This window comes from Lagopus muta, chromosome 3 (genome assembly GCF_023343835.1).
Source record: "Lagopus muta isolate bLagMut1 chromosome 3, bLagMut1 primary, whole genome shotgun sequence".
Lineage (NCBI taxonomy): Eukaryota > Metazoa > Chordata > Aves > Galliformes > Phasianidae > Lagopus > Lagopus muta.
The window spans coordinates 68268290-68403333 of NC_064435.1; the positions used below are offsets into that span (position 1 = coordinate 68268290).

A 135044-nucleotide genomic window follows, 5' to 3' on the forward strand; every position below is an offset into this window, starting at 1 on the left:
TAAACAGGCAGAAGGTGCTGCATATGGTATCATAAAAGCAGAAGATGAGTCAGCTACTTCTGCACTCCATGCATTCTCATTTACCCAGAAGCAGTCAAGCAGCACAGTTCTTCAGGCTTCCTACCTTCTTCTCTCGGGAGAGGAACCTCCAGGAAGAGCCAGCTGTTTGTGGCTAAGTACCATGCAAGGCTGAAAAGATGTCAGTAGAGAATACAAAGGGAAGCATGCAAAGCAAACCTGGGGCTTACAGATGGCATCTTCTGTGGGGAAATGTTCTGAATTCTAATAAGCAGGTTACCATACTTGAGGTTGCCTGATGTTGCAAGGCTTTCATGAGTGCTAAGGTGAGCCAGTCTTGAATTCCTAAGGCCAAAGCCCCTGTCATTGGTGTTACCCTTGTTTTATAACCTGCACCCTGTAAAACTTTGCAGATACATGTTTGAGGCAAAACAAAACAAAAGGAAGGAGATTTTGCTGGCATTTCTGACAGGGATTTCCACCTGGAACGTGCTATAGCGTGGCACATATACTTGTAACAACTTTACATCATGCTGCTGGACAACACATCCCAGTGTGGTTTATACACACGGTTCTCCTGCCCACTCGGTCAAAAAAGAGCAGTGTAGGGACCCAGACTCGTCTTTCCTGCTCCCTGATGTGCTCTGCCTGGCTGTTCCCAGACGAGAAAGCTTTCTGTGGATGCATTTATTTTGACACCAGTTCTGAGATAAAGTTGTGTTGTCAAGTGCCCCTCCCTCACAAACACTTGGAAAAAACAAAGAGACTGAACAAAGAACTAATGTATTCGAAGTGACCAGCCCTAGAGCACAGCTGTTAACACTGCAACAGTGAGTAATGTTGTGATTCAGCGATGTCCTACTGGGAGCAAAGTGGAATAACACTGGAAGCGCAGTTGGTTTGGCCACTAAGCATTGCACAAGCAGTGCAATGAGAGCACAACTGGTGCCTGCCCTGCACATGGTTTCTTGCAAGGAAGGTGTGTGGAGTTGCTTGCCTCCTCTCCATCACCAAAGAAGAAAAATCTGACTCTTGGCCTGACCTTTTGGCCAGCTCCTCTACAAGCACTCAGCTGTTATTCCCAATGTGTGTGTGTGTGTATACAAGGGAAACCTGGACCCAAATCAAGACCAAAGCTGAAACAAACCATTTTGTTATTCTTTCCACTGTAATACCCATTATGCTTTCAAAACTGACAGATAACTACGTGTACATTTTCTGCAGCATTTGAGACAACTTTATCTCAAAGCCATTTCTGCTTCTTTCTGTACTGGCAGTACAAAGTTGGAAGTGATCTGAAGAGAGAACGTATTTCTTGACATGAATTCTACTACCAGATGATGTGATCAGGTTGCTGTCTGCTCAAAAAATCATGCACCAGTTCTCAAAGAGAGAAAGTTGGACATTGCCTAATTCTGATGCAAGAAACTGGGTATGTATGGTGAGGGTCTGCCATGGTGGTGAAGGAGGCACCAGAGGCAGTGCCCACAACAGCGCACACGGTGATTGTAAATCATGGCAGGTAATTGTGGTCCTGGGAGAGCTTATGGTTTCACTGGAAGGAAAACAGCAGAACTTATTGAGGCTTCCTCAGGCACAAACTTCAGATTATCCAGCTCATTTATTTGGAAAGCTACTGATGGGAGAACACGAACTTCTGGTAGGTAAGCAAATCAGGCTGGGAAAGATGGGAAGTCAAGTGCCTAGAAATTTAAAAGATTAACATGAAATTCTTGTTTGTACCTTTCTCCTACATTACTTCACATGTCTGGAGCAGCCAATACGTAATGCACTTTTCCACCTTCCCAGCCTTTTCCCAAGAGATTCTGGAATGTGTCTGAATTGCACCCAAGGGACCTTGTCGCTGGCACCTTCAGGGGCCACTGTGGACTCCTTTTAAAAGAAAAAATGGCAAGTTTTGGTAGGAGGGAAAGCATTCATAAACATCTGTATTCCCTCCATTCCTGGCTAGGCAGGAATCTGTAAACTTGTCTGACTCACTCCTGCTTTGCATAGCTGCACCTGGTGATGTCTGTTTCTAGGTAAGTTTTGTACAACATACCAGCTGGAATGAAAGTGTGTGCTTAACTTAATGAGCACAAATACTCATTGCTTTCGCCTTTGCATGAATCAAAGAGCAGACAGCCCTGCTTTACAAGGCTTTTTTTGATTTTGTTATGTGGTGTGTAACAATAGAGAAATTAAGAAGGTATTTTGTTTATCAACACCTACATTCTTTTCTCCTCTAGTACTGATGCTATAAAGCAAATGATGAAACCTTAAGTATACTCATTACCTCATGAAGTTAAACAGCTAGCATAGCCAGCTTCCAATGAACAAGGCCAAGCAACAAGTTGTTTTGTTTTGTTTAAATCTTTTTCAAGATTTTTCTCTATAAGAGAAAAAAAAACAGCAGGATAGGACCTCCCTTTATCCAACTGAAGAATACTTCCAGAAATTCCTTAAGAATGCCCTTAACTTCTCAGAGGCCAGATTTATGCTGAAGGAAAACAGTCTTTAAGGACATCGTTTCCACCTCTCATGGCCTTTTCTGCCCTTGGCTCCCTGTCACGCACAGGCAGACCAAGAACAGCAGAGCTCCATGAGTGACAACGCTGGCAAAGTTGAGTCAACATCAGTAATGTAAGAGGTTGATTCAAGCTAGTCAAAACGTAATCCCATGTAGGCATTAATTCAATTAAATTATTTCAATCTGGAAGAGAAACTTTGAGATATCTTTGGTGGAATCCACTCAATTGTGAGAAAATAAGAAGTCTTACATTGTCCTCAGGAGGAAATAAGCAATAGGAAATTGTTTTATTATTCCACAGTTCCCTGACCACTGAGACCTCTTTGTCTAAGAGCTATATATTGAAAAGAGGTTTATTCTTCCCAGATCAATTGTCTGCTGCTGCCTTATGGATAAAGCAACCAGATTGCTCGTGGTGAGACAGAAATGGAGGGAGGAGAATAGGACAGGGTAGGGGGGGACGGAAAGCAAAGTTGCACCAGCTGAGGTGTTATGTTCTAGACTGATCGAGCCAAAAGGAGCAAATTCAGAAGGCCAGCTGGCAAGAAAATGTACTCCTCTGAGACAGACAAGCACCTTCACATCGCTCCTTCTGTACTCTGTTTTCCACTATCAGTAAGGCAAAAATTCAACGTAGTGACTCATGCAATTAAACCTCAGATCATAGGAAAAAGCACCACCCTCCCTTCATACCTTAATCTCTTCCGAAGCAACAGAACACTTTGAATTGGACTAGAGAAGTTACTTAAAAAATAATTTCCTTGTTCTTGCATTTTTAAGGTCAAAAGTAATTAAAAACAAAACAAAACATTTAATCAGCATTAGGCAACTCCTCAAGTTGTGCCAGAGGAGGTCCTGGTTGGATATTAGGAACAATTTATTTTCAGAGTGGTGAGGCTGTGGCACAGCTGCCTAGGAAAGTGGTGGAGTCACCGTCCCAAGAGGTTCAGGAAACATATAGATGTGGCACTGAGGGACATGGTTGGTGGGCATGGAGGGGATGGGCTATTGGTTGGACTTGATGATCTTGGAGGTCTTTTCCAACCCTAATGATTCTATGATTCTGCTTAAACAAAAATAATCTTTAATTTAGTATAAAGGGATCCAGATAATTCAGAAAGTAGGTGGCCCTGTGGAAACCAGTTGGGGTTAGCTATGGACTGCCAGGAGACACAGTGGCTTTCCCATATCTCTCTGAATGAGTGTGTGCAGTGCCTCAGAGCCATGTGAACCCAAAGAAGCCAGGGATAACCAGAGATGAGGATAGCCCTCACACTTTGCAGGAAGCTCTGTTTTGTCTGTTACTGTCTGTTTTGTCTGTTAATTCCAATGGAAATTTTATCACGCTTAATGCTTGTCAAAAATGCTGGCATTCATACTGTGTGCTATGTGTGGGGCAGCTTCTGTTGGTCACTGACTTTATTGCTAGGATATTCAATGGCTCTGAAGATGCTGTAAAAATATACAGGAAGATACACTGCTTTTCCAAAAGAATGTCTGACAATATTTATCTATTGTACCTCATAATCTTTCAATATTGCTTGCAAATTCCATCCTGTGTTCTTGATGCGCTGTGAAAACAACTGTTTCATCTTGTGCTAGGCAAGATGTGAAGCAGGCATCTGTTTTATATTTTTTATATAAGATAGAAATGTCGAGATCAGTGCAAATGAGAATTGTGCAGCTGGATGAGACAGCCATCAAAATGTATCCCAGTGGGTCAGAGGAGAGCACAAGACTGGTCTTAGGGGTAAGGAAGACTGAGACTGGCATGAGGTTATCCACCTCAGCCTCTTACTGAGAGAAAGGCCAGCTCTGAAATCAGATCAGGTTGCTCAGGGCACTGTCCAGGTGAGTCCCAAATATCTCAGGAGGTGAACATCTCACCACATCTCTGGGTCTGTGTATGGAAGTGCCTGTATCTCACTATAAATACAGTATTATACATTTAAACTCTGAAGTGCTTAAAAAGTTTGCTGTTTTCCCCCCAGCACTCTTTCCTTTGTAGTGAATATGGAGGGCCGTTCAATACAACATCATCATTTATTTGTCTTTCATCCCGCTCTTCTTCATTAGACTGCCTTGTGGTATTCTCAGGTTTAAACTAAAACAAATGTCTCTGTAGCCTCAGCAAATTCTGCATTTCCACTAATCCCAAACTCTTCAAACATTTAATACAGATCAATTGTTAAGGTTACTGTTTTTAAACGCTTGACATTCCTAATCTTTTATCTTCATGAGAAGTGATTTCTCAGTCCTAGTCTGCTTTCTGTTTCACCGAGAGATTTTTAGCCATAACAACATTCTGCATTTTTTATCGCTGCTAGGAAAGAATTTCCTCAAAGGTTTTTAAGTAATTAGTTATATTAAGTTCTCCCTTATTTGCCTGGATTGTTCTGTTTTGATTTAATTTCAGACGATCAGTTAAAACTGTCAGCTAGAGGTGCAGGTCTTACTGGCTTTTGGGTATCTAGATCACTCAGAACTTTGTTTTTTGGTTTGTTTTTTTAATCTGAAAAGAAAATCAAAACAGAACAAAGCAGATGCTCAGCATTTTGATTATCATTAAGCACAAAATCACATTCAGTAAGAAATTAAAATGTTTACTTCCATATACATTATTTTATACCCTACCTAACACATACAGAATGCAACATATGTAAGAACTAATAGCTAAACATTCACATTACAAAACATGTTGTATAAAATATAAATATTATATTCAATAATATTACTGTTAAATAACCTGTGAATAATTATCTTACTGTATGCTTATATTGTATGCTGAGTTACATAAATATATACCAAAATACACATATAATATAAAGTACATAGAAAAATCGTAAGTATTAATTTGTCAGAATAAAATTTTAAAATATTCAAGACATAAACAAAACAAGCATTTAACGTACATTCAAATCAATTAAATGAAATGTCAGTGTATGTGTACATTAACTAATCCCTCTCTACTCTGCCCTTGTGACGCTCCATCTAGAGTACTGCATCCAGGATTGGGGTACAGCATTGATGCAGAACTGTTGGAGCACTCCAGAGGAGGGCCATGAGAATAGTCAAAAGGCTGCTGTATGGGAACTGCTGAATCACAGCCTGAACCTCCGACTGATCACCTGAGGCGAGCAATGAGTCAGCCATGGGAGCACAGGTGAAGGCAATTCACCTGTACCGCAGGAAGGGCTGGAGCCTGGCTGCACCTCTCCTAGACCTATTTAAGAGCTGACTGCCAGGGGGGAAGGATCTGTTCTGGACATCCTTCTGGAGTTTTGCAGCAAGCCCAGGACATGGGTAAGCATTCTGTCCTTTTTTTGTTATTATAATCTGCTTTCCCAAACTCTCTTGGTTTTTTTTTTCATAATTATAATTATAAGATATCTTTATATTCACTGATTATACAGCTGGAGTACTTCCCCTATGAAGAAAGGTTGAGGAAGCTGCCCTTCTTCAGCCTGGAGAAGAGAAGGCTATGGAGAGACCCAGTTGTGACCTTCCAGTACTTGAAAAGAAGTTTAAGCAGGAAGCGGAGTGACTTTTTACATGGTCTGAGAGTGACAGGATAAGTGGGAATGACTTTAAACTAAAAGAGAGAAGATTCAGGTTAGATGACAGGGGGAAATCTTTCACTCAAGGCAGCAAGGTGCTGGCACAGCTACCCAGAAAAGCTATGCCCGTCCTTGGAGGTGCTCAAGGCCAGGTTGGGTGGGGCCCTGAGCTGGTGGGTGGCAGCCCTGCCCATGGCATGGGGCTGGGGCTGGGTGGGCTTTGAGGTCCCTTCCAACTTGAGCCATTCTATGATGTATAATGTACACTGCATATAGAGTATGCATTAATATAATTCTACCTGTATATAGTTACGATATGTATCATAGCTTCATTTGCAGCCCTTGAACATCAGCTTTATGTCCTTCACAGGCTGGTGCATGCACATCAACTGGGCCTTTTCGGAACAAACTACTCAGACTGTTTGGCTTTGTACCTGCTTTTTTGTTCATTAGATTGCTCTAGTGCTTCCTGTCCTCCTAGGACTTCTTCATCATTACTCGCAAGCCCAGAACTGGCATGCCTTCAATGCAGTCTGCAGAGAAAGTTGTGATTTGGAAATCACATAGCTTGCTAGCAATGTCCTTAATTGCTCCTTTAAGCACTCAAGGGATCAGCTCTCCTGTAGATATGTTTCCCTCAGGAGCTGAAATACAACTGGTAAGTGCATCAGTGACTAAATACACACTCATGAAAAGCCATTGTTTTAGTGTTATGCATACACAGGATGCCTCAGTTACATCTCTTCCTTTTAACATAGGATATTTGATCTTCAAAATCCCTCTAACGTATCTCTCATCCATAGCCATTGGCAATATCTGCAGTCACTTCTTATTCCAACAGGTTGCAGTATTTCTGTTTCCAACATAAAGCTTCTCCAGCTTTCCAGTGCCCCCTTTGCCCTCACACCAAACAATTCACTGAAAACCAGTTTCACTTTTTCACTTGGAAGCACCAAGCAGTTTGTGAATGGAAACATCCACACATGAATGAGCAGATGCTTTTTAAGAGGATGTTGATAGTCAGACCAGAGAAACTCTTCTGCTAAGCCAGGAAGCAATCAGTTTTCATTCGGTATGTGCAGTGTTCTGAGAAGGCTTCTCTTGGGCAAGCTGCTCCCATCAGTCCCACACTACCCTGCTTCTCCAGTGCTGTGGGCTTGTGAAGGCCCAACCTACATCCTGAAGCAGTGCTGGGAGGCAGTGTTTCAAACAGCTTGCTGAACAAGGTCACCCCCCTTGGAAGAACGCTTTATGTAATGAGAACTTGTGGAGCTGTCATCATGGGTTGCACATGCTTTTGTTCTTCTGACAGGTCGTTTCTCGGCCTTCTCTTGAATGGTATTATCCATAGGGGCAATTTATTGCTGCTGGGAAATGAGCAGCTCTAGAGCTAGAGTCGTTCTTTCTATCTTTGACTTTCAAGCTCTGGAGGCAAACATAGTGGCTTTCCAGTAATCATGATGCATTTGTTAAAATCCTGTTCCCAGCCCTTGCACAGAAACAGTGGTCGACAGCTTTGCTTGGTGCTACCAGTCATAACTGCAAGTGTTGTCCTCACTGGCTCTTTGACTTCTTTTTATGATCAGCATCCACTGTGCAATTTTGCTCAGTAAGGCCCCACCAGTGGCAATTTTTGCAATTGGCCTAACAGAAAGGTATCATTCATAGAAGTCTCTGTACATTCTCCCTGTAAATCAATGGTAATTTGTTGGCAATCGCTCATCTCCTACTGGGATCTCTCTGTTCTCCCATGTATTGGCTTTTTTTTTTTTTTCAATGGTCTTCAACAAGCACAGTGTTTATGAAAATGCAGCACTTCAGTACAGCTCTGTGAATTGCTGGCTGATTCTACTTCCCTAGGTTTTGCTGAACGCTTCCCTGCAGGAATGGGCAAGCGCTGGTACAGCTGCCCCTGGAGGTGATAGAATCTCTACCTTTGGATGTTCCCAAGACCCAGCTGGGCCTTTAGCACCCTGCTTGAGCCTTGAGGACAGCCATTCTTGGTGCAGGGGCTGCACTGTGTCACCTCCACATGCCATTTCCAACTGAGCTTGTTCTATTACTTCCATGCTTCTGTTTAGCAGACAGAGTCGACTTGAAATGTAATTCAGTTTAATTCAGATTACATCCTGGAAATTAATCTAGAGGGGCAGAAATTTATTTCAGCTTTTTGTAGATGTTTGGCAAAGAATATTGGAAAATACTCTGATTCATGATGTTTACCTTTTCAGATTGAATCTGGCCTGCAGCACTGTTTTGTGACCTTCGTGAAAGGATTATGCTTTCTGCTCTCCTTTCAATAATGTTCACTGAAGTCAGCACAGTTATTTTGGCGTTGTCACCACGTTGCACCAAGACAGACAGAAAAGCCCCTCCAAATTATTTTATACTACTGATATTACATTACTCCTAGTATTTCCTCTCAGTGATTTTAGATCATTTAACCCTGCAAAGCTTATACACGGCATCAGTTCTTAATAAAGCATGACACTTCCATGACCTGTTACAATTTGTCACAGGAAGCATTAAAGAGTGTGTGAGTATTTGAGAGTTTTGGGTCAGTTATTTTGTGAGCTGTCCTGAACACTGTGTGCATTCAAATCCTAATTGGATGTGAAAAGCACAATAACTAGATTTTCCATAGGGAACAGATAAATTGTTTCTGTCATGATGACATCTTTTGTTATTTGATGCACTTCTCCTGGTTTTTCTTTTGCTCATCTTTTTCCAGTGCATGGTATAGCAGTGTCACTTGAAAAGGTTTGTTAATAAAAAAATAACCAGAACAATACACTCCCTCCCCAACATTTTAAGAACACCTAGATTAACTAAACTGCTTCTGATATTATCCAACTGCTGAAGTCTCCCGAAAGGGAAGTAAAATTTAGTTGCTGTAGCATCATCTGTAAGACATTCTATTCCAGAGCGTCAGCAGCGTCTCCAGAGGGCTGGCTGACATCACGCAGGCCCTACAGGAGACTCAATAGCACACACATTACTTTCCTCCACAGACTATTTGTTTTTGAGTTGGTCTCATGGGCCACATAGGAAAACCCAAAGCATGCTTTCTGTCACCACCTCCCACCAGCATTCCTTTTCAGAGAGGAAAGGATTAGTGCCCCACGGCCTATCATTCCTTCTGTGCTCAGACTTCTTTTAAAATACTGAGAAACTGCATCTCTTGTGCACTCCGATTTGATCCACGTGCCAATCAATGTTCAAAATCCCCTCTGGTTAAAGTTCAGGCCCAGGCATAGCACTGGCAAAGTATACATTGGGGTGGATGATCACATCCTTGCCAAAATCAAAGAGAGCACAGGCTTTCCTGTACTGTCTAGTAACCAGATAATCCCACCCTGGTTTCAGGTTTTTACAGGAAATAAGTCCTAATGTTGCTCAGATGTGCCCTGAGACTCATAGTCATTACGTACAGTTCATACTCTGCCTCTAACATTCACAGCTGAGCATGTCTTCATAACAACAGGTACAATTGAAATCTGTGGATATCTCAGTGTTCGTGTACTGCAGTTCTTTGGGTAAGAATGCAGCATTCTGAAGCACGGAACATGGTTCATGCCAGCCTGACACCTTCCATGGTGCTATTGTAATTACAGTGTGGTGTGGCTATTTGGAGGCAGGGTGGAGGCTCTAGTGACCCAATCTAACATTAACAATGTAATCTACAGTTTCAACTCAGTTATGAGTACCTTCATTCCTGAATAAATCCTTTTGTATTCCTTCTGTATTTTGGCACATTCCACTGAATTAACTCACATGACAGTAAATGAAAAGGACCAGCAACATTCAACTACTGTACAGTGAATCAAGGAATCAGTGACTGTGCTGTTAAATCCCAGTCCCCAGGATTGCTACAAGTTCATGTTTCCCTAATCACAAACTGCAATATTTATATGTCCAAATTGCCAGAGGGTATCTGAACATAGTACAGGATGCTCTCTAACAGGTCTGTGTGTCTCCTGTACTGAGGACTCCACAGCTGGATGCAGCTCACTTCACGTGAGGCCTCACCAGTGCAGAGTAGAAGGGCAGGATCATCTCCCTCAACCTGCTACCCACACTTCTTTTGATGCAGCCCAGCAAATGGTTGGCATTCTGGGCTGCAAGGGCACACTGCTGGCTCATGCTCAGCTTGCCACCCACCAGAACCCTCAGATCCTTCTCAGCAAAGCTGTACTCAATCCATTTGTCCCTCATTTTGCATTGATTTGTAGTGTAGTGGAAGACAACAACTAGATTGTACCTGAACAGACCCATTTCTCCCAGCCTCTCCTCACAGAGCGTGAACTTCATACTTTTAACCTTGTAGTAGCACTTCACTGGTGGATTTATAAGCAGAAAAAGGAACGAAAGTGAGTGGAAACTTTCCGTTTACTACAGTGAATGTAAAAGAATTATGAGATTCAATTTAGCAAGAGAATTACAAAATAACAGGAAATCATTTTGTGCAGTTTGTTCTTACGTTATTGAATGCCCAGAGAAAACACAGATATATATATTCAAAGGAAAGGAATGAAGAGGTGATTTCAAATTGGACTGCCTCTTACTTCCTTTGAATCTGTCTTCCCTAAAGAGTATTAGTAATTAATGTATCTAAAGAGATAAACTAGCCCTGCGGAAAGATAAGACTGCTCAAGCACATAATCTTAAACGAAAGAGTATCAGGGATCAGGAAGAGGATAGAAAATAATGAAAGAATTTAGATCTAATGAAATAAATGAGACGTCTTCAGATTAGACAAACTTGGTGAGTATCATCTACAGATAGCTGGAGAAGTGGCTCCCCCTGCCTCAGAGCTCTCAGCAATCTGAGAAACCAAACTCATGGGAGATTAGAAAGGAGCAGAGGTTTTTGAGAGATTGAAAGAGAGAAGCCAGAAAATAATGGAATAATCAGGTTATCTTCAAAGCTGTCATTCTGGCACCTTCCACAAGCTCTGAAGTTGTTTTTATCTTTTTTTTTTTTTTTTTACTGTAACAGTAAAAATACATAAAAATTCAAATAAATGAAGTAATTTTGCAGCAATTGATTAAAATCCCACTCCCAAAGAAAATATTTACTAAGGTATAAAAGAGAGCATATTTCTAATGTGCAGACCAGTTCAACTCAGCTTAATGCTTACCCTTCAAGATTTACCAACTCAAACTGAAAGCCAGGAAATCATGGCATAGAGAAATAGACCTCAGTGAGGTCTGTGCCTATGCAAATGACAGGCTTAAAGCAGGAAATCAGTCAACAGACACTGCAAAATGTGAGGTGGTGCTAAAATGTCTGCAGGGACAATTAATGTTGCACAAGAGAAGTAGCGATGTTAAACCCATTCTAAGGTGGGGTGCTGCTTTTTGCTTCATCCTTGTAAGTCATTATTCAAGGAGGTGTCAACTCATTGTTTCATGTGGTGAATCAACAACCACTAAGAAATGACTTCACAGAAGATGGAGGGCGCTTTCCTCGCAGAAGGGAGATACCTGATTACAGGCCTGTAAAATTCAGCTCCACCTGTTGTCTGTGAGAGAAGGTAAAAGCTCTAAGAAGATCTCCCCTTCCTCCCCAGTTCAGAGAAGTTTTCATTAACATGACAGGTAACCTGTTGCAAAGAAAGCCAATAGCATGGCCAGGACCTTACAGCAAACAGCACACATACCCCGACTGCCTGGAGGCCTCTGCAACAGACCAAGTGTAAGAAAACACACCACCTTCTATCCATCCCTCTATCTTGATTCCAGAAACCTGAAGGATTTGATTGGATTCCACTTTCCTGGAGGAACTCCATTATCTGAAACCCAAATCTTGCAGGTTGGGCTGCACACAACTTTGCATTAGTACAGGGGAGGGGCTGACCTGTACTAATGTAGGGCTGGAGAGAAACTGCAGAGAAGGACCTTGGTATCTCAGTGGACAGCAGGTTGGCCATGAGCCAGAAGTGCACCCTTGCAGTCAGGAAGGCCAATGAGATCCTGGGGTGAATTCAAAAGGGCATGGACAGAAGGTCAAGGAAGTTGACCTCCCTCTTCTCTGCCCTGGTGAGGCTGCATATGGAAAACTGTGTCCCACTCCAGGCTCCTCAGCTCAAGAAAGACAGGGAACTTCTAGAGAGGGTGGAGCAGAGGGCCACAAAGATGAGGAGGAGTGTAGAGCATCTTCCTTATGAGGAAAGGCTGAGAGGACTGGGACTGTTCAGCCTAGAGAAGACTGAGAGGGGATCTCAGTGCTGTTTAGGAACATCTAAAGCAGGTGTCAAGTGGATGGTAGCAGGCACTTTTTGGTGGCAAGCAGTAATAGAAAAAGGGGCAATGGGCAAAAACTGGAACACAGGAAGTTCCATACCAACACAAGGAATATCTTGTTTATTATGAGAATGACAAGCAGTGGAACAGGCTGCCCAGAGGCTGTGGAGTGTCCTTCTCTAGAGATATTCAAGACCCATCTGGACACCAACTCTGTGACCAACTGCGTGGAACCTGCTTTAGCAGGATGTTGGCCTCAGTGATGTCCAGAGATCCCCTTCAACCCCTACAAGTCCATGATTCTGTGATCCTCTGAAGAAAACTACAAACTAAGGTAGAGAGAACCCATCATAAAACCAAGGGCCTTAAGCAATGGGATGAGCCACAGTTGGCATTGCTGTGTCATCAATACTGAGATCCATCGTACATCAACCTAGACAGAACTCCAAGGCATTCAAACGCCCCTTTGCTTTTAGGATATCTGTGTCTAAATGGATGAAGCTAGAAACTTCTGCTATCTTCCCCCCCCCTCTTTTTTTTTTTTTTTATTATCTTTGTTATGATCTTTGACTCCATGCTGCGCTGCAGACAGAACTGAGGAACACAGCCTCTGCCTGCACACAGAGTATATCTTGAACACGTAACTGATACACTGAGAGATCATGAAACGCTCCCACAGGTCCTTGCCCATTTCTGCATTAAGGCAGATGTACTTGAGCAAAAAAATACATGTTGCTTAACATTAAAAATGACACACTGCTGTGCCCACTGTAGGTCCCCATGAGAACTGTCAGCAAAGCAGAGATGCTCACTAGAGAAGATTCACCAAGAGGGTTAGAAGGCACCGTAGCCTCCTATGTTGAATGAGGAGATGGCAGCTGAGCTCACATAACCAAGAGAACAGACTGTTACAGTCCACCCTATCTGAAATTTTATATGCTCCTCACCACTGTCCTTCAGAACTGCCAAATCAACAGTTATTGGGAAGTGAAGGTATTAACGTTAGGGCCACTGCATCAACAGCAAGCTGAAGGTCAAACAGGTGTGCCTACCAATGCAAGATGAATAACTATGAACTTTCATAGTAAAAGCATCTTACATGGGTAAAACAATCAAAATGCTCACGTGAGTAATTTACATTTTCCCAGGAAATGCCAGTGTCTCCAAGTGACACCCAAAGAACTGGGACATGAGCAGTTAACAACGCTGTGTTGGAATTGTGATGACTGATTTCTATGTTAAAAGAAATAAAAGAACAGTTGAAAGTCAAAAAACCCACTTACCTGCTTCATCTCTGCTTGCTTCTGAATGCCAGCTTCAATATTGCATAGGGTCTTCATCAGTTCCATCTGCTGACTTCTTGTTTCAGCATGTTCTTGGAGGCAGAAGAAGTTGGTTGGAAGAGACCGCTGGAGACTTCTGGCCCAACCCCATGCATAGAATGGGACAGTAATAAACACTCATCAACTGGCTTTGCCTGGCTGACTCTTGGTAACCTCCGTGGATGGAAATCCCATTTAAATGTCACTACATCAAGAAACAGTACACTGTAGAGTTGTCTAAACTATTATTCTCTTCGCCAAACAACTTGACTTCTGTGCATTTACTGTAACGCTGGAAGACAAAAAACCTAATGCTTGAGTAATGACTGCAGATGAGGCATTAAGAATGCTAGCTACATGCAGAGTTATGCTCTGCTGTTCTATCTGGAAAGAAGCCAAACAGCAGATGATAGAATAAATATATAAATGAAAGCGCATATTTTCTGATAACTGAGATGGAATTGCTCTGGGTTACTCATTTAAAGAAAAAAAAAACATGGTTATAGACAAACATATAGCCAACAGCACGCATAAATGTAACTGAATAGAACTACCAAGTGCAGAAATAAGAATTCAATTTCATTCAAAACAAGTAGCTACACTGCGAGAAGCAGACAAGTCTGCATTAAAAAAAAAATAATCCTTTGGTTTGTTTAAGCTCAAGACATTAAATGATTAAATCTCATTACGGCTTTGGTATGAGGCTCAGCAGCAGGCACAGAAAATGCACCCCAAGTTGCCAAGCCTCAGGTGCTGGTGCTGCTCAGCCTTGTCCAAGGCTCTGCTCCCAAGGCCCAGCACACAGCAGTGCAGTGCATTCTGCCCACCTGCATGGCACCCATCAGCCACAGGCTGCCAGGTGCTGCTGCTGTGGCCACCCTGCCCACTTTCTATGCTGCCCACACTGCCTTGCCAAAGCTGATTACACTTCATCTTGCAGACACCAGGGCATGGCTGCATGCTGACCTCCACTCAGTCAGCAGTGTGGCAGGCACAAGCAACAGCTTTGTTTTCTCCAGGCTGGATTTTCTTACTGAAGAAAGCAGCGTGCTGGTTCTCCTTTGCTGCAGCCAAAAACAGGCAGGAGATCTCACAGGAGCTGATTCTGTTTATTGCTAAGGCTAAATCTGACGTTGGCAGGCAGGAGCTTTTCCAAAGGTCTGTATACACAAACATCTGAAGCCTATGATTTCTCAGATGGCTAAGAAAAAAAAAATAAAAATAAAAATAAAAAAAATCACCCTGGAGCCAAGAGACTGTGGAATATTAATTCAGGAGCAGACTACATTGTCAACATTCTAACAAACTTCCAGAGAAATGACTAACTTTTGGTAATTACTGAAGACAAGGCTACAAAAGACCGTCCACATGGTCTTTCCTTATCTTCCTGTGTTTTCATGCAGAGGATAACTTTCCAGAGTCTGGCAGATTCTCCACAGGGCAGCTCAAAGCAGAACCAAATCAGAGTATTCTTTCAGATGCAAGACATTTATTTCCCCTCTATCACAGGATCAGAATCACAGAATTGCTCAGGTTGGAAAGGACCTTAAAGATCATCAATCAAATCCAGCCACGACCTAACCAGACTACTCTAACAACCCTCTGCTAAATCACGTCCCTGAGCACCACATCCAAACTGTTTCTAAATACATCCAGGGATGGTGACTCAACCACCTCCTTGGGGAGCCTGTTCCAGTGTTTAACAGCCCTGTCAACTTCTGTAAAGAAGTTTATCCTGATATCCAACCTAAACCTCCCCTGGTGCAACTTGAGGCCACTTCCCCTCATCCTGTCACCTGTCCCCAGTGAGAAGAGACCAGCCCTGCTCTTGCTGCAATCACCTTTCAGATACTGGAGGAGAGCAATAAGCTCTCCACTTAGCCTCTCCTTCCCCAGACTGAACAGCCCCAGTTCCTTCAGTCCTCATAGGGCACATTCTCCAAGTCCTTCACAAGCCTTGTTGCCCTTCTTTGTACCTGCTCCAGCACCTCAATGTCCCTTCTGTATTGAGGTTACCACATATAAAACACACTGCCACCAGCACAAGCATCTAGCATTTCAGAACATTTAGAAACACAGTCCTGTCTTCCTAAAAAATGGCAAATTGGAGAAACTCACAAATTTAATAGGCTCTATTTAAGAGGATTGACTCAATCGTTTGAGAACTATAAACCTACTTGTTTTAAAAGCTTTCACATTCTCAACCTTAATACAATAACTTATCACCTCTCTTCAGCCCCCCTCTTTGGCTGTTCTGTTATTTGCAGCAACCAAGGCCCAAAGCCACCCAAGTAGAGGTGCAGCCATCTGACTGTTCGTGTCACAGCAGCACATACCTCACAGGGAAAGACGACACACAACTTTGTCACGTTTCCAGCCTGGGAAGCTGCAATAGCATTTGCAGCCACTACCTAGTTTTGGGCACCTTGCTTCTTGGCAATCAAGACAAGAGTGACCGGGACAAAACAACTAGCACAAGCCAACTAGCAGTATTTCAGTATTTAAACAAACAAAAACCATTATTTGCCTTTTTTTTTTTGGGGGGGGGGGGGGGGGGGGGGGAAGATATGCATTGCAAAACTGCTGGACAGTTCAAAATCAGACACCCAGTTTCTTGGCTTAAATCTCCCATGTGCACTTGATAGGGAAAACAAGAAAAACCCTCCAAAAAGCAAAAGTAAAGCATTATCTACTTTGTATGTAAGGCAGGAAAACAGGACTACTCAGAGAATTTAATGTTTCAGACATGAGCTCTTCTGTTACTACTGTTATATCTGCTTTTTGCTACATCACGATAATCTGTATTAATAAGCATTCTCATCAGCCTAACCTTCCACAGAACTGAAACCTCTGCAGTCATCAACTGAAAGAGCTTTAACAGCTGCTCAAAGGCACCAACAGATGCAGTAACAGCAGCCACCAGTTCTGATTTCTTTACGTAATTGTAACATTTGACCTTCTCATAATTTATGGAGATCATTAGAGCATAAAAGTAATGGCTATGCTATAATCATTCTTCCTCAGGGGCTGATGCAAAGTTATGAGAACCAATGCTAATTTTCATGCTTTAAGTTTGATACTGTTGTAAGGATTTTTTTTTCTTACTCATGTTGTTAGAAATTCAAGATTATACACCTTATATACCTCAAATCAAGAGAATTCCACTGCGCAGCTCTTCTGCATAAGGAATTCTGCAAAAAGCTACCTGTCCAATCAACAGCTCTTAATACAAGGAACTCAATCCTTAGCTTTGGATACATACATACAACAGAGCACTGAACTCTAACAAGCAAAATACAAGGGCAAGAACTATAGCTTTTTTTTTCCCCCCCATTAACCTATTTTGTGGACTCTCAAGAGGAAAATGAGTCCTGTCAATGTTTTTTCATTGCATAAGACTTCATATCTTACCAGAGGACATGTCATTATTTCAGTTTGCATCTCTCCCTCAAGAATACTTTCCTCTGATGAAGTAGTTCAAGGACAAGTCTGTTGTAGCAAGATATAACAAATGGATCCAAGCTATGTTAGGACTTCATCAGTAAAAGCACACACTGTAAATTTACTTTGACAAGCAGGACAAATATTTGCATCACATGGCCCTACTGGAGGACAATACCGTGTACCACTGGTCACTTTCCTTTCAGGTCAACTTGATAAAAGTAAAAACTAAGCTATAAGGGATTATTATAATTATATCTATTATAATTAGGGTAAATTATGAACTTCCAAGACAGCCAACTAAGTTTTTTTTAATAGTCAGATTAAGTAAAACAACTTTTTGAGTCTAAATAACATCATCTAAAATACTATATGACAATATACTCACTGTAAAAAACAACATACTATACTATTATTTCAGCCATAAACACGCATCTTGTGACAACTGAAAGCCAACTTGATGAAAGGACAGAGAAACAGAAAACTACTGTCACTCCAACTGACAGTCAGTCTCTCTCAGGCACATTTTAAGACATGAGTCTGAACACAGCTCAGCACAGCTGAAGATCTTGTTAAGGTCAATCCATCTCCCTTACAAAGAACTTACAACTCTGAAAAACAATCTCAGACACCAGACTCTGACAAAATGCATTCTGCATTTCCTTGCCAGAAAGCTGGGCATTGTTTTAATTTCAATAATTGAAACGGGTTTCCAGTTAGTATGTGTATCTGTATGCATGCTTGCCATGATATCCTTACCCATTAAGAAATACCACACGTGTAGCAGTCAGGCTGAGTAGTTAGCGGGCTAAACAATCTTAAAAGAAAAAAGGTTACTTCTAGAACTTGCATGCTTTGAATGAAACTTCAGTTGTTGTTTTGCTTTATTCTGAAGGAATTCTTCCTAAGATTCCGACCAGTGTCACAGGCAGTTTATTTGTACATACCATTTTTCTATTTCAAAGACAGGCTTTAGATTTTACTGGTGCAAGGTCCATTGCCAGCAACAGACACACAAACCCACCAGTGAAAAGTAGTAACAATAAGACACGCTTGAAGAGAATTTTTTTTTTTAATATAGTTTTCATTTAAAAAATAAAATAGGTGAAATTTTAAAATAGGAACATCAGATCCCAACTGAAATTTTAAAATATTCTTCCATGCTAAAAGCCAGAGTCTGGATGTGAGCCTCATGGAAGCCACACAGAAGTAACATTGAAAGAAATTTAATCTTTCACATTATTTGTACTGATATCTTTACTTTCTTGGCTTATGTGACTGTTGGTATTTTTACTAAATTGATCTGAATCCTCACTTTTATTTTCTATTTCCATAGCATTGCTTTCCATAGGACTGTGGTGAGATTCTCCACCTACTTTTGCTTCCATTTTTGTGACTGCATCCCGTTCTTTATCTTCCACATCCATTCCTTCCTCCGTTTGTGCTGGTCTGCACTGAACTTCCTCCTCTGTTTTACTTTCTGATTCCCCCTCTTTCCTCTTTGCTTTAAACACTTCAACTCCCATCATCCTCAGGTAATGAAGTCTCTCATTCTTGGGCACAAAGGCACGGAGCGATGTCTTTCCTTGCCAGCCACAGAGCACTACAGGACACTGAAGATCATCAGGTTTTCTACAAACAAGCAGTTACTTCTGGTCAAGTAGGAGAAAGAATCTTGAAAACAATTTTACAGCCATAGCTTGAATGTACAACAATTAGCAGCAAACACAGCTTATAGCTATTTCTAGAAGAATCACAGAATGACCTGGGTTGGAAGGGACCCCAAGGGCTCATCAAGCTCCAACCCCCCCTGCACAGACAGGGCCGCCAACCTCCACATGTAATATTAGAGCAGGCTGCCCAGGGCCACATCCAACCTGGCCTTGAACAACTCCAGGGACAAGGCATCCACAACCTCACTGGGCAGCCTGTTCTTGTAAGACGTATGTATGTTGTTCTTAACTTCAGTATCTAAACACATACCTGCTTGTCCCAGCATGCAAAGCAGCAGAAACCAAAACCAAACCAACTTCAAGACTATCCACTTCTACAACAGGTAAAATGATTTTCTGGCTCTGACACAGTTTCTAAAACTAATTTAAGCAACAGTGTGATGAACTTCACATTTAGAAGGACTACTCAAAGAGCTTCCTAAACTGCTTAGGCAACAAAAACGAACAAAGAAAATGTTTATCTTTTTGCTATTTCTTAAAAGAGAAACAAAAACATCACATGCAGTGATGCTGAACATCTGTGGTAGAACAAGTAGCTCTCCTCCATAAAGCTAAACTCTGCAACTGTTTTTGAAAAGGCACAGGCAAAGATAGCCTTAGGTCTTCTTATTCTGTCTGTCTTTACTGCTGACCTCACTACATCTCTACTGTTGGGTTTCTTCCCCTGACTCAAAATAAACTGCTATGCCAACAGCAGTTTAAGTAAGTAAATGGAAAGCTACATATGTACTTACTCAGGGTCTGGCTCATACTTCAGAACTATACTTCCCATCGCTGGAGTACAGGGAGAGAGGAAAAAAACAAATGGATGTGTTACTTAGTACAAGGTTAGTGTCAAATGACAGAAATCAGAAAAAATTTGAAGAAATCAAGTTTCTAGACAGCCATACAGCATGACTTCAACAGCTGGTTAGCAGCTACCTGCATCAATAAGAAATTATAGATACTACCAGTGGTTTGAGGTTTGTTTTCTGTTCAAACCAAAATATGCTTACAGAAACAACTGCCAAAAAAAAGGCCCCTAAATCAAATAAATTAAGATTCAGAACCACAGCGTATTAATTCACTCAGTAAACGTAACAGGGAATTTTTAGATAAAATACAGCAAAATAGCATATGGCAGCCCGAACTTTAGAAAACGTGTTTTTCTCCTACTTTGCCTCATCAAACCCAAAGTACAAGAACCAGCAATCACTTGAAAGTAAAATGATATAAATAAAGTGAAAAATGTCTCAATTTCTTCAAGCACTCAGCACAGAGGAGAAAAGTTCAAATACACGTTACTCCCCACATAAGAAAATCAGATGTGTACCTAAATTTGATACACAGAACCACAAGAAACAATTGTGTATGACAAAATTTCAACTGAGCAGCAAAGATCCATAGAGAACCTAAAATCTTTCTTGTGTTATTTCATGTGCTCCTTCACAGGACTGCTGCATGAAGTCACTAACCTGGCAACTCTCCAGCTCCCTGGAGTTCATAAACCTCAAAAGCTGTGACCAGAAAGAACTACAGTTTCTAGTGGCACACCAGGCTTCAATAACGCTTAATTACCTAATTAACAAGTTTTAGGATAATTTTAGAGGGTTTTTGTGTGTTTTGTTTTACAGCAGATACAGTTTACACGTCAACGATTTTTTCTGGTTTTCCATTTTAAACAAACTAAACGATGATCATTGTCTTATCACAAACTAGAAGATATCACAAACTGGAACATATCACAAACTTACCCATGTCTTTGACTTTCCTCTGTGTTTCACTGCTGAATTTACTTAAGAATGGATTTTCCTGGGTTAGCAGTATTTTAACATCTTCTATGCAGACATTTATAATCCTTGCATGAATGAATGGGTATAGAGTATATATTCCCTGTTCAATAGATAGATATAATTATTTCAAAATGTAGTTTCTACTTTACAAAGGAAAAATGTTCAAAACAGCATCTGCTTTAGCCAATACCAGAAAGTATTTTTTTTTAATTTTAAAACATACTGAAAATGCAAATTACTCAATCTGACGAATTCAGGACCAGCTGTGCTCTAAGCTAAAGAGAAAACCAAGGTATCTGCTTTGAAAATGCAGAGCTTTGTAATTACCTCCTGTGCTAATCTGAAGGCACATCCAAACTGCTCACCATCGCTGTTGCGAGACCAGACTTTTATCCCTGTGTTGATAACCTGCAAAAGGCAGAGCCAATAAGCATTATTCAATGGTATAAATTCTAAATTATCACTCTGTACTTTGTTTTTCCTCCACTGTTTGACTAAAACTAGGAAAAAGGTTGACTTCACATTTGCTCTTTGGACTGGATACTCATTTAAATTCATATGAAAATTCACTCAAGGGAAAAAGGAATTCCCACCAGCGAAATACAGCTCTCTTTCAAGACAGACAATTATTACTCCTTTCCATGTTGAAAACACCACAGTGAAGAAAAGGTAGGCTTAAAATGAGGGCAGCAACTATCGAGATGTCATTTTAATCAGTGTTTGAATCAGAATTTGCTATTTTGAAAACAAGAGATGCTTAAAATTAGGATGCCAAAAAATCTGTGGTACCCAAAGACTTACTGTCTAAATAGTAGACTTTCGTTCCTTAAAATTTTGTCAGTTATGCAGCCATTTCCTGCATGTGGAATAAAAACATAAGTATCCATCTTGAAGATTTGATGCAAATGTTAACTGAATATACATGGGGATTTTTAGGATTCAACTGTATGTGGCCTTGAACAGTATCTGATCTATCTGATCTAGGTCAGTACATTTTATTCAATGACTTAAGACAAATCTTTAGCATTTGCAATGCATTTTTGTGGGGGATTTTTATTAACCACCACAATCTCTAATCCACAAAAGTTATTCATCTCATTACTGTTTAGCTTAACAGTTTTTCAGTTTTTGAAATTACTTTCAAACACTGCTTCCATATAACAAGGATATATATCCATATAACAAGCTAATGGATAACTTGAGTTGAATTATTATTTTTGGTAAGCTTTCAAAAAACTCGTACTGCTTCCTAATATTAAGAGGCTCATATAACTACAACAGCATCAACACAAGCTTCTGATTATTTGTGAAGGTATCTGAAGACCACGGAACATTTCTGAGATGCCAAAAAATAATATTGATTTTGATCTTGGAGAATTACGTTTACCTCCCTCGAGACAGTACTTCATCTCTTAATAAAGGAGGCAAAGAGAGGCAAACATTCAAAGACAAGGAGTATCTGAAGGCTAATTCTCTATATGAACAGTTAAATCCACAACGAAGTTAAAGGAGGCAATCACTGATGTTTTTGATCTTTGTTGCAAAGATGAACCATACCTTCATCTTCTCACTGTTGTTGAGAAGCACGTTCCTCAGCTCCTTGGAAACCATGTACAGCTGTCTCTTCTTTCCTTCTTGCGTTCGAGTTAATAAATTCATCTTGGGAAATGAAGGATCCAGTGCATAAAACTTCCTATGGCCGTAATACTTGTTTTGATTAACTGAACAACAAAATTACATACACAAAACACACAGACGGGTGTCTTTGCTTAACCTATCTCTGCAAAAACCTTCAGTTAGTTGACATTACTTCAGTACACAAAGATCAGCATTTCAGAGACTCCTGCCATCAGAAGTGATTCAGTGTCACAGACTCTAAGATGCACTTGAACATTTCCATAGCCAACTACCACGGCCTTTAGTTGGCTACCCTCTTTTAAGAAGAGTTTGAGTGCTGTGGAGATGGGCATCTAGTGCAAAGACAGGGAACAAGTTTACCTATGACCAACCAGACCCATCTTGTGTGATTAACTAAATTGCTAATATTCCTCAAACTGTTTGTTAGGAATCTTACTAGATAAAAAAACGACTTTTTTTCTTACTGGATAGGAAGGAACAATGGGTCATCTTCAGGGAGAAATACAAAAGGATCTTCTTTAAAACCAAACAACTTCATTTTTTTAGATGGTGGAGGTCTAAAAAGCAAATACCATTGTCAATTTTAGTAAAAGTGATTTAGCACTGGGATATTCAACTCATTTAATCAACACTCGCTCCTATGAAACTGATAATATGCCAAACTTAGCAGTGGCATTTTACTGTTCTTCAGTAAGACAATAATGCATACAGTTGATTTTGTAAAACAAGGAAGCATAAGCAGTTCCTTGAGAGCAGAAGCCACACAAAGCAGACATTTGTGAGAAAGAAATTGTGGAGACAGTTTGAGATCTTTCAAAGGTCAACTTCTGAAAATAGTTATTTCCTTACCAGAGAAGAACGAACTATCAGACTTTTCAAAAGCTGATACACCAGGAAGTTATTCTCCGAACTCGCTAAATTTGCAGATGTAGATGGAAATGTACGACAACTGAGAAGATTCAGTAATACTTACTGATTCACTTCTATGAGTGAAAAACCAAAAGAGCTCAATACAACTCTGCAATTACGATGCTGTCACAGGACAAATATTTAGACAGCCTCTTACCCGCAAACTCCTTTTTTGCTTTGCTCAGTGTCTGAATTTTGCTGTTCTTGTACTTTCTTAGACTCTTCATCTTCAGCAAGTGTTGGTTTCTCAGTAGTATCTTCAGAACCATCATCTGCATTCGTTGCTGTCACTTCAGTATCTCCTGTTTTTTCTGGTAATTTCTGATGAACCTATTTCAAATACAGCATTTTCAACAAAGCCAAAATAGTACCTAATGAGTAACAGAAGGTATCTACACCTGCTCTTTGCACACATTTAGTTCTTTCAACTACTTCTATGGAAGTGCTTAAGGAGATCCATTTAGGGAGTCTAATTACTCAAGTCCAGACACAATCACAGGTTGCATTTACCACTAAGTATGGCTTTGAACAACTTGTGACCAAAGGTGTTTTTGTACCATTTATAAAATCACATTCAAGCATTCACAGAGAAGATTATTTTAAGCTAGGATCTGCTGCTTTCTAGCACTCAAAATAACTTACTATACATTTCCTGTAACAGTGCTACAGAGTTAAATTTAGAACAGCATCAACTATTTGGAAGATGTTTGCTTACAAACAAACTTTTCTTCTAATTGCGACAGAAGTTTCACTCAATTCTTGAAGCAAATCACATAAACAGAAGCAGCTAAAAGGGATTGAGACAAAGTCTCTCTCAGAACAAACTGAGATCAAATGACTCATGTCAACATACAGTGCTGACGGTTGAAAAACAAAACTGACAGAAAGACATTGAAGTCAAATGGCTGAAGCTGCTGCTGCTACTAACAGTTCTACATACAATCCTGCTGCTGACATCTGCTGTACTGATCTGCTAGTGAATCACTCCTGAGCAACCCGTCATAGAGTAAGATATATTGAAAACAGAATTAACTTAGAAGAGAATAAGTAGAAAAAACAGTGTCAGCAGACAGACCACACACAACTAAAGGTAGCAACAGCTTTAGCTACCCAATCTAATCAGTGCCTGTAATTCTTTCAAAGTCTTAACTTCGTATTTAACTATGATCTTGCTATTTTACTATGAATCATTTTTTATCCTATATCAGATAGTAAATTCCAGAAATGTTAGTGAAAGTTTGCATTTCAGCTCCGTTAAAATAAGTTACCTTAGGCTGGCGTTTATTCCATGGCATTGGAGATTTTTTTACTAACACAGCCACAAAAAAGCCTCCTGTGTTCTGGTGATGTGGCAATATTCTAATGCTAGGAACAAACAACAAAACCATGACTGCAGTGTACTCATCATCAGCTTCTGTGGCTCTCACAAAGCATTAGTGATGTCATATTTACTTTCAAGGTAAGCTTAAACATCCGTATTAGCATTGCACAGATTTAATTTATCAAGGTAGAAACAGGATCTAAAATAGAGCATTCTGACAAAATAACTTACATCAGTGCCACGCATTCATGTCACCACTCACATCTGATCTTTAATGACTCACATCTAAGCACTATTTTTAGAATAGCTATGCAAAATCTTTCATTGAAAATAAGTCAGTGTTGAAATGTTAATATTTAACACACTTTTCTGGTAATTTCACTGTGCATCTCTATTGGTTGCAAAGAATCTGACATGCTGCATTAATATTTATTCCTGGTAAACAGCATTCACTGGAATGTAACTGTTGTGCACTACCATTACATACAAAGCAACCAAATCATATTTAAACCTGCACAAGCACAGAGCTGTACTACAACACATTCCTAATCTGAACTCCTAATTACGATTTGTCCATCACCATATAAAGTTAAGAAATCAAAACCTCATAAAATCCATTCTGGAAAAACAAACAAACAAAAAAACCACAACTTACCAGCGCTCTAGATTCATTGCCTTTAGCTTCTCCTCCTCTTTTATAGGAAACATTGTGGGACGTATTTGTGTTTGTCTATTTGAAGGCACGTCTTTCCACTCTTCAAACCACTGTCCATCTTTCAGCATGACCTTTAAATGAGGAAATACAGGGTATTACAAAGGACACGGATACCTTCTGAATATTATCCAGGACTTAGAATGCACCTATAAATCCACTCTAAGATACAGCATATACACAATACTACTTTATACCACTGAAGGTTCAAAGCTTTTAAAGGACATAAGTGAAAGATTAGAGGCACAACTCTTGCAGTATGATATTCTGAATACTGTTCAAGCAAGAAGACCAAAGTGAACAACAATAGCTTCAGAACCCTCCGTGTCTGCTTCCATAGCAGCCACTAGGTCTGTAAGAAAGATCATGTGTAGGGATGCATTGGGCAAAAAGTGAAATGAAAGGTCTCCCGTGGTTTTAAGGCAGCAAAATAGGACACAGGGATGGTGACTTCAGGACTGGTAGGTATGCTGAAGTGTTTTCTGGAAGCGCAAACAAGTCCAGAATTACACTAAATACCAGGATAAATAACAGCTCTGTTCTGTTAGGTAACTGCTGGAAAGAACATACTGAGCTCCTTTCTACTGCACATTTTGCCAGCATCTTGTCACAGCACAACAACAAATAAAAGAGATGCAGAAGTCAATTATATCTGAAGTTAAAAGGTTATTTTCTTCAAAATTCAGAGCTAAATCACTGGAGATTACTCATCATCTAACCTAAGGACAGACTACCGAACATCACTTGAACAGATCCTTGTTTTCCTCTTGCTGTTTTCAGAGATTCACAGCTAACACATGCTCAGGAATATTCAGTGTAATCACTGAGTCACAGAACTTCCACTGAACAGATGTTTCACCAGGAAACAAAAGATTGTACCCAGTGAAAAGAGTACCAAAGCAAGCTAACATGCTGAACGATGCTAGCCAGTGAGGCTTGAAATAATATTATAGCAGCAAATAAAAGACAACTACCAACAAATTTTACTAGCTTAATTTCTAAAATACATATTATGGAGACTTGTATTTCAATTGCAGTCATAGAAATAAATGTCACTGAGAACAGAATATACTCTTTGCAATCTCTGTGTACGCATTTTATAGCCTTACACAGTAAAACAAACTAAAGTAACTATTATAGAGCCACAACTGTGCATTTTACACTTATCCTTCAGCTATAAACATAACATTTAAAATTATGGAATAAAAGGAGAGAAATCAGTCAGTTTCTAGTCTAAGTTTCTAATGGCAGAGCATAAGAAAATCTCTACTCTGTGCAGCCTGTTCATTAGCTTGCATGCCAACACAAACCTGCAGATTATACTGTTGCAAGAGACTAGTGAAACACTGGAGAAAGATATAAACAATGGTGTTGCAAAAGCACAGATTCATAAGTCAAATTTAATCAGAGCATCCTACCACCAGGATGGCTGCCTACCTCTTGATTATACTCTTAACAGGAAACGAAAGAAGCTTTGGGCTCATTTGTGCCTCCCTACTCATCTGATTTAAATTCTGGAAACCCAAAAGGCCCGGAGAAAAATACAGGATTTCTATTAATATACTAAGATTACTCACACCACTGCAATTTTTGTAGGTTATTTCCATACAGAGTTTAACAGCTTTTACTTCCAAATGATTCAAACGGACCAGCTAAACAACAGTAATATCCTAGAGTTACAGACAGTAAAGGCAGAGAAGGCAGGCGAAGTTAAAAAGTGGCTGAAATGATGGCGCCATCTACAGGCCACGAGCTGAATGCAGTCAGAAAGGGAACACGTTTGAAGTGGAGGCGATAGAGCCAAGAAGAAAGCTAAGGGAAAATGAGAGCAGCTGAGGAGAGAGGCACTTAACATTGGAAAGATTTTTTCACCCTCTTCTTTAATACCGTATAGTCTAAAACTCTAAACAGCAAGTCACTAACGTTATTTCAGGTCAACCTAATCCCTCAGAATTTCACTCCACTACACACCAAGAATGTTGTAGAAATACCATATAAAAGTACCTTCCATTTTGTAATTCCTGGCATCCTCTTCAGACCTGGCAACTCAGAAGAGACATCAGCAAGTTCTAAGGCACCTGAAATCTCAGATACAAATATATATATATTATATGTATATATATACATACATAAATAGAAACCAGAATTTGAAAATTGTGATCCTAATTAACTTTTATAAAAACAATTTTCCTTAAAGATTTCGGACCATTACTTTTCATGACTTCAGAGAAACAAAATATAATGAAATCACTACAGTGCAAATTGACAAGAAAGATGGTTAGAGCTGCTCATTCCAACTACAGAAGTTTGCAACCCTACAAATCAGCCAAGAACCCATGGTGCTTTTTCTAACAGCTGCAGAGAGTAGTTCTCCTCAATCTATATCATTAAATGTCATTGTTCCAGGCAGCACAGTCATAGAACAGCTTTTATTTTTACTTAGTATTTGAATTCACTAAACTGGTTATGTATTTTTCAGAGGAGTGCTCTTTTGGGATGACTAAGCCTTTGAAAATGAACTGCATATTCTGATCTTACGGACTTATAACCTTAATGCATTTCAATGTGACTGGAAAAAATATTAATCAACACAGAATTATCACTGTTTAATCCACTGAGTAAAAAGTTTAAGCTAACCTATGTCCAGAAAGTATTACATAAAAATTGACTAGTGAGGAACTATCTTAACATGTCGCTTGAGATTCTGAATGGTTATTTAAATATTAGGACTACTCTTCCCCATGTTTGTTTTACACAATTTAACCATCCCTTCTAGATGAGTAACCATTTACTCTTACAGTAGCTCCATGTGACAGCTGAAGCACCTCTTTGAAATAAGTGAAAAAATGATATAGGTATGCACATTCCAGAATGACATTTGAAAACTGATTCTACTTGACATTTAGGCCTTTCCTTTGAACGTTGACTACTTACAGCATGACTTCAGCTGATGCCTCAAGATGACACCAGATCAGTCAGGCATTAAAATTAAGTGTCAGAAGTACTACAATTCCAGGCAGAGGAACGGGGCATTTTCCTTTTTCCTTAAGGAGAAAGGAATCGCTAACTTGCTATGTAAGTAGCAATACTACAAAGTAATAGGTACTCAGATAAGACAGAACCAACAAACCTTCTGGACTAACCTAAGAACATTTTCAAGGTCCAATGCTCAAAGCAACAGGGGTAACACACTTATTCACTAGGACACCTAAATAACCTTCAAAATACCTGTATTGAAAAGATACAAGACCTGTGTGCCAAAATGCAATAGCACGGTTAACATCCTTAGTTCCATGTATTGCATTCCCCTCAAATACTGCAGTGGATGGCCTCTGTCCATTTCCATACTGGTTTATGTTCATAGCCAAAACAGTCCTTACTACTTTACAGTCTCATCATTATTAAACATTTTACTCTTGTATGACACAGCCTTCAAAAAGCCATGTGGAAATAGATCCAAGGAAACTATCTTAAATAAAAATGGCTATTTAATGTCTACTGAAAAGGACTAATTCCTAATAACCTCCATGTATTTCAACTAAACGGCTGTTTCAGAGACAATGAAATTCCATACATGTTTTGAGGACAGTACAGGGATCAGCACAAATAAAACATTACACAGAACAAGCTCGTCTATTTCCAGAACTACTTCAACTCCAATTACACTACAGTTGCTTCTGCACTGTACATGGCTCAATTTAATACACTGCTAACAAATTAGTGCAAAATCCAGTTAGGTGTCTCCAAACATCAAGTTATGGACCCCCAAAAAAGGAAGTCCTTTAAAAAAAAAAAAAAAAAAGCACATTGTTAAAAGCCCTTAAAAAAAAAAAAAAAAAAGAGATCCTTCAGCTGAGATCAGATGTGGGCCAACATTACAACAAGCTGACACAGTGCAGACCAACTTCCCCCCCCCCCCACTACTTCAAACAATGGAGACTTAACAGCAATGTAAATCAAGCCTTCATCTGTAGGCCAAAACTGCACAAAAACCATGAGCCTAAAGACACCGATACAAGCACATTTACAATGCACATCACAATGTAAGAGAAAGGATGCTAGAGGTACCAAACTGCTTAAGGATAGTCTGGGGTTTTTACTCCTATGGGCTACAGATGAGGCCCCACGTTGTGCTTTCCCAAGGAAATAAGAAAGTGAGGCAACAACTCCAACTAGTGGAATCAGTAGAAGACAGGTAACAGTCTGAATTACATTGCTTTTTTTTTTAATCATTAAAAAACTTCCACAGGTTTTATATTGGCAGCTGATTTACTCTCTTTCAGGAAGGCTGCTCATATCAAACACAGTGAAATCTAACACCAAAAAAAAATGCTGCTGTTTTACATACCAGGAGCACATTACCTACACTAAGCTTATTACTAGTACTATCATCCACTTTTTTTTTTTTTCAGTTGAACAGTAGGAAAAATGTTACTTTTTATCTCACCTTGACTCTTTTCCAGCAGAGACGCAATCACAGCTTCATTTTCAATAGGATTCAATGAACACGTAGAATATACCATTCTCCCACCTTCTGCCAGCTGTTCAACACCACGAGTTGCAATTCTTAGTTGCAATCTAAAAGAACAACCTTGGTCTAATGAAGTATCATTCAAGAACCAGAAACATTTATCATTAGATCTGCCACAGTTGAAGTTACACTACAGACAAACAAATCTCCATGGACTGCAAAATCAGCACATGCCAAGCTCAACAGCTGTCAGCAGTACACCAACTAAAATCAGTTTTAAACTGTCAGCTATCTCCATACTGCAAACACACACACAATTACACCTGTTAGAAGAGCAATAAGGTCAAACATTAGCACTAATGCATGGTAGGCTTTAACATGACATTCTGTTATTGGTTCCATCTAGTGCTCCATCAAATCTATTATACAGCATACAACACTAGAAAAATAACCACCCAAGCCCTTACCTTCTCCAATCTAGAATTCAAAATGAAGCCTAATCTGACTGTTCCAAGTACTAAAGACAACAGATTTTAACTAATATTGGCCCTTACTTCAGTAAAAAGCATCACTTAGCTGGACAACCACCTCATGGCCCTTGCTGCATAGTTACAACTAAAACAAACCCTGTAATTACAAATGAGTCACTAAGCAGTAACACCTCATCACAGGTCACCTGAATCACTCTAGTTGACTGCTCTCTCAGCTTGCAACAAATACAAATAAAACATTCTCAGTTTTTCAGCTGCCTTTTAATTAATGCTTTTTACCATGCACCTGTATTCACCTTCATTTAACATAACTTGGTCTTAGGTAACTGAAACCATGTAAGAGCTAAGATTTTAAAAGATTTTATAACATCACTATTAAGTTTTATGAGCTTCTGTGATTACATCAGTTATTTTCTAACAGTATTTCACCTGCCTAAACATCATGAATCCCATTCAACTGATCTGTTCCCTACTTTATCTACTCTGTAGAAATTAGTCCAGTGAATGTGAGTGTCATATATTCACACAAATACAAGAGATTTAGATTCACACACTTCACTGGAGGTTGGCCTCACATTTGAGATACTAAAGCTTTCTCAGAATAACGTATGAACTCTTGATTTGATGAAAACTAAAAACCCTTTGTCATATATTAACATACAAATTCACACAAGTAATAAATCGAAGGGGGAAAAGGAAGAGTAGAAATGAAAGACAGACAGATGTACAATAAACACTTTTACCCATGGAGCTGCAAACTGTTTTGTGTTGTCCACTTCTTCCATACATCAATGTTTTTCCTCATGGTTCCATCTCCACTAGAAATGAAGTTGAACACATATATATTACTTGTGGGTAAAATTTCTTCCATACCCAAAGGACTTACAGTTGAAAAGTTAACACTCCTCTCCATGGTAACTAATTCCCTTTTGCAGTACTTTCATTTCTACACTATCTTTGTTGTTCGGTAACCACATTTAAGTATCACTTGGAATGAGAAAAGGTCTCCTTGATCTGGCATTCCCTTACCTAAGACAGTTCAAGAGATCCAGCTCTTTTGGAATTTAGTAAGCAGGATAACGCTCTCAGTAACACAAAAATTCTAGTACACATAAGATACCTGCAGGGGACATCACACAAAATCCTGTCATAGAAGAGGATCTCTTTTCTTCCATCCACATCTATTTGTAGATTAGGGATACTGGAGGCATCGTGATTTACCACCATGATACATGGACTGTTTAATCTTTTAGCCTGATGAACCAGCAAGTAGCAGCGCTTGTTGTCAACATCATTAGCAATCACAAAACCCTCTGTGAACATAAAGCAGTAGAGAGAAGCTTTACTATTTAACAATTTAATAATTTACAGCTTATTCACATTTTTCTTTTACCAGATATTTTTATTTAGGAAACTACTTATGAACAGAAGATACTCTCCTGAAAGTAAATTAAACATGGTGAGATTTAATAACTATGACCAAGACACTCTCAAATTTTCTAACTTCAGTGCAGCTGAAAAGACACAGATAAAGTTCCTTCCACTTTTCATTCTCTGAGTAAAACCCCTGGAACAGAGATAAAGCCTTCACTGCCACTGAAGACAACCTCTGTGCATCAGATGTGTAATGCAGAAAGAACCCATCCCCAAGCTCACCAGTTCTATGGACAGTATTTTCTGTGAGCATTTAACTAAACGTAAGTATTTGCAAGTTTAAGCCTGAAGTAACTTAAGCCAAGCGTTTGCAGGAAGCCACTAAAACACAGAGGCAGATAAGATACACCTGCTAAATACACTTTTTGTGTATAAAAATTGAGCTGTGATCACATCTACTACAGTCTGGACTGTGAAGATAAACAATGCATCTCTCTCCTTCAAGCCGAAGAAGCCCACAGAAGTTTCGAGGACAAGACAGAGGTCCTTCCAATCTCATACAATCAACAAACTACGGAATTCAGTAGGTAGGTAAATGCAGTTGCTTTCTGGGATATTAAAGGTAATCTACAAGAAAACAAAATGAAAATTTGAAGCCCCAAAGGTTTTTGATAGTTTGTCCAAACTTACTGGGAAAAGGAACATTCATGTCTGCATGCAACATTTCAATGAGTTGAGCAGTCTTAGATCCAGGTGCAGCACACATATCTAGAATCTAGAAAAACAAATGGTTAAAAAAACAACAACAAAACAAAACAAGCAAGCTATGTGCTTGAAAAAAACTTACTGTGTTGTTGTTTAAACAGAATAATTATAACCACTGAGGACACTGATCATCAAGAAAAAACACAAAACTAATTCACCAAGGAATGCAGTTTTAACTCAAGGGGCTAAAACAAATGTAAGTTCTTTACCTGGAGGGTGGTGAGGCACTTGCACAGGTTGCCCTGAGAGGCTGCAAATGCCCCATCTCTAAAGGCATTCACATCCAGGCTGCACAGGACCCTGAGCAGCCTGATTTTGCCAGCATAGAACATCAACGCTGCCACTGTAGTTTCCAGTTTATGAAGCAATATTCTATGAAGATGCCACATTGTGTTTTTTAGTTACCTTGTGATCAGGGTTAACATTAAGCAGCAGAGGTGGGATCATGCTAACGGCCTCCTGACGACTGATGTTTCCCTTAAAAGGAGAAAAATATAAAATCATTTAACAGGAGAAAGCATTTCTTTTGTGACAGATTTCTTAAAACTCTGGGAACAAAAATAATGAAACAGTCAAAAACACAAACTTGGCTTACAAACTCAGGGTTAAATTTTAGCACATAAGTAGTATCTCATCAAGATGAAGTTTCTGAGAGCTTCAGATTTACTCCATCTGCATTAACTCTACAGATCTAATTTCTGCTCAGATGAAATCAGAAATTTACTTCAACCAAGTAAAAGTGAGAAACACCCATCACTAAGGGGAACTTTTTGTAATACACACACACACACACACACACACAGCATTTACCATACTCAAACACCTGCCTGTTTAACAAGCAGTAGTTATAAGCTGGGGGTGTTCACGTCGGAAAAGGGTCTAGGGAAGGATCTCAGTATGTAAAGGGTAGCCATAAAAAAAAGAAGGGAACAGACTTTTTAGCACGGTCTGTTGGGACAGAACAAAAAGAAATGATTTCAAACTGGAAGATGGGAGAATTAGATTGGATATTAAAAAAAAAAAAAAAAGCTTTTTAGTGAGGCAATAGTACTGGGTTCCCAGAAAGGTGGCCAAAGCCCCTTTCCTGAAGACATTCAAGGTCAGGCTAGACAGGGCCCTGAGCAATTTGACCCAGCTGTGGGTATCCCTGTTTACTGCAAGAGAGTTGGACATTTTAAGGTCCCTTCTCACTCAGACAATTGTATTTCGGAGGCATGAGTTCTCACATTCCCAAACCAACAATATGGTTACTAGCTCAGGAGAAATATTCATAACTGTAGGGACGTAGCAGAGGTACAGGATGAATTGCTGTCAACAGCAACACAAGATCCCACTTTTTCTGAGCTAGTCAGTTTCTGATGGGTATCACTGCAATTTCTGACACTGCACTGAAATAAAGATCTGCCCGGAGTGCAAAAGAAGTACCAAGGTCTGAACTTACACACTCTGTCTCGCTAACCAGAAACTGATGAAACCTCTCCAGCTGCGGTGACTTACGCAAGATTTTTCTACTCAGGTTGGTGTGCCACGCTAACTCCTCCGGATACCTGCAGGAGGGAAGGGGAAACCAAAGGCAAAAGGCTGCAGACCAGTCTGGCACAGCGGTTGCAGAAGGCCTGATGGGTGCCTCACCCCAATAGCAGGCTTACCAGCTCAGCGCCTGTGGCATTTCCACCTTCTGTCCGTCGACCTCCAGGTGCTGCAGCTCCCGGAAGTACTTCTCCTTCAGGCAGTGCAGGATCTCCCTGGCGTGGCTGCAAGGCACGGCGTCTCAACGGCCGCTCCCGGCGCATCCCGGCCTTCCCCCGGCCCCGCTCACCTCTTATAGCCGGTGATGCGCAGCGTGGCGGGCAGCGGCTCCCGCAGCGCAGCCATGAAGGCGTCCCACTCGCCGTCGGGCACGATGCGTTGCTCCCGGTAGTACCGCTCGAACAGCTCGTTCTCCTTCACGATCTCAGGGTAGCCGCCGGTCCAGCCCTACAACCAGCACGGCCCCGTCAGCACGCCGGCCCCGCCGCGGCCCATTCCGCTCCCGCCCCCCCCTCACCGCTTGGTCGTCGCCGCCGCCGCTCCGCTCCCGGCGTTGCTGCGGCAGCAGCTGCCGCCGGCGATCCCGCGCCCGGCGGCCCATAGCGAGCAGGCGCCTGCCGACCCCCGCCGTCGGTGCGGCAGTTCCAGTCCCTCTTAGCGACTCTACGGGGCACCGACCGCACCACGCGCCTCACGTCCACGCGCGCCCGCCAGCAACGCGCGTGCGCCGGCCCGTCCCTACCGCTCCTTCCGGGCTGCGCTACCGCCGGCCCATTTCCGCTCATGGGAACCGCCGCGCCGCCCCCCGGCTCCTCCACCAACCCACGGCCGGCGGGAGGCGTGAGGCGTGAGGCTCCGCTCCTCTGCGCCGATTGGCCCGCGACGTCGGTGGGCGTGCCGCGGTCTGCCCGATGGATGGAGGCGCCTCGGGACGTCTCGGCTGGATCGGGCGCAGCGCGACATGGCAGGCGGCAGCGCGTTCTGCGCGTTTTGGCAACGGGCAGCGGGCCCGCGGGAGCAGCGCCTGCTGGAGCTGCTCTCCTACGGGCTGGTGGCGCTGGGCGCTGTCTCGGCGCTGCTGTTGCGATTCATCCCTATGCCCTACGGGCGCTACTCGTCGCGGCGCTTCGGCTGGCTGCTGCCTGCCCGGCCCGCCTGGCTGCTGCAGGAGCTGCCCGCGCTCCTCGTCCCGCTCGCTCTGGCCGCCTGCATCCCCGCCTGGCGGCTGCCCAACGCCGTCCTGCTGAGCTGCTTCATCCTGCACTACGTGCACAGGTGCGGGCGGTCGGGGCGGCGCTCCGGGGTGCCGCGCGCTGTCGGATTTCGGCGGTATGGAACGGGGCAGCGATACGATAAGGGCTTTCGGCGCAGTCCTGCTTACAGCTGTTGTGCTGGCAGTTTTGCCGGCGCTGCGAGCTTGAGCCGTGCTGTGGGGTTGACGTGGTGGCTCTGCGAACGGGACTGCGCCTCCGCTTCCCGTCCCTCCCTTCGTAAAAGCATGAATGGCTTTGGAATGGGATCTCGGCGTATCGTTACTTTATAGGAAAGCTGGAATCAGCAGGCAGATGTTGTGTGGCAATATCGTTTTTCTGATTGCATAATGCCGGTGGGACTGTTTCGCTAGTGGTGGCGTACTGAGAGATAGCTCTCGTCGGCTTCAGTTTGTCGTAATGTGGTAGGCTCGGCATAATCAGGTCAATTAATGAATTCATTATGCTTTTTCTTTCAAACCACTAGAGTTTTGCTTCTTCTGTAAGTAACTGGCGATAGGATGAGAGGGAATGGCTTCAAGTTGCAACAGGGGAGGTTCAGGTTGGTTGTTAGGACAAATTTCTTCTCAGAGCAGTGAGGCGATGGCACGGGCTGCCCGGGGGGGTGGAGGAGTTGCTGTCTCTGGAAGTGTTGAAGGTGTGAGTGTGGATGTGGCACTGAGGACATGGTGAGGATGGGCTGGCAGTTGGACTGGATGATCTTCGTGGGCTTGTCCAGCCTTAATGGCTGTGACTCTACTGATGCTTTGAGACAGGAGTCCTCAAGTAGCTGGCAGACACTTGAAGAACAATCACACTTCTGTGATCCCAGTCCTGTATTGTTATAGATCCCAATTAAATCAATACGTGATCAGGAGTTGGCTCGCTGTACGGGGTAGAGTGCGTAAACATTCACTTGCTTTTCTTGTCTGGAGTTTGTTTGTTTGCTCATTTAATCCTCCAGGAAGAGCCATTGGGATTTCTTGCCCAAATGGAATGACAGCTGTGGATTTGTCATTTCTGCAACAGTTTTCTTGGGGCATACTGAGACTGTCAGAGTGAAGCAATTAATATATTTCAAGTGACTTCTAGGGCTAGGAGGCAAGAGAGTTCTATTAAGTTACTTTCAACGGGATTCTCTTTCTCTTTTCTTTCAAAACCATGAATATTCCACACTTGACAATCCATCTTCTGTGAATGGTTTCATAGGCCATATAGATAGAGAAGCTGTCAAAACACCTGCTAGATTATCACATTTTACGATGAAGCAATAGTATAACCTGAGAAGCTAAGCAGGTGATTCACCAGTTGTCCTGTGCTCTGGCTTCCCTGCAGAAGTGCCTACAGTGTGTAAAAGTACACAGGTGTGCCCCTACGCTTGTTGGTGTGTTGTCTGGTCTAGCTATAATTATTGTTTTGATTTGTTCTGATGTTTCAGCTCAGCAGATTGTAATTCACTTGTCCATTTTCTTAGTATCTTACTCACTGTATGGTGCCTTATTCCATACAGATAAGGATGACAGAGCTGTTTGTTGTGAGATATCTTGGTTAGGTAAAGTGTTATCATCTACCACAATGCCTTTCACATTGATGTTGTCACCTGAAAATCCTGATAGGCTTTGCATGTAGGGTTTATGAGACCGGGTTCATTTCAGAATGCTTGATTATGCCACTTAAGGTTGAGGAATAAAGCAGGAGAACATTATGTTGTGTTGAACATCATTTGTCTTTGCCACTCCAATCAGAGTAATTGCTTTGAATACAACGCTCAAAATTTCTGCTGTAAGCAGCTGGGGGAGGACTGGTCTCATAACGCTTGGTAGACAACAAATTGAATATTTAGGTGCTAAAACAAGTGTAACTTTCCACCTGAACTGAGATCAAAGACTGCTGAGAAATTGGCAAGCAGGATATGGTTTATGGATTGCAAGTCTGGACACTGAAAGCATCCTTTATGTTTATTTATGCAACAGATTTTCTTTCCTTGTTTGTTATAGGGCACTCATATTTCCTTTTCTGATCCGGCAAGGAAAGCCAACACCATTTTTCACCTTCCTACTAGCACTTCTCTTCTGTATATACAATGGATATCTGCAAGGCCGAAGCTTAAGCACTTATGCAGAGTACCCTTCAGACTGGTTAAAACGCCCTTGTTTCATTGCAGGTAAGTTAAAATATCCTATGAGAATATTAAGAATAGAAATTTCACAAGTTTTTTTGTTTGTTTGTTTGTTGTTTTTTTTTAAGCTAAAGTTATAATATCTTCAATCACATTTTAGATTTATTTTTTCACAGCATTCCAAATAAGCTTAGTTATCTTGTTTGCTGTAGTATAGCTGAAAACTTTCTAATCCTATTTTATTTTATTTTATTTTATTTTATTTTATTTTATTTTATAGCTGTGAACTGAGATTTTTTTTCTCTGGTGTCAGCACTAGGTGAGCTTACTTTGTTCTTTGACACCAAAGTGAATAAGAATATATTGTGTCACTATTGAGGCCTTAAATGGAAGTTGCAGTTCATGGGTTTAGAACAAATCAGAGATTGTCCACATAACATACTGATTAAACTAAAATTCCTTTTTTCTTGATGTCACAGATATTGAAGGTTTGTACATGGTCAAAAAAAAAACCGAACAAATTAATGGAGTTATAGCAGTTGATGAATAGCAGCATACCACTTTTAATGTCAAAAGACTCTGTCATAATACTGATGTACTTTGTCAAAGAGCAAAACTGCCCCACAAGGATAAGTTGATGGGGTTGATCATTCAGCCCTATGGGGAGGTTAGGTTATAGTTACTCTTGGAGCCAAGCATGTAATTAAAAGAGTAAGATGACCTCATTGCAGCCTTCCAGTTCCTAAAGGGAGCCTACAAATAGGAGGGGAGTCAACTCTTTACAAAGACAGATAAAACCATTTCTCCTTGTCCTGCCATTATGTTGAGAGAGGGAAGATTTGGGCTGGATATTGAGGGGAAGCTCTTTACAGAGAGAGAGTGGTGAGGTGCTGGAACAGGCTGCTCAGAGAGGCTGTGAATGCCCCATCCCTGGAGGTGTTCAAGGCCAGGTTGGATGGGGCCCTGGGCAGCCTGGTCTAGTATTACATGTGGAGATTGGTGGCCCTGCCTGAGGCAGGTGGGTTGGAGCTTGATGATCCTTGAGGTCCTTTCCAACCCTGGCCATTCTATGATTGAATCACCCTGGTGATTCTGCGTTTGCATGAAGTATTCCTTGCCATATTTTTTGTTTCCTAAGCATCTACTTTTACCTACTGTCAAAAATAAAACCATTTTCCAAGGTAGTCTCTGAAGAAGGGTCTCTATGGTCTGAAGATAAGCTAGAATATTTTCTCTTCTAGAATCAGAGCAAGTTAGTGTTTCTCACAGATTTCTCATGCCTTGTACAGCAAGAATAAGGAAGTTTGGCCTTTACTGCAGAGTTATTGTGGATGGCAACAGAGGATCGCTGTGCTAAATGCTGTAATGACTGCGATTAATCTATTTAAATTTCTTCATCTTGTGAAGAGTAGGAAGAAGTACTGTATGTGCTCTAAAAATGGAGAATGTGAGGTACAAGGGAATATCTTCAGTGGGAGATGGCTGTATCTGTAACTCTCTCAGTACTTTCGAAACTTCAGTCTCCTTACATTTGGTTCCAAAAAAAAAAAAAAAAAATCAAAAGATCAGCTGATCAAAACTTGTAAAGACAAATGCAATACAGAGTATAAAAATTCAGCTTCCGGTAACCTAATCCAGTACCTTAATCAAAAGGTGATCTCAATGCAGTGCTGTAAACATGAGTCATGAGCCATAAATTAATGCCTCCTTACTGCAAGATCATTTAAAATGCTATGTGATAAGCCTTGCTTGATCTTCCTTCTTTGTTTTTTCTTTTTTTTTTTTTTTGCTTTGTTAAATGCTCTTTTTTCAAAGATTTTTGAAAGATACAAGTTAATAAATGGAAATATTTAGGTTCAGCTGCCTTCAGTTGTGAACATTTCTGTGTAGGAATTTTGTTTGCAAGTAGTACTAGTTTAGAATATATTTTTATATGTACTTCCTGTACTGCTAGTCATAAGACGTGTTGCTTTAATGACTATAAGAACACCTTTTAAGTCAAAAATATTGCTTTAGATCCCCTGAAAAGGGGGAGGATGTGGGAAAAGTGGATATTTTTTATAAACTTTGCATTTCATTGTAGTGCTATCCCTCAGTAGATCTTACATGAAGTTATATGAAGAACAAAAATGGCAGTGTGTCAGTATGCAGCAAGACCAATTAAGTTCTGTAACTCGAAGCTGAAATGAGATAAATTTGCTGTGAAGACAGAAATTAGGAAAGGTGAGGCTAATTAACCACAGTAGTGGGAGTTTGCAGGGAACCGATGTGTTTTCTATTTGTGCATCCTTACTGAGTGTCTGTTTGCAGGTCTATAAGAGTTCATTGATTTGGAGCAGTTTCGTAGCTTTTAATGCAGTTCCCATGTTTCTGTGATTTCTGATTTCTGTGAACTGTGTTGGCTTTGTTCAGAGCAGCAAACTAGTCTGTTTTGAAAGAAAACTGGAATGTTCTGCTTCAAATGTGGTACAAGACTTGATAAAACCATTGAGATGCAGAGCAATATGGGAACAACACTATGATCCTTATGCATATGTCTCATGCCAATAAAGAACTTGTGAAAAGCGGGAGTACTCATGGTACCTTGAAGTGGTTGATGCTATTAACAGGGTCCTATGCACCTGCACGTGTGATCAGTCATCTGCAGACAGTTACCGTTTCACACCAGTTCTTAGTAAAGTTGCGTGCACTTCCAGTCAGTAGATCCTTCCTTTCTTGCCTTGCTTTAGCTTCATCAAACTCTTGCGGTGTACCTTATGCTGTTCTAATTATCTAAATCCCCATTCAATTGCTTTCTCATGTTGACAGCTAACTGTCAGTCAGGCAACACGTTCTTACTCCGCTCTGTACACAGAGTAGCCATGGAAAGAGCATGGGCAATGCCATTATCTGGGTCCATGGAAGCTGACCTAGCTGTTGTGTCTATACAGCAACTTGCTTTACGTATTCTTGAAACCTGGAATGGGGAGGTGAGTCAGAAGGCACTTACCATGCTGTCACTCTGAATTAGCCTGCAGAGCAGGAGTACATTTTTTTGGAAGATAGATCCTATGTGGGCAGAGCTGATTGGGAAAACAAGAGCAATGAACACGTAGTAAACAGGAAACTGTCCTTCTTATGCACGTGTTTTAGTATTACGTGAAGCCTTAATTTCCAGGTTTAATACCGATGGATGAAAAAATCCTTTTGAATCATAGAGTGTCCTGAGTTGGAAGGGACTCATAAGGATCATCAAGTCCAACTCCAATTCCCACGTCATGTGTCTTGAGAGGTCACCTGTATGTCATGGCACATCCTGTAGATCTCAGAACCTACTGATGTACACTGACTCCTTCCTGTTTACCTATCAAGACTTACCTTGGGCAGAAGCCAAGTCATGCAGATCATGGCCCAACTCTTAATTTTGTAGAGTGGAGTCTCAAGATTCAGCCACGATGAGGACATGAGAATACGGACAATGAAGTACAGTGCTCCCAAAAGGTAGCATTCTCAGAATTGTACTTGCATTTAAGTAAAACTAAAGGATTCTAAATTCTAAAATTGAAGATCAGCGTGGAACTGATTATAACTTTCAGTATAGAGGTTTTTTCTTGTGTTAATACTGGATTGTATTAGTAGAAATACAGTTTACACTTCAGTACAATTAATTTGTGTGCTATTCAAGAAAATTGATTTCAAATTACCGTATAGATAGAAATAACGATACACGTATCTTACAGTACAAATTAAAAAATCCCTTATTTTTCAAGGTATGTTTTCATTTTCTTTTCTGGCCATTAGCAAGTTGGTACATAGCCACTAATGCAAGAGAAGCAAACTTTTTTTATACTTAGGTATAGTAAGAGTTCAACACCCTCTGTCTGGATAGAGATTTATTTTTGAAAGAAAAGACATTCAAATGATACGCTTTCCTAAAAACATTTGAGTTGCTCTGTACTTTTGAATCTTGATATTTGAATTCATCTGTGAATTCCTTGTGTTGATCTAATATATTGGCATCTAATCTATCTTGAGTAATTACGTTGAGTTTATAGTTGAAAGGGTTATGATAAATTTTAGTATAAGACATATAGCATTTACATAGCTTGATTACTAATGAAAACTTTCTGTTCTGTGCTATGAGTAAGAGATGTGCGTGTTTACAGGTCTACATTCTGCTTGTAAGCAGAATGAAACAAGCCAATCAAGCAGTATTTTAAACTTACCGAGGTAAATATGGAAAGGACTTTCACACAGCAACTTTAGTTTCTCTGTAGAGCAGTCAAATCTTTCTTCTTAATCAACGTGGAAGCAGGCAGCAGGCAACAACGGAAAAGAAAGCTGGCAATCAAATTCCTTTGGTTTTCTATGTATTGAAAGAGAATAGTCTGAAAGACTTAATGTGTTACCTTTACACTCAAAAATTATATCTAGAGTGTGAAGTGACTTGGCTCAGAAGCTCCAAAAGTAATGCCTCTTACTTATTTTCATGGAAATACAACAGATACAAAAATACTACTTAATCAAACAGATTCTCAGCTGCGAAACATTATTTTTCAACCCAGTCACCACCATTAGTTGTGCATTTTTTTTGCCAGCAGTCAACAAGAGCTTGCATGCCATGCTTTTAACAGTCTACCCTAGCAGAGGTAACCTGTCACCCTTGCTGAGATGCACCACCCATCCCTCACTGTGAACGCATCCACTGTTTGGTCTCCAGGAACATTCAGCAAGTGCAGATGAATGTCAATGGGTGCAATTTTTTCTGCATGGAGGAATACATTGACAAACTTCTGCTCAGTAGGCACTCCCATGTCAGACACCGTTCTGTAAGACTGCCCCTCTGCTGCCATCTGTCGCATGACAACAAAATGTAATGGGATATTGAGGGGAAAGTTCAGTCTCTACTGCTATGCCATCATCTCTCTGATGTCGTGGACCAACATAATAAAAAGGCATTTCTGTCAGAGCAGCCCTTGTGCTTGATCCAAATAAAATTCAGTATTTTTGCAGGTGGGTTCAATTCAGTTGGCCTGTGTGGAAAAACTTGAATCTTGTCTATTCCTAGCAACAAGGAATACTTTTATCAAAGATGACGTATAGCCAGAAATTTAAACAGAAAGGTGAAAACTGTGAATTTCAATCCTGGATTTTTTTGGAATGTCATGTGCTTTATTGCAACAAAACCTGAGGATGCAGAACACTGTAACCTTTATACTACAGTTTTTATTTCTATGAAACCTTGGATTAAGTGGGTAAGCCATCCTGCTGAGTGACACAAGATAACAGTAAATAAGGTGCATCAAGCCTAGAGTTTTCTTGGTTTTCTCAAAATGTGTTCTTGCATCAGGGCCAGAAGTTCTGAATCTGAGGGATCAGCATTCATGCTCATTACTGGCAACTGTGCTCCACAAGGTAACAGGAGGAATGGTTCTGTATTTTAGTCAATACAGACAAGTTGATTGGTGCCTGTTTGCAGCTAAGGCTGGAAGAGAGGCAATGTCTTTCTGGTTAATATGAAGTTCATTATGCGATCGCTAAGATGATCAGAATGTAACTTTCCCAGAACTTTGTTTAGATACTGTATAGAAAGGTCTGGTCTGACTGTACGTGTTTCCTTTCCCTTCAAAGCAGCGTGCCACAAGATATAAATGGGTAGCTTCTCGGAACAGTTCTCACTGGACTTCATAGGCCTGCTGTTAAGTTAGAACTGGGATAGGATACATCTCACTTTGCACGTATTTCAAACAATGTTAAGGGATGCTTGTTTCAAGCTGGCTTTCAAAAGATTTACAGCTTAATTTGTGGTTACAAATGAAACTTCACAGAAACAGTGTATTCCTGAGAAAGCTGCTAACAGCTTCTGTTCCCCAGTAGCAGCAGTGATAGCAGCCGCTTAATTATTGTTGTTATTGAATTAAAATGTTGGCGGATCTTTTAATGAATGGCATGTGCTTAAAGCAAGCACAAACAAATGGGTCTTTGATCTTGCAAAATGAATTCCAACAGCTGTGTGAAGGCAAGCATTTCCCATCATGGAGGCCTTTGAGGTTTGTGGGGATTAATTTATCAGACCAGATACATTGATAAGATTGACACACTAACAACTTTAAAAAATAAATTAAAAAGTTTTGTTTTTTTTTTTTCCTGCAGTTACACGCTTTGACTAATGTAAGATGTTGTGCATGGTTTTCTTTTTCTTAATGACAAGCCTGTCAGACTCCTCAGTTAGTTTCTGTTCAGATAGTTGAACTCCCAAATGACTTGGAGCTGTTTAATGTACCCTTCTAATTAGGTTAATGCATTTTTTTTACTGTATACCAACTATCTTTATCCCTTTTGCTAGTATTACCAAACACACGCTCACAGCAAGTCAAATATGGGGAAAAAAAATCCCAATTAAGTGCTAACCTAAGTATGCTTTTTCCTGTTTTTCCTGTCTTGTAGAAGTTAGATCGCAACTAAAGCAACAAGCTATTCTGATATCAGTTATCTTTGTTCTGTGCATCTTTGAATGTGACAGTATTAAGTTGTAGAAGTATCAAATTTGTAGAGAGTTTTGATCCTTTGCCTCTCTCAGCTCTTTATTTCACCTTCACAGTCACAGAATATCCTGAGTTGGAAGGACCACACAACAACCATTGAGTCCAACTTGTTCTACATGGGACCGCTTAAAAGCCACAACCTTTGTCTGAGAACACTGTCTAATAAATAGCTTTTGAACTCCAGAAGCATGGGGCTGTGACTAGTGCCCTGGTGAGCTCATTCCAGTGCTCAACCACTTTCTGGTGAAGAACCTGAGGAAGCTGTAGGTCTCCATGAGGCCTTCCCTCAGCCTCCTCTTCTCTGGCCTGTAAAAAAAAACACCAACAAAACGAAAGAAAAACAACACCAAAGCAAGGGACCGCAGCTGATCCTCACATACCTCCCCATCTCTGTAGCCCTCCTTTGGATGCTCTCTAATAGCTTTATGTCCTTCCTATATTGTGATGCCTGGAACTGCCCACAGTTTTATGCAAATTGGGTCTTAGCATTCATTCTTTAGTTCCAGTAATCTTAGAATAAATTTCTGGTTTAGATTGCAGAGAAATCTATTACAACCTGGTACTGAATTTGAGAAATTACAGCAGAAATTTTTCCATAATATTAAACTACATGGTTTCTTTTTTTTTTTTTTTTTTTTTTTTTTTTTTTCCCCTTTTATTTGGTGAATAATTTCAAGCTCAGAGTTTGTTAATGCTCAGCAAGACTAGGTTTACCAAGTTCCTACCCTAAACTTCTAGGAGTATGATGATATTATCTTTGTCAGTCTTGCACGAGAATCTACTGTATTTTTTCATTCCTATTAATTACAAAGCAGTCTGCTGCAGGAACTTTGGCATATTGTCATTTAAAAAGAAGTCTGAGGTGTGTCATTTTACTAGAAATGAGAATAACTAGTTTTCCATGTTCTTTAAAATTTTGATGTGTTTGGTTTTTGATATTGAAGTTAGAAGATATACATAATACATATGTGTATGTATGCATGCATGCACATAAATATGTGCTTATTTTTGTCTATCACCCAAGAATAACACTTTATGCATAAAATAATGTTTCCTTCAAGAGAAATTGCTACAAGCCTTATTTACCTGAGAGCTCAGTGTGAAACTGGGATTGTCCATGGAGTCACTAGAACCGCTTAGAGTGCTTTACATTACCATATTATGACTGCTTTGAGATAACATGCTTAATATGTTACCTGTTACTTTGTTTTCTGATTATTTTCACTCAGTGTACTACAGACTAATATTCTGAATATTTCTTTTCAGGTTTCATGGGGTGGCTGGTCGGCATGGCAATCAATATTCATTCTGATCATATCCTCAGAAATCTGAGAAAACCTGGAGAAACTGGTTACAAGATACCAAGAGGTAATCAATAATCTGTATAGCATTTTTCAGGAGGAGTTCCGGGGCTGTTCAACCTGAAAAAGAAAATACTTATGATGATTTTATCAACAGATGTAAATATCTGATGAGAGGCAGTGAAGATAAAGAAGCCGGGTTCTTTTTAGTGGTGCCTGCTGACAGGCAAAAAGGCAACAGACATAGAAGAAACACATGAAATCCTATATGAACACACAATTCTATTTATTTCTAAGTGTGAGGGTAGTCAAAGAATATAGGGTAGATTGCCCAGAGAGACTCTGCAGTTTCCATCTTTGGAGATGCTGAAAACCTGACTGGACATTCTTCTGGGCTTCCAGCTGTAGTTGACCCTGCTTGAACAGGGTGGAGTTGCACTAGGTGACCTCAAGAAGAATCTTGAAACATAAATAGATATTCCAATCTGTAAATGTGACCTTCTAAAGCTTGGTATTATCTTTTTAGAGGTAAGTTATGATTTGAGAAGAAACTTGTAAAAGCAGTTTGTCTACCTTAGGAAATGGTTTCTTAGAGTTCATATTATTTTTTCCACCAAGAAGATAGTTTTATCTTTGCATGGGCTCTTGGGTTTGCATCTACTGCAAATGAATACTACTGTGCTGTGAAATGTTCAGAAGGAAAAAAGATGTTCTTTGCTGCTTGATCAAGAGGAGTTGTTTTTTTTAATATTACTTATCCAAATTAAGCACTGGAATTCTGCTTTTGTTTTGCCACAAAAGCAAAGTAATTAAAGCAAGGTCAAAACATGTCCTTTACTACAGTTTGCAAATATTTGGTTGGTTCCATTGGCATGGTGCTTACTGTGATGTCAGTTTGTACGTTAACTTTGGAATTAGGGTGAAAGTTCTTATTTTATAACTCTCCCATCGGGTGAGTACTGACTGTTTATGCCTAATTGGCTGTAAAATACAGCTAACAAACTGATAATTTTTGTTTTGTGAGGATCAGTGTTGAAGTACTTGTAGTTAAGATCTGTAAGTCTGACAGGATGCAAGAACAAAAGGGCAACACATCTTAAACTAGAGGACAAGTTTGAAACTTGAATTTTGAATAATATTTTTCATCATTTACCTGAGATGCGTAATTTCTTCAATTTATTGAAGTATTGTATGCTAAAGAAGTATAGGGATATTTTATGAGACTATTCAAAAGGGATTACTTTTTAATTTTTGTTTATTTAAAATAAAAAGTTCAGTTCATGGTCAGTGCCGGCTTGATGTCACTGTCACTGATTTAAGGAGGCATGAAGTCACTTCTGTTACTAAGTATATTGGCTTTTTTTTCCCCCTGTGATTTCTAAAGGATAAATGGAGCTGGGTAAGAATGAAGACTGAAACAATCCCATATAAGACAGCCTGAACTGCAAAACGCTGTTTCTACTGCTTTAAAAAATATACAAAGAGACACTGATGATATGGGTGGTCTTAGACTTTCAGTGAAAGTACTATCAAAGATCTCCTTGATTAATGTGCTTTTAAAGTAATCCTGCCCTTTCTGCCTTTAGGAGGAATGTTTGAATATGTCAGCGGAGCCAACTTCTTCGGAGAGATCCTGGAATGGTTTGGATTTGCTCTTGCCTGCTGCACTATTGAAAGCCTTGCATTTGCACTGTGTACGCTTTTCATTTTGGGTTCAAGGGCAAAGCAACACCACCAGTAAGTGTTTGTGTCTTATAATTTCTGCTGTTTCACACTTCATTTCCATTTCATAAATTATACCACAGAGATGTTGCAGAACAAGTCTAGTGAAAAGCTGTTACTGCTGTGGAGAATGAGAGAATATTCTGAGTAGTATTAAACGCAACAATATTTCAGTAGGGTAGTTAAGCATAAGCACACAACATACAATGAGGTGGTCATGGCTATTCATTAAATGAATGTAGTTCATTCTGGACCTGTGAAGACCTGCTCATAACCTCACATCAGGTTGTCCAGGGCTTCATACATTTGAGTTCAGAGTCCCTCTGAGGACAAAGATTCCAGCACCTCTGAGGAAAAATATCTTGTTTGAGAGCTTTGCCATTCACATAGGAAATAATTCTTTTTCCTTGTGTCTGGCTGGAATTTTCTGTGGTACAACTTTTATCCCTGTCTCTTGACCATTTTCTGCACACCTCCAGGAGGGATATGGCTCTGTCTTCTCTCTAATATCTCTGTGGATAGTGGGTGACTGCAATTAAATGCTCCACTTAAACTTCTTTAACTTGAGCAAATCTAGTTAATTCAACCCTTCCTTGTGTATTTGATGTTCCAGCTACACAGCTGTCTAGATGACCATCTGCTGAACTCTTCCTGAGTTTTTGGGCATACTGAAAGCCTAAAATTGGGTGCAGTAATCTAGATACGGTTTATTGACTGTTGAATAGTTGTGTATAAGCATTTGCCTTAACTTGGGGCTCTGTACATGTTAAAGCACTTCAGTATGCAGCTAGCTGTTGTCACTGCAAGGATCCATCATGCAGAACTCGATGTTCAACCTGTCCACCAGAATGTCTTTCCCCTTTTGTGCAGAGCTGGTACCCAACTAGTTAGTCTCTAGTCTGCAGTTTGGCATGAAGCCATTGCATCCCAGCTGCAAGGAATTGCATTTTCTTTGTGGTTTTCGCTCCATTATCTTAGGTCTCCTGTTCCAGTACTTGTATGCAGAAATAACCCTCTGTCCTCTTCCTCTGCAGCCCAAGTGGTGAGGAAGGAATCAATCAGGTTCTTCAGTCTTTCCTCATCTATTATGTTCTTTGGACTCAAATTCCATGGTTCCTTTCTGTGTATCTTAAGCCTTGGTAAAACTCTTTCATGTTTTTGTAATTAGAGTGTTATGAAAAACCCTGAAGGTTGTTAAAGGTATTAATTTGCATTAAGGGAAGCAATATTTTTTTTTTAATAAAAGGAGTGAAGTGGGGAAAAAGCAAAAGCAAAAATAGCAAATCTAAGCAAGTTTCAATTTTACAAACTTGGAATAAATTACTGAAAAGTAATGTATGATATAATAGCTTAATGTTGATATCACACAACTGCAAGTAATCATGCAATGCATGCTTTCTATAGAAGTCACAGAACTTCCTCTTGTGTGTCACTAGGCAAACAGGCAATGTGCATTATTCAGTGTTGAAACTGTAAGCCAGCAACAACATCAAAATTAGTTGTGCATTATTGTGAGAGTTTTGTTTTCTGCTTATTCCAACTTCAGTCTTTCAGTTAATTTCTGTTAATGTGAACACTTGCAACTTTGAGGAGCCTAGATTATTTAACTTTTTTCTATATTAGAGAAGCAGAATAAGTACTAAACAGGAGTAAATGTGTTTGCCATAAAGTGATGTAATAGCATCTATTAGTGTAATGTGGTTTTCTTGTTTGGTTGGTCAGTTGTTTTTTTTTTGTTTTTTTTTTTTTTGTAATTGTCTGGATGTGAAAATAGTGATAGTTGTTGAAGGGAACTAGTAAAGCTACTGTAGTGTTTGACTGTGTGAGCTCTGACTGGAACTGAGGGTTTTTCTATCCAGAACCAGATGTAAAGTATCATGCTTGCTTATGTAGTCATTATAAGATTTGACTTCTTGCCTTGGATATTATTTTTTTCCTCTGCTTCTAAAATACAAATAGGAATCATTACAATATACATTTTATTACAATAGGCCATTTCTTCCCTGGCTGCTCTCATTGCACTACTAGTTTGATTTCTCACTGTTGGAAGTGGTAGCTTTGTTTTGTTGTACCTCAAAATCAGATTTCCTTAGGGTGAGTGTGGTAAATAGCAGTTTTCTATCTAGAGTAGGTTTTAAAGACATTATTTTCTGGCTTGGATTTGAAAAATACATATTGCTTAAATTGCGTTCTGCAGTTACTTAATTTCCTTGAAAGTATTTTGAAGATGCAATATTCAACAGATTTGGACTTTTCTTTTTTTTTTTCAGATGGTACCTTGAGAAATTTGAAGACTACCCAAAGGATAGAAAAATTGTGATTCCATTTGTCTATTAGTTTATTTCCTAAATACCATCAGGTTCTGATGGTAGCAGCATTTTTAAATGGTTACTTCTTGGAACAAGTAACACTTTTCATGAGTGTTACCCAGCTAATGTATTCTCATCACTGTGACAAAGCCTTTGTATCAGTGCTGTTTGTTACTGCTTTTCCTTGTAATGAAGACCCCAAACTCAGTGGGCATGGTGAACTGGAACAGAAGTGCTTTTGCAGTGGCACATCACCACCGTGAGTACATGAGACAAGACATCTGAATTCATATCATGGAAACTGTTGTACAGGATTTCTGATGCTTCAGTTTCAGCCTATAGTTTTCTGGTGTTCTCATCTGAGGATTGTGCTATGACGCAGTCACCCTCAGTGTACAATCTGGCTGCTGTGTTCAGTTTTCTACTTGTCTGCATACACCAGTGGGATTGATTTGATCGCCTTTCTTATTCTTTCTTCCCTTTGCCCTCCATTTCAGGAGATCAGATGCAGACCAAAGACATTAAATGAATACAGATACTGTGAGATGAGAGATGTTCTTCATCTCCTCTGCACTCCTGTGCAGATATGAACAAAAGAGAGATAAAACTTAATGCTGTTTACATTGATAGCCATAGCAGTGCCTTTCCCAAGTAACTGATTGATTTTAAACATCTACCTCTCAAATTTCATAGCCATCTCAAATAATACTCAACATGTGTTTTCTGCTCAATATTATTTTAGAGGGCATTATTTATTAGGGATAAATGATTCTTTTTAATATTCTGTAGATTTTGCTTACTATGTAGTTTTTTTTTTTTTAAAAAAAGCCTTTTCTTATTGATAGTGAGCTAAATTATTTTATATTTTAAAAAATGGAAAATCATAGGGCTTGTTTCTTGTTTTATCAATATTAGTTCTTGCTCTGATATATTTTTATTCAGAAGGACTCTGGTGGTATTTCAAAGACACGGTGGGATCTCAGGCATACTGACTCTTGAATTTGCACATATTTGTGTCCTTTGCATATTTGTGATATTCAGTAACTTTTTAGAATTGGAGAAAAGTCAGTGTTTCTGCAGAAACCTTAAGGGGAAAAAAAAAAAAGCTCTCTGCACACGTACTTGGAAAATCTTTCTTCAGGACAAATTGGTAATATAATTTCACTAAACAATGAGTTTTCCAGTATTCCATCAAGCTTTGTTCAGAGCTCAAAATTATTATTATTATTATTATATATATATATATATATATTTTTTTTTTTTTTGCATGAATTACTCTACTACCAGAGAAATCAAAGTAATACAAGGGAAGAACTTTTACCTTAAATTTTTTTAGATTAGATGTATATATATTTTAAATATATCCAGGAAATAGGTGGTGAAAAAGTGCTTTGCTACCCAAACTTCTGCTTAACAGTAGTTTCTTCCTGCTCTCCTTGGCACAGTATTCAGTGCACTGAAGCCGTGGCTATCATTATGGGTCTATCAAGGGTATAAAGAAGTGCAGCACATTCTATTGTTATTGCCTGAAATAGTCAGAGAAAAGAGGGGAGCAAAACTGTCATTCATGTTGCAATGATAATCTGCCAGCAGTGAAGCCATCAGACTGTCAGCTGCTCCTCATAGTGAATATGACCAATAATGCTCTCTCCCAACATCCAGGAAGCTCAGCTGAGGGAGAATCTAGGAATACCCATTCCTTTGAAGCCAGTATCTGTTGTGCACGGCTTGATTCTCAAATTGTTTAATTTTTTTTTTTTTTAATGTTTACACCGTTTTTGTTTTTGTTTTTTTGATCATTTTTTGAAGTGATCCTTGCTGTTTTGATCACTTAAAGTGTAGTCTGAAGAGAATTGTAGAGACTGTCTTATATATCCAGGTATTCATAAGCCCTATTGCATCCTTGTGGTGGTTCTTAAATATGGGTATCCAAAAATTCCAGCTATCAGTATCCCTTTTAGAAGAGCAAAATGCATCAACATGTAATCTAAGTGTTTAAGTACTTGCGTGGTTTACAGTGAACTAATATTTGTATTTTTGGGTTTAGTTAAAAAAGCACTAATGCTTTTTTACAATCAGTAACAAACAGCCAATAAAAAATGACTTGGCTGCAGCAGCTTAATCTGTAATCCCTCCTTGTTTACTCCCTCTAATGAAAAGGTGAAGATTCAAGAGATGTGAAACTATTTATAGGTGGTAGTCTTCTATTGTAGTTCGCAGGAAATTTCTACAGATGCATCAATTTTGCTCTGATTCTATGCTGCTAAATATTTATATTGATTAAAAGTTTAGCTTTTATGGTTTGCCTGTAGCAGAGTAGAGATCTGAGACACATGGTCCTCCGAGGAGATTACTGGTGTTCTAGTTAACTGGAATATTAAAATCAAAATGTAAACAAAGAACAATCTTCTGCTTTTTTAATGTTCTACTTACACTGCTGCAACCTGCCACAACTGAAGTACAGAATTGTATTTGAGGCAGTTTGTTCTCACATACCATACAGTACAGCAAGGTGACCACCACTGGTGAAAATTATACAATCATTCTGGGCAAATTCTAGACCTTTTATTTGAATGCTGCTCCTTTTTTGTTTGTAATACTTCATTTGTACTCTCCTCCCATTTCAGGATCTTTGCCAGAATTTGTCAATTTGCGGGAAAATATGATATTGAGAGGTCTTTCTTGAAAGAAAACAGTGTAAAAATGAATTCTGGTTTGCTGTTTCCAGGAGGAAATGTGTATGCTCTCTGTGAGGTAGTAAATAGCTATCATAATCTCTAACAGACATCTCTACTCACATTACCTGCATCTTTCCCAGAGAAGATCCCTACTCATAAAAACAGTTTGTGGCATCTGGCTTGATTACTTTACTGTTGGCAGTCCTTGTTCCAACTTGTGGAGGGTGGCCAAGACTTTTGTACCTGTGAGTTTATTGTCCCAAATAAGATCTTGAGAACTGTGGTAGAAGTAAAGTTGTATTGAAATAACTGCTATGTGAACTGGACCATATACATTCAAAAGAAAAACAAAACAAAATTTAAAAAAAAAACCAAACCATGTAGAAATCACAAGACAAATTTCTATATAAAGGTAAACTTACATAAAACAAAGTATGTAACTGATGTTCTATAGTTGCATATAGCAGTGCTTCCCACCACCAAAATTTAGTTTACTATGGGTAAGCAAGAACTGGATGCCATGTGGAGCCAGGACTTACACTGGTATGGTGGTGGCTCTGAAAGGAAACCCAAATTCCTGCTGCTCTCAGCTTTTCTTCATAGCTATTTGCTCCTGATGAAACAAGAGTTTATGCAAGTTTTTAAAAATAAAATTGTGCAATAAAATAATTGTATTGCACTTGTGGGCAAAAGTTGATTGCATTCAGCAGTTTTCTTAAACTGAAACTGTTGCACAATATTTTGGAAGGGAGACATTTTAAATCTTGATTAATTACTTTTAAAAGGATTATTAGCAGAAGTCCATAAAAGTGAAGTAGTTGTACTTTCTTTCCTTCTTCACACTAGATGAATTGCCACCACAATAATGTTCACTTCTTGTTCAATGTAGACAAGTCATTTACAAAGTGTAATCTTATGTGCTCCTGTATCATAATCATAGAATGGCCTGGGTTGAAAAGGACCACAACGATCATCAAGTTTCAACCCCCTGCTATGTGCAGGGTCGCCAGCCACCAGACCAGGCTGCCCAGAGCCACATCCAGCCTGGCCTTAAATGCCTCCAGGGATGGGGCATCCACAGCCTCCTTGGGCAACCTGTTTCAGTGCGTCACCACCCTCTGTCTGAAAAGGATAGCTGGGCTTCGGAGCATGCAGAGCAGCCGATAGTCTGTAGGTAATATGAAGTCTGTGTATCACAGCATTAATCCTGCTAATTTTCCTGAATGTCTTTATTTCATATACATACCAAAAGAGATTTAAAAAAAAAGAAAAAAAAAGAAAAAAAAAAGAAAAAAGAGAGAGAAACAGTGCAGATTACAAACTGTTTTTTATTTTCCATCAAGCAATAATGTCATCTTCCAGCATGTGGTGCCTGTGTTAATACAGTGCTAACTTGAAACATAAGCTGCATTATCTAATTTCAGTTAAATGTGAAATCCAGTTAAATACTCTTCTGAGTTTCTTTATCAGGGCAGTGCACAGATGTGGATTAACTGGCTACCTATTGCACCACAGCTCCCAGTTCCCAGTAAGCACTGCCTAGAGTAAATACTGCAAGTCACAGTAGCACCTGTGAGGACAGTCTTCTTCTCTAGGTCAGAGTTTCTGCCATGTGTGGACTACCAAGGCAGACAAGAACAGGTCCAAGAACAGGTCCCAGAACAAGCCCCAGCATGTCAGCAGTAGAGGGCTTTGTCAGTTGTTCAATTCTGCTAAATGCTATCAGTTTTTTTATTTTGCAATGAGAAGTGTCAAGGAAGAAAACAAAGTCTGTGATGCTCCTGCTCTGCCCAGTTGGTTGAGTGAGTTGGAGAGGCTGGAAGGGAAGGCTGTTTTGTGGAACTTCATTTTGAGTATTAATGAGGAATAACAATGATGAAAGCCAGAGACAAAAGCTATCCCTGACTTGGCTCTGCCATTTAGAGCATTTTATCAGCTCCCAGGAAGACATACATCTTTGTGTGTTCCTGTTTTTGCCTTAATGCGTCAGTAACTGCAAGGAGCTTGGCAGAAGTGGTACCTTGATCTCCATACACTGGAGTTGAATAGGGAACAAAAGAGGCTTTAAACACTACTCAGATAAGCTTCCTATGCTACACTGACTTTGGGGAGGTGAAAACCTTCCCCACCGTTCCTGTTTAGAAGCTGAGTATTTACTAAAGCAGTTAATTTTGTCAGCTGGGTAGCCAGGCCCACCGGACAGTAGCCAGCTCAATATCCAACTGCTGGATGGTTCCCACATTGTTCAGTATTTTCAATAATGACCTGAGTGGTGAAGAACAGTGCGACTCCCAGCAGATCTGCAGATGAACCAACCTATGACAGGGTGGCTGAAATGACAAACAGCAGAGCTCCAAGTCAGGGAGATCTTGAGAAGCCTGAGGACTGGGAAACAAAAACCTTGTGCAGACCAGGAAGAAGAAATGTACAGTCCTGCATGGGATAGAGGATAACTGCATGCAACATCAGTATCAATAGATCAACATCTATGAATGTATGATGAAGCGTGAGCATAAAAGACTTTTATATGCCAGGGGTTGCCAAATTCAGTAATCCAGCAGAAGTAAGGTTGCTATAAGGTTGCTACAGCTCCACAGCCTCAGGTCCAACCAGTAGCAGCACTGAGCTCATGTTCCTGGTAAGCACATGCACAAACAGCCAACTGTAACACATATATACACACATAGCTGGCCACCTCAGATAGCGTAAACAGGCACACTCAGCTCACCTGCAAACACAAACAGCACCAACAGCCTCATCCTACTCCCCCATTTTGGTTGCTCAGGATGAAGGTCTGTTAGTAGGAAATACAGAATCATAGAATCACTCAGGTTGGAAAAGACCTTAAATATCATCGAGTCCAACCACAGCTTAACCATACTACCGTACTCTAACAACTCTCCACTAAATCATGCATTATATATGCAATATATACATTTCTGTGTACAAGGTGTGTACCCGCAGCAGCTGGACCTAAGCACTTAACCTGCCCAGTGGCTGCCCTTGGATTCCACTCTTCCTAACTGCTGGCACCTATGTACCAGCACCTGAGTTCACGTCCCATGCTCACAGTCACACACACACAGACATACTATGAACTCCCAACTAACTATGCTTAGACATAGGTGACATTAAACACAATAGCCATACCATAGATTCATGTTCTCCCCAGCAGCTGATAACTGGGCGTACAAAAGAGGCCTGCAGTTCTACTCCAGCTGCAGGGATATTCTTTGCTCAGATTTTCTCTAAACAGCTTCATTTAAAAAATTAGTGTTTTGCTCATATATAGGATTGATTGTTAAGAAATAGTCAATTTATGGACAAGCTAATGAACCAATCACAAGAGGGGCTGTTAGATAGCAGATATGGAAAATCACTCACTGTGCTTGGTCATCTTGAATGTTCTGTTTCTTGACAAATCTAATTGTATATTTTTGCCCCACGCTGGTTTCCTTTTAGCAAAATATATTTTTCTTAGTGATCTGAAACAATGATGTAAACACAAAATCTACACTTCACAGCCATCTTCACAGACATACTGATTGCCTGATGTTCACACAAGGAATTTCACTTCTCTGTCAACCTATTGGAAGTGAAGTAGTCATGCTTAAAAATAACTATGATGCTGACTGGCACATGCACGTGCAGGCTGCGTAAATTGGCCTTCCCATCCAGACAGAAATGCAAATGAGAGAGGCTAGCTGATAAAAACAAACTTATGTGAACCACCCAAATGCTTTCTCAATATTGGAAGTAATCAATCATGGAATGGCTTGGGTTGGAAAGGGAAAAAAATACAAAACACGTAGCACAGCTCTCATTGTTCACAGAAGCTGATTTCCATAACGCCGTATTTTTCAGCCTGTGAGCATACAAGGATTTGTGCTTCCATGGTCATTTTGAATGGTAGCCTTTGAATGAGCTTTCATTTTAAATAAACATTTTGTTAAGGGCTCTCCGACAAGAATTTGGAATGGATGTTAGTGGGGTCTCCAGGTAATTCTGGTCTCTGGGAATAAGGTCTCTTACCTCTGTTAACCTTCATGCACATTCCTCCAGATAAACATACTTCCCTTTTCAACTTTCTGCTCTAGCAGCAAGGCCAGCTGTTTGGCAGCAAGGCTGGGCACTCAGCCAGAGTCCTAATTTATCTAGAAGGGATTTTATCTTTCCTACTGTATTCTGTAAATATTTTGTGATAGCAGATGTGATGTGACACTTTCCTGGGCGATTGATGAGATTTGCCCTGAGACATCACAGACCATCTCTTCACTCTTGTGGGTAACTGCAGAGGTAATTTCTGTGAGACCCAAACATATTGTCCATAATTCTTTCTGGGTTCCATGTGGCCAAAATGAGCATGATAGTTTGAATCAGGTCCAACAAACAATAACATCATGCAGTGCAAAGTACAATAAATTGTTCTTAGCAGCTGTGTGGAAAGCTGAGGCAGTGTTGCCTATCCTGTAGATGATACAAACTACACTGAAGTGCCTAGAAAAGCACTTGTACCTGTCTGATAGCCCTGTGCCTGAGCCACCACTAGCAACAAAGGATTATCTCCAGATCAGCACCAAGCAATTGTACTCTTATGGACAGACTAAGTGTACATTATGCACTATCATACTGTTGACCACAGGAAAGATCTGCACTCAGAGCAGGGAAGAATTTCCCTTGCCACAGAGATGCAGAAAATAGAGTGCAGCAGTAAGAAATACAGAGCAAAAGATTAAAAAGGTGGCTTCCACGTCCTCAGGACAGCAGTTGTACACATATCCTCATCATTGTTGCTCTCTCCATTCCTAAAAGAAACAATGCAAGGGATGATTCTGAAGTTGTCTGCACTCCACAGCCAAGTCAGCTGTGGATTTCTCCAGTGCACTCTTGAGACATCCCAACAGGTAGTATGGAGTATAGTTTGGTACTGTGTATTGTTCTCACAGGTAAGGATCAGAACAATCAAGAGACAACCCCTATTAGAGGTGGTGAGGGACTCATATATCTGTACAAACAAGGAGCTACGGGAGGATGACTATATATTGCATGGGAATTGGCTGAGTCCTTGATAAAACACCCCATGAGAAAACTACTATCAGAAAGGATGGCCACTGGACAGCTTGACCTAGACCATCAAAAAGAGAAGGAATCAACAGGAGTGTTTTTAAGAAAGTGTCAACAAACTTGTTAAAAAAACACTTTTCAAACAGTAAGTAGAATATGTGTGCAGCTGGAAAGGACAGTATGGCTTTGTGGAATGGCTTTATGCTCAGAATCATTTCTGTGGAGCTGTCTGCGTAGTCAGTCTGATTGAACTCCTCCTAACTCAGGTTAGATGAACTGAGCAAGTAAGAGTCAAAGACTGCAGAAAAGTTATTAATTCCATGCATTTTGCGTCCATGCATTAGTGTTTTCTCCCATCACACAAGACTCATAGCACAAATCTCAACCCACAGTACTGGTAGTCATGACTTAGCTGGGTTCTGAGAATTTTGCACAATCCTCCAAAGCTGAAGAGTTATAGTGTGTTAGTGGCTGTCACCTGATTACATGAAGAGATTAGATCCTGGCTGTTGTCTAATAAATTTTTTTGTCAGGAAGCCCTATCACAACCTTTGGAGAAATCACCTGAGATCCACTTCATAGGTATCACCAGTCAACTTGGAATGAGGAAACAGCTACACCCCAGTGATGAAGAGAGCCTGCCTCTCCAGGTTCCAAGCCAGCACACAGCACACCTATCTTGTCTTCAGATGAACCTGCTGGTTCCAGATCTGAGAAGGATCTCCATGTACATTGCCACTCCACCAAAAGAAGAACAATGCTGAGCAAGTTTTCTTTCTGTAAGCAGAATGAGCGTTTGATCTATTTGCTCTATGGCTTCAGCCAACATCAGACCATTTTCTGTAAGAAAAGGGTATCCCCTTGGCAGCTACTATGAAAAACAAATAAGCAGCTTCTTCTTAAGAGTTGTACTGGAGGCCAAATTGTTCAAAGGCAGGCTTAAGGCTGCAGGGCAGGCAGAACTTTCACTCAGCCGAGAAGAACAACAGTCATTATCAGAGCTTATTGCTGGCTTCTGAGGCCTTCCCATGGCCTCTCAGTAGGAATCTGGGGCTGCTTACATCCTTTTGGATGCTTTGAACCTATGGTGTTTTAGAAGTACGAAAAAAAACAAAGCTGCCCTTTATGAATTTACAGGTGCATCACTGTGGCACATGGCAGCAGGAATGGCACTTTCTATTTGCTCAGACCCACGACCTGTATGGAGTGACAGGAGCTGTTCCTTTGCTAAGGCTAAGCACCACCAACACAGACAACCAGAAATCCTCAGCTGACATTTTATTTCTCCTACCTCATGGTTTTTCTGCTCTTGTCACAGTAAATGAGTGATGTGGTACTGTTCATACAGTGCTCATCAGTCCAATTCATTCATACGCTTATTGTAGAGCTGGTGCTTTCTGAGATTGGACACTGATACTATGAACAGACTCCTTAATTTAGTTCATATGGCTGTGGAGGAGAGAATGCCATTGCAAGTAACTGTGATGCTCACTGATGCTCACTCACAGACAGGATACAAGCATTGCCATCGCAAGGAGGCCTTGGGATGTTGTGGTTTATTTTGTTCAGCTGCAGCCTTCAGGATCCCAAAGGCATGTCTGCTCCACTGACTGTGTCTATGGAGACAAACTGGAGAAGACCTGGTAAATTGCTAGATGGTCTTTGGCCACAGACAGTCCATGCACTGAAAAGAATTATGGTAAAGCAGTTTACCATGAATCAAGTAAGTCAGAGGAAGCTGTAAAGGGGCCACCTAGTTCCACTATTGAGCTAGAAGAATTTGGTGCAAGAAAGCTGGAGTGCTGTTAGAAAGTTCGGAGGAAAAGTGTCTGAGTATTGTCTTGCCGATCCCTGGCCTTGACTTCAGCTCCTTCAAAGAGCAAATGGTAAAGGCGTGTGCTGACAGATGAGCCTGCGTGGCCACCTGGCCAACACCTCCATCTCCACACACCATCTCCTTTGTTCTCCTCATTCTCATCAGCCCCTATCTAATCCTACAGCTGTTCCACATTATTGTCATTTAAAAACCTTGCAAAAAATTTTTGCTCTCCTTTGATCTTCTCGTCTTCTTTGCTCACTTATCCATAGGCCAATGTTAATATGGCTCATGTCGGCACTTTTATACTGGCATCAAGCTGTTTCTCTTCTGGAAATCTTCCTGAGATGTCATAGTGATTTAACTGTGACCCAAGAACAGTTGAACATTATAGCTTTGAAGGTGGAGATGCAGGACATAGACATACTTAGCGAGAGGGAAGCACACTACAAGGGTGCAGTTTCGATTTAAATAGATGAAGTAAGTGGGCAAAGTTAAGAAATGAAAAATAGGCAGCTGCCCGCATGAAATCAATTAGTTTCTTGAAACCTTTACATGATCAAATATAGCTTTGATCTAGCTTGAGAGCTAATAAAACTGAGCTGCATCTTTCACATAATGTTTTGTTAACTCTTTCCATAGAGATTCTCCTATACATAACTGTTACCTCTGGAGTTAGTAGGGAAGCAGCTGGTGCCCTCTTTGGTGCCATGTTAGCATGGCAGATGAAGGCTCAAGAACACATCCCCACTAAACAGATTTTACATCAGTTCTCTTATAGATTGTCTGGTACATCCTTCCACTTTTTTTTTTTTTTTAAAGCAAACCAACTCATCTAAATGTAAGCATTTGCACTATACTATTGCTCCTAGCAGTAATGCATTACTTTTAGATTGTTTTACTATCAGAAAGTCTGAAGCGGGATCTCTTGCTCTTTCCAGGATCCACACAGCTGTCAGCTGTCTCTAAGTGAAAACCTAGAGAATGACAGTGTAAAGATGATCTTGGGTCCTTGTAGAATGCAAATAGGAGCAAGAGAGGAACCCTGACTAGTTCCAAGAATTCGCTGCCATATACTTTCAATAGTGTCTCCTTAAGGAGTTCTCTCACTCTGTCATTCAGTAATGGCAGATTATTCTTACAAAAGAAACTCTCTGTGGGATTCTCCATTAATCAAGACATGAAGGTACACCATCTTCTTTCATACAACTCTTCAGATTCCACTTAGAAAAAATACTTCCAAGAGCTTTATATCTATCTAACATTAACTGCATTTGTTTATTATCTTTCTCACAGAGAATTTTCTAAGCATAAAATCATTCTTAAAATGCTCACTGTGCTTGTCATCAGAATTTAATTTCCACACCCAAATAAAGAAAGCCTGCAAGATTTAATTCTCTTCAATTAGCAGTAAGTGTTGGCAGCATATTCTCTCTTAAGACCTTTGACAAATCTTAAAAGACAGGAATTCTTAATTTCCAATTTAAAAAACGAACTATGTATAATCTGTATCTCTCCAAACTTTCTTTAGACAAGAAAGAGAGATGAAACAGAGTATAAGAACAGTTGAAAAAATTAGATACACCATCCTTAGAGCAGAACAAATAAATATTTTTGTCACAGAAAACTATAAAAAAAGCTCATGTTAGGTATGTAACTGCTATGTAATAAATGGAGATAAATTTTCCTAATAAAGCAGTATTTTGAAAGTAATCCTTGTTAAAGCCTTATTAATATGGCTTTAACAATTAATTAATTTTAATATGTAATATTAAGTCGATAACATAAATACATATAACATATTAGTTACACATTTTTTCTCACTTCTGTTGTAATACTGCAAATCTATACAATGTGTGTATGGTAAAAACTCTCAAATACGGACTTCCACCAAGATGTTTTGATACACATCCAGCATTAAACGCCAGCGGTGAGGCAAGAATCAAACCTGTCTATTCATGCAACCTCTCTCCCTCAAGCTGCCACCCTGATTGCAAGCGTAATTGAACTGCTTGTGAACTGCCTCCCACGCTTTCTCCATTTGCCACCAGCTATTTAATGTAGGCAGTTAGAAAAGGGTTTTCTTGTGTATGAACATGCCTGACTAGAAGCTGCAGCTGTTCACCAGTTGATTTATCATCTGTTCAGATTCTCTGACACACGGCTGCCTTCCTTTGTAAGATGGGGGGAAGATAGAGTAGGAAGAAGAGACGGCTCATGGCTGACAGCTGTTTCAGCCTCTGCAGCTTAATTCGCTGCTGACTGTGCCTCAACACCCTAAATTTGGCTGAAGCTCAGCATTCATCAGAAAAGGACACTGAGCCAAGAGAGGAAGGACTGAACAAAGTGGAAGATTTAAGGAGGAAAAGATGACATGATTTTAGCTTGTTCAGGGTTACTTGTGCCAAGCATTCTTTAATGGGAAGAAGAAGCTGTTCTGAAGAAGGTAAAAAGCTGGGTTTCTAGGGGACAGAATAGAATGAAATAATGCCCCAACTCATGCCTTCTAAGGACCAGAAACATTGATCAGCTCAGTCTGAGAAATTAAAACTGTACATCTTCTCTCATATAATAGAATCATAGAATCATAGAACCATAAAAGAGCCTGGGTTGAAAAGGACCACAAAGATCATCTAATTTCAACACCCCTGCCACAGTCAGGTTTGCCAACCACCAGACCAGGCTGCCCAGAGCCACATCCAGCCTCCAGGGATGGGGCATCCACAATCTCCTTGGGCAACCTGTTCCAATGTGTCACCACCCTTTGTGTGAAAAACTTCCTCCTAATATCTAACCTTAATCTCTCCTGTCTCAGTTTAAAACCATTCCCCCTGGTTCTATCACTATCCACCCATGTGAACAGCCTCCCTCCCTATAGGGAACAGCCTCCCTATATATAAACATATATGCTCCTTTCAAGTATTGGAAGGCCACAATTAAGTCTCCCTGGAGCCTTCACTTCTCCAAGCTAAACAAGCTCAGTTCCTTATGTCCAGAAATGTATTTACTGAAGAAAAATAGCAAAATTATAGAGTATAGCTATGGAAACTATCTCCCCCTTACCTCCTCCCCAACACTTTCTCCTGGTGACTAGAGCACTCTGAGGGTCACAAGATAGGTAAGGATGCACCTCCTTGTAGGACAGCCTTTTTCTCATGCTACCATCTAGCTAGAAACTGTGGATGGCCTTTTTCTTTACTGTACGTCTCTTCAGCAGATGCATCTGGTCAGAAATACTGTTGAAAGTTGTTCCTGGTCGTTCTTCATCCATACTGCAAAGGCTAAGAAGAAGGGGAGTAGAGCTAGTGAGCATGAAGGCTGCATTGTGTCAGAGCCTTGCAGCAAGAGTGTGGATGCCCAGAATTAAGGTCATATGGACCAACATCCTGGAGTGGTGCTGGAGAGTGTGAACTACTGGAGAACCTGTTGGTCACCTCTCAACCCCTGCACTGGCCTGTTCGAATCATACCTGTGGCAACTGCCAGCTTCAGAGAAGGGAATTAAGGTTGCATCACAAGGGTATGATATATTAGCATTTTACCATTTCCAGGGGTGTAAATTGAGGCATATTAGAGGTATGAGACACTACCTGCCCTTATCTGTGTTAATGAGTTCAGAGTGTTCAGTGTTTAAAAACAGATTAATAGCAGGCATTGGGCAATACTGCCTGGAATGTTCCATGGAGATATTCAACTCAATTGCCATTACTTACCAAATCATATGAACTATTCACACACTTGGAATTGTGGTCATCAGCACATGAAAGTCATCAACCACAAGGTTACCAAATACTCCAGCACTGTCCATTTGCCAAATCAAAGACGTATTTGGCTGAAGCTAAAACTGAAATCTAAGTGTCATCCAAGAGAAAGCTGTGGTTTTGTTTCCTGCGAAAGGCAGCCAGATTAAAACAATTTATAACAGATTAATTAAATGGCCTCTGAAGTAATGAAACTATATTTGTAGTCATTAATCATATGACTTTGACTATTCCCTTTAAATATTACCTTAAAGAAACTGAAGCAGATCTAGAACATCGTGTTACTGGCATAAGGCAGGCAATGCTAGTATGAGGCATTTTAGTACAGTGTTAATAATCTGAATGGACCATTTGAACTTACCCACAGCAAGCAAGGCATTCTGCATTCTGAGATTAGGATATTCTCAGTATTTTTTTTTAAATCAGTCCCTGTAAAGGAAATTCTCACTACGTTTACAGGGAATGCCTGATTTTAATGAGCAACATCCTTTCCTTGATTACCTGTTTTTCATATAGTCTCTAAAACCTTTTGATTGACCCAATAAACTAGTGTGTGTTTTCTCCCCTCATTTCCTTCCTACCTTCCCTTTCCTCCTCTCCTCATTAATTATTTGACATGGACTTCCAAATATTTTGTAAATGAGTAGATTTCATAAATTATTTTATAGTGATTGTGCTTCTTCTAAACATCCAAAAGATGACCCTCAATTGTAATGTTTAGCACTGGATTCACAACCAGGTTCTGTTCCAAGCTCTGATTTTGATTGAATCTCTCTGAGCAGAATTTTAGCAAGAACAATTACTTTGGCTGAAAAGTGACAAATTATTATGCACAGATGGAAGGCTAATATGTATTATGGGCCATAATACCAAGAGAGATTATTTTTCAGAGTGCAATTGCCTTGTAAATTTAGATATTAACAACATAATTAATTATATTAATTAAAAACCTAGCTCAATTAAGTTCATCTGCATTTAGTTCCAAAATCATTCTCAGTGTCCCAAAATGGGGAAAGAATGGGATGGCTCTCCCTTTTTTGATCAGAAGAAACACAAATAACAGGACAGACATTCAATTCTTCCTCCTGCCTTAATAAGACGTTACAGTATTTATGTGAGATTTGTCTGTTATATGTAAGATTACATTATGGATACAAGATAGTTTTAAATATCTGAAACAAAAAGGATGCATTTAGCTTTCTTAATAGATATATTAGAATCAGGAAAGCAAGACCTGACAGTAGACAATGATAATTCCCCTTGTCCTTGTGTCACAAGAAGCCATTAGCTCTTTTTGCTCCACAAGTTGAACACTTCGAAAGGAAAGCATGTAATGTCTCCTCTTCTGTGGAGGTATTTCACTGACTTGCTGCAAGCTTCAAAGAATCATAGTGAGATACATGAGTAAACTGGCTTAGTAGCAAACTACCCCTTACCCATTTCTCATAGGAGACTTATTTCTTCTTCATATTCTTAAAATGTGGAGTAAGTTACAAACTCTGAGTAGGCTGTGCTCCAAACTTCCACTCTGTGTGTACTATTACACTAACATGGTATTTGCTGGCTTGATGCCATCGACAAAACATGACTGTAGCATCAGAAATAATAAATATATGAAAAGTTAAAACGAGTGAAAAACAAACCCTTCTCGGAAGATTGTAGCTACCTTTGGAAACAACCTGGCCCTTCCAAAACTGTGCGGGAACTGGAGATTTTTAGCATGGACATGTCAGCTTCAAGTTGTCATTTTTACCCACACAGAACTATATGGGTTAAGGCCTGGTCTCTCCTGGGTCTTCTCAGTATTTCAGAGTGGATCCACAAAGCACCTATACCGACTCCCAACCAGGAGCTGGTGTGGGGAAATATTGCTGGAACCCTCTTAGTAAATTTGGGCCATCGTGGAGACAATAATGTGAGGTACTCGAGGATAAAAGGAGACTATATACTTCGTGGTTTCTTTCTTATGGTACACATATAAGAAAAGCTGAGGGTCCTGTTAGTGCATCTCCAAGTTAAATTAAAAGCACAGAACTATTCAAAATCCTGTGGGAAGGTGAACTCAAAGCAGCTGAAGTCTATGGTGCGTAACTGTACTCCTGGTTAATCTATTGAGGCAGAAGAGCAGTGTGGTTTCATTAGGTGGGAATCGTGGTGAAGGTGCTTTTACACAAGGCAAGATCAATGCTTCTTTCATGTGGTTTGGTTTTGGTTATTTAGTTTATTGGGTGCTTCTAAGTGTAGTTTGTATGTTTTTTTCCTGAAAACAGACCTGTTTCTTAAGACCCAAGTGACTGGCTGTTTGACTTCCAAAAACAAAGGTGAGGCTCTCGTCCCTCCAGTCAGTTTCCTTCAAGCTTAAGGGCATAGTTAGAGAATGCAGCTGTATCAACCACCACGATAACAGTATCACTTGAGCAGATAATATTCTCTCCTTAAAACTGAGTCCTGCTCCCTCCTCCTGTCCACCCCCTCCCTCACTCCGCAAAGTTCATTCACGCTGAACTCCCGAGAACTATCTCTTCTCGTTCCCCATGAAACCTCAGCAGCCCAGCACGCTTTCCAACGACCCTCCCCCCATTCAGGGCTCCACGCGGCGACCAATCGCCCCCCACTACGGGAGGGCAGCTCCGCGCATGCGCAGCAGCTGCCGAACCCCTCCTCCCACCCGAGGGCTTCCGAACCCTTCCGAAGCCCCCCATCGCGGCACGCATGCGCACCTTGCAGGGGGCAGTCTCACCAACGTCCTTCTGTTCCCCCCCCACCTTCCCAGCGGATCCCGGCCCCCCTCCCAGGGCCCGCAGCACGCATGTGCGGTTGCCAGGGCGGCCGGCTGCGGTGAAGGTTTAAAATCGGCGGGGCATGCGCAGCGCCGGTTCTGGCTCTGGCGAGGGGGACGCCACATTGGATCGGCGCGGGGAGCGCTCCGGGCAGCGCCGGGCCGGTACGGTGCTCGCCTCGCCGGGCCGCATGCCGCTGCTCCCGGCCCGCGCGTAGCGCCGCTCCGGGCCCGGCGCGCTGAGGCGAGCGGCTGCGCGGTGAGCGGGCGGCGGCGCGGCGCTCTGGCTGGGCCGTGAGGGTCGGAGTCGGGCGGGCGTGGATGGATCCCCGCGTGGCCTGGATCCAGCCCGAGCAGAAAGGCCCCGCGAATGCGCTCTGGATGCAGATCTGGGAGACCTCGCAGGGCGTGGGGGGCCGCGGCGGCGGCGGCGCCTTTCCGCACTACCTCTGCCTCAACTCCCCGGCGCTGGACTCGGCCGCCGCCGTCGCCTCGCCGCCCCGCGGCCACGGCTGCGCTCGGCTCGGGGCTCCCGGCGGCGGCCGCTGCTCCTCGTCCTCGCCGCCGTCGCCCTCGCCGTCCCCCCCGGCGCTGCTGACCGGACTAGTGCCCGCCGCCGGCCCCGCGGCGGCGGTGAACGGCGGCGGTGAGGGAGGGCGGCGGCTGCAGAAGTCGCCCTCGGTGTCTTCCTCGTCCTCCTGCTCGTCGGTGGAGTCCGGCACCGAGAGCCCCGGCTTCTCCTCCTCGGGGTCGTGCGGCGGCGGCGGCGGCTCCTCCTCTTCCTCCTGCGGCCCCCGGGCGGCGTTGGCTCCTCCCGGGCTGCCGGGCGGCGGTGCTGGGCCCGGGGAGTTCTTCAACTTCCACGAGAACGGCAAAGCGAACGGCGCGCACGGGCACCACCCGGCATCGCACCTCTCCCGCAACCCCCACCCACCGCCGCCGGCTTCTCCCCAGCAGCACCAGTACCACCCGGGCCGCAGGAAACGAGAGAATAAGGCCAGCACCTATGGCATGAATTACCTGCTCTCCGGCAGCCGCGGCGTGGCCGTCGCCGCCTCCCCGCACCAGCAGCGTCAGCCGCCCCAGCCCGCGCTGCAGAGCCCCGGCACCCCCTGGAAGAGCAGGAAGTACAGCCCGGGCGTGCAGGGGTGAGTGGCTGGGGGGCGGGGAGGGAGGGGAGGCGGTGGGCTGGGGTGCGGGTACGGAGCTCTCGGAGCACCGATGTGTGTGACAAGGAATGATGACATCCCGCAGACGCAGCGGGATGGGCCTCCTGTCGTGCTGAGCTGAGAAGGGAAGTGTCGAAGCGCTCCTGCAGAAATCAAAAGTGTGGAAGTGAAGGGGAAGCGTTTCAGAGGTCTTCAGGTCTTCTCACCTTGGAAGGGTTTTCTTCAGTTTGGAAGAGCTGAAAGGAAAAGGTTACACAAATTTTTAAATGCCTTTCCTGGAGCAGGCTGGATGCTCAGGAGTGTGTTAAGAACATAGATCTGTAGGGAAGTGCTCAGCTCTGCCTGAAATGTGTCAAAGTCAATATGGACATGATATATTTTTGAGGGAAATATTCTGTCTTTAGAGTCAGCCAGTGTCAGCTTGGCTCCCTGAACAGCAAGGACACTTTAAAGGTTGTCCTCTTCTGTGGCAACTACTGTCTCATACAACTGGCTAGTTGGAAAGATGAAGTTCTTTCAGATGGTTTTATTGAAGGGACTGGAGTTCGAGCAGAGCGCCTCTGGGACATGCTGTGAGATGTCTTCCAGCTGTCAAACTTCACTCAGCCAGAGGATAACATTGCTTTCTAAATTTAAGGTTATCTTACAAAAAAAGTACTTGCTGCATTGATTGACTGGAGGAGATTTCTCATGGCATTTCGAAAATATTTTCTTTGAACTCAGAAAATCCAAAGCTCTTGAACACATGTGGGAGTAAAGGCACTGCATAACTGTAGAAAGAAATAGATAACAGGGTGTACTGGAGAAATTTCAGTGAGATCTGTACCTAAGGTTGGTGTCCTCCTTTTCTGGGTGGTGCTGTCAGATATTGGGTGCTTTATAGTTGTTCTGAAGTATTAAAAGATGCTTTTAAAGTTTAGTTATTGCAAGCCATGGCCTCTCCTGACAGAGGTTAAGATCTGACTGCTCCTTTTAATCCTAAAATGACATTGCAGGCAGTAAAGTTGTATGTATAAAATTCTAGTAGTATCTCTAAAATAATCCAAGTTTTTTTGTATTTCTAGAAATACGGAGTGGCATGCTTAGTTAACATCTTAATTTGTCTGTGTGAGACAAATTAATGTCAGCGAGGCAACTTACAGCGGACCAATGAGCAGAGCTATGGCAAACTTGCAAATCCAAGTTCTCTGTTCTCTAGCTATTAGGGTTGGCACAATTTATGCTAACTGCACACTTCCCTTGTCTTTTTGTCTTTTGGTCTTCTATCGTTTAGCCAAGCTCCCTTTGATCTGTTCAGTTGAGTAACACAGGTGCTCAATTGCTGAGGAGTTAATGCGAATTTGCTGGCTATGTATCTTTGAAAGGGGGACCTGAGTTGTCTCCTGGTCTTGACAAGGTTCTGTGTTACAGCAGTGAGACTTGATGCTAGCAGAGGATTGGGAGGATAGGTAACTATGGCATGTGGTCACATAGTTCCAGATTGCCTCACGATCAGTTTGTCAAATCTAATACCTCTAATGCTTCACAAAACTATGAGTGCCATAGATTTGCATGGAATAGCAGGTAACTAATGTTGGAGGAGAGCACAGAAGTTGAGGCTGTGGACTTATGTAAGAAATCTTAAGCTTACTGAATGTTGGACAAGCATATATTCCAGAGCAGTTCCGGTGTCAGAATTTTTCCATGAAGTAGTTCTGTGATAGAAGTAACACAAAAATATTGTCACTAATAGAGATGCTTTAGGTGTCTGTTTTCTCCAGTGATGCCTGACTGCCATTGAGCTTCATTTTCCTAAAGGCAGGCTAGTGGACTATTTAGCTGTTCAAATAATGGTATAACTGTGAAAATATCGCAGTGGGAACAGATCCTTACAGTGGTTTCTTCTGGAACATTTATGTTTGTTACTTGCTGTCTAGCATTACCTGGAACTGTCAGCCTAGCTCTGAAGCATCACTTCTGTAACTGTGGCTGTCTGTTGGCTGGCAGAGTGTCTTCAGTGTGTCAAAAGTGCTGTATGCACTGTATGTCTAGTCAAAAAAATATGATCCCCACAATCTTCAGTTATAGGCTGCTTTGGACCTAAATAGCAGGAAGGAGGGCTTGATCTTAGGTGCTCTTATGCGCCTACTGTGCATCAGTGTTACCTGGTAGTGATGTAGGGCTTACTTTGCTGTGTATATAGTTTGTTGTAGAATGTAATTTAAGTCATGTAGAAAAAAAATGAGTGATAAGCAGTAGCTCAGGGTTATGTACCCTCTTCAGTAAAGAGGCATGGAAATGTTAGGCCTTGCTTGCACTCCTCTAGGATGCAGTGGTGCTTTTGGTGGAGTGCCTGCATGCTTTGAAATAGTATTGTGGTATCTTCAGTTTCTCATTCACAGCTGGACATGAACTATAGCAGTGCATGTCATTGCCATTTTTTCCCATGGACCATCTTCAGTGTCTGCGATGGTAGGTGTGGTGATATTCAGGAATGCTGTATGCTGTAAAGATTGTGCTTTACTCTATCTTATGGCATTCCTTCTTCTCCAGTGGACTCACATTTGTTGCTTTCACAGCTTTCTGACAGCAGCATGCCAGACTTTGAGTTGTAAAGGAAATTAAGTCTCATAAAACAGTGTGAGAATAGTCATGCTTGATTAGAGTTTATCTGAAAGCTGTGCTTTAGCTAGCCCCAGGTTGACCTTTATGTTGCCTTTTTCCAGATGTTTGGAAGATAGTGAGGAGGATGAGGAAAGCCTTATTTGTTCTGGTGTGTCAGTGGAGTGAGTGATTAATTTAGCAATTAAATGCCTGTAGATGTTGAATGAGGTTAGTGCTGAATACCTGACATACCAGCTGGTTCGATACAGCGCTGTGCAGGAACAACAAAGTGGCTTATCAAGGGCTGGTCCGAGTACTGAGTGTGTTATAATGCATTGAAGTGGTGCTAGGCCTGCACTCATAGCTTTGCATAGCATCTGGCGTCTTGCAAAAGTGCATCCATTTCACCCCCACAGCAGTTGTCTTTAACTGTCTCTTGTTAGAAACACAAACGTTCTGAGTGCAGGGGTATAAACGCCTCCACATTTGATGAGGCTGAAGGAGGATACATGGTGGCACTTTTTGGCTGAGGTAGCTGATGCCCAGGAAGTGTTCCTTTGAGCAAAGTGAGGTTATGATGATGCTTTTCCAGACTGCTTGTTTCCACAGAGTTTCAGCAGATGAAGGACACTGCCTAGTGAAAGCCTTGTGCTGAAATTCATTTCTGTAGCTGCTGGAGTGTGGAGTTCTTACTGTATATGAAGCCTATATTAGGTTTTGTTTTTTCACCTGTGCTAATTCTAACTTTGGCAGAGAAATTGAACTGAATTTTATGCTATGCAACTCGACTATTAAAAATGCTTTGTGTTTGGGATGTAACATAGCTCTAATTCTGTTTCTAAACTCTTGCCTCTGTTGCTGTCAGGGCTGGATGCTGAATGTGTAGGAATGCCATGTGAACAGCCTCTTCCACAAATGTGTATGCTCTTGTGCTTTGGCTGAGCTGAAGAAATACAAACCTAAGAAACTGTGAAGCCTTTTCTGTCTGCACTTGGGAGTATCCAGCATTGGTAAAGGCTTTGTGGGACTCCCAAGGGTGTTTTTCTCACCTCAAGTCAGTGCTGTCTTGCTGTAATGCCTTCTAATAATCAACACGGTGTTTTGTGCTTCATCCACACTAGTGTTAAATCATTGGTGTCTGTTACAGATAACTTTAGATGGGTACCTGTAGTGAAAGTTTTGATAGAAGAGGCAGACATTGCTGGCAATGTGTGATAGATTCTTGATTCATCTGGCTTTAGGATTAGAGCAGAACTAGGCAGTATATACTGTAACATGCAAGGAGAAGGGCAGGAGTTGGTCGCAGTGTCTGGAGAGACACTTGAGAAAGCATCAGGAAGTGGTTGAATGGATTATTGTTTTCATGCCTAGAGGTTGGTATGCAGCAGAGTTCAAGGCTGGATGGATTGTCACATGAATGGAGTGCCCAATGCTCTTTTTGCAGACAACTGAGCTGACTAAGGTGAAGCTCAAAAGCTTTCCTTGCAGAGTGAATGAATGCCTAGTGTAGTTGGACTGATGTTTTTAGAAGTGGAATGAAAGGAAGCAGTGGCAGATGAAACAGGACAGAGGCTGAACTGCAGTGGTATAATGTGAGAAGGATTTACTGAAGAGATGCTCATGTGTGTAAAGGAGAATAAGAAATGTTTGGAGCAGTTAAATCCTAGTGTTAGCTTCATTATACTTTTCAGGTTTGCTAGGTTTTTGGCAGTCATGGTAATTAGCCCTAAGGATAAACAGCTGTACCAGGTGAGACCATTAAAGGCCAGTGCCAAATGTTGGGAGAAGATGATTATATCAGTGTGAGGCTGTGTTGATATTTCCTGGAGTAATTGCTTATTTTAGTGATCAGTGGCTGCTGCAGACTGTGCATTAAATTCGTAATGAATTTGATATATGAATTTGATTCATCTTGAATGGGTGTGAGATTCTGGGATCAACAGTGTTCTGTGTCACGTTATTCCTCAGAGAGGTTGTGATTAAAAACCATTTTTTGTCCTGTCACTTGAGTTGCAGTTGCTGCTGGTCATGTCTGCATTAACCAGGCAGTTCAGGGGCTCTCTGCATCTGACTTTATCCAAATTTGCCTTTCCTTCTTTCACCTGACTGTTGTCCTCTTTCTAGTCTATAATCACTTCTGTTGAAGCTGTTTCTTGCCTCCAAACATCTGCCACCTCTGCAGTTCCGCTGCATCTTTGGAACTCAGACAAACTAGACCTTCATGTAATAATTATTTCATTTTTCCTGTACCTTGATGCTTTCTACCTTATTCTTTGGTTTCCGACGCTGAACCTCCTATTTTTGCATACTGAGCATTGAATAGATGCTTTTGTGGAATTCTTACTTGTAGAATCTGTTTCTCTGTATTGAATCCTCCATTGCATCTATGTAGAGATGAGATAAATACAAAGCACGACACAGGAAGTATGAGAAGATTGTCTCAAATTCCAACTAACAGTTCGTTGTGCAGTCTTAATGTCCTACAGTTCTGCAGCTGGCTTATTTGCAGATATCTTCTGTATCAGATTTTTCTGCTTTACTCTGTTTCTTTTCCAGATTGCAGATAGGGGTACTGAATAGTACAGGACTCTCTGGGACTTCACTTGTGATTTTCCTTTTACACAAAACCTAGGTTTCAGCAAATTATTGTCCATTTTAAAACTGTTTCTCTACATAAAGATCTTCCCTTCAGTTTCACATCAGCTTACTTTCTGCAAGCTTTTCTCAGGATGTGGATTTCAAATGCTTATAAGTAGGTAATAAGATTTCCTTTGTGGTTCACTGATTCTTGCGAGTAATTCCTAGTGGTTTTGTTTGAGTCATTACTTCCTTTTAAGAAAGCTGTGTTGACATCTTGATGTAGTCATAACTATTTATGCACTGCACTGATTCTACCTTTTACTAGTTTGACTATTATGAATGTCAAAACAAATTATTTAAAAAAGGAAAATCTTCTCCATGTTCCCCTAATACAAATGTTAATTTTGGTAAATAAGGAATTGCTTAAAAATGTATATTTGGGGCAGTTCCTGCCTGTAAAATCAGGGACCAGGGAAATCTCTGAGGAATTAAGATTTTGTTGACCTGCGGAGGTATTCAAAGTGTAGGATTTGCTGCTGGTGGTGCTGTGACACATAGGTGTGTTTTGAATTATTCTGTGTGCCGCTCAAGGCTAAGTTGCATTGCTTCACTGAAATGTTACAGTGGCTATTGCCATGCAATAAATACCTGCTATGGGCATAATTAGTTTCTCATCACTAATGTTTCTGCTGTTGCAACCTTTCTGGTTTGTGTGGGGTATTAATCACTTGCCATGTTTGGGTGTTTGGAAAAGAACAGTATTAAGACAGGGCTTGCAGTGTTTAGTGGTTCGATTTATTGGCACATTGTGCTTGCTGATGCAGTTCCAAGGTTTAACATATGGTAAGCTCCTTCGTTGATGCAACAAAATAATGTGGCATTTGCTTGGTGTTGTGGTGAAGACCAGCAGCCTGTCAGGAGTATCGTACAGCTGTTCAGAAGCTTGCATAGCAGACCTATTTTGTCATGTATCAACTCGGAGCTACTAATATATCAGCTTCTTTTCTTGTTCTTAGTATAACATTGTTCTTGGTGCAGTGTAGCTTTTTCAAGGTATATCCAGCCATTAAGAAGCAAATTGGTTGAGTCTTATTGAATTGGTATGCTTCAAAAAACAGATTAGGTTTTGATTCTTTTTCTCTAACAAAATGCAGACATATTCTCCTAAGTCTGGAAGCGTGCAGCATAAATCAGTTGGTTTGAAGTGTAAAGCAAGCTTAGTTTCTTGAGTGCTTGAAGTGCCAGATGCTCTTAAGGAGTAAATTATAATTCTCCAGAAACTCGATCTAAAATTAGGACAGGGTCTGACTCCCAAGCATTTGGGGCAAAAAAAGCTTAGAGAGGAAACAAGATCTCTTGTGGAAAAGGTACAGTAGATCTTAAACTGCACTTTTTATTGTATGGATGAGAGCAAATGTACTTTTCCTCCATTCCCTCTGAAGTTCTATATAGCTGAATTTTCTTTTGCTGTTCTGAGTTTGTGCCTTCCACGCAATTATAATGCTAGAGGTATTTGTCTGAATTACATAGAATATTGCTGCAAGCTGGTCTCATATTACTGTGTGAATGTAGCATTATGTTTTTGTAGCTTATCTAACCTGTAAGCATAGAATACTGTTATCTGAGCATTGATGGTAGTGAGGAAAACCAAAGTGGGGGCACCTGATGGGTGTTGTGTGGTGTGGGAAGAGATGAACTGTAAGTTAATATCCTCTACTAGGTCTTAGTTCTAGCTCTGCTATTCTTTTACATAGCTTCATTCTAGATAATACTGAAAAAAATCTGCATATCAGAATATGCAGTTCTTTCAATTCTGTATATATCAAGCTATTTTGTCTGCCACACTGTTTTAACGAAGTGTGTGTATAGTTGCTTTAGTTTCATTTCACCTGTATTTTCATTATAACACAATTGTGTGTTCCAATAGTAATAGTTGTGAAAGCAGAGTACTTCAACAGAGGACTGAAATATGCACAGTAGCTTTTGGGGCTTTCACCATTTAAGCTTGAGGCAGCTATTTCTTCAGGCACTTTTCAGGGTTGTTACTTCATCAGAATCTATCTTCTTGTTTGCAAGTGCTCTTTCAACGCAGCTTGTCTTGAAATGCTCTCTTTCCTATACAGTGCTAATGTTGCACGCATGCTGTAACTGTGGCATCTATTCTTTTACTAGCATTCTTGACTGTTTCCTTAGACTTCTCATTTAGAAAAATACTCATTTAAATAAGTAAAGAATGTATTTTCAGTAACCAGTTAAATGTAAATGACGCAGTCATGTGTAGGTCTGAGAATAAATTTGTGTGCTTAAAAGTGTAGACATGAAAAGAATATACTTACCTGAGGAAATGATATCTGTAGTTTTTCATTCACTTTCTAAATTGTTGATGCACTTTATGGTTTTTGTTTCATTTCCTTGAAGTAATGCATGTTATGTGTATAATACTTGCAGATACAGTAAATGGCGAGTAAGGTAAATGATCTCTTAGAAACCTCCCTTTGAAGAGAGACATGAAAATCTGAGGATGTATCTTCTTGGTCTTATTTTCACCTAAAGATTAAAAGTGTGTCTTTGCCTTTCCTGATATGGTAAAGGGTAAATTTTTGGTAAACAAGGTGTCTGCTCTGTTGCATGTTTCACTGTAAGCAGCAGATGTTTACTGTGCTTAGCAGTAATTGCATTAGTGAGTGATTAGCTTTGTCCTTGATGTTACCGTCATGGAGATAGTGTAGTAGGTGCAAGTAGCCACTCTTCTGCATCCCTGTATTCTAAACTTTCACCCTCCACTAGCAGTACTGCTACATTTCAATATAAATTCCAATATTTGTGTAATTATGATGAAATTGCCTTTTTAAGTAGTCAGTTAATATGCTCAGCTTTAAGAGAGCCGTATTGTAGGAATCATAAACAACGATAGTGGTAGGTGCATGGTGGGATGCTATTAGAGCCTAAACTTTTTGAGAAGCCAGAAGGAGATGAAGAAATCTCTTCTTTAAAAAAAACAACAAAAAACAAACAAACAAACAAAACAAACAAACAAACAAAAAAAACCCCAACAAACAGAAAAAAAAACCAAAACAACAAAAGGCAACTATTTCTCTTTAACATATTATTTATTACTTGCAAGTACCTCGTGCTGCAAATTGAAACTTTCTTATTAATCATTAAGATCCTGTTGTGTTTCTGGTTAAGATGACTAGTGCTTATGAAGATCAGAGGGGCTCCATGGGCAAAATATTTATCTGGAGTCTATCCACACATTGACTGCATGAATATCATGCTGTTGTCCAGTTTTAGAGATTGGGTGATTCCTGCGAGTAGTGTAGAAGCTTCTCCAGGATAGGCCTGAGCAGCATGCAGCATCTGACTTTATGTATAGCAGAGCTACTTTTTGTGTGACTGGTGTTACTGTAATCTTGAGCAGAGAGCTTTAGGAAATACCAACCACGATAATACTCAAGTTTAAAAAAAGTGTTAATTTTTGAGAAACGTCTCAACAAAGAAGCCAAAAGAAAAGTGACCATGAGGTTGAAGTGTTTGAAAATGCTGTGTTGACATGTTGTCATACACTGACGTGGCGTTGATACCTGTACAGATTTAGATTGTGTTGGTGACATTCACTGAGAAATAGAAACAGTTGAAATGAGTCAAATCGGAAGGAGAGAAGTCTGGTAAGGCAGAACATTTGAGAGTTGATTTGTGAAGTACATTAAAAGTTGGAAATCTTACACATCAAAAGCAATTAAAACTTGCTAGGTTCATTAGTGCTCATAGAATTAGAGGTATGAAAGAATACTTAAATGAAGGCAGATCACATAGTAAAAACTAAATGTTCTAATTGCATTGCTTTTTGTTTTTTATTTTTTATTTTTGCCAGAGAAAGGCTAGAAGTTCTTACTTTCTTAGTTCGGAAATTGCGACTTAAAATTTCAGTGAGTGTTTAAACCCTCTGCAATGTGGTAACTATCCCATAGCCATGTCTAATGGTATATTCTGAGGAATTCTAGAGGAGCTTTGCCACAAAACTCTAGCATGGAATTTGGACTTGAACACAGCCTTGGCACTGCTAGGTCCCATGCAAACTGAAGCATTAAATGCTGCCTTGGCAGCATAAGAGAAAATGTAGATGACTAGAAGAAAAGCAGGCTAGTGTTCTTTTGATTGTTTCATGATATGGTTAAGGATTGTGACTGGTGGTCATCTGAACTGAGGCTCACTGAGGCGCTGCTGTGAGAGTGCACGTGTGCTTGCTGGTTTTTTGTGACCTCACTAACAAACTAGAGGCTGCTGCTGAAAGCTGACACAGAACGTAGTGCAATGTGTTGAGGATTGAGAACCCCATTCTTCTCTACTACAAAATGGCTCCTATGAGCACATTTTTTTTCAGCGATATCTGGGGGTGGTTGAATGTGGCTGATGTTGTAACACATCTGATTCACATGAGTAAACACAAAGGGTCTAGTGCAAGCTTTAATGAAGATCTGTCAGACAGCTTCCTTTAGTTCTTGGAAGGATTCATCCTTAATCCTTACTTGTGTGGTCAGTGCTAACAGAGCTGTTGGATTTTTTTTTTTGAAGGGTGTTTGAGATTTATTTTTGAAAGCCTTAAAAAAAGCCGTAGGGTCATAAAATGGCTTGGGTTGAAAGAGACCTCAAGGATCATCAACCTTCAACACCTTGCTGCAGGCAGGGCTGCCAGTCTCCACATTTAATACTAAACCAGGCTGCCCAGCGCCCCATCCAACCTGGTCTTGAACACCTCCAGGGATGGCGCCCATAACCTCTCTGGGCAGCCTGTCATATGTTTGCTGAACTTACAGGCTAACTAACTGCTTATAAGTAACCAAAGGAAAGAATAAATTATAACTTTAATAATAATGAAGGAAGAGTATCAGTGGAATTACTTAAGACTTGGTTGCTTGATATATTCATAAATACTTGGAGGGAAGAAATTAATGAGAAAGGAGCAGAGCACTAAGATAAGTAGAAAGCCAGAGCTGACTGCAGATGGTTGTAATGGGAGTTTATTATTCATTAGGCTACAGAATTGCAGATAAAATTAAATGCTGGTAAATACTGAGAGACATATCTGAAGAAAAGTAAATAACTCAGGCAGCTTGAGCCAAGTGAGTGGACAATTGGTGGTAATTGTTCAGAAAAGATTTCAAAGCTCCTTCAGAATAACTTCTGAAGAGTAGCTGTGTGCTCAGAGATCCTGAAATAGCAGTTAGTAGTAATAGACAATGAAATAAGCATGTAATGGACAGTAAAATAAGTGTGCCATGGAGTAAGTGGTGTGTAACTGGTCATCTGCCAAAAACATGGTGCAACTGAAAATGAGCTGAAGAAGGTTGCCAGTGATCAAGCTTTGGACCTACTCCTGTGTAAGGACAGAAGAACAGTGAGGATTGTTAGCTTGGAGAAAAAAAAAAGCTTGTGGGTAGAGATGAGTGAATTTAGTGTCTGCAAAATATTGTTTGCGGATGAGCTGTGAGTAATCACATTATTCCTCAAGAAAAAGAGCATCAAATAAACTGTTGTCTGTAAATTACTTCAAAGTAAAGCACTTGATTACCATGATACATACTTAACTTGTCGTTAGAATATTGTAAGTGACAAAAGCATAAATGGACTAAAGACATGGAGAAATCCACAGGTCTTCTGAGCTAATGCACGTTTGAAAGTGTGTCAGACTTAGTGGAGGCATAGAATTGCTGCAAGGTAACTGGATAACTGCTTTGTCTTCTATTGCTTTCACTCTATATCTGTCTGCTACTGATTTCTTTTAAACAGGACAACAGGAAGCATGTAGTTGGTCACTGCTGTTACATATGTTCAATTACTTTTTCTCTTATCTGTGGGGAGGGAGGGAGTATCAGCCTTCCTAGAAGTAAAGTGAGTATGTTAGCTTTGAACTTCTTCTTTTGCTCTGAAGTTTAGAAATGCGTTCGTTCATTCGGTAGAAAAATGTAGGTTGTTGACTGTAGTTAAATGTTTAGCTGTGGATCAGTAGTTTAAGAGGAAAGCCAAATGATAATGCTAAATATATACTCCTTAAAAGTAGTGTTGTCATGCTTTGCTGTTACAATCCTCATGTATAGAAAGGAATTCTGACGCTTAAGGAGTATGAGCAGTGCCTTCCAAGTGTGATCTATTGGAGGATATCTGAGAGAACAGGAATTCCCTAGTAAAGTGAGTTACAAAATGGTTGTAGAAATACAAAACTGGAGTTCTATTAGATGTATAAACATTTGATTTGGAAAACTAAGTCTATTAATGGATGGGTTGAATTTGTGGGGTTTTGAAGTCATTGTTCAGATTTGAGTACGCTGAATTGTGAACTTTTTGCTAAAGATGTTGCTAATATCCCATTTCAACAGATTGTTTTCTTGTTTGGCATGGCTTTGTGCCTTTTTTATTGTAAGCAAGCATTTACATTCATCTTGAAATTTAAATTCATCTTAATTCTCAGTTGTCAGTGAGTGTTCTATCAGGAAGGTGGAAAATTGAAGCAATTAACACATATATAAAGACCATGAGATCTATGTAGTGCTGGTATTAATGTATTTTACACTTGAGATTATATTTAACAGTTCTTCATAAGTTCAGTTGAAAAGTAATTTCCTGTATGAATGAATGGCTTGTAAATGGCTTGGATTGTCAAAGAAATCCCCATTTGCCCAAGCGTATGTTTTTGTATCAAGGAATACTCAAATATCCCTTTTATGGCCTTCTGTGGAAATTTCCACATTAGCAGAAGTATAGGCCCCTCAAGAGCTCACCTGTTTGAAGATTTCCATTGTGTCTGTGTTTGTTAGTCCATGTTTGTATTGTTGTGTAGGTTTCATTTCTTTCTTTCTTTTTTCTTTTTTTTTTTTTTTAAAGCAAGCAGTGAGGGAATCAGAAATTGAATTTCTACTTCATTGCTCAGCATGTAAGAAGGGTAGCAAATGTCTACCTGTGTTCTTGATGTGCTATTTTGCATTTTTAGCAGTTGGGTAATACAGCGAGAGCTGATGTGTAAGTATTGCTGAGGTTACTGTTACGTACTTAAGTGCATCAGCTCCCTGTCCCCACCAGTCCTAGACCTCAAGCTGTTCAGCTTCCTGTTCTACAACCTGATTTCTGTGACACTTTTCTTGAAATTACTGCTGATTTTGGCTGGATGGCAATATGGAACAATACCTGTGGCTTTTTTTTAGAAGTGAAATTTATTCTAATATTTAAATTATAATTGTAATTATGGTGCTTTTTCCTTTAGACTACACGAAGAAATAATTGACTTCTATGACTTCATGTCCCCTCGTCCAGAAGAAGCAGCTATGAGAAGAGAAGTGGTGAAAAGAATAGAAACGGTCATCAAAGATCTTTGGCCTACAGCTGATGTGAGTATAGCTTAAGTGCTGGTTTGTTATTATATTATAGAGCTCAATTCACTTAACTTGCTATTGTTTTGGTTTTTGTTCTTCAGAAGTGAACAGATGAGGCTTAATGTGGTTTACTTGGAATACTGTTAGAGCAGTGGTATTTATTTTAAAAAGTATAGAAAACTTAAAACCTTTATATCAGGTTAATGGAGTTTTTTGTTTTCAGAACTGTGGATGTGAAGAGCTGTCCACCTTAGGAAGTGTTTCTTAAAGCTTATTAAATATTAAAATGATAGGTATCCACAAGGAATCCTGACTATATGAATATTTGTAAATATTGTGTAACAGGGCAGTTCTGAAAATAAAATTCCTTTTTTGCATCCGTAACAAATTAGGCATTGAGGGAATTACTTCAGATGTGCTTTAGTAGGGAAATTTTGACTTCTAGAGGTATCTTCCAACCAAATCTTTCATTTTTAAACCCTTTTTCCAAAGAGCAAACTGCTTCCAAATGGAAACGGCCCAGAAAGAACTTAATGCAAACTGTATTGATAACAATTCTGCTACCTGTAGTTAGAAGGATGATGTTATTAACAGGCGTAAAAACCTTTCAGGCTGTTATGATTTCACAAGCTTCAGTGAGAGACTGAGGACTGTGGGCACAGTATTGAGCTAACGATACTGTAAGTGCTGTCTTTACCTGCAATTTTCCTTAGCAATAAGGTTTTTCTAGATCACGGAACAATTACAGGCATGGAAGTGGCTCAGCCTTTTCATGGGTCACTTCAAAGGGGTAAACTTGCAAATTGTGCTGCAACAAAGGAGGAGGATTTCAGTTCTCTAGGATGGAAGCATGGTGAAAGCATCTGATCTGCATTGCAAACTTCTCTCAATCATCCTCCCTTCTTCCCACATTCCTCCCCAAAATCTACCATAATTTGTCATCCTTACAGTGACATTTGGAGTGTTTATGTTCCTTATGAATTGAATAATTAGATGTATTTGCTTTTAAACCTAACAAATTAAGAAAATGCTTCCAGAAACAAACAGTAAAGCTGTCATATGAGGAAAGAGGGAAACTTATAGCTGCTTATACTTCTGTAGAACTGGAAATAAATAAGAAGGAGGACTTCTCAAAAGTTTTTGTTTTCTGGCTTGCCGGCTTTGTAGTCACTTCATACCTCAAAAATACAGTTTCCTTAGTTGCACCTGTAAGAGAAAATGCATTTCTACAAGCATAACAGTATACAAAAGAAAGTCCCCATTTTATTTACTGGGCTGCATCTGTAACAGGTCCAGGAAAATCTTAATAAATCTTAAGAGAGCTAAATGAGCATTCATGATGAGTGATTCAGTGATTTTTTTTTTTTTTTTTTTTTTTTTTTTTTTTCCCCCCCCCCCCCCCCCTCAGGTCCAGATATTTGGCAGCTTTAGTACAGGGCTTTATCTTCCAACTAGGTAAGTAATGATTAGCTTTTATCTAAAGCTTGATTTCTTTTAGAGTACTGGTAAAATCTGGGGAAAAATTCAGAGGCTGGAATGTATAAATGTGTCTGTAAAGCATTTGTTTAGTATCCCACATGATCAAGAGAAGAGCTATTCAACTTAGGTTTGATATTTGATATACCAGTGTCAGTACTAGGTGCTTGGAGGTGCTTTGGTAAATACCTTTTCTTTCTTTGGGGTTAATCTTTGGCATTTTGCTTTTAAGTTACAGTAGATCTGACCAGTTCAGAACTTGCTATTGAAATACTGTTTTTAAAGTAAAGTTACTGAGTGTCACAGTGTAACAACTGCAAAATTAGAAGTCATCACAGATGGGTTCTCTCAACCCTTTGGAGAGTATAGAGTGTTTTGAGCGTGTCTTTTGTCACTTAATGGTTCAATACATATTGGTGGTTATGAAGTTATATGGAAATTTTTTTGTAACTGTCTTAACGACTGTGTTGTCTTAAAGTAATTTTTTCATTAAGCACAGGGAATTTAATTTTTGTAAGAATTACTGATAACAATTGTTGGTATTATTAACAGCATGGATGGATGAGGGACAGAATTGGACTGAGGCTGTGGAAATCAGTGGTAGGGTGCAAGGAAGAAAAAAGGAAGGAGTTGTCTCTAGAACTTATCAGAGGATTGGAAGCAAGAAGATAGGATCTGAAAGCATGCTGACCTGTCTCTTAATGTTACTAAAGCTAACTTAGAAATCTAGATTGTTAGAAGTTGAAAAATGCTTATCCTGGAGGACTTGAAACGTAGAAGAGCAATTTTGCCCTTTTCTTCAGGGGATATTGTGTCTTGCACGTCATGCATTTCATTTGTTCTTTTTGTCTAGTGATATTGATTTAGTTGTTTTTGGGAAGTGGGAACGCCCCCCTTTACAGCTGCTGGAGCAAGCACTAAGAAAACACAATGTGGCTGAGCCATATTCCATCAAAGTACTTGATAAAGCTACGGTAAGTAACAGTCTTTGGAATAATGAACAGAAAAGTTTTCAGACTCCTTAACGTGACACTTAGTGATTAATAATCTTAATATTCAGCCATTTTGAAACAGCTGATGTCTTAAGCACAACGTTTTGCTCTATTGAGGCAAAATTTTAAAATGCGCTTGCCTAGCAATAGTATATAGGGGTTATGATATGGAGAACAGTAATTGTGTATTCTGTTTGCTGTAAGGTCACATTTTATGCTCATATTGTCAATAAATATCTCCTGAAAGTTTGCATTCCCAAAGTGTAAGATAGGTTAACTATATCATGTTTTTTGATAGAATTTTAAGAGGATTTGTATTTGTCCAGGGAACGGTAACTAGGGTTACTGAATTTGAAAAAACTGTTTGAAGTCTTGTTTTTCATGGTGTATTGAAATGTTTTAAGCTTAACCAAGCTTGATGTGTAGTGTTTCTTGCATCTGGCTTGTGACTCTAATGGATCAAAGACTGAATGTGCTAAAAATGTAGTGTGAGAACATTACATTACTGAACAAGTGTTTTCTCCAGGAGACAAAGTGGAATGTCGTGAACTTGTTTTAGTAAGCTGCTCCCTTCTGTGGCCTTTGAAGTAGTGACTGTTCAAGGTTCAGAAAATTCCTGCAGTTTTATTGTAATAGCAGCACATAACAATAGCTCTGGTATTCTTTGGTTTATCTGAGGGTGAGATTTTTGTATTAGCTGTAGCACTTAGTGAAAGATAATGGGTTTATTAATTTCACTGGTGTCTTCTATTCGCTCTGCTGTTGGTATAAAATGGAGTTATAAATTTGCTCTTTCAGATGAAAAGTGCAAGAAGTTCAATTTCAGATACATGTATGAGCTGAAGTTTAGGTTATCTTTGAGATAACATGCTTATAGTACCATTTTGTGGGATACTGTTCTCAGGGCAGTGGTGTGAGACCAAACTGAGTATTCAGTAATGCTGTCATGATTTTCTGCTGCCAGGAAAAGCACTATTGTTCCTGCTTTGCTTTTTATCCAGTCTGGATTTCATTTGATTGCAGTAGACCAATTTGGTTTGATGAACCAATGGGTGGCCCTTTATTTTTTCTGCTTTATTTTTTCTTCTGTCAGTTTAGCAAGCTGAATGGCACACTGCTAGGTCAGATAAATGCAATTCTTACAAGCTATGGGAGTACAGTATCTCCTATTAATGACTCCCTTAATTATTAAATTAAGTAAATTTACTTGTGTTAAAAAACACCTCAGGTACTGCAGATAGAGGCAGATGCCTAACAGCTATGGGAGTGTATGTGAGAGATAGTAAGTTAACATGGTCATACATGCTATTATTTTAATCACCTCACTGAAAATTGTTCACTGTCAGGAAAGTTAGAATTGCTATCCTTTCTCGATAACATATTTCCTTGTCTTGGTGAATGTGTTTATTTGAGCTAATAGTATCCATGTATGTTGAGTAGCTGGAGAAGAGCACCAGTGTTGCATTTCTGGGGGCTCATAAAATCTTATTTTCATCTTCTCAGGTACCAATAATAAAACTCACTGACCAGGAGACAGAAGTGAAAGTTGACATCAGTTTTAATGTAGAAACTGGTGTGAAGGCAGCTCGATTTATCAAGGAATACATGAAGGTATCAGCTGTACAATGAATGTTATACTACTTATCAAGGATACACTAGATGCTTAGATAACCTTTTTTGGTATGGCTTAAGACTTTTGGAAACTTATTGTTGAAGACTGTTTTCATTAATACTAATTAAGCATGGGTATTTTAATTTATTTTCTACTGTTATTTACTGAATGTTGCTTTGGTAGAAAGACATTTTTTTTTTTTAAGGCTCAAGCTTTGTAAGCTAGAAACTGTAAGGATGGAAGCTGAGTATTGTTACATAATTGTCTGATAGTTGAATGCTGGATGCTTGTGTGCAGAAACATGTATTTTGAATGGACTTGAACAGTTATATCTAGATTTGCAGGCTGGTTCTAAGCTGTGCTTCTAAAGCAAGGCTGTTCAGGTTTTGGTTACTTTAAATTTTACAATAAATTTTAATGATGCTTGAGTATGAATACAGTCTTGTTAGACAATGTCTAGTGACGATTATTCTGTATGTAAGTACTTACGATCAAGCTCATTTTTACACTGTGCATTAGAAGTACTGTTTAGATGAAAAGCATTGACTGAATTAGGCTGATAATCAATGATGAATTTGGAGATAATCCTGTTAGGAAGGAGATGGGAGGAGTTAAATTTATGTAGGCTACTATATCAAGTATGGGTTTGTATATTTGTGTGTTTTATATTTGCATAAGTTTTGTGTATGTGCATGTTTCAGTTCTTCCTGAGGAAACATGTAATGGTGCGCTACTGAACAACGTTTTTGTATTAGATTAATCTTTTGAGATTCAGTATTTGCTTTGTTTTGGAATGTTGGCAGTATCTTTGATAAGAACTATTTTGCTTTGCAGAAATATTCCTTGCTGCCTTACTTGATTTTAGTATTAAAACAGTTCCTACTTCAGAGGGACTTGAATGAAGTTTTTACTGGTGGAATTAGCTCTTATAGCCTAATTTTAATGGCAATTAGTTTCCTGCAGGTAAGTCTGTCCCTTATTTATTTGCTTGTGTGTTCTTTAAAATATCTTGCTTTCTGTCACTCAGCCTTCTTAGTGAAGATGCTGTTTCTTTACAATCCAGTAGCAATGCATAGTTTTATTCTGCTATAGCTCTAGATGTTCAATCTTTGGCAACTCTGTTAGACTACATCTAAAACCTCTTAAGATTTGTGAATTGGAATAGCAACAGGAGACCTGTTAACAGTGTAGAGACACTACATTGCTTTCTATAACAGGTCCTGTGATGAGGATTACATCACTTTCCTATGTCTATTCCAGTAACTGAATGGTCTTACTGGTGTTAAATCTGCTTGGATGCAATTGGTCTGCTACTTCTTAGACTACTGGTACTGAATGTAGAGAGTAGTTGATTTTGGTGTTTAAGAAATTAAACAGTCAAGTTGTTTTAATTATATGTTCATTGGTTAAGCATTAACATCATTAAAACTGGCAGATATTTTAGACATCGTTAATGAGTATTAACTATTAATGTATTTCTGTGGCAGTAATATTTCTATGAGTACGAAGTACATAATAGGTGGATTAAAGAGCGACTTTGGTTGGAGCAAATAGTTTTTCTGCTTCTGAAAACGCTAAGCCTGATTTTTTTTTAAAACAAGAAACAGAAAAAACAACTATTACTGTTAATAAACCTTAATGCATTAGTCTTCTCCAACCTTATGATTTTGTGATTCTTTGTGCTTCATTACTATTGGCTTAGGAGAAGTTTTGGAGGTGGCAAGAAATAATTCTTTTTTCCATATGCTGCTGAAGTGCTGCCCCCTCTTGGTTACACAAAAACAATTTAAGTACATGAATTAATGACTCAGTTCAGACTTTTGTAGAGATGATACTCAGCTTAAATGAGAGCTTTTGTTGTATTGTTGTAGTCTGACAAATGGTGATTTTTAATAATTAGTAACTGTTCTGTCACAGCTGCATCCAAGAATTGATGCCAGAAGAGCTGATGAAAACCTTGGAATGCTTCTGATAGAATTTTTTGAACTCTATGGAAGGAATTTTAACTACTTGAAAACTGGTATTAGAATAAAAAATGGAGGTGCCTATATTGCCAAAGAAGAAATCATGAAAGTCATGACAAATGGATACAGACCATCCATGTTATGTATTGAAGATCCTCTGCTGCCTGGTAAGACTGTATGCTTCTTGCAGTACTCTGGGGCTCTGGCTCAACTTTTACTCTCAAACTTACTTTAGAGTCTCTAAAATCTATTAAATGTGTTGAGAAGATGCTGTTCAGAATGAAGGCTTCTTGGTGGTGAGATACACCAACTGAGATGAACTGAGGGTTAAGGAACCAAAATATGCAACTATTTTTAGCCTGAGTAAACTAGATTGTATGCAAACAAAGCAAATAAATGGTGCACTGGAAGTTCAGAAATGTGTACTTAAGGTTCTCTAGCAGTGGTGGAAATAATGATGGAAAAAGATCTAGGAAATCCTGGAGGAGGAGTTACTATAGGGAGAACGGTTTGTTTATGTTTTTTTTTGCTATGAGAGAAAGGAAGGTATAGTTTTCCTGCCACAGTCTGTGGTGCTATTCTACATATAACCACATCCTTCTCTCTATATTGGAGAGGTATGGATTTGAAAGATGGACAGTTTGGTGGATTAAGAACTTGCTGGTTGCAGCCAAAGGGTTGTGATCAGTGAGTCTGTGTCTGGGTGGAGGCTGGTCTCGAGTGGTGTCCCCCAAGGCGTGGTCTTGAGGGCTGGTGCTCTTCAGCATCTTTATCAATAATACAGATCAGATGATGGCATCGAGTGCACCCTCAGCAAGTTTGTAAATGACACCAAGCTGAGTGATGCAGTTGATACATTGGAGGAAAAGGAAGCCATCCAGAGGGATCTGGATAGGCTGGAGATGTGGGTCCATATGAACCTAATAAGGTTCAGCAAGGCTAAGTGCAAGGTTGCACTTGGGCTGGGGCAATCTCAGGTATTTATGTAGACTGGGGAAAGATCTTGAGAGCAGCCCTGTGGAGAAGAAGTTGGGGGTCGTGGTGGACAAGAAGCTGGACGTGAGTCAGCAGTGTGCACCTGTAGCCTGGAAGGCCAGCTGTGTTCTGGGCTGCAATAAAAAAAAAAAAGGGTGGTCAGCAAGGAGAAGGAGGTGATTGTCCCCCTCAACTTGGCTCTTGTGAGGCCCTATCTGCAGTACTGCATCCAGGCTTGGGGAACCCAGTACAGGAAGGACGTGGAGCTCTTGGAGCGGGTCCAGAAGAGAGCCACTAAGATGGTCAGAGGGCTGGAGCTCTCTTACGATAAAAGATTGAGGGAACTGGGCTTGTTCAGCTTGGAGAATAGAAGGCTGCAGGGATACCTTATTGTGGCCTTGTTGTATTTGAAGGGAGCATGTAAACAGCCATTCCCCTCCTGTTTATGAAGATGGATAGTGATAGGACATGGTGGAATGGTCTTAAACTGAGACAGGGGAGGTTTTGGTTAGATATTAGGAGGAGGTTCCTCACACAGAGGGTGGTGACGCACTGGAACAGGTTGCCCAAGGAGGTTGTGGATGCCCCATCCCTGGAGGCATTCAAGGCCAGGCTGGATGTGGCTCTGGGCAGCCTGGTCTAGTGATTGGTGGCCTTGCCCATGGCAGTGGGGTTGAATCTAGATGATCTTTGAGGTCCTTTTCAACCCAGGCCATTTTATAATATAAATTATTCCATATAGGAAATAAATGCAGCTCATAATGTACTTAATCTGCATGATGGTACAGTAGAGACTGCACAAAAATATGGGTGTACACTCATGAATGTGTATCAAGGGAATGACTAGATTATGGTGTTGGTAGGGAGAGTCTGATATGTGCAGTTGGTTTCTGAGTTGTATGTGGACCTTCAGCAAATGTCAGTTTTAGTTGTGTATCTGTTGTAAGTTAGAACAGATTTCTTGAAGACTTCTTCATGTTCAGAGTAATGACAGCTAATTTTTATTAAGTTCCTTAAAGCTGTCGGTTTGGATTCCACTTACATTTTCATATGTAGCTGGAATTCTAAACCAGCTTTTTCATGAAATGAAACTTTGGTTAATCTGGACTTCAGTATTAGTATTTCTAGACTGTAAGTGGCAGTTAACCTTTATGCTGTCACACCTTGTCCTTAGACTGTTATGTATAGCGCTTCAAAAGCAATGATTCAGGAACTGAGGTTTAGCTGCTTTCTAAATACTCAGTGTACTGAGTGTTCATACTTTATAACAGGTTGCATGCTAGGGTAGTTATGTCTGGTCACCTCTACATATGTAGCTCTAAGCTTGTGTCCATCATTACTTCTGTGCTTGGCCAGGCCTAAGTATGGTTTTGTGCAACTTCTATCATGTTCAGCTTTCATTCAGTAGCTGTGTATTATTTGCCTGAGAATCCATTTCAATGGCAGCATGAGTACATTTCTTTGGAATCAGAAACCTTTATCTGATCTTCCTACCTACTGAGGACTTAGAAATTTCTTACACTGAACAATATTTTAATTTTGACTTACAGTTAAGCCTTTTAATTGTTCTTCTCTCTATTTTCTCCTTGAAGAAGAAGGAAAAATCAGATGTCCAGTAGGGGCTTTCAGTTGTTTCTTGTAGCATAAATCTTGCAGTAGCCAAAAAACTGATTTGGAAGGAAGATCTATAATTGCATGGTCTCAATAGCTGGTAAGAATTACATTTTAAGTGATGTTCTATGGACTGTGATGATGTAACTTTTACAGGAGAAAGTATTTTGACAAGGCAAATAAAAGCTGACAACTTGAAATAGATTATCTCTTTGGGCTCTAGTGATCAAATACTTTCTGGTAGCTACCATAAAGCTGCAGAACTTATCTGTTGGAACTAGGAGTAAGATTTACTAGAATGTAAGAATAGCTCATTGAGTAAGATCTCATGAGTACAGCACAATGCTGAAAGGTGAAACTCATAACTTCAGAAGGAACAGGATTAAATTCGGTGGGATTGGTTTCTTTACGTCTGAGGCACATTTTAGTATAAAATAATGTTTGACTAACAGATAAATAACGTAATCAAAGCAGGTTGGTACTTTTGTTGTTCCTATTTAGGACGTTGTTGATTCCTAATCCGGAAGGAACAGGCATCAGTTCTGGATGTAGTGGTTTTAGCTTGGGTAAGATTTACTTGGATGCTGCAGGATTTCCTCTGAGAGTCTCCAAGACAGTTCGTTGAGCACAAGAAGTTTATAATTTCTGTGATTTGAGATCACAGATTCCAAGAAAGACATTGGGAATCTACACTTGAAGTGGGAAGTCTCTTAATCTGGCTTTGAGGTATCAAATCTCGTCTTTGATGCATCTTAAAGTGATATCTGATCTTCATTAATGCCTTAGGATTCTTTACGTTGACTTAGTAGTATTCTAGGACAGGATAATGGGATGAAAATCTCTCCCTTATTATTAATCAGTGAAAGGATTTTCAGTAAAATCTCCTGAAGCCACTACTGCATCAATTTCTAAAAACTGTTGAGGAGAATTGCTACCCATGGGAGCAAATTGGAGCAGGGTAAATTATATCATCCTAGTAGAGGCTTGTATGTGTGGGATTCACCTTCCAGTATCCTGTTTTGGAAGGCAAAACTCTTATTGTAGGTCACAAATCTTTAATCTGTGGTTTTAACAAACTTGGAATTTATTCAGCAAGTTGTTGGAGATTATCAAGGTTCATCAGGCGTGTTTTTGATGCTCAGGATAGGACTGATTTAATCTTGGCTCAGAATGGTGGCAGCAAATGTAGAAAGTTGTGATCTAAGACCTGATGTTTCATGTCTGTTATTCTTTTCATGAGAAAGGTGGCATTCTTCATTCTCTATTCCTGGATTCTGTAGTCACTCGCAGAAGCTCTTATGTTAATTTTCATATGGTTTCCTTGGAAAAGGACTATTTAACTTATAGGTCAAATTATCTTCATATTACTTGCTATTCTGCATCTTGATATGCCACAAGTGTGAGAAGCAAATACCCTTGGCAGCTATTGGCGTTATCTGTTCTAGTCTTAGTAACTTTCCAGAGGTATTCATTACAACTTTTCAGTATCTGCTATTTGTCATTAGAAGGTGTGGATATATGTGTGTGTAAAATACATGCATTTATAAAAATATGCAAATACACTGAGGATAGCAGCTGAAAGAACTTCTTAATGTCAAGTGTTGTGAAAAGATTTAATTAGTAGGTAATAGCTTAACAAAACCAGGCCTGCTTCAGTTTTAGCTCATGGTTGTACCTTTGCCTTTCCAGGCCATGTTTTTGAAACTGCTTCAGGTAATGAAAGGCTACTTGGCAGAATGATAGTACTGATAGTTGCTGATGGAAGTCTTAGGTATGCTTCTGCAGGGATGAGCCCCTCTTTTACGAAAATGAATGAGGATGGAATTAGATGTGAAATTATGCACCATTGTTACCTACTAATGTGTTTCTGAGGTTGAAGTCTGTGAATTTGCATGAAAGCATTTGGGCTTGTGCTTTAGCTGTTCAGTTTAGATTGTGATGAAAGGATGCTCAGGTACGTAAGATGTGATGAGCTAACAAAAATAATTTATCAGAAGATAATTTATTCCTGAAAATACAGACTTAACTGGGTACTATTCATAGTAAGTCACATAGCTTTGGCTTTCGTACCTGCTTTTCAACTGCAGTGCCAGTCAGAAGCCTTGCAGACTGTATAATTGAATAAAACCACTTATTCAGATATTTTTATGAGCCAATTACAGGTGCAGAATGAGGCAATCCAGGGACTTAGGCATGCTATGGCATGGGTTATCCTGCCTCTTCTCAAATCTGCTTTAGTGAAGGCTCATACGCAACTTTGGTGGTTTAAATCAAACTGCCATGGTTTGCTGTGGATTAGGGACGGCTTGTGGTTTCTTTTGCTGGCAGAACAGCAGAGGTGACAACTACTGTCAAAAGGAGTGACTTGCTGTTAGTAGCAGTAGTGTTTTTGTTTGTTCCTTCCAGAACACACATTACATGTAGTTGCCTTAACAGCATAATAGGCTAGGCTAATGTAATTTCTTGACTTTGTGTACTGAATTCCTGTTATGTAAATCTAGTGGTAGAAGTGCTAGGTGCAATTGCATGTGTTTAGCCCCTTGTAAATACTATTTTTGTTTCTTTATTGTTTTCTGGCTTAATTTTCTTTTGTATGTCGTTAAGTGAAAACAGTATCATTGCTGCTTCTGTCCCTGGAGAATGTGTACTGAATTAATCTATTTTCTCTAGTATAATGTCTTTGTTCTGTTATCTTGACTGCTGGCATACCTTGGGTCTCTATGCAGTTACCCTTGGACTAAATCCTTTGGGAAAGTATCTGTTAACTACTTAGCAGTGAAGCACTGAACTACAACATGCTTCTTCTCAAGTTTGCTTTCCAAGACCTGCTTGTACTTCAGGGTGGAGTCCAGTTGTAAATACCTTCTTTTAGAGAGGCTTTCATAATTTTAAGTCTAGTAGCTGCTGGAAACTTCAGCAGTATGTTATGTGAGATGCTCATTTACTTCAGTAAACATGAAGTCCTTTGTAATCAGGTTTTAAATTAATCATATATGTTACTGAAAACATCCTGTGTTCCCAAAGTGCTCTGATTCCCAATCTGTTTTCATTTAATTACCCTTTCTTGTTCAAATGGCATAATTGTTGGAGAATCTTGAAGTACTGCAATATATTGTCAAGTAGTAAAGCTGATGCTGCTTTTCCTGCATGGCAAATTTTAGCATATCTGTAATGTCTTAGTGAACCAGTATACTTCAGTGAGTGAAAGTTTCCTCTTGAGTCAAATTCAGCCTCATTAGAATTCACTTTCCAAATGATAGACTTGATTCTTTCTGTATCAATTTTCAAAGAGGATTTTTTATTATATGTTGTTCATAGGCATTGATTTCATTTGCAGTCTTAAATACTTTCAGTGGTTTGTACATTTCCAGTGTTCTCACAACATTAAAGTATCGTTCTGAAGGGGTGAACCTTTTACTGTAAGCTGCTTTTTACTCACTCAAGATCTAATCTGTATTTTGGGCATGCAATTTGAGGGAAATTATTTAAATTGAGTGGTGACAGTGAACCTTTGGTGTCTGGTACCAAAAATATCTACAGAAACCCCAACTGATTTCTTGCTAGTGCTGACAAGGTCTTCCTGGGTGTCAAATAGAAGGCCTATGCCTGTATGTGGTCGCTGATACAGAAGCTTTAGCTGTATGTTTTCTGTATGTTCATAACTTCTGTGGTTCCTTGTGAGGCACTGGGTTTGGAAGGAGTTCTGCTCTAAGTAGAATGTGCTTAAAGAGACAGTCAAGAACTAGTGCGAACTTGAGCACAGGCAATGCTTGTGTACAGACTCGTGGAATCCTATGTGATAAAGATTTTGAGAAATTGGTTATCCTGAGAAGATAAGCACCCTATATGCTTTGGCTTATTCAGCTGTAGTTTTGAGAAGCTTAAATAGAGTTAATGTAAGTATATCTGGCTGTTGGTTCAGTGAAGATAATGCAGTTGCACAAATGAAATTCTAAGCTAAGTTTGGCTTGCCAAAACTTTACTGGTAAGTGTGGTAGGTTCTTTCTTAGAGATCAGCTTCAAGCTTTGTTCATAGCTATACTTTGTTTCTTTCAGGCTGTAATATATCAGTATTTTTCACATGCTGTACTGAATGCATAATTTTGAGTGTCACTCCTAAAGCTAGCATCCTGTAATGAGATGGGCACACTTAGTTGTACCTGATATGAATAGTTTGGTCTGACTAGTTTAAACAAAGTAAAGTTGTATTTTTAAGGCTTCTGAGCTTTAAGTATGAATGATTTTCTGGTTACTGATACTAAAAAAGGTGATCTGATGATTGTCACATTATTTCAGGAAACGACGTTGGCAGAAGTTCTTACGGTGCCATGCAAGTGAAACAAGTTTTTGATTATGCCTACATTGTTCTTAGCCATGCAGTATCACCACTTGCAAGATCATATCCAAATAGAGATTCTGAGAGGTAATTAGTCCACTTTTTGAATATTGTTTGTTTCTGTAATCAATTAGGAATGTTGAGTCTAATCAATAAAAGGAATATTGCTCTTTATTGTTTAACTGCAGTTGTATTGAAATCTGCCTAGAAATTCAGGCTGGTCCAGTGCTATGAGAGTGTAATACCTTCATGTGCAGCATTGAAATGAAGACAGCATGACAAAAGCCAGAATTAATCCAGTGTGAGGTTTCTTAGTGTGCAAGAATGCCAGAGTAGCCTATTCACAAAGGTTCTGCCTGAAGTATTGCAAAGGAAAGACTGTTGACTTGAAATCTGGTTTGATTTCTGTCTGCATTACAGCAGAGAAATGGGCTTGAACAAAATTTTGTGTAAACTAGACAGAGTAGAAATTTGCCCTGTTCTTTAATATGTGGCCCCCAAACTATTTTAAAAGGCTTTGTATGAAATTAAGCTATTAGAATAAATTCACTTAGGCAGTAATATTTGAACTGCTGTTGAAAGCTAACATACTCCTAAATGTCATTTTTAGAGCACATTTGATGTCTTTCATAGAAACACTGTACAGCTCAGTGTGTTCTCAGCTCTTAACTTTGCAAATTATGCTGAAGTATGTTTTTTTGATGAGGAGAAAAAAATGAAGGTATCACAGCTATGTCATATTTTCATGCATCTGCTCTAGCATGTGATGTTTAATCCTAACCTTCAGTGCAAACTGGAATAGATCAGAGGACGTATCTTCTCTGGGACTTCCCTAGAATTCTAGTAGTATTCTGAGCTCCCCAGCTAATTGCAGAGAGAAGTGGCTATTGGAAGTCATGTTAATCTTACAGATAAAATTGCAAAATTTAGTCAAGGTGTTAATTTCCAGCATTAATGTAATTGCAAAGGGGAATAGTTATCCTATAGTAAGTTTATTATTTGGTAAGACAACTGCATGTATGCTAAGTTTACCATAAAGAAGTCAACTTTTGTTTGTGGCTTTAATACTCACAGGTTTTAATAGTGCCTGTGAATCTGTTTTCTTGTGGAACAACATTTGAAGACTTAGACAATTCATACCCTGTGATGGAGATAGGTAGGAAGATTGGAAGTGTTACACATTAACATTTAAGATTGCTGTTTTAAGATTAAGGTGCATCTCTTGAGTGTGTACTGTCTGATAATGTGTTGCTTTGTTCCTATGTACATATGGGTAGAAGGGCCTAGGGATATATGAAGTTTTGCTTGTCTTAGGCCCTAGTTAACAACTTTTGAGATTCTTCAAGGGTTATAGTCATTTTCTTATAGGGTGCCTCTGTTTATATTAGACATCAAAACTAAGTTTGTAAATACATTTAATGCAAGTCTTAGATGTCATCAGTAAGTACACTTGTTACTGTATGTAGGAAGATACTGTATGTAGGAAGCTCCAAACTTGAGAAATCCCAGGGGCTGTGTTTCAGCAGATGTTAATACATCTGACCTGTTCTCCTATTTTGGGCTGTCTGTGCCAATGATATGAGTCTCAGAACTTGTCATACCTGTAACTTACCATTCAGTCAGGTAGCAATATGTCAGGTGTCATAAAAGATGCAGCTTTCAATGAAGACTAACCTGTTCAGTGTTGCCATAACTGGGGCTGTCTTTCCCTGAAGCGTGAAAACAGCCTGGTGAGTTTGAATTGTTATCAACTCAGGGGAAACCTATGTACATCTTGTGTATAGTCTTGTTTTGTATGTTAACAACCATGTCAGTAGCTTTTAGATCTTTCTTAGTGATCATTGCCTTTTGTCCAGTGTTAGTCCAACCCGAAGAAGCAAAAGTCTAAGGTAACTTAAAGCTTTCTAGTCAACTGCTGCTTCTGATATTCTCTGTTTCAAAATAAGTCAGATTTTGCTCTTTCAGCACAGGCCTTACTCATCCATGTTCTGTGCTAACATGACCCCCCAGAACAGGACGGGCATATCCAAATTACTCTGTCATTTTATTTAAGCTTCCAAATAAAACATTTGAAGTGTACTGGGAGTAAGGGCTATCTTTTGTCTGGGCTGCTCATTGTATTTTGTCTTTGTGCTGAGAAGAAACTAATCATTTGAGTCCTAAAGGTAGTTAGTCAGTGTTACAGAAATTACCTTAACTCTTTGTTCTCGGTCTTCCTCACGTTGTCTTTCTAGAATGCTTCGTGAGAGGTTAATAGACTGTTCTGCAGATTTCTAGACCAAACAGTTTCATGTCATCTTGGAAGGAAGTGTTTCTTTAGTAGGAAATACATTATACCTTGTCTAGCCTATCTATCCATGGTCTTATCTTCCTGTTAGCAGCTCAGTTTCTTCTTGATCTATGTATTACTGATTCTTGCCTTTGGTTAGATCTAATGAGCCTGCAGTCAGAAGCTGGGTCAGTTTAACTCTCTGGTCTGACTGAAAGAAACTACATCAACACTGCTATCTCCTAAAGAAGCTGTTCCAGTTTTCATTGTGGTTTCTTGAAGGACAGAACAGAAGCAAGAGAAGCAGCAGAAAGTTGCTCAGGATCAGATGGAGGGAGTGTTATTATATTGCTTGACAGTCATAAGTTATGCTGGGAGGGTGTGTGTGTGTGTGTATATATACATGACATAAATTTATCCTTGGGAATTATAACATGTCTGTAGATCAGAAAGCTGGCCTACAATACTGACTTGTCATATTGTTTGAAGTATGAGTGTGTGCTCAGACAGCATCCCTAAACAGCACCAGAGCCACATTTGGGAGGCAGATCAGGTCATACAAAATAAGGAATGGATATCTGGTTCTGCTATGATATCTCTTCAGTATAACTAAGAGTGAAGTCTTTGTTCAGTCTGTTGAGTTCTGGATTCCTAACAGGTTACCTCCTTGGAGGTAAATGAATGGTGGGAGTAGATGAGGGAAAGATACTATCATGCCAGAAGACCAGAGCTGAGAGTTGGAGGAAGCTTTGGCAAGGTTTTGCATGTGTGGGGTTGTCATTTACAGATGAGAATCTTAAAACTAGTCTGTGTGATACATGAAGTGTTTTCTCTGTCTCTGTGCTTGAAAGCTGTTTGATCTGTTTTAACCCACTAGATCTAACTGCTGGTAGGTCTGTGTGTTAGGTTTGGGCTACCCCTGACCCCAGGACTGTCAAAGGGAATATTAAATTGATCTGCAAGATCTGCTGACACAGATTGCAGAAGTACTATCTGAAACAGTCTTCCATTTGCTTCACTAGAATGCATACTGTCTTAAGAAATATCAGCAATATCAGCTTTCCCTACACAGTGTTTATCTCATCAAAGGCTTTACATTTTTTCCTAATCCATGTGCTCAAGCAGATCCTTCTTGCTTTAGATTGTTGCTCATTTACTATCAGGGAGATAGTTCAGCAGCTCAGTACCCGTTAACTGTCTTTTACAGGTAGTGTTTTTTGTGCTGAGGAAAACTGGCTGGAGCTTTAGATATTGCCTCATTGAATCTTATCAGCCATCTGAGCATTTTAAGAATGATCTTAAGATTTATTTGCATTATAATTGTAATGTAGTGACAGCTAGAAAGTGTGCTGTTCCTTTTTAAGGTACTCTACTTAGTTGTTGAGCTGTGAATCCCAAGAATTCATTAAGATATTGGTGACAATCATGTCAAAGCATTCAATTCTGTATGTGAAATTCAAGGTTGTATTTTCCAGCATGCATTACAGCATTTATGTAATAGAATACTACATAATAGAATAAGAATAATAGAATAATAGAACGTAATAGAATAACAGAATAAGAGATGACACTTGTTCCGTACTTCAGGATCTTCTACATCTGCTTGACTTATTACTTAAGTGATGTCGTATGGTCCAAAGTTTGCTTAAAATTCCTGTTTCAATTTTGACACACTGGCATGGTTTTTAAAGTTGGGAATCTAAATGGGAAACATGTGGAACTTGGTCTTGCAGTAGAATTACGATGCCTAATGTAGCAGAACTGTTGCTCCTTGCTAAGGAGTTGAAATGTCCTAATAAAGGCAGTGTAAATACTTCTAGGCTATATATCCTTCTTCTTAATGCACCTCAAAAATACCAGTGAAGGTGCAGCATACCTTTTATGGTGTGAAATTAATAAAAAAAACCTTTATTACAACTGTTGAAGATTTTTGCAATTAAAGTAATTTGACATTTTTCCAGGATGGATAGCTTTTCATAGCCTGTTTTTGTACAATAGTTGGTCCTTCATGGATCTTGAGCATGGATAGTAAGCATTAGTGTAGTTAGTGTTTCATCTCCCAGCCCCTAATAGAAGGAGAAGTTGAAAATTGATTTATTAAACTAGGACAAAACTGTTCAAGATAACATACAGTTCACCTGTATGAATGCTGGGAAGGTATGCAGTAAAAAGCTACTCTACTTGTTGATAACTGGTCATGAGTTAAGAGGATAAAAGGATCAGGTGGGCTTGTTCTCACAGCTAGTTACCTTTAAAAAATTTCCTTAAATTCTAATTTTATGTGGGATTTTTTGCTGGTCTGTATCTTGTGTCTACTATGTCGCAATCCGTGATACTTCCTTTACAATTGTAGGGATCTTTCAAGGTGCCTTGTAAACCCATAAGCAAATACAAATACTAGGGAGAGTCTCTATTCAGTGTGAAGATGATTTGAAGAGCTAGGACATTGTCTTCAGCACGTTATATGAATGTTCTAATGGAGTGGAAGGACTACTTTTTGTCTGGGGAAATGCAAGAGCCTCTAACTTGCCTTTTTCAAACAAAATACAATTTGTATGTACTTTCCTGGGAATTTACTTGAGTTCCATTTAGAAGTGAAAATCTTACGTGTGTCAGTGCTTTCAAGTTAGCATGGTAGGAGATAAGTAATAAACTAATTTAAAGTATGATCCTTCAGTGACTTATATGCTGATGTAAGGAAATGTAGGTTCAAGAAGATTCTTTGGTTAGGGATATCTTAAACGGATTCCAAACGTAATTTCAGTGCTTTTTGAAATGCTTGCAAGTATGTATGTAACCAATAGTCTTAATTTAAATATTTTTTAGCACATTAGGTAGAATCATCAAAGTGACCCAAGAAGTGATTGACTACAGGGCCTGGATTAAAAAGAAGTGGGGGAGCAAAATTAATTTATCACCTGAACTTGGTAGGTATAGCAAATCTTTTGAAACCAACTGAAACATTTTTTTCTTCAATTTGGTGCAGTTCAAAATAACTGTGCTTTGAAATGAATTATTTCAGGTATTCTTAAGGAAACTTAAGGAGGAAAAAAAAGGAATTTTTTAACTTTCTGATCCGAAACTAGTTTTCTGAGCTTGTTTTTCAGTTTGTTGGCTTATTAAACAGAAGTAATTCTTAGATTTGAGGATCCATGTGTTGTATTCTGTGCTCTTAATTGATGCTCATGTTTTCTGTTAACAGATAATAGGTTGAAAATAAGAGACCAGATAGCTCCATGCAATGGAGAACAGAACAACAACAGAGACTCTGAATCATCTTACAACCAACGCTTGACTTTGTCATTGGCTAGTACACAACAGTTATCCTCTGGCTCATCTGCGTCGTCTGTATCATCACTCTCTGGCAGTGACATTGTAAGCTTTTTTATTTTAATGTTCTAAACTAATAAGCAGAGTTTATCAGTCTTCTCAAAACATGTGATACTGTACCTGAGCTACTGCAGCAAATTAATAACTTTCCCTGCTCAGATAATTACTTCTTTGTTAAGTGAAATAGGTCTTTGTTCCATCCTAAATCTTTGGTACCCGTTGTAGTAGTAGTTAGATGTAATAAGATGTATGTTTCAAGTTGACAGTAGCTAATTAAACAGGATAGTAAAAATCTCTTAATTAAATCTTCCTATCAAGAAAAATCTCATTCTCAATTTCCAGTCCTGTTTTCTTGCACCTTAAATGTGACAATCGTATTTTACCATGAGAATGAATAATACTGCGTTGTTTTCAGCCCAACAGTCAATTCATGTTCTAATGGTGAGAGGCCCTACCATGTAGGCTTGTCAGCTTCCTTGTTGGAAAGTGCAGTTTGAAAATGATTGCTAGACATTATTGTAACTTCATGGAAGATGACGCAGTAGTTTATGTAGGTATGTTCCCAGATGCTTAATAATTGTCAGGTGTTTTCTTTTGGTATGGTTTTAAATTAGTGGAGTTGGGCTATGCAGATGATAAAGCACAAACTCGCTTTGTGTGAGATACTCAGAAATCTATTGAATCACATTTGTTAGGTATCAGTACTGACTGAGAGAAGATGCAATATCCAGTTAAGTACAACTGTGAGTAACTGGAGGTGGTGCCAAGTCCAAGTACCTGTTTCTTGACTTTCAAAAGTCAAAGCTTTCAAAAACTGGACAAACATGGAATTAAAAACTGTGGATTTCATTGTGAAGAACAAAAGCATTAATTGTATCTTCTGGTAACCTGTAATTCCTTAACACTACTGATTTTTTGTATCGTCTTTTCTCCCTCTAGTAGATATGGTAAATACTTTAGTTGCACCATCTGGCAAATGGAAAAAGAACAGTATGGTGTTTGCCAGTGTTGCTAGCTGTGTTACTGATTTGAGTAGGAAAGTGAAGAAGATAAGAGCTGTAAGATATGTTTTATGAGAAATTGAAAATATTTGCTTAATGTCATGCTCTCTCAACTGGGGGCATGAACTGTATTGACTTCCCCTTAGTCCTGTTTTGCCTGACATTGCAAGATGAAACTTAACAGCCTAATTATCAGATAAATTAGTAAGTGAAAAATGGAAAAGCTCTCAACAAGGACTTGCAGTTAGCTTGTGTGTTCCAGAAGTAAACAGAGGTGATGCTACTTGGACATTAGGCTTCTTATTTTTCTATGTGCTTATCCCTCTTCTATGTTCTGTTTGTTGGTACACTGCCCTTTAGACTGCTAGCATATTCCTTAATTTGCAGTGAAACAACAAGTTTCTGACAACTGAGTCCATCCTATTCACACTTGGATATGCAAGGATGATAATATCCTTGTTGAGTAACTCTGAGTTGTACTTCTTTCAGAAAGAGAAATATATTCTGAAGTTAAGGAGGTTCTATGGTTTGATCTGGTATAGTATTATGCTCAGGCTCCAGCAAAGAAAATTCCATCATGTGTGAGAACTTCTTTGTGCCAAGACTTTTAGTGCATGCTGCAAATAGGTATGTGGTACAGTGAGCTTCATTCAGTACCAGTTTAAGACAAGAGAATATGGTGTTAATGTTGATAGAGGTCTATATAGTGTTAGCTCTGATCTTGTGAAATGATGATTCTGTATTCATCTCAAATTAAGTCTTACGAAGTTTGATACTGAAGACTGAAAGGAAGATGCAGATTGTCAAGAAAGTGCAGGAGGCAAGGAGATCCTAGATTGATGGTTTGCTCTCTTCCAGATATAAAGATCATAATTTGTATGGATTTTCCAAGGTAGTAAAAATAGTTAACAAAATGCTAACAACGTCTGTCTGATGAAGTTCTAGTTTTGTTGTCCTTCATGAGTCTAGCAAACTGAAATCTCAATCACAAAAAAAGAAAAGCTTTGCTAGGATCTAGTGGATTTCAGATCAGTCCTCTTAGAAGCAAAATCTGACTCATGATATCTCTTGCTATCTGTGCTGCTCAGTTTGTGGATTTATCATACTGTAGATGTCAGCAGAGGCCTCTAACTCATAGTGACATTTGACTGCAAAATTCTGAGTACTAACATTCCCATTCTGTTAGCTCAGTTCTGTAGGCAATGTAAATATTCTAGTACATGCTAGAAAAGAACCTATGAATACAAGGAAAGTGGTCATCAGAACGTATGATTGTATGTGTATTTCTTGGCGTCTGTTAATTATCACTGATCTATATAGTATATTTGTTCTGAATGAAGTATTCAACTGTGCAGCTATTTAAAGTGCCTGCCATATGCTGCCCTGATTAAAAAAGCAGCATGTATTCTTTTCTTGCCCACAGGTAAGTTATAAACTACTGCATGTTCCCACATGATCCAGCAGATGCTGAAATAAATAATGCTGCTGGTTGTACGAAGTTCTTCCTTTTGAAAGTGCTTTATAAATGTCTTTGCTATCAAGGACAGTGCAAAGTGTCTGAGCTTTTTCTCTGTGGGAGCAAGAATCAAACTGTTCTGCAATAGAAAATAAATGTCTGGTATCAGGAAAACTCATTTGAACCCTCCTACTGATTTAGTGACTGATGCAGCAATCTAAAACCAGATGTTCACCTTTGCCCCTCTGCAGGCTGGGGCTAACTACAGATACCAGTCTGAGAAACTAAATAACCAAATGTCTTTTCTAAATTTTCTGTTCTGGATGTGTGCTTTGCAACTGCTGGTCTTCTTTCTTATTGCTGAAGTGTTATGGAGACCTTCCTTCCATTAATTCACGAAATCTTAGTAGTGCTGGAGAATATTTACCTAACCAATGATCTCTGCCAAATAGAAATACTTATGGTATATTTCTTTCAGTCCAATTTTGGTCTAGTATAAACCTGGTGCTAAATATACTCTGTAGTTTTGATGCCCTTGTGCCAGAGTTTAGAATTGAATGTGACAGTGGTACCTGCATATCAGTAACTAATGTAATTGATCATAGGAAAGTTCTAAGGCTGGTTTTGAAATCTAGTAGATGCATACTCTCTGAAATCTAGTCCTGCACAATCTCAAAATTTTGTTGGAAGTTTGTAGGAAATCTTGTACACATTATCTCAGAATGCCTCTAATGGTAGCTTCCTTTGAGCTTGTATGACAAGATTATTTCATGAACGTTTTTGAATCCTCAAGATCCTACAGCCCTGTTGAGGTAGTGGAAGTTCCAGTGAACAAAGTAAGCTGTGTAGTCTATTCAACTCTCTTAACATTATATGTGTTTCAGCCTGTTCCTGAATTTTAGCTGTAATCGTTGCTGTTCAGCCTTTATAATATTTTGTCAGAATGTCACTGCTTGATCTGCCCACCATTCTGCCACTGTCAGGGGATACGCCAACCAGTACCTTTGATGTTTTGTGGAACGTCTTTTCACTGTCTTCAAATATTAAGTATTCACTATTGTGATTGGATACTAATGTTATTAAAGTAGTAGATAAATGGCTGCCAAGACTGTTCCTCACTATTGCTTTCATTCTGCTGAATACAAGATCCACACTGACTTAAGAACTGTTACTTGCTGTGCAGTATTTGTGGCTTTTAGTACTTGGGCTCAAAGTATTTAATTACCAGCATTTCCCTTTTATTCCTCTTAGTCTCAAGGGCTGTGAATTTCAGCTTATTGGCAGAAACTGTTGAACTTTTGGAGATGGTAAAAATGGCATCATCTGTCCAAATTTTGCTTTCTTCTTTAAAGGGATGAAGTTTGCAGGTGTAAGGCATGTGCTTATCTGCATTAGGACAGACACTGACACTTCAAAACAGTTACTGTAACAGCTCTTCTTGCAGACTTGTTATATCTGTGTAGTGACTCTGATTTATTTTATTGAGTTTTGGTTAAGTGTGTGTAGGGGGGTGGGCAGGAGGACTGTGGCCCAACAGTTCTCAATCTGAGAGCAAAAGCTGCACAGAAAATTACGTTTCTATCTTTTTACTTTTCTACCTTTTTACTAGTCTGAGTGTTCTCATGCCCTAACTGAAATTACCATTCAAATATGCATGGATAATTGATCATCTTCTGATAGAATACTTACACTGTCTTGTTCTTCCTCTTTCCTGGACAAATAAGGGGAAACAGGCCTTCTTTTTTTAAAAAAAAAAAAAAAAAAAAAAGCAACTCAGTCTTTAGTCTCTCAAGAAAGGTTGACTCAAGTCACTATCTGAAATCTATCTCCAGATAAAGCAGCCAGTTACCTTAAAACCTCCCCTCCCCAAATCTCTTAAAACTTTTCTCCCTATTCTTACTGTGGAGGCTTCTGATGCTTTCTGTGGAACGAATTTTGCCATTACTGCTCTTTCCTGATTATTTTCCTTTTTCACTCTCCAGTCCTATGCTTTGCTTTTGTTTTCTTAACCCATATTCTTATGTGCTGCTTTATACTGTATTGTCTTTCGTCAGTTCTTCTCTCTCAGTTGCTGGAGCAGGCTTTTTATTATGTATACCCGCTTGATGTAAGAGTAGACTCTTCAGGAGGTGGAGTTTGAAAAAGTAGGTCATTTGATAAATTATTCTGAGCAACAGAAGGTGCAGAGGAATTGTGAATCAAGAAATAAAACTTGTTTTTACTGTTGTAGTGTCTGTGAGGTAAGGAGAAAGAAGCACAATTTCATGAGTTAGGCTACTTCTTGACACCTCCAGCTAATTATATTCTTGCCATATATTAATATTACCTCACCTGAAAAAGAGGTGCCAAAGCCATTTTAGGATGGAAGAAAACCTAAACTGAACATTTATATGCTCAACTTGCATTAGTAAGTGCTATAATTGAATGCTTAATTTGAAAAACATTTACCTGCAAAATTTGGAATGTTATGGTACTCTTATCAATTCAGGCCAATTGAAAACCCATGAAATGAAAGTAGTAGGAATAATAAAGGAAGTTTGAAATGACACACTTTGGGGAAATATCTTTTGTTTAATAATGATTAAAATGAGTAATTTTGCAGGCATTGGAGAAGATAACACAGGCTAAAGGGGCACTTTGCTTGTATTTTTAATGCTGGGAGGTTCTAATTAGATTAACTTCAGTTGTATTTCTGTGAAACCACTACTAGTTTTGGAGGTATATTTTTCAGTTTGCTTCTGTTATATATGTTCTTACACTTTTCCCCCCTTTCCTTTTAGCATGACAAACATATTTTGTTTTTGTAATGCAGTTTAACTAAGGACAGAAAAATCAGTTGCATCTTGTTTGAGGTTTTGTATTGTTTATAGATTAGCAAAGTCTTGTGGCTTTTATTTTAATTTTTTTTTCAATTGGTTGGAAACAGAAATGCTGAGGTTCTGGCAGGCTGACTCCTGTTCTTACCCCTGCCATCAAAATGGTTCCAAAGAATGTTTATCAATCAGGTGATAGGCGCTTTATATATAAAAATATATAAAAATATAAATATATATATAATAAAAATTTAAATAAAAAGACTTTTAGATTAGCAAATAGGAAGGGTGCAACTTTTTTTATTGATGTAAATTCACTGTCCTGTGACATTCCATAGGCAAATGTTGATCTCCTTCTATTTTATTATACCATGGTCTATTAAACTTATGGCTCCACCTACCAAAAAGGGAAATGGCACAAGCTGGGGTGAAATGGGATGAGGATTTGACACACGTCACATCACCTTGGAAGTATGTGGATTTGTCAACAAGATTTGAGTGTGCTGGACTAAAGCCATTCAAGCAAGGTTATACAGTGAAGTTCTTCAGTGCTTTGGCTGAACTTCTTTGAAATGCCTGAATTTCTGCTAGTGTTACTTTTTTCTCTAAGGAGTGTGGTTTCGTACTACTGCTCAGTAAATCCACTAGTTGTTCTTTCTAGGGATGACTTTGCTTAGTTGCTCCTTGGGTTTTTCTGCATTCATACTCAGCTGAACTTGTGGTGAGTTGATTCAGAGGGTAAAACTAGAAAAAGGAGATTGCTGTTTCTGTGGTTTGCCTCAGAATTGGCTCATAATGGCAAATGTTAATGCAAGTACAATGGAGAGAGCAATAATGGAAGAAGTGAAAGGAGTAGGAATGGCAGCGGTTATCCATTAGATCACTTTGCTCCTGATGTTGTAATAACACATTGAGAGGAGCATGTGGAAAAAATCTTTACAGTAAAGTTCCAACTATAGGCACCAGTGCTCAGTTCTTTCCTTTCAAAGAATACAATTTGTATAGAAGTAGTACTTGTTCTTACAGCTTCCAACTCCTGAATGTTGTAGGAAAGTGAGAAACTGATGGAAGAAGGCCGGAGAATGGGATAGTAAGAATATCTTTGCCAAGATCTCTAGTTCATTCTTGTACGTTTATAGGGGACAACTTGTGTATATTATGCTACCAAGACACTTTCATTCCCTTGTTAAAGGTTTTGATTTCTTATTATTGACTTCTAGGTTAGTTAGGTTTTTTTTTTTTCCTCAGAGGAACAATTACAAAAATTGACTGAGATTCTAAAACTTGTTTGGTCCATGTATTTAAAACAAATATTGAAAATTGAATTCCTAGAATAGTAGCTGTTGTTAGTTGAAAAGGTTGAATTGTCTAGCAATGTCATGAAACAAAGCAGAAAACACTACTTCCATGCAGTTAGATTTTGGAAAGGATACCTGTAAATATAATTAAATCACATGATATTAGTGGAGAGTGAACTATTGTGCTGAAGGATGGGTATATCTATAAACTTTACCTTGCATCTTAACTTGTATCTAACCCTTGAGTTGTTAATGGAATTTAAATAAACTCTTATGGTGAGACCTAGTTAGTAAAGGGTTCCTGATGTTAGGAAGGGGCATTTGCAACATGAGATCATTTCAGTACATTTGTTGTTTCACTATCTCTGCCTAAACAGAAAACTAGGGATCCTGTTAGTCAAGCAAAAGTTGCAGTTTGATCTGGCTTCCTCAGTAATGCTTGTTGTTTCTCCTCCATGCTTTTTCCTTACCTACAACAAGGTAAATTGAACACTTCTATATAGTCAGAGATATGAATAGTAGAAATCTTCCTTTTGAATACTGTGTTTTTATTTGGGAAGTTGAAATTGATTTAAAGAATAGGTTTTAAAATGGGAAGTTGTCAGTAGAATAAAGCTGTATCTGTTTCCAAAAGCATCTCTTCAGGTATTTTTGTGAAGGGCTACAATAGGCAATAGGCATTCAAAGGACCAATAAAGAGATTGTGAACTTACCTAGGTGCTTACTGCAGTTACTGTAGCTTCATCCTGCATACTGTGGCTACATAATTAGCTAAAAGCATTAGGGGGATCTTATTCCTGTATTTGTCTTTTGACAGTGTAATCTCTGTAGCCCTTATACTGGTGAGGGCCAGAGCTCGTCTTTCAGACATGGATCTGAAGTGTCAAGAGTATTTGTAAACTTCTGGATCCGTGTTTGCCTCTTCGCTTGAGTGCTCTTGAGTGCCCCAGATGTGCAGTGTTAACTCTGCTTATGATGCATATGCAATTGCTGTTGGTCAGGCTTGAAGAAGGAAGAGTAAGAAATATGGTAGTGAGCTCCATTACAGTATTTCTGTTGTCTTGCATCCATTTTGCTTTCCTTTGAAGAACTGTGCATACCTCCAATGGAAAGTGATGAGAACTCCTAACTCCGAACTCCTAACTAGTATTGAAGCAGATAACTAGTGCTTATATGTTAGTCTTGTCTGATTGGCCATCTCCTTGTTTCTTGGTAGGTGGAGCTCTAATTTGGTGGGTTGAATGAGAGGAGACTGTAAGAGTTTGAGTAACTTTTCCATACAGTTAAGTACAGTGCATAACACTGTTCTGAGGACTGATTCTATCATGACACCTGCAATTGTAGTCCTCATTTCACTGTCACTATTGCACTGTTTTTTTCCAGATGTAGTTTCTACCTTGTAATTCTAATTAGGTAGAAGAGAGCTTTACTTGGCCTTAGATGAGCTGACCAGAACTGATTTGTTATCACCATGGACCTGCTAACTTTGTTTTTGTAATGCAGATTCAGTTTAACTTAGTCTAAACTGCTAGATGTGTGAAATAAACATAGTACTAGTTTATGTTCTATTTTCTTACCACTGAAAGAATCTTTACAGTGTTCATGAGAGATTATATTTGGATGCATTTTCACATTCATAGACTGTATATGCTGTATTTTCTGTAAAGTTGCTTTTCTTTTCCCCTTTTTCTCTGCCAAAAGGATTCTGATACACCACCTTGCACAGCTCCTAATGTTTACCAGTTCAGTCTGCAAGCACCGACTCAACTTATGGCCAGTTTACCACCAGCATTGCCTATGCCCAGTGGTAAACCCCAATCTGCGCCTACGAGAACCTTGATAATGGCCGCCAGTAATCAGGTATGAGCCAACTGAATGGAGCTACCTTTTTATGAGAAAGTGATCTAATCAGAGTCATAGATCATTTGCGCTGTGCTAAAAACCTCTAGAAATATACTTGATGTAGTATGTGCTGATTTTCATATAACCATTAAGCTACTTAACTGCCGTGTGCGAAGCACAGGAAGAAGAAAGGGTGGGAAATGTTTGAGATGTTTGGAGCTCTTCCACAGCTCACTCACCCCTAGGAATAACCTGATAGGCAATGTCAGACATCTGACTGATCTATATTTGAGAATTCCAGTACCCAAACTACTGGGATATTTGCAGATCTCTAGGCTGTTTAATTTCGTTTTCTTAAAGCAGAAACTTCTCACAAGTGATATATCTGTTAAGCTAGTGTTTGGATGTGAAGAAATACTACTGCCTTGTCTGGGTGTGTTTAGTGGCCTTGATTTCTGAATTGCTAGAACAAACTTGTCTCCACTTGTAACCTTCTGTAATAATTTTAAAGATGGAGGAAAAAATCTGGGCATATTTCCAAGAAGTATACCCAAATGTTAAATGTGCAGGGAGACAGACGGTATGTTACCTAATTAGCCTGCAGTATTACTTTAGCTAACATCTATTAATGTACAAAGAGAAGAAAGATCTTTAGCTTTTCCTTACAGCCTTGGTGCATCTGTCTATAGCAAGATGCTCCTCAATCTTGATTATTGAAACTGTATGAGCTATAGTGAAAGTTATCATCTAGGCTGGCTCCACTGAACACTTCCAGGGTGGGATTATGACACAGGATGTTTGCTTCAGTTTCTGCTTTGAGATTTGTGAAGTATTTAAACTGAGTCTGAGTATTTGGTTGGAAGGGACTTTGAACTCATTTAGTCCAGTCCTCATCAAAGGGCAACTTGCTCACGTTTTCTGAGTAACTCCAGCAATGAGAATCCCCTCCTAACCTTCTCTCTGGGCAATGTGTTAGAATCATAGAATTATTTCTGTTCAAAGGGATCTTCAAGGGTAATCTAGTCCAACTCCCTGCAATAAACAGGGGCATCTACAGCTAAGATCACGTTGCTCAGAGTTCTATCCAGCCTGACAAAAAGAAGGGATCCCCTGCCCCAAAAATCATAAAGTGAGCTCTCCAGGGATGGAGTATCCACCACGTCTCTGGGCAACCAGTGTGTTGCTATGTTTCATTGCTCTTATTTATTAAAACAAAACAAACAAAAAAAACAAAAAACAAAACCAAGAAATACAACTTTCACCTCTTCAATCTAAATCCCCCCCCCTTTCAGTTTGAAACTGTTTCCCCATGTGCTATCACAGTAGACTCTGATAAGGAGTTTTCTTTAAGTACTCCTTTAGATACTGAATGACTGCTATTGGGTCTCCCCAAAGCCTTTTTTTCTAGGCTGAACAGCCTCATCTTTCTCAGCTTGTCCTTGGAGAGGAAGTGTTTCATCCCTTGGATCACTTTTATGGCCCTGCTCTGGACGTGCTTTTGCAGATCCATGACTTTCTTGTACTGAGGACTCCACACCTGAATGCGGTACCTCCAGAAGAGGTCGCACCATCACAGAGTATAGGGTCAGGATCACCTCCCTTGCCCTGCTGACTATGCTTCTTTTGATGCAGCCCAGGATGCAGTCAGCCTTCTGAGCTATGAGAGCACATTACTCATTGATGTCTAGCTTGCCATCCACCAGGACCCCTAATGTCTTTTAGACAGAGCTGTGCTCAGTACTTTCATCCTTTAGCTTGTATTGATAGTGAGGGCTGCCATTACCCAGGTGCAAGGCTTTGCACTTGATTTATTGAACCTCATGAGGTTCTCCTGAACCCACTGCTTCAGCCTGTCTAGGTCTGTCTGGATAGCATCCCATCCCTCAGGCGTGTTGACTGCAACAAACAGGCTGATATCATCTACAAACTTTCTGAAGGTGCACTTGATTGCACTACTGATGAAGATATTGAAGAGCATTGGTCGCAGTACTGACCCCTGAGGGATGTCACTTGTTGCTGATCTTCACCCAGCCATTGATCACCACTCTTGAGTGTAATTTCTTAACTAGTTCCTCCTTCACTCAACAGTCCACCTGTCAAATCCATTTCTTTCCAGTTCTGAGGAGAATGGGTGGGTTAACCATGTCAAAAGCCTTGCTGAAATTCAAATGACATCAGTGGCTCTTGTCCATTGATGCAGTTACACTATCATAGAAAGTCACTAGACTGACTGGTCAGGCAAACACTCTTCCAGTGTTTGACCCCACTTCTAAATAAAAGTTTAGTCTTGAATTTAGTCTTAAAATACTTTTCACACTTATGTCCATTTTTCCTTGTTCTTTTACTAAGCATTCTACTCTTACTGAGAACAGCCTTCCTCCATTTACTTTAAATCCTCTCATTAGGTATTGAGATCCATCAGTATGATCCCTACCCCTCAGAGTTCTCCTTTTGGGGGTAAACAATGGAGCTCTGACATCTTTTTCATTTATGATAAACATTTCAGTGTCTTATTCTCACAGACTTTCATTGGACTCACTTCAGTATGCCTACATCTCTTGTACCGGGAAGCCTGGACTTTTACATAGCTCTCCAGATGTGGCCTCTTTAGTGCTGAGTAGAAGGGAAGGATCACTTCTCACCTTGTAGTGATACTCTTCTTAATGTAATGCAGCTTGGGATGTTGTTGACCTTTCTTGATATGAGGGCATGTTGCTGACTCAAGTTCAACTTGTCTGTTGTCTGTGGTTGTGTTACACTAAAGCTGTTTTCCACCTGGTCAATGCCTCACACGTATCGATGTACGAGATTATTCCTTCTCATGGGCAGTGTTAAATTTGAAGTTCATGAAGTACCTATCAACTCATTTGTCCACTCATTTGACAAGGTTTGGCAGCACAGTTGTTGTGTTTATTAGCTCTCCTTTCAGTTTCTGAGGGTTACTATCCTGTCATCCAAGTCACTAATTAAGATGTTAGTATTGGCCTGGCATCAACTGCAGAAATGGACCACTGGTTGCTGACCTCTAGCTGGACTTTGTGGTGCTGATCAAAACACTTTAAGCCTGGTATATAAGGGTATATTTTTCATTCAGCTTGTGAGTTTGTCTAGAGATGGCACCTACCACTTACTATAGAATGAAAAAAAATCAGTGCTTGGTTTGAACTTTCAGCTGTATAAGAAGTTCTATCTGAACAGTTTTTTCATGTTCAGTAATACTAGCCTTGAGTTATGGCATATTATAGCTTGACAGCAAAGTCTTCCAAGTTGCTACACACATATTTAAAGGACTTGACAGAAGTGTTTTTCAAGACCCATTTCCTTTTGTTTAGATCGGATTACTGTTGCTCTGCATACTGTTGGTATTCCACTATTTCCTTGTAGATGCTCAATACCTTTAATCTTTGGAAATTGTTCCATCACATGCTTTCCCCATCTATTTCCTCTGCAATCCACGGTCATACAGCAAGTCCCTACTTGTATCTCAAAGTATGATTTTTGTTTTAATCTCCTGAATGATTCATTCAGTTTTCTTAATTTCAGTTTCATGTTAAACTCATGTAAAGTGTAATCTTATTCCGTCTTGTTCTTTCCTTTAGCAACTCTTTTCAATGATGAGGTGTCCTGTAGCTTAACTTTGTCAAAATTGTGTGAAAACAGAATCAAATTGCAGTTATTGGTGAAAAACAAGTTAGGATTTGGAGTTGACTAGGTTGTGAAGAGGCAATTTGTTGAGTGGATGTTGAGTGACCTTAGCTGCAATTTTGTATCTTTGAAGAAAAGTGCTTTGCAGCATTACTTAGCTTTTCTTCAATAGTTTGTACAATACATAGATGTTTAAAACTGGAGTTTATCTCTGGCTTCTGAAAGATAAGGATCTGCACTTCAGGATCATGTTAACTCTGAAGAATTTCTTGCTACCTACCGAAGCAATTGTTTTTCTACAGTAAATTTAGTGAGAGTTTGTGTTGTGGAGTAAACTCTTCTTTTAGATGAAGATTGCAACCAACCAAGTCCAAGTGGGAACTGAAATCACACTACTCAGAATGTGGTAAATGTATGCTTTTCATTTGCAACATTTTGGAGAATGAATGAACTGGATTAGCTTTAACTTTACTCAAACTAGCACAGTCTTCATTTATAAGATTTAATATGCACGTATTAATAGCTGGAAGGGTTTCTATTCTGATAGTCTTGAATTGATAGGCCTCCTTAACAGCAGGTATTTTCCTCTATCCGAAAAGTGTTTGAAAGGCATTCCATTGTCCATTTGTCTTCAGCATCTACCCTGGCAATTATTTTTCCCTCAGTTCAGCTTGTTGTCTTTGAAGACCTTACATTATTCGCAGGAAGCTATACCTAGGTCTTCGGTACTTGCTGTAGAAGCAAGAAGTGCCGGTGCAAGAACTTTGAACCAGTAGCAGCCTTCTAGACAAATTCTCTGCTGTTAGATCTTCCTAATACTTTCTTGTTTGAAAAAGTATTGGAGTGATTAACAGTTCTATTTATACACTGCATAATTAATTGGAGAAATTCCAGGTAGTTCAGGGTCTAATTAAGCTCCTTATAAAGATCTATGTTCTTTTCAGTATTATTAGTGTTTTTCCTTGGTAATCATTCTACTTTGCTGACAAAGCAGTTTGAAATTTCTTTTGGGAGAACAAAACAATTTATGAACCAGTGCTCTCCATTGGAGTAGAAAAACAATACTGGTATACATGTCCAGGGGAATGGAAGGGAGAAAAAATACCTGGTGACTTTACACTAGGAGAAGGACAGTTTTCTTCTATTTACAAATGGGTTAAGTTCTGTTCAATTTCTTGGGTTGATGGTGGCTACTTTGAGAAGTCATGGATGAAGACAGAACAAACTACAAGTTTTTTAGGTCCAATTTTTTTAATGTTGCATTGTTTTTATCCTACGAGTGCTTATTTGATTCAAAAGGATTCAAGATAGCAAGTACTGGTCCTGCTGGACTAGCTTCCAGAGTGTCTGTTCTGTTCAAGAAAAGCTCCACCAAGGACATTCAAACCTAGTTGCTAATGTGGTCATTAAGAATTTCATAGCAGCATTCACTAGTGACTTCAGAAGGAAGAAGACAACTAGGAAAATGAAACTTTAATGCTAGTGCTAAAATGACATAATCTAACCTTTTATGCTTCACTTGCTAAAATACTTCAGAGTTTGCTCTCACCTAGAACAATTGTGGGAGGTGTTGCTTTGTCCCAATGACAATTCTGATGCTGTTAACATCTAATAGTTTCTCAAAATATAGTGGCATTGGGAACAAGATTTTCCAAGTGTCTGCTTCCGAAGTACTTTTTCAGTTGAAGAAAAGGCTGGTTGAAACTCTAAAGAGCAGTTTCTAAAAACAGGATGAACAGGATTTCATCATAAGTAATAATAAAAAAAAAAAACAAGTGAAGAAAATGTGGAGGTAATATCTGATCAGTTTGCTTAGCATAACTTTGTCTTCCAATGTCACTGTCAGAATGCTCCTTTCTATCTCAGATTGGTTTAAATACATGCATATGCATTTCATCTACCTGTTTTTTCACACTGACCATATTGATGTGAACTCATTGTTTGGAGAGTGCTGGTGGGCCTGTGTCCTGAAATTTTTCTCCAAGTAAAAGCTGAGAAATCTCAATAAGAAATCTGTCTTAAGCTCTAAAATAGAGTTAAGTCAGAAAATTTATCTCCTGAGATACTTAATAAAAGGTGTTTGGATAAAAGAACAATGGCAATCTCAAGATAGTAGCAAAGTTACAGTATGAGTTCTGTCTTCTCATTGTTTGTTTCGACTCAGCTGTTCCCTCATGACTTTGAGTCTTCTGATTCTGTAGTGTTAGCAGGTAAGAAGTGATGGAACTTGTTTGTGCTCTTTCTGTACTCTGTACAAGTTGTTTTCTGTTGCATAAATGCTGTTTTCTTTTGTTGGACAAGAAATGAGATTTGGCTTGTGAATGCATAAATACAAACTTATCGTTATGCTGTCAGTTGAAAACTAGCTGACTTCAGCTAGTAAGCACAAACAAAGGGTTCAAAAGGGAGAAGGATCTCTTGATATTTGTAGTGCTTTAGGCTCGTTTTTCCCAGATTTAAACAACTTGAGTAAGAACTTTTACTACATCTTAAATATTTAAGCGCATCTTAAATACAGACCAGATCTAAGTTTTAACAGATTCAAAATATGACCAGGTAGCTAATATAAATATTATATATAATCATGTTAGCTTAAAAGTAATGAGGCTAATGAACCATTGCCTGATACTTGGTTTATTGGTAGTGTTTTAATGATCAAAATATTCGTTAGGCTATTGCTCTGTGAAACAGAGATTTTTTTTTTAAAGAACAAGTTAAGTGTTACCTGCACACAGAATGTATTTTAGTGTATTTCCAGATGTTGTGCTTAAGAGATGGGAAAGTGGATGTCAATCCTCAAAACAGGTGTGTTGTGGTTTCTGCTGTGGGCCTAACATAAAGAATTTGGAAATAAGGTGAAAAATTGAAAAGAACTTGGGAAGATTTTGAGGCTGTTTGTTAAGGTATTAATGCTAAATAGTACAGTAAAATTCTGCAAAATACTACACTAATACTTTACATGTAATAAGACTGAAATATACAAGCTTCAATGATGACAATTCCTATCAACTGAAGAATGGATTCAGTTGTGACTGTTAATCCAGTAGTATTAATAATGTAATAATAGGTTTCCTAAGCTGGCTACCTTTGTAGATCCTTATGTACATATCGAGTGCTGTATGTATAGGCGGATTTTTTTTAAACTTAACAGTTCTGACACTTCATTTTCATAGCTTTCCTTTTTTCTCCCTATTTTGGAGGAGCTAACGGTCAAAGGTTCAGAAACTGTTTGGGCTGTAGCTTTGTTACTTATATAGTTTATGTTATTTTTGATGTTGAAGTGATTTATTTTTGGCTTAAAACTGACTGTCTTTGTCAGCAGTTTTGTATGGTAAAATTGCTTATATATGTCATAGAATCATAGTGTGGTTTGGGTTGGAAGGGACCTTTAAGATCACAGAGTTCCAACCCCCTGCTATAGGCAGAAACACCTCCCTCTAGTCCAGAGTGCTCAAAGCCCCATCCAGCCTGACCTTGAATGCTTCCAGGGAGGGGCATCCACAACTTCTTTGGGCAACCTGTTCCAGTGACTCACTACCCTCACAGTAAAGAATTTCTTCCTGATATCTAGTTTAAATCTACCCTCTTCCAATTTAAAGTCATTTTCTTTTGTTCTGTCACTACATGCCCTGACAAAAAGCTCCACTCCAGCTTTTCTGTAGCCCCCTTCAGTTACTGGAAGGCAGTTGTAAGGTCCCTGCAGAGCCTTCTCTTTAGGCTGAAGAAAGAGGTGCAGCTTTCTCAGTCTGTTCTCGTAGGAGAGATGAGATGTTCCAGAACCTCTGATCATCTTTGTGTCCTTGTCCTTGTTGGGGTCTCCAGACCTGGATGCAGTACTCCAGATGGGATCTCAGAAGAGCAGAGAAGGACAGAATCACCTCCCTTGACCTGCTGGTCATTTTTCTCTTGATGTAATCCAGGATTCAGTTGGCCTTCTGGGCTGCAAGTGCACATCGCCAGCTCATTTTGAGTCTTTTGTCAACTGATAGCCCCAAATCCTTCTCCTCGGGGCTTCTCTTAAGCCATTCTCTGCCCTACCTGTATCTGTGCCTGGATTTGCCTTGACCCAAGTGCAGGAACTTGCACTTGGCCTTGTTGAACTTCATGAGGTTGGCATGGGCCTCCCTCCCAAGCCTGTCCATGTCCCTCTGGATGGCATCCTTTCCCTCTAGTGTGTTAGCTGCACCACTCAGCTTGATGTCACCTGCAGGCTTGCCGAGTGTGCACTTGATCCCACTGTCCTTGTCACCTGCAAAGATGTTAAATAACACTGGTCCCAGTACTGATCTCTGAGGAACACTGCTTGAACTGGTCTCCACTTGGGCATTGAGCTGTTGATCACAACTCTGAGCGTGGCCATCCAGTTCAATTCCTTATCCAGCGAATGGTCCATCCATCAAATCCATTTTTTGCCAATTTGGTGACCAGGAAGTCATGTGGGACAGTATCAAGTGCTTTGCACAAGTCCAGGCAGATATTGTCAGTTGCTCTTCCCTTCATCCACTAATGCTACACCTTCATAAAAGGCCACCAAGTTTGTCAGGCATGACTTGCCCTTTGTAAAGTCACGTTGGTTACCACCAGTCACCTCATCGTTATTTTCCGTGTGCCTTAGTAAGGCCTTCAGGAGGATCTGCTCCATGGTCTAGCCAGACACAGAGGTGAGACTGACTGGCCTGTAGTTCCTGGATCCTCTTTTTTGCCTTTTTGAAAATGAGAGTTTTTTCCCTTTTTTCAGTCAGTGGGAACTTCACCAGATTGCTTTGACCTTTCAAATATGACGAATAGTGGCTTGGCAACTTGGTCTGCCAGTTCCCTCAGAACCTGTGGATGGATCTCGTTGAGTCCCATGGACTTGAGCATCTTTAGGTTCTTTAGATTGTCTTGAACCTGATCTTTACTTACAGCAGGGCAGATCTACCTTCTCCAGGTTTTTACCACTGTTTTCTGCAACTTGACCAGTGTGTCTCAAGCTCTTTCCAATTGAAGACTGAGGCAAAGAAGTTACTGAAATCTTCAGCCTTCTTCGTATCCCTTGTGATCAGGTCTCCACTTCCCTTCTGGAGAGGGCCCACGTCCTTCCTGACCTGCTTTTTATCACCAATATATCTGTGGAATTTCGACTTGTTCCCCTTCATGTCTCGTGACTAGATTTAATTCTTTGAGTTTTAGCTTTCCTAACCTGATCCCTGGCTGCTCAGACAACTTCTTTGTAGTCTTCCCAGGTAACCTGTTCCTGCTTCCACTCCCTCTTGACTTTCTTTGAGCATAAGCAAGTCCAGGAGCTCCTTGTTGATCCATGGAGGCTTCCTGGCATTCTTGCCTGTCTTCCTTTTTCTCAGGATGCACTGCTTTGTGCTTGGAGGAGATGGTCCTTGAATACTGACCAGCTTTCTTGGGCCCCTGAGCTTTCTCCCATGCTACCCTGCCAGGCATTTCCCTGAAGAGTTCAAAATCTGCTCTTCTGAAGTCCAGAGTAGCAAGCTTGCTGCACACACTCTGACACCCTAAGGGTTTTGAACTCTGCATTTTTTGTGGTTGCTACAGCCAGGGGTGCCACTGAGCTTCATATTACTCACCCTTCTCATTGATGAGGACAAGGTCGAGCATAGCTTCTTTTCTCATGGGTTCCTGTACTACTTGGAAGAAATTATTGTCACATTCCAGGAACCTCTTTGATTGCTGGTGCCCTGCTGTGTTGTCCATCTAAGAGATACTGGGGTGGTTGAAGGTTCTCCAGGAGGACCATGTTTGTGAGGTAAGAGAAGCTGCTCTTATCTATTTATAGAGGGCCTTGTGCACTCAGTCTTCCTGATTGGGTGGCCTATTTAAGATGAAAAGTTTGTTTTCTTAAGCACGTTACTCAATATTTAAATTTCTACCAGACTTGTTATCTGGGACAAAAGCTGAGAGCGACCTTTTCTTAAATTTCTGTTAAAACATCTGGGAATTTTTTGAGCCTGGTATGTTATAAAGTTTTTCCCCATCTTGTTTTAGTTGCAGGTTTCTGAGATTTCTCTACACATATAGCAGGTTTTACTCGTGGAAGATCAAATTCAGACCCCCCCAATCACTTCTGTCACTTAATTGTTGAATGAGCAGCCATATGTTGGTAGAAAAGATTACTCCTTGGTAAGGGAAATTATCAGAACATTTAAACTGAAGATGTCTGCGAATTGCAGTTAGAGGGCTTGCTTTTTTGCTTATCTGATCCCTCTTCAGCCACTGTCTGGGTAGACATGCCATCTCTCAGTGACTGGGAGGGAGCATGTGGACATCAAGAATGGTGTGGACTAGATGGAGTTAATAGTCTTCTGGGAATTTCAAAAAGATATCAGCAAACTTCCTTTACCCAATAAATAAGCAGTGAAATAAGTATGTAGCAATTTTTTGAAAATTTGATTACATCTTGAACAAACTAGTGGTATAATTACTTTGAGGATACAGATAGGCTTAATTACCCTGTTTTCAATGGGGTTTGGCTGTCCTGATTTGAGTGAAGCACTGCTGCCAGTGTGCCATTATTTTTTTCTGAACACTCAAATTAAGGATTAAGTTGCCAGGTTCTTTGTATTTACAGCTGAAGATAATAGGCTTGAGTAGATTCTGTGGTCAGAGCTTTGTTCTGATTTTACAGTAGCAAAACTAGAGTTATCTCCTTTTTTTTACATAGTGAAGTGTAACTAAGGAACAGAACTGTCCTCATTGTTTTGACTACTGAATGACTGATCACTTGAAATGTCTTGGCTTTATTTAAGCAAATTAGTTGATACATGTCTGTAGAGCTTTGCTTATGGATTCGAGAGTCAGATATACACGTATTGAACTTCAACACTGCCTCAGAAGGATGTGTAAAGGTGGTGTTTGTTTGAAAGGCGACTTGCCAAAATAGAATGTTTTTATTTTTTCAGCTTATTTTGTTGATTTTAATGAATAGCTCTTGATAGGTGCTTTACAACATACTTCAGTAGACACGTTTTGAGTTTCGCCTCTGAAGATGAAGGATTCTTTCTCTTTCATTCTCTTTTTGTCTTTGTCCTTGGTTATTTTGCCATTGCTATTCTGACAACACTTAACATGTCTGTCCTGGGAGTTTAAAAATTGAATATTCAAGGATGTTTAGGTCACTGTAGGGCATTCCTTACATATGAAAAAAGGTTGTTTTTATTTTATTTTTTTTTTACTATTGTACGGTTAACTTTTCTTTTCAATACTGTTCTTCCCCATGTCTTTCTGTAGATGTTCAGCATCTCTCCTAATTATAATTTAATAGCAAAAAGCTTTGTATAGCATTATTCCTTAAATAATTTCAATGATAATTTGTTGTTCTCATATTTATTTTGACACCACGCTTGTTTGGAAATACAGATTAATAAGCTATCTGCAGTTATTTCATGTTCTAAACAGCTGCCCTATGTTAACTTTGTGGTGTTTCTACTAAATCACTTAAGTTAGACAAAATGCTTTTTTTTTTTTTTTTTTTTTTTTTAAAGGCAGTCTGTGTTCTCACAATAATGTCTTTCACTCCTCAGGAAAAAAAAGTTGCTTGTGTTTAAGCTGCAGGTATTTTTAGAGTCTCAGTATGTAGGGAAATGATAACACAACTCAAGGTGGTATTAAATGGTAGGGAAAACACTGAACTCGGTTGTTATTAAGCCTTTTCAGCAGCTGCTGTTCCAAATTATTAGAGATTCTCCCAAAGAAAGTGTCATGTTACACTCCTGATAGTTATTTTGCCTTGGTCTGGATGCGTGGTATGTAGCAGGCAAATAAGATTTGTCAGATTAGGCCCAGCTCCTTCCAAAGTCATGGCTAGTTTACTGATTTAGTTAAGTGAAATTGTAAGTAGAGCAGGCTTGTCCTTTGCATTAGCTCATGTAGTGATGCCCCTATGTTCCTTAATAATTATATTTCTGGAAGTCTTGCTGGATATTTCACTCGGTTATATTCTTTCCAAGAATCTTCTAGAGACATGTCTGTTACAATTAGTGTTTAATGTGGAAGGTCTGTTTTTATAGTGGTGATGCATGGTGAGCATATTTAATACTCAGATCAGAGGTTTTTAAGGATGCTTTTAAATCTACACCATTTCATTTGCAGGACATTTACTTCAGAAAACAGGCTGTTAGTGCCTTTGGATTTGTGCAGCTAAAATCAGACAAGCATGGAAAGATCAGTTGCTTCAAGCAGTATTCTGTGGGAATGACTTGTATGTTGAGGAAATACCACTGGTAATACGTACTTTGTTTCAGTTGTTTGTATGCCTAAACTGAGTGTATGTCTTGTGTTTTTTAACAGCACACTGGGATGAAGTTTTCCATGAAAGGAACTCATAACCAAGGCAACAGCTACAGTCCTGTCAACAGTGGAGGCATGAGGCAACCAGTTGGTAACAGAGGACACCACCAGTACAATCGTAATATATGGAGAAGAAAAAAACACAGAGACAGTTTACCTATTAGTCTGAGCAGATAATGGCAGATGGCAAAATGACCTTCCCTGTTCAGACAAACTGAGCGAGTGCCACTCGACTTAGGGGATGGAGACCAGCGTCCAGCACATCGTTTTATTGGTGTTGCCAAATATCTGCAGCTGACTTCTTTGCATGTTTCTTTGTGTGGTGGTTCAGTCCATCTTCAAGAAGTAGTTGTGCTTATCTGTGAAGCCTTATTAAATGTGGAAGTTTTGTTTTTCTGCCTTCCCACAATGGTTCATACGGTGCCGAAGCAGCTCTGACAGTAGAACTGCAAGGACATTTACAAATGCTGTGGCTTTTTTTGCTGTGGCTACATCTGTTCCTATGTGGGTTCTGTTTTCTTTTATTTTGGAAGTGAAGGAAACTTCAGCCCCTTCGATTTTTTTTTTTTTTTTTTTTTTTTTTCTTTGCAGCAAATCGAGTTGGGAATTCAAAAAAATAAATTTGCTGCAGTCCTGTTTGTTTCAAAGTTCAGGATTTTTTGCTCTGTAAATATTGGAGATATAATTTGTGCAATAACTTGGAATTTTAATTTAATTTCATATTGTCACATAAGTTATATTTAAGGGGAAGAGGTTTTTTAATTTACAGATCCTTTCCCAGGTTGCATTATCTAAGTTGGGTTCATAGTTTTGGCAGGTTGTCTGAGCAGTGTTACAAACATGACATTTGGTAATATTTGAGGCTTCTTGATTCACAGTGGAAGAGCGATTTGGCTTATAGTTTTAAGAAGGTATTAAGCTCCAAAGCATTTCGACCCTATGTTTTTTTAGCTCATTGTCTGGCCTCTACAGTCTTCTTGCTCTGACCAATGAGTTTTAATTTTATTCCTTTTAATAGATGACAAATCCAGCATTCTTAGTACCAGAAGTAAAACTTTCGAGGGAGGGGAGAAGGTTGGTTCAAGTCCCGATGTGAAATTAAAAAGCGGCGAACTACATGCTTTGATGCATTTTAGTAATGTAACCTGTTAATGTTTGGGTTCAAACAACATTATTAAATGGAGGTACCCGGCTTAAGGAATGTGGAGAAAGGAAATATGTTGATTCCATTAAGGAATCTGTATAGCAGTATGCATTAGTTCTGTTAAGAGCAAATATATAAAAAGTACTTCAGCTGCTCTAAGCATTATGAGAAGTATCTTTTAATGTATTGCAGGAGAGCACAGCCCAGTGTTGTACGCAGTATGAGTGGCTGGCACTTAATTTACAGATGCATACAGGTATACTATGCAAGTGTGTATTGCCATGACAAACACTGTCTTTAACTTTTTGAAAAAATGTACATCCTGCCTAACCCTGAGTTTTTAAAGCACCACAGTTGTCCTGGGAGTAGGTCACGTCTCATGCCCTCTGACTTCCTGTTTTTTTAGCGAGAGTTCTTAAACTATACAGAAAACTACAGATCAGTTGTATAAATCCATTAGCAGAGAAAGCTGAAGAATCCTGTTAACAGGACTATACTGTATACAGATAGAGAAGGTTTTAAAACTGATATCCGAGTGGTAAAATGAGGTGTCGAGCATGAAGCTTTTTAATATGCTGTATGCCTTTGAAGCAGAAGTAGTTCATGTTATTACTGAATCTGTCAAACAGGTCTTTGAGGGGAGAGAGGGCAACATTCCAAAGTAGAGTAGTGCATATGTTTGCAAAAAGTTTGTCTTAATGCTCCAGGTTCGTCACAATTTTAAACAAAAAAAAAATTGTGAGCTGATTCATAAATAATATCTAAGGGCTGTTACAGGAGCCTGTACTGCTTAGTCTTCACACACTAGCAATATTGAGCATAACTACATTAAAGAGCCTTCAAAGGCTTTAGTTGGTGTCTTATTCTAGCGTCCATTTTAAAGTGAAATTCATTTAAAAGTGGTATCATGTAACACTTCAGTCATGGTGAACCAAATAAATTGGCCTGGCTATCACTGTGGTTATGTGCTACAGGTTTGAAAAAAAAAATCATGTTTAAATTTTTTGTGTGGACAACTATGTGGAAGCTAAAATTGACATATTTTTATGTAAAGTTTTCTATTCTTTGATTTTTAATAAACTTTGGAGACCAGTCACTCTTATGTACATTTTTATGGGGAACGTAATCAGGTAATATTTGACCTTATCCCATTGTTTGACGGGTAATTTGAGCAGCAATTTCAATGTGTGTGCCAGACATCTTCAGAATGAATTGGGACGTTGAATGGATGGGTGCCATCTGCATGCTGTTCTTTGTATTTAGGAAGGGAACAACCAATACAGCTGTTGGTTTCATAGTTGTGGTTTTGGTCCCTTGATAATGAGAGTGCAAAGGAGTGAGAGGTAGTTCCTGACAATATTCTTAGGAAGGGATAGAATAACAAATCCCCTGAGAAAATCTTTAGTTTTCTATAGAATTTTTAAATTCCTCCCTGTAATTTCAACCTGCTTTCAAAATGTATCCATTTTAACATCCTTAAATATTGGGTGTATCTCGGGTTTTTGAGTTTGCAAGATCATAGAAATCATGATCGGAGGGATTTTTTCTTCAGGGATTACCTTATATGCCTTCTCAAACTGTGAATATAAATGTCTTTATGCTTGAGATCTGGAAATTTTTCTGGTGTAATCTTGTTAATGGCCTTTGTCCCACTGCATCTCACGTTAGGATTACGTGCACAAAGGAAATCTCATTCTATCTACTTTTCCCCCTACTCACTGATGTGACATGTTCTCCTGCTGTGAATTCTTTACTGTGCAGCAAGTCATTTACTGCTCAGGTAGCTTATGAGAGTTGAACAGTAAGTTACTTAGCCTCACTACAAACCGCATTCCAAACAAATGCTTCACTTGCCATTTCTTAAGCCTAAAACAGGCACATGTTATGGGACTTTCTATGTGAGGCTAACAGCTGTGTTGAAACTGAAAGCCTGTAAACTCTGTCAAGAATAACCACTTCTTGGCACTAAAAACATTTGTAATTGTCCACTTGGGGATGTCCTCCTGCGAAAATCTTTGTGAGAAGATGCCCTTCTTCCTGCTTCTCCTTTCCAGAGGCTTTCCAGAGAGGAAAAGCTGAATGTTCTGATGAACTGCCTTCACCCCTTCAGTAGTAGTGTTGAATCCATCTAGCTAATTTTGGTGCCAAGATGAATAGGTGAAACTCCTGGACAAGCAAGTCTTGACGTGTGATGAAAGATGGTACCCTTTCTCATAATCATGTAAGAGATCATCCAAACAACTCTGTTCTCTTGGGAAATTTCTTTGGAGACCAACGAACAAAGTTTAAGGCTGATCTGCTGTTATACGTGCAGTTTTATGTTGTTGAACAGAGTTCAGTTTTCAACTGCAAATGCATGATTTGTTCTGACATTCCTGTGGGGACTTGGGGAGGAGAGCAGGGGAATTCCAGCAGATCTGTTTGTTTTACAAAAAATCTATTGCTTCTGATGAAGAGCAAGTCCATGCAACAACTCTTGTTTCAGTAGTTGAACAAGTTGACTTACCATTTTGTCCCCACTTCCTTGTTAACAGAGTTGCTGAGAAACGGAAGGTTGTGTGGTTGTGAATGTTAGAAATCATAAGCAGTCAAGCACTGAACGCAGATGCTCCATGGATAAGGATAAGGCTTGGATAAGGCTCCAAACAACCTAATGTAACTTAAAAGTTAGTAGTGCTGGATCAGGAGGCTGGGACACCCTAAACAGTTCCTCCTAATCTGAATTTTCAATATTACAAAAGAAAGGATAACTTTTTTTTTGATGTAACATCATCTGTATTCAGTTTATGAAGTGTTTTGATGGGGGCAGAAGTCAGACAAAAATAAGGTTTTTTGTTTCTCCTGCACTTCACAAAATACCTCTGGAAATTCTAGGTCCAATAAGTTAAAACAGGTAAGTGTGTACCACATTCTGGAATCAGTAATCCCTGGAAATGCATAGTTTTCAGTCACAGGCATTGATCAAGAAGTAAATCAATAAAGCTTCTTGACTAAATTGATCTTTTTTTCTTGATATTTTGCTGCTTCAGATCTGTCAGTTTGCACTTGGAATGTTAACACAACGCACATGTGTGAAATACGTGGTTTGTCTCATGCCCAGTGTGGCTTCCATAGATTACTATTGATAGGTTAAGCCTGGAAACTTTTGAGAATGAAAAGCTGCTAGTGTGACTTGATTCTGTAGTGCAGGAGTTGCATAATTACTTACAGTAATACTGCTGCATGCTTGAAGGGTGGCAAAAGCATCATGAAAAGGCCCTTTAAAGGTGAGCCATGGAAGCTGTGCTTATTCCATGTTTTACCTGAATAATTCTAGATCATGACTGTCTAGATCAGATCTTTTGTTTTTTAACATGGGAATGAGGACAATTCCTGTCAGGAGTATGTATACAGAAAATTGCAACAAGAAAAAGGAAGTAAAATGTTAAGAGCTCAGCAATTTTAGCTTGCAATGTAAAATAACCATTCCAGTATAATGTAAATTATTACAAGGCAAGCTGTTTGTCTACTACTAAGTATGCAAAGCCACCACCAAGAGGAATCCATAGTGCTAGCATGATCTATGGAGGAAAACTCTAGTGTATCTGAGATATGAGTATTGCTAAGCTGGATGACTTGACTCATACAGTATTTCATCTTTATAACTGGTTCTATGGGGAAATAGAATAGGATTAGTTAGAACCTGCATCAAAATGTAGCATTCATTTATCAAATGTTTTGTAACACCTAACAATGTTGCTGTTAAAAACAGATTGTTCAGCAAAACATGGTCCTGTATTGCACAGTGAATGAGCCAGTGTGTTGCCTTCTGCTTAACCAGAAGGAATCAATAGATGGCGCTGAGTACGAATTTTTGGACTTGGTGCAGTCAGTTGCAGATGAATTGTAAGGCCAAATTATTTAGTCTGTTTGCTAATGATCATAACGTAAGAATTACCATGCATTGATGTAACAAATTTGTGCGGTGTGGCCAATATACAGCATTAGGTTTTTCTGTAGTATTTATGGCTATTTTGAAGCAGTGAAGGCTTGTGTTAGAAATAATAGAAGAGAAACACCTGGAAAATATTAGTTGATGTTATGACAGAACTCACCAGTCCATCTCATAGATAAGACAAATGTGAACTAAAGACACATCAGATGAACTGTTTCCAGTATAATCAGCAACTCTTATTACAAGTCTACAGTTTTACTGGTTAAATTCCCTTTGGCTTTCCTCACTTTAGATAGACAAAAAGGAAAGTGTAGTTGTCTTGTTTCTCTATTCAGTTATGGCAGCAGCTACAGATGGAAATAGATTTATTGAATCTACTGACACATGAAGATCTACTTCTGGAAATTAATCGGAGCTCATCTGGGCATTTATGGTATCATGTCAAAATGATATGAGATACAAGGGATGACACCCAGTGTTTTGCATCTGTTTGTGTGATTGTTGTATTGACAAACTTCTGATCTCTGGCTTTGATGCAGGACTGACTTCCTGGGGGTGCAGAGCATGCTAGCTGGCTGTCATTTCAGATCTGTAGATTACAAGAACGTGATCTGACTTGGATGTCCTGGGGAACGTGGAAATGACTGATAGCCAGCCTTCCTTTTCCAATTTTGGTGGAGAAATGCATATTGTTTCCTGTCAGGTGTGGTTTTTTTTTTTTTTGATACTTGGAAGAAAAAGGTGTGCAACATCTCAGGCTCCTCTAATTGGCTCCTTACTTACTCCTGGGCCTGTCAGTGAATAAAATATGATGGGGCTTCTATGGCATCCTTGACCTAGCCTGGCATCCAAGACCTAACTTTGTCCTTGATGTCTTTTGCTTTCCATTCCTGTTCACTAATCTGCTATTACAGGATGATCTAAACTTATATGCTGTTCCTCACTGTACGGTTCCTGACTGGCTGTGATGTCTTGAAAGAGTAAATTCTTTTCCAGGAGGAAGGGTCCTTGCACGAGAAGGAGAGATCTGCTACACAACTCTTGTCTCTGGCCTGGCCCAGCCTCAGGCACACACCCATCACTCAGAAACAACTGTGATCTCTACTGTTGCAGAGAGGAGAAAGATTTTTGTTAAGCTAACAATTTCTCTACAATATTTTTAATGCTAATGTTCTTGGATTTGTGCAGGAGGCAGCGTTTTTTTCTTCCCTTTATATACTGCCCATAGCTCTAAATTCAATGCTTAAAGATCTGTTGTGAGCGTGCCCTTAGCTATTGTATACTCTTGTGGTTTATACAACAGAATTTTGTGAGGTTTTTCTCATCTTCTGGAAGAAGTAAGGATTCATTTCTGACTGTTGAACCTTTATCCTTGTCAGTTTCCTACTGTTGACCCTTTCAAATGTCTGATACAGTTTTCTCTAAAGTATGTTTTGGGTTAGGATTTTTTCTTAGACTACATATTTCCAGGCCAGAGGATTTTTTCCTGGAGTTCACTTAGATCTATCAGCTCTAATGTTTTACTGTTTGTGGGACTGCGTCTCAGTCTAAATGTATTTCTGAGAGTGCTAAGACTGCTGTTTTCTGGAGGACACAGAAATGCCCATACAGATACTGAGGTGCATGATGCTGCTCAAAATATCTGAGGGCAAAAGCAATCATGCCAACCAAACCTCAAGGAAAGGAAAGGCTGATAAATACTTCTCCCAACAATTCATTTGTTCGTTCATCCCAAAAATATATTCTTTCTACTATTGCTCTTCTGTAGGATCTAAAAATCTTCCTGGCTTGAGGAATGAGGACTGTAATCTTGAAGGCAGAAATCCTATTTAAATCACAAGAGCAAAATGCACAATTTATTATGTGTTTCAATTTGAGGCCCTTCTAAAGCAGAAGTTAGAAGGGCTCATGAGAATTTCTCCAAAGATGTTTTATGGAAAGGATTGCAATGAATGTGAATTGATTTTTTTTTTTTTTCCTTAGGAGCTGCTTAAGTAGTTTGCTGCACTAGCTACTTCACAATTTGCTTGTCCTCATTTCCTTTTAGCTGAGTATTAAATGCAAGAGAGAGAACTGTTTTCATGTGCATTTTGCAGAACTTTTGAGAAATTGTAAGTGGAAGTCCCCACAGTGCTGAAATTATTGCATGTTGCTCATCCAGCAATAAGGCTTCGAATTGACTCAAGTGTGGGATTATTTTTAGTTATATTGCCTCCTTACTGAACTTGACAAGATTTCCTGCTGTTAATGAGGTAAATGCAGTTTGCTAAATTCAATTTGCTTCGGCTGCAGAGAGGGTGCGCTCTTGCACCGTTCTTGGGGCCCATCGTGAAGCAAGCATTTACCCGTTCCTAGCTTAGAGCTGGAACCTTCCCTGAGGCACAGAGTAGCTTTAAACATAATCTATAAGATGAAATCAAATCGTACTTGAAACATTTTATTTGTAACAAGTAATGGTTTACAGAATCGCAGGGGGTGGAAGGGATTTCTAGAGATCAAGACCAAACTCCCTGCTAAAGCAGATACCCTACAACAAGTCACATAGGTAGACACCCCGGTCTTGCGTATCTCCATAGGAGACTCCACAACCAATCTGGGCAACCTGTTCCTGTGCTCCACCACCCTTACTGTAAAGCTCTTCTGCATGTTTGTATGGAACTTTCTACATTCAAGATTTAGGCCATTACTCCTTGACCTACTGTTACACACCACCAAGAGCCTGGCCTCAACCATTTGCCTCCCTCCTCCCTTCAGGGATTTATAAACGTGTATCAGATTCCCCCCTTCAGTCGTCTTTTCAAGGTGATGGTTTCTCTATGAAAATTGTGTGTGGGAAATGATGCATCTGATTTGCAAAGTGCTGTTACACTGCTAATACAACATTTCATCCTTCCAGATGATAAAATGTTGTTTCCTTCTTAGGGATCTCTAGGTCCCCTAACTACGCAAATCCAGCTGAGGTGCACGATTCCTAATTGTTTTATCATGCAGAGGAGGTTATTTCTTATTCTAAAGTGCTTATGGGAATGGAAACATGAGACTGGCAGCTTTTGTCTAGCTTCCCAGAAGTTGCCATCATCTTCTATTTCATTTCTTCATGCTTAAGGCATCAGTTGAAAATAGAATGTACTCAGTATGGAAGCAAAAGCTGAACTTGGAAATAGCTTCAGGCACCATGCAGATTGGAGATTCTCTGCTTTCTATAAACAGGTACTAATGTTTCTTCTGTTATGCAGCTTTTGGTTCAGTGTTCAGCTTGCTGTTAAATTTATTTTCTAAAAGTTAGAGAGAGAAATCTGTATCAGTAGTGTAACATCAGCAGTCTTCATGACAAATGAGTTTGTGTTCATTAAATGTTCATGGGAGGAGTTAATAGGACTTCTAACACAGAGCAAAGGCCCCTGCAAGATGAAATTCAGTTCTTCTCTGCAGTCCATGCTGTATTTGGGGAGTCTTAAGGTGGTGGTAGCACAGCTGATCACAAGTAGAACAGACTGTATCAGTTGGCCTTCTATCTAAACAGGATCTTACATTCAATTAAGGAAGTTCCAAACACAACTATACTGTTCATCAGGTTTTCTTTTCCTGTTCCAAGAACAGTTATTCCCATTTTCTCTCCCACCCCAAGCTTTTACTTTTCTTGGTCATTTTTGTCATCTGTCTCCTTTCCTGTTCTTGGAAGTTACTGGAGATAATGGTACTAGTATGCTTCTCATCTTGTACTTGTAGCTGGGGTACTGCATCCTGCTTAGACTAACAGTGAGAGCATCTAGAGCTTTTAATGTCTTCTATTTATAATGATACTCTGAGAATTCTGTGGTTTTACAGATAGTCTCGTACCCTCAGAAATAAGCATTTGAATTTTCTTCAAGGAGGTCTTTCCTAGAGCCTATTTCTCTCTTCAGCCATTTCCTAGACTGTATCAGTGTTCCATCAGTAAAATTAATGATTTGTTCCTAGTGTGCATTAAACTTTTGTGTTATTCCAAAACTTTTTGCTGGAGTGCTGCTGAATATTTTTGATGTCTGATTTAGTATTGTATTTCTTAACAGGAATACAACATACATTTAAAAAAAAAAAAAAAAGCTTTCAGCAATGTAAATCCACTGATGTATCTTTTTTTCCCTTCACAGAAGTTGCTTCTGTATATCTGCCAGTCATTACCTCCATACTTTGATTCAGAGCCATCTATTCAAAGTATAGACAGATCATGGAACCATAGAATGGCTTGGGGTGGAAGAGACCTCAAGGATCATCAGATCCTGCTCCCCCTGCTGCAGGTGGTTGTCAACCACTAGGTCAAGCACTAGATTAGGCTGCACAGAGCCCCATCCAATCTGGCCTTGATGACCCTCCAGAAATAGGTCATCCACAACCTCTCTGGGCAACCTGTTCACAGAGCACTTCACCACTCTCTCAATGAAAACTTCACCTGACATCCAGTCAAACCATTCCCACTTGTCCTATCATTGTCTACCCCTATAAAAAGTTGATTTCCCTACTGCTTATTATGTTCCTTTAAGTAGTGGAAGACTGCAATGAGATCTCCCTGCAGTTTCCTCTCCTCCAGCCTGAAGCTCCTTCAGTTTGTCTTCATAGGAAAGTTGCTCTAGCCATTTGACCATCTCCAAAATGGTCAAGCTCATACTTTCCTTGTGCTGAGGACCCCAGGCATGGATGCATTTCTCCAGAGGGGGCTTCACAAGGGCAGAAGAGAGAGAGACGATCACCTCCTTCTCTGTGCTGGCCACTCTTCTGATGAAGCCAACCATACCATTAGCCTTCCAGGCTGTAAGCACACAATGCTGGCTTATGTTAAGTTTTTCGTCAGCCAGGATCGCTAGGTCTTTCTCAGTAGGTCTGCTCTCAAGGAATTCTTCTCCCATTGTATACATATATATTTACAGAGTGTGGAAAGAGAATGTGCCCTGTGGGAGGAATATAGTATCATGGTCAGGGCATGACAGGATGCAACAAGGAAGGCTAGAGCTCACCTGGAATGAAATCTGTCTAGGGAGGTCATTAACAACAAGGGCTTCTTTAAGTATATCAATAGCAAAAGGGAGAACAGAAAATATAGGCCCATTGCTGAATGCACTAGGTGCTCTGGTAATACAGGACACTGATAAGGCAGAATTGCTGACTTTTTTTTTTTTTTTAATTCAGTCTTCACTGCTAAGACAGCCCTCTGGGAATCCCATACCCTGGAGATAGGAGAGAGATCCTGGGAAAAATATTTCCCTTGGTGGAGGAGGATCTGGTCAGAGAGCATCTATGCAAAATCAGCGCGCACAAATCCATGGGTCCCAATGGGATGCACCCAGGAGTGCTGAGGGAACTGTCAGAAGTGACAGCCAAACTACACTATCATTTATGAAATGTCACAGAGAACGAGAGGAGCTGAAGAATGGAAGATAGCCAGTGTCACTCTAATTTTCAAAAAGGATATGAAGGAGCTTCTGGGAAAACATAGGCCAGTCAAACCCAAACAGGCTGGAGGGTGGGGCAGAGAGGATCCCCATGAGGTTCAGCAACAGCAAGTGTAGAGTCCTATACCTGAGGAAGAATAACTACATGGATCAGTACGGATTAGGGACTGACCTGCTGGAAAGAAGCTCTGCAGAGATGAAGCTGGCTTGGTGTGAGCCAGCAGTGTGCCCTTGTGACCAACAAGGCAATAGGATCCTGATGTGTGTTAAAAAAGAAAAACGGGTCAAGGGAGATGATCCTTCCCCTCTTCTCTGCCGTGGTGAGGCCACATCTGGAGTACTATGTCCTGTTCTGGCCTCCCCAGCTCAAGAGAGATAAGGAACTTCTAGAGAGAGTTGCAGCAGAGTGCTACAAGGATGGGGAGGGACATGGAGCATCTCCTCTAGGAGAAAAGGCTGAGAGAGCTGGGACTGTTCAGCCTGAAGAAGAGAAGGCTGAGAGGGGATCTTATCAATGCTTATAAATATGTAATGGACAGTAGTTGAGTGGGTGCAGCCAGGCTTTTGTCAGCAGTGCCCAGAGACAGAACAAGGGGCAATGGGCACAAACCAGGACACAGGAAATTCCAAACAAACATGAGGAAGAACTGCTTCGCTGCGAGGGTTAACAGAGCCTTGAAACAGCCTACTTAGAGAGGTTGTTGTCCCTACTAGAGGTATTCAAAACTTGCCTGTGTAACCCACTGTAGGGAACTCACTTCAGAAGGGGAGGTTTGGGCTAGATGATCTCCAGAGGTTCCTTTACAATCCCTATAAATCTGTGATTCTGCATCTTCCCCTTCAGTACGCTGTTGTGATTCACTGTCCTCCATCAAGCTGCTAATATTCAGGTAACACAGACATCTTTGTGATATTTGTCTCTTTCAAGCTTGATTAGAGCTGACGAAGAGTTAGATCTTGTAATAGAAGGCATATGAATAGATGTTTAAAAAAAAAATAAAAAAAATTGCCTAAGACTTACTTTCTTAGGAAATCCAGGTAAAAATATAGTCTTCAGACCCACTCATCAATCTTGCATCCCACTGAACTGTGGTTTTTTTAAGTGTAACAGATATCAAGATTTGGAAGCACAAAATGTTTTGATTATATTTGTCTCCTTTGTTGCTGAAGGTACATTCTGTGTATTCTTGAAACATAAATCTTGCTGCCAATTAAGTTGTTCACTCTTGGAGAAGATAGCCTTAAAAAAAAAAATACAGCTCACCAAAGGGAGTCCCAGAAAGTAAAAGTGTCCATGCACAGGGCTGTAATTTACCAGGAATAACTACTGTATGTCCATTCAGAGGCAACAATTGAAGCTATTTTCACTTTGTTTTTATTCTTCTCAGTTTGCAAAAGTTACTTCTATTCTCAAACCGAAAAAGTTATCATTCAGATAAAGTCATATCAATGATTTGGAGTGAACTGAACAGCACAGAATAAAATTGTTCAAGTGAATCTGTTTGCTTCATGCTTCATTTTTAACTTTTAAGTAGAGGACAGTGAATAGATCTAATCATAACTATGCAGAAGCAATATGCTCAAAGGCTTAGTGCAAATACAGGTCTTACATAATGAGTTTGAATTTCATATCTGAGGAAAAACCCAATAGAAGCATCCTGGTTCATGATAAGCAGAATAAATGCTCCTGGTTTTACTGTTTCTATCCCTACCCTTCATCTGAGCTCCTTGTGCATCTCCTCTGGTATGACCACATCATGGCAGTTGCTGGCTATCAAGGTAAAGTCAGGCTCTTCCCAATGGGTATAACTTGAAATGCAAGAGGTTCCTGCTTGATGTAAGGAGAAGCTATTAACCACTGAGACAGCTGAACAGATCAGGGTGCCCAAAGAGGCTGTATAGTTCCCATCACTTGAAGTTCTCAAGGTCAGGACAGATATATCCTGAAGTAATGTGGTTTTACCATCGAGCTGACGCTGCTCTGAGCTGGAGATTGTGTTAGACGACCTTCTGATTTCCCTCCCTGTTTGAGCTCTCCTATGATTCTGCTTTTCTATCCAATTTGTCTGATCTCATGAGATAGGTTCATGAAATATTAGAAAGGGAATTGCATAAGCTAGAATTTTGTCACATTTTTATTCCTCCTGTTTCCTTCCAAAATGCTTCATTTTTAAAATGATAAATATAGTTACAAGTTTTGTTTCTCTCTATTGTGACAACCTAGCAATATTTGCAGGGCGAAGGTGTTTCTACACACCATCTTATACCCATAAGAGATACAGGGAAGTGAGGAAAACCCTCCTGTTAAAACAGGACCAGCGTGCAAGATGAAGGAAGGAATTTATGCTCTGGTTTTCAGTTTCACATTCAAGAGACTTAGTTTGATATTTATTGATTTGATATTTATTAAGAGAATTCATCATTAGGTTTTTAATATGTTTTTATAAAGTAGCTGTTAGTTTAAAGTTTGATTCTCTTATAATTAATTATTGTAGTACAACTGTTCAGTATCTTGTAGACTAACATCTTAAATAGCCTCTTTTACATCCACTGTTGAAAATGCTCCCCAGATTGGGGAAGGAAAGAATCAGCCTAAATAATCAGAAATAATTCCCATGTTACTTGCTAACGTGCTTCACTTAATGACAAAAAAGCCTGGGAGAAAGGCTTGGATTTCTACTTGAGAATATCTTTTTGCATATGAATCTGCTATATCTGTCTGAAGCATTCTGAGATGTAGCTACAATTGTATCCCATATCTCTGCACTACTGTGATTTTTTTCAAATTATTTTTTATATCCTGATATGGCTATTTTGGATAGAAAACTGTTGACAGATTATTTTTATTTTTTTTATAAATCCAGATGGTTTCTGAAGACAGCTTGTTACATCTGTGATATGATTAAAATATTTCTTTTGCACCATTTATGGGTGGAATTGTCTTCCCTTGAGCCATGCTATGAAGAAAAGAGCCATTACAGGTTCAGAGAACAACTGGCTCTCTATTATTGATAGGACCTCTATTGCAGCATTAGATAAGACTGAAAGAAACAAAGCAAATAAGGAAGATTATTTGTTTAGACAATATGTAGGCACCAAAAGAACTTCACGGAAAAGAAGCTGGGGGGAAGGGGGGGATGGATGGGCAAGAAACTGTTCATTGTATTTTTGAAGTTTAGGCTAGACATAAGATATCCTTAGAAGTGGAAAATTCATATTTTAAATTTGACTTTGCTGAGAGAATATACTGAAATATCAGCTTTAAGTGTTTGTTACATATTTGACTAGTCAGTATAGACAGACAATGTATCAAATGGCTGGAAAACACATTTTCTTCTTAAAAGGAACAATAATTGACAAACAAAAAGCTAATTAATATCTGTCCCATTCAAAACCAACCTGAAAGGAGAGAAATGACACTGTGGTAATTGCTTCTGCTAATGCCAACAGGAAAGATTTTCGTTTCATAAATTGCTTTTAGTTATTAGGTTAGGATGATAAATTTATCATTTATGCCTCTTCCCTAGAATTATAGCTGACACACATTCTTTATGCGGGGCGGTTTTGCTAACTCCAGAATAAGACAGCATACAAAACAGCAGCTTCACCCACTGTCCCTCTCAGCACTGACCAAAGCAGCTGCTCTAGGAGCACTGAGGTCTCTGCTCAGGTGCATCAATAGCTCCACAGGAGGCTGCAACCACCCAGGTCCAAAGCTGTAGGGAGAGTCCGGTGCCACTGGATAGGGCTGATGCAGATAGAGGTGACATTACTGTCTCCTATCATACTGGAGAGAAGACTTAAGTTTGAAAGTTAGGAGGAAATTCTTTACTCAGAGGGCAATGAGGCACTGGCACAGCTGCCAATAGAAGATGTGGTGCCCCAGTCCTGGAGGCACTCAAGCCCAGGTTGGATGGGGCCCTGAGCAGCCTGAGCTGGTGGGGGGCAGCCCTGCCCACAGCACAGAGTTGGGTGGGCATCATGCAATAACAGCTGTTTATGGCTCCAAGAAATGCTATACATTACACAGGCTCCTTAGGAAGCAAATGTAGTCCTTGTGTTTCAGTAGCACTTCCTGTGCTTAGAATGCATAATCAGCTTGAAGTGCTTTTACTTGAACCTCTTCTTCAGTGTAGGATGAAGAATCTGTCACATATCTGTCTATTGAGGGAAGCTTCTGGCCTTACTGCTTTTGAGACTACAGCTTTATAGTGCTAGTAGTGTCATTACATTTAAACGACATGTGCTCTCTTGTCATTTTGCCCTTTTTATGCAACAGGTTAAAGTAATTTTATCTGAGCTTTGTCCTGCTTTGGGCTAGTTAGTTTTCTTTTTAGTATGCGGTATGATGCTTTTTCAGATTTAGGATGAGAATAAAGTTGATAAGACAGATGTTTAGTTATTGCTGAGCAGTGCTCATACTAAATCAAAGACATTCCTGATTGTTGCCCTAGTAGGAAGGGGAATGGAAGTTACACAGGGAGCTAGGAGGGGGCAGAACCAGGACAGCTGACCTAAACTGGCTAAAGGGACATTCCATACCATTACTACTTCCCTATCCTTTTCAGTCCTATTAAACTGACCTTTTCTCAACCCACAGTTTCACCTTTTTTTCCACAGATCTTCTCCTTGATCTCACTGTGGGAAAGTGATGGCATGGTGCTTGGCTGCAGCTAGGTAAAACCACAGTATCTATTTATAATGTTTATACTTCTGTTGCCCTAAATGTGCACTTCAGCCTCTGCTCATTTACCCTTCATTTCATCTACAGAATTATTCTCATGGTGTAATGCTAGAACGTGATAGACAGTATTACAACGATAACAGGGTAGAAAAGTCTTTAGCTGCAACAAATGAGAACACGCCCAAATGCAGCAGCCATAGAACACAGAAACAAAGGAGAAGAGCTGCTTACCTTGGAAGGCCTCCAATAGACAAGGATCTCCAGTAAGATACTCTCACCTCTACTGCCAACCCTTAAATGAGGTTTGGAAAGCCGTTGATCCTGGCTCATCCTTTCCGGTCACTCAGGCACATTGCATGCAGCTGACCTCCCCTGGGTTGGCCCTGCCTTCTCACCAGGTTCTCAATCAGTGGTTCAGGCCGTGACTTAGTGCTTCTGCTACACATGGGTACACTTCAGTAGGCTTTGAATATTTCAGTAAGATGTCAGTCTATCGTTATTACACACTTAACCTTCAAGAGGCTCTGCTGGGAAGGCCTGAGACTGCCTGCTGCACCTAGTTGTGGACCTGAATAAAAATCTCTCAGTTAAGAGCAGGGATGAGGCTGGCTAGGGATACAAAACTATCCCTAGTAATTGTTTAAGATACAATTAATACAAACATAGCTACAGATGCCTATAAATAAAATGAAAACTTCGGATAATACAATAGTTAAATTAGTTAAATAACAGTGATAGTTAAATGTGTAGCTTTTTTTCTTTTTCTTTTTTTTTTTAAATACAAATAGAAGACTCCATTTTTTAATTTCTTTTTTAGTAGGGCTCTTTCATTCCCTGAGTCACAAAGGCCAATCTTGTGGGTTTAAATCCTTTCATTTTCAGCTTACAGTGACTTGTAGATAGGAAAAAAGTGCACATACTATGCTTTAGGTGCTGTCCAAAGGGTGATTGCCACTGTTCAGTGGAACTTAGGTACAAGCCCTGGGTGGCCAAGTTTGTTCAGATGTATAACAAGCATGAACTGACTAAGTAGAATTTTGATCCTGCTCTTCTCAGAAGACAATCTCAGAACTTGATTGCTTTAATGGCCTAGATATCCTCATTTCAAATGGATATTTATTCATGGCTTATTAATAGTCATTTGTTCTCATGCATAATCATCATTTTTTTCCCTGATGTTAACTCACATATCTGCTATTACGTGTGTAGGTATACACACATAGAATAATCTTTCTCTTGTAGAGGAGGACTGCTTGGAAACAAATAGCAAGTGTTTTCCCATAATTTCTCTTAGAACAGGCTTCCCACTCTGTCATCTCTCAGGCAGGCATACTCCATATACATTGTAAGAATCTTCTTTCTGGAATACAGGTTGTAAAACTTGGATTCACAACTAAGATGATCATCAGAGCAATTTGCCATTGACCAGAAATATCTCTACTGACATTTTGACATTATTTATTTATTTATTTTAATACTGTATCACACTAGCAGTTTATGCAGGCATAGCTAAGCAAGAGTCACAATTCCCAGCACTGTCTGTAGAAAGAAAATTCAACATGACTTTGGCTCTCTGGTTATAAAACCAGAACAGTTCTAATTCTGCCTGACTTCATGTATTGTGATGTACACTGATCATGTTGATGAAGGCAAAGCTTTACTTGCTGCTTCTTCACAGCATTGGTAGTGACAACAAAGTTCTTCCAAAATCTCCTTCAGCCTTTCAAAAGAAATGGAAAGAGAAATGAAAAATCTTACTTAAAGCATCTTGCTAGCAACGCTATATATCTTCTCTTGCACTAATATGTTGAGAACGAAGGTCAGGTTTCTGAAACTTATTTTACATTTCTGAATGTGAGGAGATTCTTGATTGAGTATTTGTGGCAATATGGTATTTCTATCTTCATATGTTCTCAAGGATCTATTTTAAATGTTGGTTGGTCTGTTTCTATGCAGCATCTGTCAGCCATTTTCCACTGCATACAGTGTGTTGCTACACTGCAGGAAAGTAGACTTACAATGCAAAATGCAAGTTAGAGAAAACTTGCTTCCAAAGTCTTATTTAGAACAACTACATGATTAGAG

At 39.7% G+C, this 135044-nt stretch overlaps 3 protein-coding genes across 7 annotated transcripts; 2 read left to right on the plus strand and 1 right to left on the minus strand.

The window, feature by feature from the left end:
- Positions 1-17408: 17408 nt before the first annotated feature.
- Positions 17409-34662, minus strand: NSUN2 (NOP2/Sun RNA methyltransferase 2). Of its 2 annotated transcripts, none has more exons than XM_048940760.1 (19): positions 34572-34662; positions 34119-34276; positions 33949-34053; positions 33741-33846; positions 32705-32776; positions 32225-32309; positions 31281-31473; positions 30904-30978; positions 29646-29776; positions 27203-27276; positions 25142-25272; positions 24434-24530; positions 23323-23495; positions 22721-22813; positions 22176-22311; positions 20946-21026; positions 20580-20718; positions 19581-19620; positions 17409-18745 (listed from the first exon to the last, which is right to left on the minus strand). In XM_048940760.1, the coding sequence occupies exons 2-19, from the start codon at positions 34172-34174 to the stop codon at positions 18340-18342; spliced, it is 2193 nt and encodes a 730-aa protein (XP_048796717.1). In that variant the 5' UTR covers positions 34175-34276; positions 34572-34662; the 3' UTR covers positions 17409-18339. The 2 variants fall into 2 exon arrangements, with proteins under 2 accessions (XP_048796717.1, XP_048796716.1); XM_048940759.1 differs by lacking the exon at positions 34572-34662 and adding an exon at positions 34347-34539.
- A 14-nt stretch (positions 34663-34676) lies between these two features.
- SRD5A1 (steroid 5 alpha-reductase 1) lies at positions 34677-50816 on the plus strand. Its single transcript, XM_048940766.1, has 5 exons — positions 34677-35104; positions 37077-37243; positions 44989-45090; positions 46610-46760; positions 49016-50816. Exons 1-5 carry the CDS (start codon positions 34791-34793, stop codon positions 49080-49082), a joined length of 801 nt encoding a protein of 266 aa, XP_048796723.1. The 5' UTR covers positions 34677-34790; the 3' UTR covers positions 49083-50816.
- A 10725-nt stretch (positions 50817-61541) lies between these two features.
- On the plus strand, positions 61542-120008 carry TENT4A (terminal nucleotidyltransferase 4A). Of its 4 annotated transcripts, XM_048940762.1 has the most exons (13): positions 61542-66299; positions 78742-78865; positions 80259-80305; positions 81180-81300; positions 82822-82929; positions 83765-83893; positions 84848-85061; positions 91777-91903; positions 96912-97012; positions 97288-97460; positions 105685-105843; positions 117571-117679; positions 117769-117925. In XM_048940762.1, the coding sequence occupies exons 1-13, from the start codon at positions 65473-65475 to the stop codon at positions 117804-117806; spliced, it is 2277 nt and encodes a 758-aa protein (XP_048796719.1). In that variant the 5' UTR covers positions 61542-65472; the 3' UTR covers positions 117807-117925. The 4 variants fall into 4 exon arrangements, with proteins under 4 accessions (XP_048796719.1, XP_048796718.1, XP_048796721.1 ...); XM_048940761.1 differs by lacking the exon at positions 117571-117679 and having other exon boundaries at positions 61543-66299; positions 117769-120008; XM_048940764.1 differs by lacking the exon at positions 105685-105843 and having other exon boundaries at positions 61543-66299.
- The last annotated feature ends 15036 nt before the right edge of the window (positions 120009-135044 follow it).

Coding starts and splice junctions, on each gene's coding strand:
- NSUN2 (XM_048940759.1), bottom strand. CDS start 34,430: ATGGGCCGCCGGGCGCGGGATCGCCGGCGGCAGCTGCTGCCGCAGCAA. Junction 31,474..32,224: donor CATGAATGTTCCTTTTCCCA/GTAAGTTTGGAC, acceptor TTATGTTCACAG/AGGGTTTTGTGATTGCTAAT. Junction 21,027..22,175: donor ACAACAGTGAGAAGATGAAG/GTATGGTTCATC, acceptor TGCCTTTTGCAG/GTTATCAACACAGGGATAAA.
- SRD5A1 (XM_048940766.1), top strand. CDS start 34,791: ATGGCAGGCGGCAGCGCGTTCTGCGCGTTTTGGCAACGGGCAGCGGGC. Junction 35,105..37,076: donor ATCCTGCACTACGTGCACAG/GTGCGGGCGGTC, acceptor TGTTTGTTATAG/GGCACTCATATTTCCTTTTC. Junction 37,244..44,988: donor ACGCCCTTGTTTCATTGCAG/GTAAGTTAAAAT, acceptor ATTTCTTTTCAG/GTTTCATGGGGTGGCTGGTC.
- TENT4A (XM_048940761.1), top strand. CDS start 65,473: ATGGATCCCCGCGTGGCCTGGATCCAGCCCGAGCAGAAAGGCCCCGCG. Junction 81,301..82,821: donor AAGTACTTGATAAAGCTACG/GTAAGTAACAGT, acceptor TCATCTTCTCAG/GTACCAATAATAAAACTCAC. Junction 97,013..97,287: donor TAATTTATCACCTGAACTTG/GTAGGTATAGCA, acceptor TTCTGTTAACAG/ATAATAGGTTGAAAATAAGA.